We start from the raw sequence: 144,179 nt of genomic DNA, 5'->3' as shown, positions 1-144,179 counted from the left end.
TCACTTCATTTAATGGAATTGAAGTTACCTTAATAACACTCTTTACATATCTCCTGCAAAAGTAAATTTTGTCATAAAGTAGAGAAATGCATCTGGAAAGAAAATAACATTCTATCTACAATGTAATGAAATATTTACATGTCTAAAGAAAATACACATGAGAGGCCTAGAGCTAAATGTATGTACATGAGGGTGGGCCTATCTAAATATATATGAGAATATATGAAGACATATGTGTATATTCCTATGACTAGAAAATCTGCATAAGCTCAAAATATATATATGATATGTATGATGTTGGTGTCTAAGGGGTAGCTTGGAGTGCAGGGGTGAACATAGAGAATGACTAGTGGATGAGGTACATGTGTTGTGTGCATGGAATGAAGATGTTGGGTGGAAGGTGGGAAGACATATTGGGCGTATGCTACATTCTCAAGCAGGCACTTAAACAAAGACAGAAAACACCTTGTATTTGTTTAAACATCAATCCAGAAGACATGGCTAGCACCTTGAACAAGAGTTGATGCATAACGTAACAGTCCCTCAGAGCTTTCAGGTGGAATTCCGAATAGCCACTTATGGAAAAGAAGTGTAAATATATGAGATAAAAACGACTGGCTCCACAGTAGAACAATCAAATCCATGACAGGCTTCCCATTTTCAACATTGCTAGCATAATGTTCAGCAAGGACTTCATAGAAGCACAGACATCTGTCACTTTTATCTGCTAAAGTAATTTAATCTTCATCCCTGCCGAGAGTTATGTCTTGAGCTCTGAGGCTATATCAGCAAATGATTCTTGCAACAAGTTATTTCTTTGGGATTGTGAACCAACAGCCTTCTGGAGCTTATTCTGGATTTGCAGGGTGTTGGTTTGTATAGGTGGATAATATGTAGTGCACAGGTGATAAACAATGAACATACACATTTACAAAGCATAGAAGATGAATGAATGAGGAGTAAGAAAACGACAATTACAAAATTTAAGAGATACAGGAATTTCGATCATCTGTTTAGGCAATAAAGCAAATACACTCAGTGAAAAATTAATAAAGATGAAAATCAGATGATATTAACCAACTTTGTGCAGCGATTATATCTACCTTATATTTCAACTCAGCTAGCAACTAACTCCGGCAACTTCAGCTGGGTTCCCTATCTAGGCAACCTGTTTTTGGGTTCCGTTGGAGTTAGACTGCTAGGTGTATCGCTCTTTGCTATTCCATTTCTGAGTGCTCCATAGCTTTTAACAATAGGAAACATCAAGAAAGTCAGTAAAGAATGTCATTGTACAGCAAGGTACAGATTTATTTGTTGTATTAGCCTGGTGCAATTGAGATTACTGATTCAGCTTTAGTGGCTTAGCTGCTTTCAAGGTGCAGCTTTTCTTACCTGCATAATTGAATAGCACCTGTTGAACAGGAGCTGGACTGACAACCGGGTCCAGAAATCATAAACTTGATGACTTGTATGATCAAGACCTTCACTTTCCTGCAGGTTAATCCTGCATACATCTAATTTTTTTTTATTTGAACATTGTTCCATCACATAAGTTTAAAATGAAAGGAATTGCAGATTTTATGACAATGAAAATACTACCAGTTAGCTACGTATGTCAATATAACAAGCATAGACATGTCGAGCCATGAAAATCATATTAAGCTGGTGAAAGTAAGCAATAAAATTCATGGTCCGAGAGGTAATAACGAAAACAAAAATACCATCGTTTGTGATAAATGCATTACACTGATAGTTGCTAATATTAAGAGAAAGGCTCCTATGTGGACAAGGTATTCCAAATTGATTTTTTCTTTTCTTTGTTATCTTCTACTATAGAACTCCCTGTATTCAAATGCCAAACGGCCAAAGGGATCTGAAGAGGGCTCGAAGTTAATGGTAAAACATATGCTGATTAGTACCATTCAAAAGCTTAAACTCGCAATTCTAAAAAGTGATTTGTGACATTAACATAATACATTGGGAATTTAAACTGATCAGTAACAACCTAAAAAAAATATGTGAATTTTGTATTATAACCAAAGGAAAGAGTGAAAGAAAGGCAAAGTGCCATGGGTGATGTAGCCCATACCTGAACAAGCCTTTTTACACATTGTGAACTCAAGCCCCTCACGTGGGCCTTCTCCACTGACTCTGATATCATGCATAAAATGTACCTGTACTGTAACATCACGAAGCTAGAATTTATTCAATAAGTTTAGATTAAACACACCAACTGGAACAATGACTGAATAACAAATTGATCCAGCTGCAGAAGTAATGCCACCATAGAAGGGAAATCCAAACAGCAGGTATATTAAGATTCTGTCATCCTACCAGCAATGGGTTGAAAACTGAAACATGTTTCTCTTTTTTTTTTAGCAGAGATTTCCTTCCATCTCAAAATGGAATTTCTCCTTCTGTTATTTCCATTAGTCTCTATATACAGTTCACTTTGATTTTGTAAGTCAAAATCACCAGAATCTTGAGAGATGATTATCCTTAAGACAACCAAACTTGATAGCCAATACATCGACCCGTATCGGAAGCTTCAAATCAATTTTTCATATGAGACACCTCCCTGGGTCCTGTAGTTTTTCTATTCTTTTTCTTTTTTAGGAGGAGGACCCATTTTTCAGCAAACTTGGATGTTTCTGAGAGTGCTCCATGATGTTAGCATTACAACACCATCAATGGGTATATATCCAGCAATCCTTTTAATAGAATAGTCCCCTAAATGGAGACCGATCCGGGTACATTCTTCATACAATAAGGTACCATATTGGGAAGTAGTCTTGATTTCAAGGTATTGTGAGATCAGACCCCACAGGTGAACCACGAGCCATATGTATTTGGAACAGGATGGCATATCACATCACACAAAGGTTAACAATACAAAGAAACACAATAATAGGAACTAAACTAAGATTCTAAGGAATGCTGCAAAAGGTTGAATAACTCAGATGTCAGGGGGGGTGAATACTTGAGATGACAACTGATATATAACAAACACGATTTTAATATGAGACACATCATGTTGTGGTTAGTGTATGAATACATAATGTTATGCTTTCGACTGGTATACAATTATGCATAAGGAAAGGTTAGAGATCTAAACACTATGCAAATGGGATGAGGAGAATCAAAATATCACAATGATGATAAATGGGATGTTATTACCGAGACGTACCATTGTGACCATGAGGGAATATAGGTTGTGCACTCCACTACGAGAACATATACAGATATAAAACGATGCAGAGGGGAGGATTAAGATAAATGTGGATATGATTTCAAATGAAACTGAAAATCAAGGGAAGACAACCATAAGAGATTCAAATGCAAACATGAAATGAAGTAAGAAATTACAGACTATCGAAGTCAATATATTAAAACAGAGATGAAATTGAAATCGACATAACAATAAAGGGAAAGCCTTACAAAAACCAGAAAACATATTGCCACATAACAAGATGCTGCAATTGAAATAAATAAAATAAAAAAATGCTGAAAATCAAATAAACTGAAGAAAACCCAATTTGCAGCAAAAGGGAAAAGAGTGTTGGAACCTGTGGGTTCCATTGATGTCGCATAGGGTGGGTCGATCCTGCTATAGGCAAGTCGACCTCACCACTTTGCTTACGAAGAAGAGAAGAAAAAAAAATGAAAACCCAAAAGAAAACCAGACGATGCTATGAAAGGGAAAGGGGATTTCTAGAAATCAAAGAGGCAGGGGTTACTTACCTGTGATTGCAGGGGATTCGTAGTCGACTTCCTTTAGTCAGATGAAAGAAAACCCTGGAAATAAGAAGAAGGAGAAGAGGAGGAAGAAGAAGCAGATCGAGAAGAATATCGTGGAGGGGTAAGGAATGGATCTGAGGGTTTAGGTTGCAATATGCTTGATGCATATGCTATGTGACACCGGATAAAGAACAGAAGATATTCTGGAACATAGGGCGATGCTGGACCATGGTTGGAAAAGAAATTAAACTAGCATAAGGCCCATCTTTACAATAAATCAACTATGAATCCAGTTTTTGATCAGCTAAGCAGAGCATTTCGCAACAGATGCTGGGATCTGCGATATGTCGATGCTCAGCTATTTTAGACTTGAATCCAAATACTGATACCATGTTCTGTTAGATTAAAACCAACAAGGTAAAAAAAAAGGAATGAAAATATCACAAGACAAACCTGAAAAATAATGATGAATCAAAGAGAAATTGCTAGAAATTCGACTGTGTTAGTCTAGAATATCAATAACGACCGCAAATAGTAAAAGTAAAAAAAAATACAACGACAAAATCTGTAGCGAAAGAAAAGAGACTGATTATTAAAACAGGAAAACAAGTAAAAACGAACCTTCAAAATAGACAGGAAAAATCAAATCAAAATAAGGAAAAGAGGATCTGAATGCAAGGGGGGGGGGTATTGGATCAACTGGACTGTCTAAAATTTAAAGAGATAAAGGAACAAAACAAATGTCAGAATCATAAATTTTGTTGTTATAGCAGATGGTAGATCGATCCTGCTAAGAGCAGGTTGATCCTACCACGGATGCCTCGGAATAGAGAAAAGGAACAAAAGATTGTTGCAGAATTAAAAAAAAAACTTATACAGAGAATCAAAGAGGGGAGATGGAGATGTGAAACTTACCTTCTACTGCCTTTGCTAGGGGCTGAGGGTCCTTCGATTCCCCAAAGGATAGGATCCAGGGGAAGGAGGAAGAAGAAGAAGAGGGAAGCCTATACGTAGAAAGATGGTGGGTATGGATGATGATCATACTACACCAGTTTAGGAATACTGAAAGGCTGGCTAAATGCATCTAAGGATGTATGCAATGACATACAACTTTAGCAGGGAGTTACGAGAGGCAAGATGTGTAGCCATTATCGTTATATCCATTGATGCTCAAGTACTTGGTGTTGATTTGAAACAGGTTCAAAAGGGTCAAACGACATGAAGCAAGAAATCAAACGTGAATAAAAAATTAAATGAAGACCGAAAATCAAATTAGAAAGAAATATTAAATACTGCATACTACCTAATACACCAAGGCCAAAAAAATCACACTCAAAATGAATGAAATATGATGAATAAAATGCACCAAAATATAACTGGAAGGAGAATCAAAGCAAGAAATCAAGCGTAAACTGGAAATTAAAAATATACAATGAAAGGGAAAATTAGAAATAAAACAAGAAATTAAAATATCCTGCGATACATGGGATATAGATAGAATGAAATGTAATCACTAATTCATGAGAAAAGTGCAGGAAAACGTAAGGGAAATACAAAAGATAAGAATAAATAAACGATGTTGAAAGAAATATAACCCATAAAAGGGTGAAGTTCTGTTGCAAAAATGCAAGTCGACGCTGCCATGGGCAGATCGATATTGCATACATTGCTTTAATAAACAGAAAGAAAAAAAAAATCTAAGAAAGGAAAAGGGGACTATGAATTTACAGAAGGAGAAACAGAGAGAGAGGGGATATTTACTCACGGTTTTAGTTGATCGAGTGATGCTTCCTTGAAGATCGATCAGATTCCTTTAGTAGACAAAAAGAGAAGAAGAACAGTGGAAAGAAGGAATTCCGTGAAGGAGGAGAGCACATGGAAGGGTGAAGGCGGATGGATGAATGTTTCCCCATCGCGCCCCTCTTAAAGAGGGGGAAGATGATTCGGGAAGGAGCCATGCCGTTGGGGATCGACGATGGAAGAACGAGGGTAATTGGTGGGTGATGGAGGAGAGAGAGAGAGAGAGAGGGAGAGAAGCACTGCCCTGCCATCCGATTTCCTTGCGAAGGGTTCTCAAAGAGAAACCCTAAAAAAAGATTTTCAATGGGCCCCCTTTCCTTGTTGTGCAATTTCCAAATCGAGACCCCTTAGAAAAAGGGTCTTCATATGAACCCGATTTTTTTCCAAAAAGGCGCTTTAAAAGACCTTCTATATAGAAACTTTAAAACTAGAAAAATAAAGGTTTTCAAAACTATTTTTTTTTTTGTAATTTTTGAGAAATATTTTCAAAAGGAGGGTTTTTGAGGGAAACAAGACCCTGGCGGAGTTTTTTTTTTTTGAATAAAAAAAAAGAATTTTGCTTTTAGAACTTTAAGACTTTTCTAAAATGAGTTTTTATGAAAATGCCAGATTTATTTTAGAATATACACAAAAAAATAGATTTGGATCTTAGATTATGATTGGATCTAGACGAAAACATCCGATAAAATTCAAGAATTGAATTTTTTGAACAATAAGAGATCCGGGATCAAAATTGGATCTGGATATCCGATTTGGATCAGAATTTAAGTCAGAAAGAAAATTGAGTCGGGATTCCAGTGAATCCAAGAAATGAATGTAATTTTTTGTTAAAAATTGACTCAATTATTCAGATGACGGAGGTCAGGGGTAAAGAGGGAATTTTTGGAATTTTTGGAAAATTTGGGGTGTTCACAGGCAACCCTGACATCGATGAAATTTTGACCGTCTTGAAAGAAAGCTAATCCCACTGTGCATAGGATCATGGCATGTTGAATTCTGTCTTTCACTGCTCGAGACAAGGTGTCAACCTCTTCGTAAGCTCCATACTTGCGATAGAGTCCAAACAGATCGATGAACTGACTTCCGCTGATCTCAATGAGAGGCGAAGATCTGCTCCTTGTTGCTCTGGCTAAAGCTTCTCGAACATCTACCCCTTTGATGTTGATTAGGAATTGCTGCTCGACAGGATCATCTGGCTGACCAGCTGGTTCGGGCAATCCCATAATGTCATTGAATTCGTTCATCAATAGAGTCATTTCTCTCCAAGGAAACCAAAATGTGCAGGGACGTGAATTCCACTGCTCTGCCATAGCCTGAATCAGACTTCCATTGATGGTTCACTTGCCTACTGTCGATGCCATCTCTAATCCACAGTCATCCAAGTGATCTGGGAACATACGCGAGAAGGTAGCGAACCAAGAATAATACCACCGGAGGAAGAAGGAATGAGTCTGGATAACCTGATGATCTGGGAGTCCATCCTTTATCTGATAGAAGACATGATCTCTGGGAAAGACAACATCGAGGGAATCAGACGCCATCAAAATAATATTGAGGCAAAGAAGAATGAGGAGAATCAGATAGAATGCAGGACTTATAGATAGACTCTTGAAGGAAATGAAAATAGATACAAATCCTGGAATTTTTGAAAGATTGAGAGAATTTTAAAAAAAATTTCCAGGGTTTTTGAAGAAAATTTGATCTAAAAGAGAAAAGAATGTAGGTAGAGGAAAAATATACACCCGAATTTCTGAAAATAAAGGAGAAAATTTGAATAATATACCCAGGGTTTGGAAGAAGGTTTGATATATATAGGAGAATAAAAGAAAACATCACATAATCACAATTGCATAAACAAGGATGCGCACACAGCACTCCCTAAAGGCTGGCTCTAAATGCAATATTTGAAATGGCTTGTAGGACCTTAATCCTAACTCTAGGGTTTAGATCAGCTGATTCCAACCAAGATACATCGATATACTCAAGCGAAAGCTCAAAATACGTGGCATAGAAATATTTCTCTGATTCTAAGGTAATGACTTCCCAACATCCTTGAGCACCTACTGATATACCTCAGACTATGACCCTTAGGTACGTGGTAGGGGGGTGCTAACCCAAATAAGTGGTCCAGTTGTGAGGCTCTCTCCCGAACTATGGTTCAGTGAGACAGCCCAGCAACGTGAAGACCGGGACAATATAGGTAGGGATGTTTTCGAAAACATGTTCAACATACAATAAACCAGATGGCTCTAATGCAAGTCCTAAAGAGATAAAATTTAAATGAAGAGAAGCATACACTTGCATACATTCTTCGCATTCAATCCCTAAATTGAGGAGTGTTGTATTTCTGACCTAAGTCTAAATGAGCATGAATAAATTCTCCTTAATATAGTCCTACCAAACCATACTTAGATCCTATATGCATTATGTCAGCTAGGGCAGAGTCTAGGCTCCTAAGGTTTACATGGAAATGAAGTTGACATTTTGAAGAATAAAGAATTAGATAATATCAAAGCAGAGTAAAAGGCAAAAATTCGATTGGATGAAGACGAGTCCCATCACGGTCGCCACTCCTGTGATCATCGTAAAAAAAAATTCGCTTGTATCCTTCTCTCTTTTCCTCCTCTTTTTCCTTTCTAACCTCTATTTCACCTTTTTTTAAAGGGGAAATAAAAGACAGAAAAGAAGAGAGAAGAGAAAAGAAAAGAAGAGAGAGAGAGAGAGGAACTCTTTTGCGAAGGTCTCACTTGACCTCAATTTTGAAAATATTTTAAAAGATTAGTCGCCTCCATTTTAAAATATTTACGGGAAAATTGGGAGACGGGGCTCGCTCGTCGGTACGAGGTTTGACCGTTCCTGGCGCCTTTACCAGGGGTAATAGAACCAATGATCAAATTTATGCCTTTTTGCTTTGCCTAAATATTATCTAAAAATTTATTCTAAGTCTAAGGATGCACAAAGAATCATGCATGTGCAATGCAAATGCAGAAATGTATGCTTTTTGAGAAAATAATTTAGAAATTTCAAGATTTTCTAAGTAATTCTGAAATAAATATGATAATGGAGTGAAGAAATGATTCAAAGATTTGAAATTGGTTTAAAAAAGTTAGATTTTGAATCTAACTTGGGTTTTGAAATAGATCTGGGAGAAGAGACTTGAAATTCCCAAGTTTCTGAATGATCAAAATTTGGAAAAGTAAGTCTTCAGATGAAGAAAAAAGGGATTTGAAAATTTTGAAATAGGAATGAATTTTCAAAGTCAGAGTGGACTTTGGATTTAGATTGATTTTCAAGAATCGATTTTGAAAAGGAATTTTTGAATTCAGAACATAAAACAAGATTTGAATTTGAATTTAGACTTGAAAAATAGATTTGGAATTAGCTTTGGAAATGAGAATTGGAAATTAAACTAGATTTGAAATCTGGAATAGAATTTGATCTGAAATCTGGAATCCTAGATGGATTTGAATTTGAAATATGAATCCTAAATGAAATTTTGGATCCGAAGTCTGGAATCCAAGATGGATTTGAATCCGGGATCTGAAATCCTAAATGGAATTGGATACGAAGTCTGGAATCCAAGATGGAGTTGGATCCGAGATCTGGAATCCTAAATGGAATTGGATCCGAAGTCAGGAATCTAAGATAGAGTTGGATCCAAAACATGAATCCAAGATGGAATTGAATCCGGGATCTGGAATCCTAGATGGAATTTGGATCTGAAGTCTAGAATCCAAGATGGGATTGGGTTATTGATCTGGAATCCAAGATGGAATTTGGATTTTTGAAGATCCAAATGGGACTTCGAAGATGGATCTGGATTTTGGAAATCTAGATTTTGAATTTAAAAGTGGGATTTAGGGAAAATTGGATTTTGAGATCCAGAGTCAATCTCAAAACTTTGATTTTGAATTGAGAATCAAGACTCAATCTTGGGATAGAACTTTGGAGATTTTGAAAAATTTGATTTTTAATTTAAATCTTGAAATCAGGAGATGAATCTGGAAATTTCAAAGTTTGAACTTTGAAATTCAATCTGGGATATTGAATTGAATTTAAAATTGAATCCTGAGAAAAGAAATGAGTTTGACTTTTCAAAGTTGAATTGAACTTTGAATTTTGATTTTGGATTGGAATTTGAATTTTGAATGTAAAAATGAATTTTGAAATTTTAAAGTCAAATTTAGACTCTGAATTTGAAGTTTTGAACTTAAAAACGAGGTAGAATTTTGAGGATAGAAAGAAGAATTTGAATTTATAAGAATTGAAGATTGATTTGATAAGTGAAGAAGATAGTTGAAGAATATATCTCAAAATCACTTGGATTTTGGAAAAAAAAATTGAAAATATGATGTGATTCTATCCTAAATGATGAAATGAATTAAAGAATTTGTTTGAAAATTGAATTTGAAAAGCGTATTTCATTCTTTAAATGAATTGAAATAAGATTGAAAAATATAATACATCCCTGACTATGGTCATTGAATGTATAATATAGTAATTATATTTAAATTCAAGAGAAGAATAAAATATATTTTGGTGTCTTTATAGAGTTTAAAATGAAATTAATTCTCAATATATCCTGACTATGGCCATTGATATATATTTTGAGTTCATTTTAAGTTAAACTCTGATAAAAGAAGAAAATATTTTAAAAAGAAATATGATGATTTTTTAAAAGAAATCCAGTGTGGATCCAGTGTTATCCCATAAAAGATGAAAACCATAAGTTTTGTTCACACCTTGACTATGGCCATTGATGCAAATCATCAACTTAGGATTTAATCACCTTTTATAAAATGGTGCACATGCCATTCATGTTTCCATTCGTGAAGTTTTGTAATAAAAGAGGAAAATGATATAAAAACAAGCAATTTCTAAGATATGTATGCTCATACATTCTAATCTAGAACTGAAAATGTAAGATTCTTATTAATATCTAACTATTACATCTTTGAAATTGAAAATGTGAAAAAAAAACTTCTTGATCTAGAAAGGAAATCAATATTCATCATTTTGTTCCTGCAAAATGCCGAATTAATACAAGATAATGGACAAAGAGAGAAGGAATTTGTAAATATGACAATGTGTCGTTGTCGCAAAATTTTTCTCGTCTTCCCTTCCCTGTGGAAGAGAGAGGAAAATGCTTTCGCGATTCAAACTTGACCGAATTTTTGGAAATTGTTTTGAAATACTCGCCTCCGTTTTGAACCTAGAGGGAAAATCCATGGGATGGGGCTCGACCTGTCGGTACGAGGTTCGACCGTTCCTGCCGCCTTTAACTGGGGTAATCGAACTAAGGACCAAAATGTGTGCTTGACTGTGGAATCCTCAAAATTGTGTTCTATCCTAAATGCATAGAGAATTCAGGCATGTGCTATGAGATTTTGTAAAATGCTTGTTGAGAAAAACATGATGTATGCTTTAGAAAACATTTAGAGTTGAAAAGCATTTCTCAGGAAAAAGGTGGAATTCAGTCTCTCAAGAAATTCTGATAAAAAGGATTTGAAATCTCGAGAAAATTTATGAAGACTTGGGAAAATCATGAGTGGTGGAAAATCCTGGAAAAATAGAAGTAATTCTTAGGAAAAGGGTAAACATTTGAAGGAAAATGCTTGTCAGAGAAAATCCTAACTTTTAAAAATTTTCTTTAGAAAATGATTGAAATTCATTGGAAACCCTTTGGAGAAAGAAAATCGAAACTTGGGAAATTGAAATCCTGGGAATCTTAGCCTTGAAACACTTGAAAATTGATTTTAATTCTTGAGAAAGATTGAAAAACTCCTTTTTTGAAAATCTTAAGAAAATAACATTTTCTTGGAAAAAAATGTGGAAAAACTTGACTTGGGAAATCCAGTTTTGAAAAATTCAGAGTTTTTCGAAAATTTAATTTCCTCGAAATGACATTTTTATGAGAAAATCATGAGAAAAGCGGATGATGTCTTGATGCAGATGATTTGAATGAATGAATGCACTTTGAAAAGATTTTCTGAGAGATTTTGTTGGAAAAATGTGTATTAAGTCGAAATAAATCCTTCCCATATTTTGACTGTGGCCATGAATATGTTCAGATTTTATTTGAGTTAATTCACAATATTTTGAAAAATTGGAAATATGATGTGCATTTTTAAGATTGCCTAAGAGTGTAGGCTCAATGTGACTGGTAGAAAGATGATGGATCTGGGTCTCATCCATATTCCGACTAGGGTCGTAAATATGGACTCCACCGAGTTTATCAACTCCCTAAGAGTTGGTGCATGTGCCATTCGTGTACATCCATAGTGCTTTTGAAATAAAATGCATGATTCATAAGATCAGGATATTACAAAATCAAACTACATGATATGCATCCTAATCTACGCAATGAAAGTAAATATTATTCCAAAATTTGATTATTACATCTTTGGCATAAAGTAAAATAAAAAAATCAACCTCCTCTAGACCTTCCTGCAAAAGTGGGTTAGTACCAGGAATGGATATATGAAATATACTAGGTTACATATATATATATATATATATATATATATATATATATATATATATATATATATATATATATATATATATATATATATATATATATATATACATAAAGATATATATACCTACATGTTCTTATAGCTACAAATCTATAAAAATATCCAACTTACATCTATATTGTATAGATGAGGTATATACGAATGATTGGTAACAGGAGGGTGTGCTATGAAATGCCATAATATCCAGCCATGTTTGATGATACACATGATCAATGAAATGAACACACAAAAAGTGACAATATCTCCAGATGATGAGGTGAGAGAAATATATCATAACAGGGCATATATCATTGAACAGATAAATACATTATATAGAGCTATATCAGATTACTTCCAATGGGTAAATGGTAAACAAGAATCCTGGGGCATTTATAGGGGTCGGGGCGAATGTCGGTGATTCCAAAATCACATTGCAATATGCAGCGAGGGGTGATCAATATAACAGGCTTTATGCCTATATGAGATTCTTTAATGTACGTGGGGCATGTCTATGCAGTAAATGAAATAGTAACATATATCATATCTAGGTGCCCTCAATAATACAATAGATACAGAAAACAACCTGCATAACGATAGTGAATATGGGCAATGACAAAGCATAAGACACTAATACAAATAAACATGAATAATAAGAGATGGGTTGCATCTAATACAAACTGCTAAAAAAATATAAGCTGCATCTAATATAAACTGCTATAACATGCAAACTGCAGCTAATATAAACTGCTAAAAAAATTACAAATTGCATCTAAGATAAACTGTTATAACATGCAAACTGCAGCTAATATAAACTGCTAAAAAAATTTACAAATTGCATCTAAGACAAACTGCTATAACATGCAAACTGCAGCTAATATAAACTGCTAAAAAAATTTACAAATTGCATCTAAGACAAACTGCTATAACATGCAAACTGCAGCTAATATAAACTGCTAAAAAAAATTACAAATTGTATCTAAGACAAACGGCTAAAACAAGGTACCACATATATATGCAGAGAGATATAAAACATGCTACAGGACATTTAACATACGAACGATGCAGGAATATAAAGTAAAATATATAAAATAGTAGCTACAGAACCACAGTAGCAGGAATAGCAGGATGCTAAAGCTTCAAAGTGATTAATAAACCTTAGAACAGGTCATGAATGAATTTTACTCTTGGCTACATATGAAGTATGAAGCCTAAGCACATGAGCATATGATTTAGAAGCACAGAAGTCATACAAGATCATAAAAAAGAAAATGGTGCAGTATGGGAGAGAATGGAAATGGGCAACGAAATTAAATGTAGTGTCATTGGCAATGACACTCTTTTACTATATGAATAGTCTCATTAGACTATCGTTTAAACTGAGATATGCAGCTGTGATGGCCAAATACGTATGAACCGAAGGAGACCCCTAACATAAAAAAAAAAAATTTGTGGGATGAATGTTATGCATAACACCTGGAAATGAAGACAGTTACCTACAAAAGAATGGAGGGATTACCAGCGATGACACAGGAAATCCGATTTACTACCCTTTTGCAGAGGATGATAACCTTGAAAATAAGACACCATCAACGGTACAAAAATGTAACCGTTGATACCCCATGTGACCCAATCTGAAATTGAAACCGAAACTGAAAACCAAGAATTTACCTATAGAACCTTGCTCCTCCAAGTTATGGTGATGAAATGGGGTTGTGAAATCTTTAGGGGGGAATAACCATTAGATCATAAACAGGGTAATTCACCGGAATCGATAACACCATTGCGAGGTGCCATCAGTTCCAAATATATAAAGATAGGCAAAACGCATATCACACCATTAAATGTGATGGATCGACACTATGCAAGGTATGAACATGCAGCACATTTCAATTCAAAGTGTAAAAGTCTATACCTGGGTTCAACAAAGCCAACTAGATCTCTTCCTTTTGAAGGTTCGTGATGATGCCTCCTGGGATATCGTTGCTACAACCGATCTAGTGGATGAAGTGTTGTCCCCTTTATATATTGGTAGGAATCGAGCTCTTCTACCGAATCAGGGGAGGAGCCAGAGAATGGAGAAGGCTAGGGGAAAAAGAGACTGGTATATTTCTAGAACGCTCTTTGAAAACTCGCTGAATGGCACTGGAAAGAGGATGATTCCAGAGGAAGGGACGAGAACTGGGGAAGAATAGGAAAGACTGGTGGGATTCGAGGGATAGGGAGACGGTGCCCAGCCAAAGAGAAAAAAACGTAGATCCTTGATGTTGGGCCCTCATAGCCCTTTTAATGATCGGCCTCCTATCTTTTTCCCCAAATCTCCGGCTTTTTCTCCTCTTCAGCCGACTTTGATAACCTTTTAAAACGAGTTTTTGAAATTTTTTGAAATGTCCATCGTTTTGAGAGGGGGACGGCTCCCTTTCTCCTGAAAATTTTTGAAACTTAGGTAAAAATAAAAGTTTTTTGGGTAGGGTTTCACGATGGCTCCATTTGGGGCTGAAAAGTAAAAAAAAAAAATGATTTTAAAAAATGGATTTTGTTTTTTTTTCTTTTCTTTTCCTTTTTTTTTTAAGGTGGTGCCACCTCAACTGAATTTGAAAACCTTTTGAAGTATATATATAAAAAAAATAGTTTTTTTCTTGGCAAAGAGTCTTAGTGGGGCGCCACCTACGTGGGCCCATTAATTATTTTATTAAAATTGAGTTAAATAAAAAAAATAAATAATAAAAAAAAGTTTTATAAATCGGTGCCACTTCCGAATGGGCACTGTTTTGAAAATAAGAGAAATTTTTTGAGAATTTGAGTGTGACACCACCTCGAGGTGGGTCCCATGTCGCTTATTTGAAATAAAAGCCAAATGAGATATTTTGGAATTTTCACAATAATAGGCTACTTTAGAAAACACGAAGTGAATTTTGGTTTGATTTCAAAACTTGGAAGAAAATGGTTCTTCAGGGCAAAATTTAGAAAGATGCGGAGAAATTCGGAGCCCTTTTGTAAAAGTTTGAAATAATGTCTTATGAATTTGAAATTGTGTCCCCCTCTTTACAACTGACGAAATTTTAAAAATCAATGTCAAAAAAATAACTAGATCATTTTCTTGAGAAAACTTTTGTAATTCAGGGTCCTGGGGGTAAAATGGGAAGAATTGGTAATTTTGAAGGCCCAGGGTTTTAAAATCAATTTTGAAAAGTTTAGAAATCAAATCTGGATTGACAATTTTGAAAATCAGGAGTTCTGGATCTCAAAATGACATGCTGTGCAGTGCGGTGATATGAAATGCACATGCGATGTTATACAAAGACATGTCCCACGAAATTGCCACTCTGAATTTGAATTTGAAAATTCGGACTTCTGGTTAAGCATGAGATTTTGAAAATTTGCAGTTTGAAGATGTCTCTGAGTTTAAATAGAGAAGTTTGAGACTCGAGGATGGAATTTAGGACTTTCTGCAAGGTTCAATCTCAGAAAATGACCATTTTGCCCTTCATTGCTTCTAGAGAACCGAAATCTGATGATTGGTAGAGATGTCAAGAAAGTGAGTGAAAATTTGGGGTGTTTACAGATGCCCCTCTTTGCTACTAAGCCGGCTTGTGGCCGAGCTTAGTGGCAAAGAAAAACACACCAAATTTGGGCTATATAAAAAAATTCCCCAGTTAGAAGGATCTGACTGGGTATGAAGAAATTAGCCCGAGGAAGATGGTAGATATGAAATAGAGAATGAAGAGGAATAGATTTGCTTTATGAGAGTGAAGTTCAGGTTTTGCCTTTATTCTGGATGGGACAGAAAATACCTTGCATGGAACGGAGCTCAGGTTTGACCCTTAACCTGATTGGGGAATGGAATATCTCATCGAAATGAGACTCAGGTTTGTACCCTTAACCTGATTGGGCGGAAAATAAAATACCTCTTTGAGTGAGGCTCAGGTTTATACCCTTATCCTAATTGGACAGAAAATGGAATACCTCATCAAAGGAGGCTCAGGTTTATCTCCTTATCCCGATTGGGCGGAAAATGGAATACCTCATCAAAGGAGGCTCAGGTTTATCCCCTTATCCTGATTGGGCAGAAAATGAAATACCTCATCAAAGGAGGCTCAGGTTTATCCCCTTATCCTGATTGGGGGGAAATGGAATGAAATCCTCGAAAGAAGAGACCATGATGGAACCTTCGGATTTTGCACAATGAATCCGATAGGGGTTTTGCAAAAGGAAGGAGAATGGGGTCCCTAAAGCTTGAAAAGGGGTTGATCTTGGGCGTCTCATTTCTGAGACTAAATAGCTTTTGAAATTGCCTTTCGCGAGAAATGATTGGTGGTTCGACCTCGAACCGAAATGGGACTGTCTATGGTTGGACAGTGGGGACATAGGGAAGTGTGCAAATCTGAGAGGTCATGCTCTCAAGGAAGGGAAGGAATAAAGTTTTTAAGAGGGATTTAAAATTGGTGTCAGGATGTATCAAAAACGGACATCAAGCTTCTCACTTCACGTCAGGACAGCTAGAAAATATTGTCAACATGTTGAGAATTCTGTTGTTGATTCAAAGTATTTGAAAATGGTGCACATTGTTGCAAAATATGCCCTTCTTTTCTACCTGAAGTATTACCTCCGAACGAGATTGACTTCGTAGAATCGAGATTTGAAATCCAAATTGCTTGCAATTGACTTTCTTCAAGGAAGCTATCAATTTCCTTGATATGAACAGGAAAGAGAATTTAGTATTGTGAAAGTGGTTGATGAAAGGATATGGATAATAGAATTTCACAAGTTTAAAGAAGATTCTTGATAGATCTGACAGTTTGATATCCTGGGGGCTTCTCTTATGATAATCTTTCTGCACTCTTTTGGCTCTCTTGGGTTTTGGCTACATTCTCCTTCATTTTGGAGATGTTCTGACCTTTTCTCTCTTTTTTTTCTCTCTCTTTCTCTCTTTTGGAAGGGTATGTCACAAACTCCTTCAACTTGAAGATGTTTCGATCCTTCTTGGACGATGTTGGCTCATGGGTTTAGATATCTTTGGATGATAGCTGAAATTAAATATCTTTTAGGGATTGTCGGGAGGTTCATCGCATCTGCCTTCATCTCGACATTGCTTTGGACTTTCCCTGGAAGGATCCGTCACAAACTCTGTCATCTTGGAGATGTTTCAAATCTTCTTTGGCCCCGGGGGTCTACTCGCTTAATTCGCCTTCATCTTGACGACAATTGAGAGATCCCTTTTGAGGATATTTAATTGCAGCTTAGGTGATTTTGAGGAAACAGGGCTTGGGTGAATTCTCTCCTTTTATAGCGCTCAGGATATTTCCACTGCCTCATCTTTACAAGAATAATCTTTAGAGATGTGCCATAATTGCGATCAATATCAATCACCTACGGCTTTTCGATAATGTTGAATCTTCTTTTTTGTCCATATCGAGGATTTATCCTTCATCCTTTGTTTGGCCAATAGAAAGAATTTGAATTTTGAATCTTTTTTCGCAAAAGCTTCACTCTTTTGAAAGTAATGCTAGAGGTAAACTGAGGTAAAGATTTGTGTAATAAAGTTTTGAAATCAACAAGTAATTGATCGACAAATTGACAAAATTTTCTTGAAATCCTCGGTGAAAGAGAGCATTTGAGGTCCAACTCAACACATTCGTGACGAAAATTCTCCTCTCTTTTTCCCCAAAAAGAGAGACTCAAGCTTAGCCCTTACCTGAATGGGAAATGGAAAATACTCCTCTCTTCCCTGAAGAGGAGGTGTTTGCAAAACGAACTTTTGAAGAGAAATTTAAGCTTTCGTCAAAGCTCCCTAATATTAGGCTTCTCTTATAGAAAGGGGGCCGATAATAGTGAGGTCAGAAAATTGGGTCATGAAAGGATCGAGTCCATCACACTCTCTCTAAAAAGAGGGTCCTCCATGACGAAAATGGCCTAGTAGGAAAATTGGGGTGGCCACAAGGAAAGCGAGTCTCCGTCGAGTCTCTCCCTTTAAAAGGGTTCCTTGTGTGAAATTGGAAATTGTTTTGCAAACAGTTCACGAAGACGTGAGTCCCTTCAAACTCTCCCTGAAACGGGGCTAAGTGAACGCATTGGATAGCATGCGAAAAGAACGAGCTCCCTCAAACTCCCCCTAAAAAGGGTCTCTCGCAAGAGAAAATGATTGAAATTGGATGTTGAAATTAATTGACCCAAAAGGTCAAAATTGGAAATTAGAAAATTGATGGTTGGAGATTGAATGACCCGGAGGTCGAAATTGGATGACCTAACGGTCGAAATTGGGAATTGGTTGACCAAAAGGTCGAAATTGTGTGCTCCGAAGGTCAAAATTGAGAATTGAGTGACCCGAAGGTCGAAAAATGGAAGTTGGGTGACCTGATGGTCGAAATTGAGAGTTTGGTAATTGGAATTGAGAATTGGAATTTGAAATTGGAAATTGGGTGACCTAGGGGTCAAGATTGGAGAATTGAGTGATCCGAAGATTTGAATTGAAAATTGGTGGGCAAAATATCAAGTTTGAGTAATTGACAGAGACCCTGAGGATCGAAATGACTTAGATTAACAAAGGAGAATAAATGGCTCGAGTCGGAGCTCGAATAAAGTAAAGAGATCACGAGTCGGAACCCGGATCAGCAAAGGAGATTGAAGAGCTCGGGTCAGAGCTTGAATAAGGTAAAGAGATCACGAGTCGGAACTTAGATCAACAAAGAAACATGAAGAGCTTGAATCAGAGCTTGAATAAATAAAGAGCTCTCGAGTCGGAACCCGGATCAACAAAAGAAAATGAAGAGCTTGAATCTGAGCTCGAATAGGGTAGAGAGATCATGAGTCGGAACTCGGATCAACAAAGGAAAATGATTTAAGAGAACACCTGAGTCGGAACTCGGCTCTTCAAAAGAAAAAGTAATTTAAAGGAAAACCCGAGTCGGAACTCGGTTTTTCAAAGGAAAAATAATTTTGAGAGAAAAACCTGAGTCGGAACTCGGTTTTTCAAAAGAAAAAAAAATTTGAGAGAAAAACCCGAGTCGGAACTTGGTTTTTCAAAGAAAAAATATAGACCAACTTGAAAATTGGATTTTAAAATAATGCCAGTTCGAGCACTGGATTTTAAAATAATACCAGTTCGACCACTGGATTTTGAAATAATACCAGTTTAAGCATTGGATTTTGAAATAATACCAGTTCGAGCACTGGATTTTTGGTTCAGTATTAATGATTGTTTTTAAATTTTGAATAACAATTAAGAATTGTGATGGGATTGTTTGTTGAAATCCCAGTACTGACCAGATTGTTGTTAATGCAGTTGAATGCAAATGAATGTGAATTGATGCACATGCATGCACAAGTGTGTAAAATGAGAGATTTTCTTATCTTGCCTGCATACAAAACAAAAATTTAAAAATGCCCCAGTGTAACTGGGAAAAGAAAGTTTGATCATTATTTGAAGAAAATGGGAGGATTACAAGAGGAGAATAAATGTTTCAAGTATAGAACTTTTTTAAGTGTCGAGCATTAATGGGATCTGGTAATTCTACCCCATTGGCGTTGATGAGCTGATATGAGTTGCGGGGTAATGCTTCTTTGACGACATATGGACCTTCCCAATTTGGCGACCATTTGTCGCCAGGATGATGCTTGAGATAGGCTGTGAATCGCAGTACTAAATCATTGACTTTGAATCTTCTTTCGATGACAGACTTTGCATATTGCATGGCTACTCTCTGGCGATAGGATTGAGCATGTTCTGCTGCTTTTAGCCTTCTCTTATCGAGCAAATCTAGTTGTACCAGTCGGTGCTATTGGTATTGATCGAGAGGTAGTTCTAGCAGTGATGCAAATTTCAAAGCGGGCTTCTGAACATGTAGCGGCAATACTACTTCTATTCCATAGACTAATTATGATGGAGTAGCATTCGTTGGAGTGCGAATGGTGGTCCGGTAGGCCCATAGTGCATCGTGGATCTTCTCATGCAAGTCACGGCTTGTTTCCACAGTTCACTCCAAGATACGAATTAAGATCTTGTTGGTGGCCTCTGCCTGACCATTCCCTTGAGGATAATATGGAGCGGAAAAATGATGATAGATCTTGAACTTTGAGCAAAATGTCTTCATCTTTTCATTCTTAAAATGACTGTCATTATCTGACACGATGTCATGCGGGATGCCGAAACGACAAAGGATGCTCTTGTGAATAAAAGAGACCACGTGTCGGCCTTCTACTGTGCGAAGAGTGATAGCTTCTACCCACTTGGTGAAATATTCTGTCGCGGCAAGGAAGTATTTGTGACCATTTGAGGCAGAGGGAGTGATGGGACCTACGACATCGAAGGCCCATATAGAGAACGACCATGGAGAGACAACAAATTGCAGATAAGTTGTCGGAGCATGAATAGAAGGTGCGTGTATTTGGCATTGAACACACTTCTTCACATACTGATAACAGTCTTGCTGCATAGTCTTCCAATAGTAACCTGCTCTGACGATCTGCTTGACAAGGGTTTGGTAGCCGACGTGGCCACCACAAATGCCTTTGTGTGCTTCTCGCACGGCTTCCTTGGCTTCATCTTCGTCTAAGCATCTGGAATACTTTGAACTGAATCCACGACAATAGAGGACATTGGCTAGAATGAAATATCGAGTAGACATACGCTGGATTGCTCGCTGCTCTTTCTTTGAGAGTTCTGGGAGAAATTCGCAGGTTTCTATGAAAGTTTTGATGTTGTAATACCAAGGCTTTTTCTTTTGCTCAGCTTGGTTTACTTGTTCTGTTGGAAGGAAGGCAGGTTGGTCAAGTCTGCCAATTTCAAAGGAACGACAAGATTCTCCATTCTTGAATGCCATAATAGAGCCTAAGCTGGCTAGACTATCAGCCACTTGATTAAAATCTCTCTTGATATGAAAGAGCTGAAATTCTTCAAACTTGCTGATAAGAGCTGAAACGATTTTCTGATAGGGAAAAAGCTTTTGATCTTTAACTTGCCATTTGACTCAAACTTGATTGACAACGAGTAATGAGTCCCCGTAAGCATGCACTCTCTTGACATTGAAGTCTAGTAGAATCTTTAGACCTTGAATCAGGGCTTCATACTCAGCCATATTGTGGGTGCATTGAAAATCTAAGTTGAGAGAAAATGGAATCATCTCCTTCTCAGGAGTGATTAATAAGATCCCAATGCCTATTCCAGCCATATTCTTGGAACCGTCGAAAAATAGATTTCAGATAGGATACTGCTGGATATTGCATATTTGTTTATCAGAGAAGTCATCTTTGGCTTTCACTTTTTCTGCCAAAGGGAAGTCAGCCAACTGATCTGCAATTGCTTGTCCTTTTATTGATTGTTGCAAGACATATTCTAAGTCATACTGCATCAGTAAGACTTGCCATTTGGCAACTCGTCCGCTGAGGAAAGGTTGCTCTAAAATGTACTTTAGAGGATTGAGTTTGGACAAGATTTTGACTTTAGATGCTAGCAGGTAGTGTCTTAGCTTCTGACACATCCATACTAGAGCTAGGCAGGTCTTCTCTATTTGAGAGTATTTCTTTTCATAATCTATGAAAGTCTTACTCACATAATAAATGGTGTGCTCTATCAAACTGCCTTCTTTGTACTGCGCCAAGAATCTGCCGCATGTGACTTGATTGACTGAGATATATAACAAAAGAGGTTTTCCCAATTCTGGCGGCTTCAGGATTGAAGGATTGAGAAGATATTTCTTGATACGATCAAAAGATTGTTGGCATTCTGGTTCCCATTCAAACTTCACTCCTTTTCTGAGCAAGTGATTGAAAGGTTCGCTTCTCATTGCCAAGTTGGAAATAAATCGCCGGATTGATTGCATGCGTCCTTGAAGGCTACACAATTCTTTGAGATTTTTCGGGGGTGGCATATCAATAATAGCCTTTGCTTTGGCTGGGTCCACTTCAATTCCCTTTTTGCTGACCAGAAAACCCAACAGTTTGCCTGATTCGACTCCAAAAACACACTTTTGGGGGTTAAGCCTTAGCTTATACAGAATGAGTCGCTTAAAAACTTGATCAAGGGCTTCAAAGTGATCTTCTTCTTCTTTGGATTTCACGAGGATATCATCAACATACGCATCCATGATTTTGCGCATCTGATCGTGAAAGATAACGGCCATTGCCCGTTGATATGTTGCTCCAGCATTCTTGAGCCCGAAAGGCATAATTGTATAGCAGAAAGTGCCCCAAGGCGTAGTGAAGAAAGTTTTTGATTGGTCGTGGGCGGCCAACTTAATCTGATTGTAGCCGGAGTATCCATCCATGAAAAAGAACATGGCGTGTCCTGCCGCGCTGTCGACTAGAAGATCAATGTTTGGAAGTGGATAATCATCCTTCAGAGTCGCTTTATTGAGATCTCTGAAGTCTATGCAAATCCTCACTTTGCCACTTTTCTTTAAAACAACAACAATATTGGCTAACCAATCTGAGTAGTCAATAGTTTGGATAAATCCTGCTTTGAGCAGATCTTCGAGTCCTTCTTTGACCTGTTGTTCTATTCTGGGATCCATTTTTCTTAGCTTCTTCTTAACTGGCTTAGCATCTGGTTTCAAAACGAGGCGGTGTCCGACCAATTTGGGGTCTAAGCCCGGCATATCTTCATACGTCCATGCAAACACTTCTTCATGTTGCTTGAGAAAATTTGTAAGTCTTTCCTTTTCTTCCGGATTCAGACTGGTTCCGATCTTTAGAATCTTGGGATTGTCCTCTGAACCGATATTGACATCTTCAGTTGGATCTTGTACTAGAGGAGATGGTTCGTTCTGCTTCTGAACTGAGGCGAACTCTGGTAATTTCTGAAGAGACTGATCATATTCTGCATAATCATCTGATTGCTTTGCAACCTTGCCATCTTCTGTACTTGCTTTAACTCGGTGAATTGATGCCGATTTCTAGAAAGCCTTTGGGTTGAGAACGAGCTTCTTGATTGCTCGGGAAGACATTCTGAAATTTTGGATAAGAAATTTGGTTCAGGTAAATTTTTCCATCATAAGACAAACAATCATTCGAAAAGAATCATGCATAAAATGATATTGAATTATAAAATGAAGAGATAGACGGAGAGGAGACAGATGGCATCCAGATAGACAAAGAAACTTGAAATTTTATTGATTTTGAATGGATCAAGAACATTAATAAAATGAGACATTTATTGGAAAGAAAATAATGAATGGTCTTCAATGTGCCCCTTTGACAAAAACTGTCTTCTTTGGTGAGCTTCCGCTGGAAAACCCCAGTCCTGCTTTGTGGGGACGATGCTTCTGGATCATTGGCTCGATGCGACCATCTTCATTCTTGCCCAGTCCTTTGAAGGGTTGATAACCATGTTTCAGGAGTAAATCAAATCCCTTTCTTGCCTTCATGAATTGCGGGAACAACGGATGATCTTTGATAGCGCTGTAGTTGATCCTACCTCCAATCTTGAAGAATTTGGGACCTCTCCATCGGGTCATGGCTACAGTGTGCAGAGATAGTTCTGAGGATGTCTGGAGTATTTCCTGATTTTCTCCGAGATTGATTTCTTCGCTCTCTCTGATGCTGGGGATATCCACCGTGAATGATGGTCGAGGGATCATGGGTTGCGGGAGCCTTTCTTCTGGGTCTTCTCCTAGTACTGTTGTGATCATTCCACCTTTTGACCATTTCATGCATTGATGCAGGGTGGAAGGCACTGCATTAGCATTATGAATCCACGTTCTTTCGAGCAGCAGATTGTAGGTGGGTGGTACATTGACCACATGAAAAAGTACTGAGTGCATAGAATAGTTGATGAACACTTCCAGAAATGTCTTGCCTTTTGCTGTTTGACCATGGTTGTCAAACCCATAGATGGTGATAGGATTTGGAATGTATTCTTCTTCCTTGATCCCTAATGCCTTTGCTGTCATCTTGGGACATATATTGAGGCTACTGCCTCCATCAACTAACACATGGGGTATGGACGACGATGTACACGGCATTATTATGAAAGGAATGAGGCTTTGGAAGGTCCTCATCCGAGAAAGTGATTGGTGCATTAGTCATGGATGCATTCACAATTTGTGCCATGTCTTCGGGTGTGGTACTCGGTTTAACTTTAATCTTTCTGAGCAGATCATCCAGTACTTGCTGATGCTTGCGGGAATTCTTGGCCAAGTCAAGAATGGAAACATTGGACAGAGCGGTCAGAGGCTTTTGACTTGAATTTTCTGGCCTGGGCTTGATAATTTGATTGAGGAAATCAGGAATTCCTTTTGACTTGGGGGCTGACTTTGTAGGTGCTTCAGAAACTTTCATCTTGCCGAATGCTGAGATTAGGTCCATCTTCTTAGAAGCTGGAGCTGCTTGCCGTAGCACTGACACCTGATGTTAAACTTGGAGATCCTGAACAGAACATGGGTTGATGTGCTCATGAGGTAGGAACGACTGTTCAGATATTACTGCTGTGGTGTGTGAAGGAAAGGGCTACTTTAGAATATCCATTTTCTCTTCTTCATCTCCTTCCACTAAAAGTTTTTTATCAATAAGATCTTGCATAATGTTTTTTAGAACAAAGCAGTTCTCAGTGTTGTGTCCCACTGTCCTGTGGAACTTGCAGAATTGATCTTTCCACTTCCCCATGGGCACAAGGGGATCATCCAATCTTGGTAACTTGACCATCTCTTTCGACAACATATACTCGAGCACATCTTCGAGTGATTGGTCTAAAGGTGTGAACTTTCAGTCATAGCTCAATCCTTCATGTTTGGTTTTCTCACGCAGTTTCGGCCCTTGATCCTGCTGAGGAGGCTTGCTGTATTGAGAGGCAGGCTTTCCTTTTTTATCCCCTTTGTTGTTTACATTACCTGCACCGTAGCAATAATCTTTTTTCTGCCCTTTATACTGATTTCGGCTATTGTTGTTGTTGTTGTTGGCAGAATAGGTGAAGTGAGCTTTCTTCTTCTGCTCACCTTGAGGGTTGTTTTTGGAAAAAGTGAAGCCTTCGTAGACTCCATTCTTCACACTTAGCTTGAGCCATTCGGCTCGTTTAGTTAGCTCGATGAAAGTCCGGGATGGTGTAGTAGAGATTAATCCTCTTAATGGTTATGAAAAGTTGTTGAGGATCAATGATAGGGCATGCCTTTCTAAAATAGGATCTCTTATTTTGTTACAGGCTGACCTCCATCTGTGAATAAAGTCCCACGCCTTTTTATTCTCATTCTGCCTTAGATTGCAGAGATGACTTAGTGTAGGAAGCGCCTCTGTGTTGAACAAGAAGCATTCAATAAACAAGTTTACAACTTTATCGAACTCCTTGAGCTTGATGGTATTGATATGCTCAGCATACCACTTAGCTGCAACTCCTTCCAAGCTGCGGGGGAAACATAGAAATAGTGCTCGGTTGTCCCTCTTGAACCTCGAGCACTCAGCAAAGAAAGTGGCGAGATGAGCTTTTGGGTTGCCAGAACTGTCGAACTTGATGAATTTACAGGGAAGATTCTCCATATCATCATCCCCTTCTAAGCCATCATAAAAGTCCTCACTGGTGAAGACTTTCCTGTCCTTGTCGCGGGCTTGCAGATCCTTAACAACTCTGGCCATTTCTCTGAATTGTGCTTGCAAAGGTGCTTATGTGACCTGACTCTTTGATTTGCGGCTTTTCATTTGTTCTTGGCCCCGTTTCTAAAATGCTGGAGGCACTTCATACTCTTCATCGGTGTCTTCGATTGAGTCTGTTCCGTCTGAGATCTCTTCCGGCTGAACTTGCTTTTTGGAAGCCTTCTTATCTCTATGACTATGGAACTTCTCTTTGAATGAATTTCTTTCTGAGCTGGTCCCGGGCTGCTCATTCATCATTTTATTCATCATTTTTTGGAACATGGCATACATTTGCGGGTCTATGCCATCATCTTCTTGTTGTTGCTCTTGACTCCTCTCGGATCGCGGGGAGCCCATCTCTTCTTCTGAGTCCAACGAGTACTGAGATGTCGTTGTTCTTTTGCCTGATTTTGTCCGAACCATCAAATGTTATAGATGCTCTCTGCAGAGCAAAGACCTGGTTAGATTATGAAGGAATTGGTTTTTTTTTGGAAGAATTATTTGCTGGAAATATGGTAGACAATTTGAAAAAGATATCCCATTACTAGGGACTGAGTCATCGCGAGAATCACGACAATTGTGTTGTCATTCTTTTTGCAAGAAAAATAAACAACGAAAATATGCCTTGTTACCTAGGCGAGGTCGTCAAACCACAATAGAAAGAGAAAATTTTATTGGAATGAGAACATTGAACTTTTATTGATCTTGACAAAGAGGTGGAGGACAAACAATTTGCCACCATTCATGATAGTCGGCAGACACTCTAGGACCAGGCAAGATTTTGAGAGAAACAAAGGAATCCCAGCCGTAGCGGGCAGAATGATATGCCCTGGACCATTGTGCGGAAGTGAGATCGAATTCTGCCATAGCTCCTGATAGTAGTCTGGCTTCAATGTACTGCTGCCTCTGGGAGAACTGCCGAACACACCGCTCCGGTTGGTAGTAAGTGCAGAAGAATTGTCCTAATAATTTGAACCGCTTGCCATAAGCATATGTATATCTAGGGGGGGACAATTGTCGATCAAAATAGTCCCAGACTATGTCATCTTCTTGAATGTTGTCGATCATGGACCGGTATTGTGCCACTAGAAGAAGTTCTTGACCATTGTATCTGAAAGAGCTTGCTCAGGTTGGAACGTGTTGGAAGAACCAGGATTGAAGCGCGTAGATGCATCCTTCAACTAAGATGGATTCTCCGAGTGAGAAACGGGTCAGACCTCGATACAGGAAAGCAAGTGCTGCCATGGCTATGGAGAGACGATTGGTCTGTCGACTTCCCCATCTTCTCATGAGCTGGATTATTCTGATGTCCATGTAGTTTTGTCCGTCTGGAAAGAGAGCTAATCCTACAGTGCATAGAACCATTGCATTCTGGATCCTTTCTTTAGCTATTCTTGATAGTGAGCTGACTTCGATGAAGATCCCGTACTGGCGGTACAACTCGAGCAGGTTGACATATTCATTTTCGTCTAACTGGATCAGGGGCCAAGATCGGCAGCTTGTCATACGAGCTAATGAGTCTCGGGGGTCCAAACCCTTGACATTGATCAGGAATTGATGTTCTAACGGATCTTCTGGTTAACCAGCTGGTTCCGGTAATACCATAATTTCTGAAAATTCATCCATTAAAAGGGTCATCTCTCCCCATGGGAACCAGAAGGTGCATGTTCATGGATTCCATCGCTCCGCCATTGCGTGGATCAGGTTACCGTTGATGGTCTGCTTCCCAACGGCTGATGCCAATTCTAATTTGCACTCGCTTAAATGGTCCGGAAACATTCGGGAAAAGCTTTTGAGCCAAGAATAGTACCACCGGGGAATGAAAGTTCCGGTGCTAAGGGCTCGATGTGCAGGACAACCTTGTCGCACCTCGTAGGAGATGTGACCTTCTGGAAAGATAGGATCGACTTAACTGGATGCCATCGGACTGAAAACAATAGAAAGACTCAGAATCAGACTTAGAAAAATTATGGAAATTTTGAAAATTTGCAGGCAGGGTATAAAATGCAGCTGGAAATTTGAGATCCAGTATAACAAGAGAATGAAAAATCACCTGGAGTTTTGAAAGAAATTGGACATTTGGGAAAATCATCCAAGGTTTGAGAAAATATCTCATGGAAATTAAGGATATTTTGAAAAAGGCTTAATAAGTTGGAAAAAAAATTGAGAAATATGAAGAACTGAGGAAATAAGATACATACAATCACATCCTACACAAACATTCATGCGCATATAGCACTCCCTAGAAGGCTGACTCTAGATGCATCATTTTGAAAACAATTGTAGGACCCTAATCCTAACTCTAGGTTCAGATCATCTTTGTCCAATCCAGTTATGCCGGTATACCCGAACCGAAATCTGAGGTACGTGGCATATAATATCAACTTCGGTTCTAAGGTAAGGTTTTCCAACATCCTTAAGCGCCTACCGAGATACTTCGAATTGTGGCCTGCGGTATGTGGTAGGGGGGCATTAACCCAAATAATTGGCCTAGTTGTGAGGCTCTGTCCCGAACTAGGGTTCTGGAAGAGAGCCCAGCAACGTGAAGACCAGATAATGATAGGTAAAGGGGTTTGGAAAAATGATCACATGCAAGAAATAGAGGGCTCTAAGTCCTAGAGAGATAGATTTTGAAAATCTTTGAAGAAGCATACATTGTTTGCATTCAGATCCTAAATTAAGGAGAGTTGTATTTAGACCTAAGTCTATGTGAGCATGAAAATATCTCCTCAATATAGTCTTACCAAACCATGCCTAGTCTATATGCAGTCAATGTCAGCTATGTCAGAATCTAGGCTCCTAGGTTCACATGATATCAGAAAGCAAGAAGAGCTGACATTTTGAGAACATAGTTTCGATAATTGAACTAAGTCAAACACACTTTTGATCAGACAAGGATAGGTCCCATCACGATCGCCAAACCTATCATCGTCGCAAAATTTTTCCCGTCTTCCCTTCCCTGCGGAAGAGAGAGGAAAATGCTTTCGTGATTCAAACTTGACCGGATTTTTGGAAATTGTTTTGAAATACTTGCCTCCGTTTTGAAAATAGCAAGAAAATCCATGGGATGGGGCTCGACCTGTCGGTACGAGGTTCGACCGTTCCTGCCGCCTTTAACATGGGTAATCAAACCAAGGACCAAAATGTGTGCTTGACTTAGTGGAATCCTCAAAATTGTGTTCTATCCTAAATGCACAGAGAATTCAGGCATGTGCTATGAGATTTTGTAAAATGATTGTTGAGAAAAAGATGATGTATGCTTTAGAAAACATTTGGAGTTGAAAAGCATTTTTCAGGAAAAAGGTGGAATTCAGTCTCTCAGGAAATTCTGATAAAAAGGATTTGAAATCTTGAGAAAATTTATGAAGACTTGGGAAAATCATGAGTGGTGGAAAATCCTGGAAAAATAGAAGTAATTCTTAGGAAAAGGGTAAACATTTGAAGGAAAATGCTTGTCAGAGAAAATCCTAACTTTTGAAAATTTTCTTTGGAAAATGATTGAAATTCATTGAAAACCCTTTGGAGAAGGAAAATCAAAACTTGGGAAATTGAAATCCTGGGAATCTTAGCCTTGAAACACTTGAAAATTGATTTTGATTCTTGAGAAAGATTGAAAAACTCCTTTTTTGAAAATCTTAAGAAAATAACATTTTCTTGGAAAAAAATGTGGAAAAACTTGACTTGGGAAATCCAGTTTTGAAAATCTCAGAGTTTTTCGAAAATTTAATTTCCTCGGAATGACATTTTTCTTGAGAAAATTATGAGAAAAGCGGATGATGCCTTGATGCAGATGATTTGAATGAATGAATGCACTTTGAAAAGATTTTCTGAGAGATTTTGTTGGAAAAATGTGTATTAAGTCGAAATAAATCCTTCCCATATTTTGACTGTGGCCATGAATATGTTCAGATTTTATTTCAGTTAATTCACAATATTTTGAAAAATTGGAAATATGACGTGCATTTTTAAGATAGCCTAAGAGTGTACGCTCAATGTGACTGGTAGAAAGATGATGGATCTGGGTCTCGTCCATATTCCGACTAGGGCCGTAAATATGGACTCCACCGAGTTCATCGACTCCCTAAGAGTTGGTGGACGTGCCATTCGTGTACATCCATAGTGCTTTTGAAATAAAATGCATGATTCATAAGATCAAGATATTACAAAATCTAACTACATGATATGCATCCTAATCTACGCAATGAAAGTAAATATTATTCCAAAATTTGATTATTACATCTCTGGCATAAAGTAAAATAAAAAAATCAGCCTCCTCCAGACCTTCCTGCAAAAGTGGGTTAGTACCAGGAATGGATATATGAAATATACTTGGTTATATATATATATACATAAAGATATATATACCTACATGTTCTTATAGCTACAAATCTATAAAAATATCCAACTTACATCTATATTGTATAGATGAGGTATATACGGATGATTGGTAACAAAAGGGTGTGCTATGAAATGCCATAATATCCAGCCATGTTTGATGATACACATGATCAACGAAATGAACACACAAAAAGTGACAATATCTCCGGATGATGAGGTGAGAGAAATATATCATAACAGGGCATATATCATTGAACATATAAATACATTATATAGAGCTATATCAGATTACTTCCAATGGGTAAATGGTAAACAAGAATCTTGGGGCATTTATAGGGGTCGGGGCGAATGTCGGTGATTCAAAAATCACATTGCAATATGCAGTGAGGGGTGATCAATATAACAGGCTTTATGCCTATATGAGATTCTTTAATGTACGTGGGGCATGTCTATGCAGTAAATGAAATAGTAACATATATCATATCTAGGTGCCCTCAATAATACAGTAGATACATAAAACAACCTGCATAAGAATAGTGAATATGGGCAATGACAAAGCATAAGACACTAATACAAATAAACATGAATAATAAGAGATGGGTTGCATCTAATACAAACTGCTAAAAAACTATACGCTGCATCTAATATAAACTACTATAACATGCAAACTGCAGCTAATATAAATTGCTAAAAAAATTACAAATTGCATCTAAGACAAACTGCTATAACATGCTAACTGCAGCTAATATAAACTGCTAAAAAAAATTACAAACTGCATCTATGACAAACGGCTATGACATGCAAACTGCAGCTAATATAAACTGCTAAAAAAAATTACAAATTGCATCTAAGACAAACTGCTATAACATGCAAACTGCAGCTAATATAAACTGCTAAAAAAATTTACAAACTGTATCTAAGACAAACGGCTAAACAATGTACCACATATATATGCAGAGAGATATAACACATGCTACAAGACATTTAACATAGGAACGATGCAGGAATATAAAGTAAAATATATAAAATAGTAGCTACAAAACCACAGTAGCAGGAATAGCAGGATGCTAAAGCTTCAAAGTGATTAATAAACCTTAGAACAGGTCATGAATGAATTTTACTCTTGGCTACATATGAAGTACGAAGCCTAAGCACATGAGCATATGATTTAGAAGCACAGAAGTCATACAAGATCATAAAAAAGAAAATGGTGCAGTATGGGAGAGAATGGAAATGGGCAACGAAATTAAATGTAGTGTCATTGGCAATGACACTCTTTTACTGTACGAATAGTCTCACTGGACTATCGTTTAACCCGAGATATGCAGCTGTGATGGCCAAATATGTATGAACCAAAGGAGACCCCTAACATAAAAAAAAAATTGTGGGATGAATGTTATGAATAACACCTGGAAATGAAGACAGTTACATACAAAAGAATGGAGGGATTACCAGCGATGACACAGGAAATCCGATTTACTACCCTTTTGCAGAGGATGATAACCTTGAAAATAAGACACCATCAACGGTACAAAAATGTAACCGTTGATACCCCATGTGACCCAATCTGAAATTGAAACCGAAACTGAAAACCAAGAATTTACCTATAGAACCTTGCTCCTCCAAGTTATGGTGATGAAATGGGGTTGTGAAATCTTTAGGGGGGAATAACCATTAGATCATAAACAGGGTAATTCACCGAAATCGATAACACCATTGCGAGGTGCCATCAGTTCCAAATATATAAAGATAGGCAAAACGCATATCACACCATTAAATGTGATGGATCGACACTATGCAAGGTATGAACATGCAGCACATTTCAATTCAAAGTGTAAAATTCTATACATGGGTTCAGCAAAGCCAACTAGATCTCTTCCTTTTAAAGGTTCATGATGATGCCTCGTGGGTTATCGTTGCTGCAACCGATCTAGTGGATGAAGTGTTGTCCCCTTTATATATTGGTAGGAATCGAGCTCTTCTACCGAATCAGGGGAGGAGCCAGGGAATGGAGAAGGCTAGGGGAAAAAGAGACTGGTATATTCCTAGAATGCTCTTTGAAAACTTGCTGAATGGCGCTGGAGAGAGGATGAGTCCAGGGGAAGGGACGAGAACTGGGGAAGAATAGGAAAGACTGGTGGGATTTGAGGGATAGGGAGACGGTGCCCAGCCAAAGAAAAAAAAACGTAGATCCTTGATGTTGGGCCCTCATAGCCCTTTTAATGAACGACCTCCTATCTTTTTCCCCAAATCCCCAACTTTTTCTCCTCTTCAGCCGACTTCGATAACCTTTTAAAATGAGTTTTTGAAAATTTTTGAAATGTTCGCCGTTTTGAGAGGAGGACGGCTCCCTTTCTCCTGAAAATTTTTGAAACTTAGGTAAAAATAAAAGTTTTTTGGGTAGGGTTTCACGGTGGCTCCATTTGGGGCTGAAAAGTAAAAAAAAATGATTTTAAAAAAATGGATTTTGTTTTTTCTTTTCTTTTCTTTTCCTTTTTTTTAAGGTGGTGCCAACTCAACTGAATTTGAAAACCTTTTGAAGTATATATATAAAAAAAATTGTTTTTTTTCTTGGCAAAGAGTCTTAGTGGGGCGCCACCTATGTGGGTCCACTAATTATTTTATTAAAATTGAGTTAAATAAAAAAATTAAATAAATAAATAAAGTTTTATAAATCGGTGCCACTTCTGAATGGGCACTGTTTTGAAAATAAGAGAATTTTTTTGAGAATTTGAGTGTGACACCACCTCGAGGTGGGTCCCACATCGCTTATTTGAAATAAAAGCCAAATGAGATATTTTGGAATTTTCACAATAATAGGCTAGTTTAGAAAACACGAAGTGAATTTTGGTTTGATTTCAAAACTTGGAAGAAAATGGTTCTTCAGGGCAAAATTTAGAAAGATGCAGAGAAATTCGGAGCCCTTTTTGTAAAAGTTTGAAATAATGTCTTATGAATTTTGAAATTGTGTCCCCCTCTTTACAACTGACGAAATTTTGAAAATCAATGTCAAAAAAATATCCAGATCATTTTCTTGAGAAAACTTTTGTAATTCGGGGTCCTGGGGGTAAAATAGGAAGAATTGGTAATTTTGAAGGCCCAGGGTTTTGAAAATCATTTTTGAAAAGTTTAGAAATCAAATCTGGATTGACAATTTTGAAAATCGGGAGTTCTGGATCGCAAAATGACATGTTGTGCAGTGCGGTGATATGAAATGCTCATGCGATGTTATGCAAAGACATGTCCCACGAAATTGCCACTCTGAATTTGAATTTGAAAATTCTGACTTCTGGTTAAGCATGAGATTTTGAAAATTTGCAGTTTGAAGATGTCTCTGAGTTTAAATAGAGAAGTTTTGAGACTCGAGGATGGAATTTAGGACTTTCTGCAAGGTTCAATCTCAGAAAATGACCATTTTGCCCTTCATTGCTTCCGGAGAACTGAAATGTGATGATTGGTGGAGATGTCAAGAAGGTGAGTAAAAATTTGGGGTGTTTACACAATGCTAGGGCGAAAACATTCATATATATATCTTATGCTAATGGAAATGTGGTATATCCTGCTTATGAGAATTCATATATTGGGAATGCATATATATGAGATGCTACTATATCTTCATGTATACAATATGGAAAAGGCTTGCAATACACACATATTGTGCTGGAACTAGAATGCTAAATAAAGGACATAGCAACTGGTGGGCTAATCTGCAAAACTAAGGTATAGATAAACAACTAATCCTAAGTCAGAGTGAATTTATTTGAAACAATGAACATAAAAAAGGTTTGCATAATGTTCATTTATCACTTTGTTATAGTACTTGGCGATTTTCTGTAAGTATAGGATGGATGCATTTCTTGATTCATGTCCTGATAAAGGGGTGGACTGGAGTTCCAGTGTTATCTAAGTGGCAAGTGACAGTGAATGGGAACAGGTGCTGTATAGAGGTAGAGAAGTGCATAGCTAGGTATGGATGAAAAAGTGCAACAAATGTTGTGCATAGTGCAGTATACAGAGGACAAAACATTGTGCTGTGGATATGTAAGTTTGACAAAAAAAAAGGGGAAACATTATAAGTAGTAGTCCTAGAATGAAATGTTAGTAATACACAGGTCATGTACCTTTTGATGAACACAATTGATCAATTGGGAAACGTATCTCTCCAGCAAATCATGATGAACAAGGTTTTACAACAAAATTCAAGATGGGAATTCATGCTGAGCCAAACAAGAAATTCATAACAAAAGCGAATTCTAGGGAGGAAATATCAAACCTGCTGTAGACTGGTGCTATTCATAGATCACTGATGACCTGCAATGAATGGCCATTCACTTAATCAGAAATCAGAATGGGCTCCAACGGTGTGAACAAGTGAGTTCTGTTAGTGTGAAGATGTGTTGTGGGCAAAGAAGAAAAAAAAATTGGAGTTGGTTATTGAGAGCATAGCCAGTGATATCAAACCAATAATGCAACGCCAATCTGCTGCATAGCCCATACCTAGCCATTCCCATTATTGGTGAAAACAAAATGTGCCCCACTGTAGACCAATTATCAGATTTATTTCAGGAAGGCCACGCTCCTTGATGAAATTTGGTAACAATCGTGTCACTGAAAGAATGATCATTGAAAAATTTCTGCAACTGGAATAGTTTAGGTTCTCTTATTAAAGCTGGATCATGATTGCCTATCAAAACCTTTTAAAATATCGCCAAATATCGATTCAAATGATCAGTAACATCCAATAATTATTGAAATTTTGCAGTAATATTCAGTGATCCCACATGATCTCAATGATTAAATGAATCGAAATTATCTAGATATAACCATGCACTCTACCCATTAGATCTTCAAATCATTAAAATTTTCAAGCATTCATAACATAGACTTATAGGGATTCTAAGAGTTACGATGCACAGGGTATATATGACATGCGGGAAAAATTATAGATGAAAATCAACTGCTATGCGATAAGTGAGGCTGATGGGTATTATATCGTGAGTGCAAGTGCTATATAAGGAGGGGATAGATGCGGATGAAATCCAAAACAAGCAATCAACAATTAATGAGAGATATATTAGGTAATGAAACTAATCAAAGGAAAACATAATAAATAAACTAAGGCAAGAAGACAAGCATACAGGGACAAACACACCTTTGATAAAAAAAAAATGGTTCAAAGAAAAAACAATATGGTCGAGGCAGACAATGGTGGAACCTAAAGCTCGATCAATCACGTTGAACAGAGTTTCATCATCTGGACTTCCCACCGTGCAAAACTGTTTGAGAAATTTGGATCGGTGGTGGGGTATGATGAAATTAGATGCAGATCCTCCTGACAGATCTGTATAAACATGAGTTTTATGATGAGATTACACCAGAATCTTCAAGCACTGAAACCAAACATGGGGTTCCACAGTAAATCAGGCGTGAACCTGATTTTGACCACTTTATGTTACGGAGAATCACGAGGTGCTAATGTTAAATGATTTTCAAATCAATTCAAGTATGGATGCTTGGATGCAAACAAAACTTATCTAGGTAGTTAATACCGCAGCGAATCAAAACGTATGAATACCTGAAGAAATGAGTGTAAATTCACATATGCTGTGGAACGTAATGAAATAAGATGCAAATCAAAACTTATATAGATACTTGAGATTGGAATATGAATACATGATTGAATGAAAAAGCAGAGAAAAAAAATTAGAGGATGATCACTGTAAACAAAATAGAAAAAAAAATACAAGGGGAAAATGCAAGCCAACTACCAAAAATGGAATAAGAAATTGGATATAGACAAGAAATCAGAATAAGCAGAGGAAATCAAAGTGAGTCGAAGCATAAATAAATAATGAAGATATAAAACAGTAAATCGAACACCAAAAGGAAATTGTAAACTAAAAATCAGAAACCTGAAATGAGATAAACACATACAAGGATTTGAAAACTATCATTTAACCCATAATGAAAGTCACAACGAAATGGATAAAAAAAAATGAAATCAGTAAAATACCATGGTAGACATCCTTGGTGAATTGAGTGAAACTCAGTAAAACTCCGTTAATGGCATTCAAATCCGATCCCGGTATCCAGGCCAACTTTTCGAAGGATGATTTACCAGAGATCAATTAAAAGTAAATAAAAGGAATGTTTCCATGCATTTGATCCCTTGGAAATTGTTTGGTCGGCAATCAAGTGATTACCCAACCGAACACCAGGAGTCACTATGCTTCAAAGCCAAACGAAACAGGAATAGAAATTCCAAGCCCAATAGAAACAGAAATCAAGTAAGTGCAAAATAAAAAGAAAGAAAAGACAAACGAAAGCTAAAATCAGAACAGAAATCATAATCAGACTGAAATAAGAAAGGGGCAGAGATAGAGACTGAAATTCAGAAGAAAACAAATGGAAATTTGTGATTAATTGATGCTGAAATCAAAGCAAAATAGAAAGTAATGATATAAACAAGAATTTGATATGTTGGAATACTATGATCCCATTAATTTTGCACAAGAGAGGTCAACATTGCTATAAGCAAGATGACATACTCGATGGTGCGTCAATAGGGCAAAACCCGATAAATATAAAGAGATAAGGTGATGGAAAAAAAAAGAAAGGGAAACTGGACACATCAATGTAAGGGGATATTAGTAGATAACTGGAAATGAGAGAGGGGTCCTTACCGACTTCTTGCAGAGGAGGTGTTTTGAGAGAGGATCCTTCTTCAGTGCCTTGTAGAGAAGAAGCTTCCCGCAGGGAAAGGAAAGACAAGAGATCGGATGGTAATTGATGATTGTGGTGAAATGAATTCCTTCAGGTTTGAGAGGGGAAGGAAAGCAGAAGGGGAGGCAATGGATAAAGGGAGAGTGCGAGTCGATGGATGCCTTCGACACCCCTGGAGGCCTGCTTATATAGGTGAAGGTCGTTAGAAAACTTTCAAAATGGATCCTTTTCGTTTTTAAAGTTTTTAAAATAGAGGGCTCTTTTGTAAAAAAATTCTCTAAAAAACGATTTTCACTTAGAACAAATTTTGCAAAAGGGCTTCTCAATCATTTTTCGTATTTTCTTTTCTTCTATTTTGAATTTTTTTGTTCTTTTCTTTTGTGATTTCTATTTTTTTATGTTTTTGAAATAAAAACTTTGAAAACTAAAGGGTTTTAAACTATTTTTGCCAAAATTAAAAATATTTACAAAAGAAGTGTTTCCTGAGAATTCGGGGTTTTAACTTTTGAAATTTCCTTAGAAAACGGGTTGGATCCGGAAATTGAGGAGATATTTGAGTTTTGGATCTCGAATCGAGAAATATGAGATAGTGGATCCAAATGGATACCGAATGGATCGATCTGAGCCAGTTCGAAATTTATTTTTGATATTTTTGTAAATTTTGGTTTAAAATTTGGATAACGAGGCTCATATTTTAGATTTTGAAACTGGATCCAAAATTTGAGGAGATATTTGAGTTTTGGATCTCGAATCGAGAAACATGAGACAGTGGATCCAAATGGATACCGAATGGATCGATCTGAGCTTGTTCAAAATTTATTTTTGATATTTTTGTAAATTTTGGTTTAAAATTTGGATAACGAGGCTCAGATTTTAGATTTTGATACTGGATCCGGAATTTGAGGAGATATTCGAGTTTTGGATCTCGAATCGAGAAACATGAGACAGTGGATCCAAATGGATACCGAATGGATCGATCTGAGCTTGTTCAAAATTTATTTTTGATATTTTTGTAAATTTTGGTTTAAAATTTGGATAACGAGGCTCAGATTTTAGATTTTAAAACTGGATCCGGAATTTGAGGAGATATTCAAGTTTTGGATCTCGAATCGAGAAACATGAGACAGTGGATCCAAATGGATACCGAATGGATCGATCTGAGCTTGTTCAAAATTTATTTTTGATATTTTTGTAAATTTTGGTTTAAAATTTGGATAACGAGGCTCAGATTTTAGATTTTGATACTAGATTCGGATCCGAAATTGAGTCAGATATAGAAAATGGTTTTGATTCCAGTAACCTTGAGAAATAAACTAGAGTTTTGAGTAAAAATGACTCAATTTACTCAGAAAATGGGGATCAGGGGTAGAAAGGGAATATTTACAAAATTTTGGAAATTTTGGGGTGTTCACACACGGCTGTGGCTGCTTCCAAAAGGCCCTTTTGCTGGAGGCTATTGGCTGCAAAGTAAGGGAATCCAGAGAGGAAAGAAAGAAGTGAGAAATAGGGATTTGAGAGAGGAGAGCTAAGGGGCCTGAGAGAGACTCCAAGGGGGCTGGCGTGAGATGCCTGTTTGTTGGTGATGCCTTGGAGGAATGAAGATGCTGTGGTGAGGGATATGGGAGAGAGTTAGAGAGAAGAGGAGAGAGAGCTGGAGTGAATAGGAGAAAGGGCTGAGAAAGAATCCAATGCTCAGTCGTGTGGTGCTTCCTCTCTTTTTTTTTTAACAAAAGACTTAGGGTTTTTTCAATTAGGGCTAAGGTTGAGAGGGGTTGATGAGAGGGAGCTTGAGAGAAAGGTGGTTCACGTATAGGTGTCCTTTTCCTTTTTTTATAACTTAGGGGAAAATAAATCAGCACCTAAGTTTCTAATGAGAGAGGATTAATGGGAGATGAGAGCTATGTGAGAGGATCCACAATGAGAGCCTCTTGTTAGGGGAATTAGAAAGAAGGAAAATGAATAAGAAGGGAGGAGAGAAAGAAGAAAAGAAAGAAAGACGAAAGAAGGAAAGAAAGAAAAGGAAAGAAGAAGAAGAGAAGGAAGAAAGAATGGAGGAAGAAGGAAGAGGAAGAAGGGTGATACGTGAATGACAAAGAGGGAAAGAAAAGGAAGAAAGAAGAAGAAGAAAGAAAGAAAAAGAAAGAAAGGAAGAAGAAAAGAAGAAAGAAGAAGAAATGAAAGAAAAGAAGGAAGGAGAAGGAAAGAAGAGGAAGAAAGAAAAGGAAATAAGGAGAGGGGGGCTGGAGGTTTGGTCGACCACCTTGGTGGGTGTAAACACCCCAAATTTTCACCCTCATCCAGTGTCATTACAGATCATTGCATGTCATTGCATGTATTCTGCATAGCATTGCATGTCATTGCATAGCATTGCATGTCATTGCATAGCATTGCATGTCATTGCATCTCATTTTCGAGATCCAGCACTCCTGTTTTCAAAACATTCAATCCAGATTTGAATTTTAAAAGCTTTTATTTCAAAATCAATTTCAAAACCTGGGTTTTTATTCAACACTCTGTCATTTTCCAACCCCAGGACTTTATATTTCAAAATATTTTCTCAAGGAAACAATCTGGATTCATTTCAAATTCAAATTTTAATCAATTTCAATTCACATATGAGACCCATTGAGGTGGTGTCGCTTCTGAAGTCCTCTATTCATCAAATTTTTCAAAATTTTGAAAGTTTCAGTCCGATCAGGACTCTGTCTCAGAGTCCTGATCCGGTGAGGAGTTTGTTTTATTTCCGTTTTCAGTCTTTTTTGATTATTTTCAAAATTTAGGTCATTTTACAGAGTCCAGTTAGTTCAGGACTCTATTTTAGAGTTCGGTCGAGTTAGGAGTCTAACCCTGACTGTGTTTTCTGACTTATTTCATCATTTCTTGATAAAATCTTTTGAAAATTCTTTCATTTGGCTTTTAAAATCTAAAATCTCAGAGTCCTAAGAGTTCAGGACTCTAACTCGGAGTTCCAGTTCGCTTGAGACCCTATTTTCAAAGATCTTGAATTTTAATTATTAATTTTAACCCCTTTTCAAAGGTATTTTCAGTGTTTATTTCAAAATTTGCAAAACTCGATGTGGGCCCACTCAGTTGGTACCATATCCAGAGGAGTCCTGACCCAGTTAGGACCCTATGCCATTTCAAAAATTTTAATTTCAAAGTTTACTTTTGAAAATCTTTTGAAAACTTTCTCAATTTCAAGTTTTAAAATCATTTTTTAAAAAAAAAACTCAAGTAGGGCCCACTCGAGGTGGCGCCATATTCGAGTAAGTCAGGGCTAGACTAGGGTTAGTCATTGTCCTAGTTAGGTTAGAGGTTTAGAGGAGTCAAAATCAATTTTAAAAATCTATTTTATTTAAGTTTTAAACCATTGGTTTTTAAAGGTTTTAAATTCAGGTTTTAAAAACCAAATGTGGGTCCATACTAGGTGGTACCACATTTGGACTTTTTAGGGTTTAATTAGGTGTTAATTAAGGATTAATTAGAGTTCATTTAGGGTTAGAAAACTACAAAAAATCGTTGCCTTTAGTGGATTTATTAGAAAGAGTCCTAAAAAAATGAAAAACCTCTTAATTAACCCTAATTAAGTGACTTTTTGAAAAACTATAAAAAGGGACCTAAGGGGGGCCAAGAGGGGGGGCTCTTTTCTCTCAATTTTTTGTGGCCTCTCTCTCCTCTCCAGCACCTCCACCTTCCTCCATTGCAGCTGCAAGCACCAAGGTAATATTTTTAATATTTTTTAGTTTTATTTAATACTTTTTCATGTTTTAAATCAATTTTAGCCATTGGTGTCATCCCCTTCATGGATTAAACCATGGATTCAACCTCAAGAACCATCAAGAATCAGCAAGAACAATCCAAGAAGGTGATCTAACCCTGTTTTGGGTGATTTACAGGGATTTTAATCCATTAGAATTGATTTTAATATGATTCTTTACATTATTAACCAATAAAATATATGATTTACCCTTTTTAATGGGTTAAATCTATGTTTTAAAGGTGATATCAAATTCCAGCCATTGATTCCCTGTTTTTATTTTATTTTCATGGTTTATTCATGTTTGTTTTACGTTCTATAGCATAGAAATAAGTTTTATGTACTGTTTTATGGTTTATTTTATTTATTTATATTAGTTAATGCATGGTTTGTCAAGTTTCTTAAATTTCTGTGTGTTCTAGGTTTAGAACAGTAAAGATAATGTTATTTCGGATTGAAGTTCTCATTTTTTATTTCTAATTTTTTTATATGTGATGCATGAATGAGTTATTGAGTTACTGTAGAAAAATCGGAGGTTTTGGACCTCGGGAACCCTGTCAAAAAAAATCAGACATCAAATCGGGTTTTTAAAGCTTTAAAATCATGGTTAAAATCAATAAGGTAACTTGCTGTGATGATGTTTCTATCATCTTATATCCGATTTTAGATCTGTAAAATGCTATGGATTTACATTGCGTAGATCTGTCTGCTGTAAAATTTTCGGATTTTTTTATCACTGTTTAGTATTTTTCTCTTTTTAGAGAATCTGTTTTTAAATTTAAAACTCGTTAGGGTTTACCAAAACCCTAATCAGACTTGTGTTAGTCATAAATCCCAAATCATAAATCCGATTCTAGATCTGTAAAAAGTGAGTATTGTTATTTTTCTGTTTACTATTCACCACTAAAATTTGAGAGATTTTTGTTTAGGATTGCTATTTATGTCTGTATTTTCAATCTGGAATAGCTGTTTTAATCCCTGTTAAGAGTGATATATTTTAGCTCAGATTGCCGGAAAGGTTTCTCCCTAACCAGAGATGATTTTTCCGATCTGTAAATTGGGAAATCTCTGTTTTTCTTCTTAGTTAGTCTCTGTAAAATTTCATAAATTTCCATAGAGATTTGACCCCTGGTTCAGGTCTTGGATTGAGACTGGTTGGTGAATTAGGTCAAAAATAGCATATTTTAGGGTTTAATGCAATTTTCGGATTAATTCAATGTCAAAAAAATTATTTTTATAATTCCAATTCGACATTAGGGTTATAAAAAGTGCAGGTACCAATTTTTATGGATTTTGGAATCCATTTGATGGCTGAATTAAGCAAATTGCAAAACCGGGTTCCTGAAAGATCCAAAAACACTGCTAAAATCACAGTTTTTGTGATATTGTTGGATTTTCGTGCATAAGCATATATTTTTAGGGTTTAATCATGTTCATAATCATATTAGGATGCTTTAGGTTTAATTTTGTGCTCATTTGATTTCATTTAGTGCATAAAACCTAAGTTTTTACCAAAATGTATTTCTAAAAACCCTGATTTCAAGGCCATAGTCTTGCTATCAGGGGAAATTTGGTCATTTGACCTAAATTTCGAAATCCCTAACTTTAATTTTCATGTGTTTAAGTATGTCATATCATATTTTAGCCTAGTTTATTTGCATTTGAATTTCAAAACTTGCATTTTACCAAATATCTTTCTAAAAACCCTAATTTCAAGGCCATAGTCTTGTTATTAGGGGTATTTTGGTCATTTTGACCCCAATTTCGAAATTTCAAAGTCCATTTTCATATTTATTCAATTTTATTTCATACTTTATCATTTTTATTTAAGGGAATCAAGGAAAAGGCTTATATCTGGCAAAATCCAACAATTTCCTGATATTGTTGGATAAATCTAGAAAAGCCAACATATTTTCATTAACAAAGTTTTCTAGTTTTGCAGGTACATTGAAGACTTTATTTTTTCATGTATTTAAATTTCAATAGTGATGTAACTTGTAATTAAACTTTGGAATAAGAATTTACATTTCCTGCTTAGCTTAGGCAGCATTGCATATAGTTTATTTTTTTATATAATGTTAATGTGTGATGGATGATGATTCATGCATATTTTTACAAATTCACCATGGTCTACACGAATGGCACATGCACTAGCTTCTATGAAGTTTATAAACTTGGTGGAATTTGTATTTATGGTCATAGTCAGAATACAAATGATACCTAGATTTATGATCTTCACATTAGCCACATTCAGCCTACACTCTTAGGCTAACTTCAAAAATGCACTGCATTTCTCAAAATACGAAAAGTATTTCTCAATTCCTCAAAATCATATTCATTCATTTCATGCATTTGCCAATTCCAATTCAAGTTTCAATTCAAAGAAGTTCCTTTCCTCAAAATCTCCTAAGTCTTATAGCAAAATCGATTTTCCCAAAAGCATTGAATTTCAAGTGTTTCTCAAGTTCATAAACTCAATTTTCCAAAGTTATGCAGTCAATTTCAAAGTTTGAAGTTAGAATTTTTCTAAGTCTTATTCAAAAGAATATGGATTTGCCAATGATATTTCAAGTATTTCCCAAGTTCCAAATTCAAAATTTCTAAGTTAGAATTTCAATTTCAAAGTTTGAATTCAGAGAAACCAAGTCTCAGAATCGACTTTCACCAAATGTCAAGGATTTCTCAAAATCGATTTTTACTCAGAAGTACATTTCAAATCCCATTTCACGATTTCTCATGTGATATCATTTCCAAGATTTACATTTTCTAAATATTTCAATCATTCAAAGCAAACATCATGTTTTCAAAATATGCATTTTCTGAAAATTCATAGCACATGCCTGATTCTATGTGCATTTAGAAATTAGAATATGATTTAGACAAGTTGAATATTGTAGAGCATAAGATTGATCCTTGGTTCAATTACCCCTGTTAAAGGTGGCAGAAACGGTTGAACCTCGTACCGACAGGCGAGTCCCATTCTACGGAATTTTCCCGCATTTTAAAACGGAGGCGAGTTATTTTCAAAAACTTTTCAAAGGTCAGTTTGATTTGCAAAAAGTTAAAAATTTTGCGATGATAACAGGTTTGGCGACCGAGATGGGACCTGTCTTCGCCTGATCAATCTAATGCTCTACTTAGTTCAAATTGTCAAAATCGATTTCCATGGAATGTCAGCTTTGCTTTATGATATCATGTGAACCTAGGAGCCTAGACTTGAACCTAGCTGACATGGAATGCATATAGACTAGGTATGGTTTGGTAGGACCATATTGAGGAGAATTATTTATGCTCACATAGACTTAGGTCTAATACAACACTCCTCAATTTAGGAATTTGATTGAAAACAATGTTTGCTTCTTCAAATATTTCAAAATTTTATCTCTTTAGGGCTTAGAGCCTTCTGTTTGATTGCATGTGCTCATGTTTTTAAAAAAAACCACCCCCTACATATATTGTCCCGGTCTTCACGTTGCTGGGCTCTCTTCCAGAACCATAGTTCGGGACAGAGCCTCACAACTGGGCCACTTATTTGGGTGAAAACCCCCCTGCCACGTACCAAGGGCCATAGTCCAACGTATATCGGCAGGTGCTCAAGGATGTTGGAAAACATGAACCTAGAACCGGAGGAATTGATTTTATGCAACGTACATCGAGCCTTGGCTTGAGTATATAGGCATAACTGGACTGGATACAGATGATCTGAACCTTAGAGTTAGGATTAAGGTCCTACAGCCATTTCAAAATTTGTGCATCTAGAGTCAGCTTTTAGGGAATGCTGTATGTGCATACTTGTTTATGCAGAATGTGATTGAATGTGTTATTTCCTTTTTTGTAAGACCCGCAATTTTTCAGTATCTTTCTGAAGAAATTCACGAGGCATTTTCAAGTAAAAATAACATCTGAACCCGAAATACAAATCAGATCGATTTGTACGAACCAGTTATACTTGAGATATTCGTCGAATCGCGAATATATGCTCAAACACTCTGGAAGCCATAACTTCCTACCTGAATGAAAACAAAGGATTTCCTCGAGCCAACTTTCTTAGTTACGTCAATACGAAGAGAATGGCGTACTCAGAATTTTTCGGAAAAAAATCGCCGGAAACCCGAAATTCTTGCGGGACCCACAGAAATATTGGTGGGACCCACAGGAATATTCCTCAGAAAATATCTTGTGGGACCCACAAAATATCCTATGGAAATATCTTGTGGGCCCCACTTCAAAAGGAACCTCCAGGAATTTAAAAGAAGCCAAGGGGTAAAAAGGGCATGGAAAAACCCAAGAGGAGGTGGGCTTGGGCTATAAATAGCCCTCCCCACTCTCTCTCTTCTCATAATTTCGACCCCCCCTCTCTCTCTTACCTTCTCTCTCTCTCCTAAACCTCCCCTAGTGAGCCCAAGTGAGTCTGAGCCCACCTGACCTGGCCTGAACCCACCTGACCTGGTCTGAGCCTGCCTGACCTGGTCCTAGCTCACCTGACCTGGGTCTGAACCCACTTGACCTAGTCCTAACCTAGTTGACTTGACTTGAACCTAGTTGGGTTTAAAGTCAAAGTCAAAGTCCCTTTTTGTCCAGATTCCGGTTTGGATTTCTGAACCCAGACTTAGCCTACTTGAGCTGAGTTCGAACCTGCTGAACCCAGTTGACTTGGACTGAACCCTGTTTGGTTCAAACCACTTAGGTTGAGTAGCTTGACCTGCTCTACCTCTTTCTCAACTAAGTCAGCTTCATCTGACTTAGTCTGACCTCTCGAAGGAAGGCTCGAAGCCAAAGAAGCAACCCGGAGCCGTTTCTTCCACGATTTGAAGTAAGTTCGCTTCGTTGATCCATCTCTCTCAAGTATTTGACTGTTTGTATATAGAATATACTTTCTGAAGTAGTATCTTGCTTTAGTTCTTGGTTGAGCCCTCTAGGACACTTCGGTGTTCACGCGCTCGCCTCGTAACTATCGTCGGATATATATGTTCGAATACGCAGTATATGCGTTCTTCAAAATAGTATCTCACCCTAGTTCTTGGTTGAGCCCTCTAGGACACTTCGGTGTTCACTCGCTCGCCTCGTAACTATCGTTGGATACAGATCTAGGTGTATATCTGCTGATACTGCCGACGCGTCTTATATCGCACAGGCCATGTAATTTACCTTTGCCGTCGCGTCGTATGATGCCAAGGCTCCCTGCTTTCTGTACTTCCGATTACTGCACTTCCGATTATGCATTTACTTACGCCGTCGCGTCGAACGATGCCAAGGCTCCTGCTTTCTGCAATGTCTTTACTTACGCCGTCGCGTCGAACGATGCCAAGGCTTCTGCTTTGTTATATATGTAGAATATTTCGTTCAGTTACACACCCTGAACAATAGTATATGCATTTCTTTACGTCGCCGCTGTATAAAGCACAGGCTTCTGCTTATATTACATATATGGCGCGTAAGTGAGCGTTCAAACGGAGATCAACTCCAAAATCGCCCATGCGATTCCCTTACCGCTCCTCGTACAAGATTCTGCTTGACGAATGAAGCCCCTATTGGAAAGGCTTCGCCTTTTGGCAAAATGCTCTTTACGTAAAGACTAAATCAATTACGTATGGCCTAGCTATGGCCCAAGGTTCCTGCAACCTTGATGGATGCAAAGTACGCACAACGGTGCGCATCCATTTCCCGAGTTAAGCGTAGCGATTTCCCACCAAAGAGGGGAGATGCCGCTGAAATGGATAAAAGAAACGCACGCTTTCTCCGTAAAAGAGAGGAAGTGCTGCTGAAATTCCTGAAGGAGCTAAGAATGGCTCAGAAAGAACGTAGCAGAAGTGCTACCCAGTTATGAAACGCCTTCTACAATGTAGAAAGGTTCGTCGCACCACTGCCGGTAGAGCAGAGAAGGTGTTGACAGAAGAGCTGCCAAAACCAGTTAAGTGGCACAATGATGTCCTTTGTTGGAACGATGTCAGAATGACTCGTCTCCCTGACACCTGCAAGGGCATCATACTTGTAAGAGCCGTTGCGCCAAAGTAGTGGTAGCGCCTTGACGAGGTCCTGAGCTCGTTGCGTAAAAATACGCCGAGTAGCCGATCCGTAGAGATCGAGTCATGTGCATGCTCATTGAGAATTATCAGACAACCAGACTCGTAAGGGCCGCTGAGCCGGAGTGTGTTGTTTCCACCGAAAGAGGTGAAGTGCTCGTCAAGGCCGAAGTGCCGAGAGCAGAGTTAAGCATGCATATGAATAAAACCTTTGTTCCACGGTGAAAACCGTGTGGTTGATTGGGGTCGGGTACATACTTCTCAAAGGCTGCCCTATAGGCATGCAATGTTCGTCAAGTAATTGTAAGACCGGCAGGCCCCTTTCAGAATTTCTCACCGAGGAAGACGGTGATGGCGCAGCCTTGAGTGACATATATTTTACCCGAACCTGATAGAGTTCATTGATGGCCTTCGTCACTCAGAGGTATGGAGGTCGTGGTTATCCTTAAATATCTAAGGATTGAACCCAACTACTGCAGTAGCAGAATGCATTCGGATACCTAGTAAGGATCTCTTCCGGTATGCTGTACCGTCCTACTAGGGGGATGGGGTCAACAGGCCTCTGGGGTATCTAAAATACATAGAATAATCAACCCCCAGATCGTCGCGTTGTCGCCCAGATATGAGTCCCCTAAGCCCAGGGGGAGGTGCAATTATCGAAACAAAGCATTAGCTTAGGTACAGCGCTACTTTGAATGTATGAGTGGATGACGTTGTTGAGTCAGTCCTGCATAACCTTTGTGAAGGTGTCATGGTCGGTATACTACTGGACCGATTGGGAAAGAACCCCATTGATATCCGTACGACTAAGTGAAGCTCGGAGAGCTGTCCTTAGATTCGTAGGATACGGATGTGCCAAGCATAAAGGCTTGAGCTAGACATCCATTCGTGACTCTGAGGAAGTCAAGGCTAAGTCGTAGAGACTTGAGAGGTTATTCTAACTCACAGCCCTGAAGAGGCTTATGCGAAGTCATGACGACTTGCGTGGATGTTCAACTCATAGCCCTGATGAGGCTTGTGCGATATACGCTAAGTCATGGAGGCTTGAGCGTCGTATTACGAACTGCGACCCTGAGTGGTCTATGCATTTACTTGAGTTGAATAGATAGGTGTTTGCCTACTTACCAGACCATCAGTGGTTCTGACCCCGTTTAATGGGGATTTCAGGTGTTGAACCTGCGTGGCGATATGCGGAGCAAGGCGGCATCAAGTTCCAGGGTTTCTCTAGACAGAGTTGTACTGCTTCCTTTTTATTGAACCTACACTGCTTTTCTAAGCAGTAGTGTTGTAATAAACATGAGTTTTCGATAAAATGGAACACCTTGGTGGTCAATGAATTGCTTGGCCACATACCTGCAACGTGCTCGGAGTTTTCTAAAACCGACGACTCATTATCGTCTTATTCCGCTGCTAAAAGCTTTTCTAAGTTCCGCTGCAAAGAAAAAAAAAGAAATTCATGAAAATTTTAACTTAGCTTTGTTTTGGAAATCCGGGGCGTTACATTTTTATTTTCCCAATTTTCTAAAATACTGGACGATTTTATCAAAATTCCCCAATCTATGTCCATGTTTTAAAACCTTGGACGATTTTTCAAATACTTCATTTTCCATTTATTTCTTCATATTTCATCAAACCCTGGACGATTTTCCAAATTTCCCTTAATTTCCTTCAAAACTCCAGGTGATTTCCTATCTTTCCTTTCTTCTGGATCTCGAATTTCCTGCTTTATTTTTATCCTGCCTGCATTTTTCTTAAATTTCCTGTATTTTCCCAAGTCTCATTCCAATTTCCATGACCTCAAGTCCGATGGCATCCAGTCAGCTTGATTCAGTCTTCCCTGAGGGTCACATCTCCTACGAGGTGCGACAAAGTCTTCCTGAACATCGAGTCCTCAGCACCGAATCCTTCTTTCCCCGGTGGTACTATTCATGGTTCAAGAACTTCTCTCGTATGTTTCCGGACCATCTGGACGAGTGTGGATTGGAACTGGCGTCCGCAGTGGGAAAGCAGACAGTCAACGGCAACTTGATCCATGCACTAGCAGAGCGGTGGAATCCGAGCACTTCTTCCTTCTGGTTTCCGTAGGGCGAGATGACAGTACTGATGGATGAATTCTCAGAGATTATGGGATTGCCCGAGCCAGCCGGTCAGCCTGGAGATCCATTGGAGAAACAATTTTTGATTAATGTCAAGGGTCTGGACCCAAAAGATGCCTTAGCTCGCATGACGGGACGCAAGTCTTGGCCTCTGATTAAAGAAGATGGAAATGAATATGTGGACCTGCTCGAAATCTACAGACAGCATGGGACATTTGTGGAAGTCAGCTCGTTGTCCAGGACAGCTCGAGAAAGAATTCAGCATGCGATGGTTCTGTGCACGGTGGGATTAGCTTTCTTTCCCGATGGATGGAATTACATGGATATCAGAATAGTTCAGCTTATGAGGAGATAGGGAAGTCGACAGACCAGCCACCTCTCAATAGCCATGGCCGCACTCGCTTTTCTATACCGAGGGTTGACTCGTTTCGCACTCGAAGAGTCGATCCTAGTCGAAGGGTGCACCTATGCCTTGCAGTCTTGGTTCCTCCGGCATGTGCCAGTCCGAGCCAGTTCATTCAGATACAATGGAGAAAAGCTTCTTCCAGTTGCGCGATACCGGTTCTTGATCGACAACCTTCAGGAGGAAGAGGTCGTATGGGATTACTTTGATCGCCAGGAATCACCTCCCAGATACACTTATGCTTACGGCAAGCAATTCAGACTACTTGGCCCGTTTTTCTGCGCATATTATCATCCAGAGCGGTGTGTCAGGCAGTTCTCTCAGAGGCAGAAGCGCGTAGAGATTCGTCCACTAGCCGGGGTTCTGCCAGAATTCGATCTCACATCAGATCAGTGGTCCGGAGCATACCATTCTGCCAGACATGGCTGGGATTCCTTTGTCAGTCTTACTATTTTTTCTGGTCCTCGTGTGTCTTCTGATTTTGTAGAGTGGTGGAAAATTGTCTGACCCCCTCCCCTCTGTCAAGTGTATTATTGATAAAATCATGTTTTTCCCCTCAATAAAATTCCTTTATTTTACATTTCACTTTGGTTTGACGACCTCGCCTAGGTAATAAGGCATATTTTCAGTTGTTTATCTTGCAAAGAATAGCAACACAATTGCCGTAATCCCAGCGACGACTCAATCCCTAGTAATGAGACATTATTTCAATTGTCTACCAAAATTCTCAACAAATATTTTCCTCCAAACCAAATTTCCTTCAGAAGCCTAACCATCAGTTCTGCCCTGCAGAGAGCACCAGCCACATCCAAGAGAAAATTTGTGATACCCGATGGTTCATACAAGATCCAGAAAGAAAACCACACCAGTTGAAGGCGTCGCGTACTCAGTAGCTTCAGAAGAAGAGATGGACTCACCTCGATCAATCCAGAGTCAGGGTCAGCAGGCGGATGATGGCATCGATCCCCAAATGTACGTCATATTCAAAAAAATGATGACCAAGATGCTGGCAGAGCAAGCTGAGGCCAGTACTGAGCAAATTCAGACCAGACAGAAAGATAAGGGTCATGCCATCAAGAATGTTAAGATCAGCAAAAAGTAGAGTCGTCATGAGGAAATATCTGATGAGTCAGAATCAGCTGACGATGCTGACAAGGAATGTGAAAATAAACATGAATTCAAAAGGTCAACTCAGGGCCAGGGGTCGGCTTACAAATCCAAGAATCAGTCTGTTGACGACCCTACGCAGTCACAACTGAAAGATGTGATGAAGATGGTTAAGGATCTTTAAGCTCGTGACAAGGGCAAAAGAGTCTTTACAAGTGAAGACTTCTATGATGCACTGGATGGAGATGATGATCTCGATAACCTCCCCAAGAAATTCATTAAGTTTGATGGTTCGGGTGACCCAAAGTCACACCTCGCCCTTTTCTTTGCAGAGTATTCAGAGTTCAGGAGGAATAACCGAGCCTTATTTCTTTGTTTCCCTCGCAGTCTGGAGGGTATTGCAGCAAAATGGTATTCAGAGCATATTAATCCCATAGAGCTAAAAGAGTTTGATAAAGTGGTCAATTTGTTTATTGAGCGCTTTTTATTCAATGTTGAAGCACTCCCGACTCTCAGTCATCTCTGCAGTCTGAGGCAGAAGGAAAACAAGAAGGCCAGGGATTTCATTCACAGATGGAGATCCGCTTGCAATAAGATGCGTGAGCCAATAGCAGAAGGACACGCACTATCTTTGATCCTGAGCAACTTCTCGCAACCCCTGAGGGGACTGATTTCTACATCTCCATCGAAGAGCTTCATAGAACTGACAGAACGAGCTGAATGGATTGAGTTGAGTATGGAAAATGGATCTTATGAAGGTTTCATATTCACCAAAAGCAGCAGTCAGCAGGAATCTAACAAGAAAACCCATTTTACCTACTCTACCAGCAACAACAAGAACCATTATAAGGGAAATGTGAAAGATCACAGCTCTGGCCCAGGGGGATCAAACCTCAGCAAAAATGAGCAAAAAGGTGAGTCGATTCCCCAGTATGATAAGCAACCTTAGCGATCTTTTGGGCAAGGGTCGGGACCTCAAGAAAAGTTGAAGCACGACAACTGGAGTTTTAAACGTGACTTTACTCCCCTAGATCAACCGCGTGAAGAAATCCTTGAATATATGTTGGCCAAGGAGATGATTAAGCTCCCAAGAGTCGATGATCCTCCTATCACTAGGGGAAGATTTAAAGATCAATTCTGCAAGTTTCATCGGGCCATGGGGCATGATACCGAGTACTGCTTCGTTCTCAGGAATATTATTCAAGACTATATCGATAAAAATATCCTTGTGGAAGGCAAAGAAGAAGATAAAGCAACCAGCTCATCAGCCCCTTAAGAGCGACCAGGCCATCACTCTTTCATTCTTGCATTTTGCTTTCGTCATTTTGTATGAATGGCATGGTCTCATCTCTTTCATCAATAAAATTATCAATCTTCCTCATAGTTTGGCATCATCTTATGTATTTCTCCTTCTTTACAAAATGTCTTTTTACAAGGAGTAACCTCTTTCAGAGTGTCTCCCGAATTCATCAAGAAGCACATCGTCAATCTTTCCACTGTTATCTTCAGAGAACATTCCTCAAATATCAATTATTTATCCTTTCATCCAATATCTTACTCCCCCATTACACTGGGGTATTATTTTAAAAATTGTCTTCAAAACATCCTGTATGCAGGCAGGTACAAGCAAATCTCTCATTTTGCACACATGTGTACTCATTTACATCATTTTGCATTTGCATGCATTCATTTGCATTTTTGCATACATCAACTTGCATCAATCCAATACCCATTTAGGATAAGGGATGAATTCTGAGACTCGTGGCATTTGTCTAGGTCAGCGTGAGGGTAAAAGATTGAAAATCTCACATTACAATCATCAAGCGCTTTCTAAACACCAACCTTTTTCAAGTTTGTCCTACGGGCCGAGTTTTTATCAAAACCATTTTTACCGGTCAACCTTCGGGTGAAGCGAACTTCTTAAATCCAGTTTTCACTGGTCGAACTTCCTGAATCCAGTTTTCACTGGTTAAACTTCCTAAATCCGGTTTTTACTGGTCGAACTTCCTAAATCCAGTTTTCGCTAGTCGAACTTCTTAAATCCAGTTTTCACTGGTCGAACTTCCTAAATCCACTTTTCGCTGGTCGAACCTCTTAAATCCAGTTTTCACTGGTCGAACTTCTTAAATCCAGTTTTCACTGGTCGAACTTCCTGAATCCAGTTTTCACTGGTCGAACTTCCTAAATCCGGTTTTTACTGGTCGAACTTCCTAAATCCAGTTTTCGCTGGTCGAACTTCTTAAATCCAGTTTTCACTGGTCAAATTTCTTAAATCCAGTTTTCACTGGTCGAACTTCTTAAATCCAGTTTTCACTGGTCGAACTTCTTAAATCCAGTTTTCACTGGTCGAACGTCCTGAATCCAGTTTTCACTGGTCAAACTTCCTAAATCCGGTTTTTACTGGTCGAACTTCCTAAATCCATTTTTCGCTGGTCGAACTTCTTAAATCCAGTTTTCACTGGTCGAACTTCTTAAATCTAGTTTTCACTGGTCAAACTTCCTAAATCCAGTTTTCACTGATCGAACTTCCTAAATCCGGTTTTTACTGGTCGAACTTCCTGAATCCGGTTTTTACTGGTCGAACTTCTTGAATCCAGTTTTCGCTGGTCGAACTTTCTAAATCCGGTTTTTACTGGTCGAACTTCCTGAATCCAGTTTTCGCTGGTCGAACTTTCTAAATCCGGTTTTCGCTGGTCGAACTTTCTAAATCCGGTTTTTACTGGTCGAACTTCCTAAATCTGGTTTTCACTGGTCGAACTTCCTAAATCCGGTTTTTACTGGTCGAACTTCTTGAATCCAGTTTTCGCTGGTCGAACTTCTTGAATCCAGTTTTCGCTGGTCGAACTTCTTAAATCCAGTTTTCACTGGTCGAACTTCCTGAATCCAGTTTTCACTGGTCAAACTTCCTGAATCCAGTTTTTAATGTGCCAGTCCGAGCCAGTTCCTTCAGATACAATGGTGAAAAGCTTCTTCCAGTTGCGCGATACCGGTTCTTGATCGACAACCTTCAGGAGGAAGAGGTCGTATGGGACTACTTTGATCGCCAGGAATCACCTCCCAAATATACTTACGCATATGGCAAGCGATTCAGGCTACTTGGCCCATTCTTCTGCGCATACTATCATCCAGAGCGGTGTGTCAGGCAGTTCTCTCAGAGGCAGAAGCGCGTAGAGATTCGTCCACTAGTCGGGGTTCTGCCAGAATTCGATCTCGCATCAGATCAGTGGTCCGGAGCATACCATTCTGCCAGACATGGTTGGGATTCCTTTGTCAATCTTACTATTTTTCCTGGTCCTCGAGTGTCCTCTGATTATCCAGAGTGGAGGAAAATTGTTTGTCCCCCTCCCCTCTGTCAAGTGTATTATTGATAAAATCATGTTTTTCCTCTCAATAAAATTCCTTTATTTTACATCTCATTTTGGTTTGACGACCTCGCCTAGGTAACAAGGCATATTTCCAATTGTTTATTTTGCAAAGAATAGCAGCGCAATTGTCGTAATTCCAGCGACGACTCAATCCCTAGTAATGGGATACTCTTTCAATTGTCTACCAAAATTCTCAACAAATATTTTCCTCTAACCAAATTTCCTTCAAAAGCCTAACCATCAGTTCTGCCCTGCAGAGAGCATCAGTAGTATCCAAGAGAACATTTGCGATACTCGATGGGTCAGACAAGGTCCGAAAAGAAAGCCGCATCAGTTGAAGGCGTCGCGTACTCAGTCACTTCAGAAGAGGAATTGGACTCACCCCGATCAGTCAGAAGTCAAGGTCAGCAAGCAGAGGATGATGTTGATCCTCAGATATATGCTATGTTCAAAGAGATGATGACCAAAATGTTGACAGAACAAGCTGAAGCTAGTACAGAAAAGATCCAGGTCAAGCAGAGGGCAAAAGGCCGGTCAGCCAAGAAAGTTTTAAAACTATCCAAGAAATATATCCAACACAAGGATACATCTGATGAGTCCGAATCAGTAGGCGGCACTGATAAAGAGTATGAAGTCTGGCAAGCACTTCAAAGATCCCCTCATAGGCAAGGGACAACCTATAAAGGGAAAAATCAAGCAATGGATGATCCGTTCCAAATACAGCTGAAGGAAATGGCAAAGAAGATTAAAGATTTGCAAGCCCGCGACAAGGGCAAGAAGGTCTTCAGGAGCAAAGATTTCTACAAGAGCATCTCTCCCGTCAGGAATAATCAAGATTCAAAAAAGACAAATTCAGTTAAGGCCCACCGCGAGGGGTGCAAGGATAACAAGGGCAATCATACAAGTCAGAAAGAGAAATCTTTAAAGCAGAGTGAAAAATTGAGTCAACAGAAAGAGAAGAAAAAGCATGACGGTTGGGGTTACGATCACGAATTCACTCCTCTAGATCAGCCCCTCGAAGAGGTCCTTGAATACATGCTAAGCAAAGGAATGGTTAAGCTTCCAAGAATTGCTAATCCTCTGGTCGCCCTAGGGAAATGGAAAGACCGCTTCTGCAAATTCCACCAAACAATGGGGCACGATATTGAACATTGTTTCGTCTTTAAAAATATCGTCCAAGATCATATCGACAAGAATCTCTTCATTGAAAATGAGAAAGAGTACTGGTCAACTGTCTTATCCAAGTCTCAGCAAAAATCAAGTACTCGACAAGAGATGCAGCGTGATGATCCAAACCAGGACCACAAGATGGCCCCGTTAGATCAAATACTCGAGAGTTTCTTGGAATACATGCACACAAAAGATACAGTCGGGTCTCTGAAGGCTCACTCCACATTTTCTACCAATTCTACCAGAAGTAGCAATGGACAAAACAAAAGAGGAGGTAGAAAAAATCATATTGGAGGCTCAGGAAATCCAAACTCAGAGAAAAATGACCTCACAAGTCGGAAGGATAAAATGGACAAGCAAGATGACAAGTCTTCCTCAAGTGTCCAATTCGAATTAAAATTCCAAGGAAAACCAAAGCATGATGGTTGGGGGTACGATCGCAATTTTACTCCCTTAGAACAGCCACTGGAGCAAGTTCTGGAATACATGATAGCCAAAGGGAAGGTTAGACTCCCCAAGATAGCAAATCCTCCTGTGACCATGGGAAGGTTTAAAGATCAGTTCTGCAAATTTCATCGGGCAATGGGTCACGATACCGAGCATTGTTTTGTCCTTAAAAATATTATCCAAGACGTCATTGACAAGAATATTCTCGTTGGAGATGAAAAGGAGGACCATTCATCCTGATCATGTTTCTCCCCAATCATTCAAAAAATTGATAACACTAGCACTTTCCTAATTTCTCATCTTGCTTTTATTATTTCAAAGGGATGATGTAATCTCATCTGTCTTTCCTCTATTTGTTACCTTTCCTTCAATACATCAATAAAGTTGTCAGTTTTTCTCGCAAGCTCGGTGCCATTTTTTTTATTCTCCTCGGCAAAATGTTCTTTTGTGAGGAATGACCTCTTCAGAGTCTCTTCTGAATCAATCAAAAGCCAATTGTCGTGTCACCTTCAGGGAGCGCTCCTCAAACATCAATCATTTATCCTTTTGTTCAAATTCTTCTTTCCCAGTTACACTAGGGCATTTTTAAAATTTTCATTTTATCTTCAAAACTTTCTGTATGCAGGCAGGATAAACAAATCTCTCATTTCACGCACTTGTGCACGCATGCGCACTCATTTACATTCATGTGCATTTGCATACATTCATTTGCATTCATCTGCATCAATTTGCATTTGCATTGAATTACCCATTCAGGATAAGGGATAAATCCTGAGACCCCGACAGTTGTCCGAGTCGTCGTGAGGGTGAAGACTGAAAATTTTCCATCAAAGTCAATTAGTAATTCTTCTAAATCCAGTTTTCGCTGGTCGAACTTTCTAAATCCAGTTTTCACTGGTCGAACTTCCTAAATCCGGTTTTTACTGGTCGAACTTCCAGAATCCAGTTTTCATTGGTCGAACTTCCTAAATCCAGTTTTCGCTGGTCAAACTTCCTAAATCCAGTTTTCGCTGGTCGAACTTTCTAAATCCAGTTTTCACTGGTCGAACTTCCTAAATCCGGTTTTTACTGGTCGAACTTCCAGAATCCAGTTTTCACTGGTCGAACTTCCTAAATCCAGTTTTCGCTGGTCGAACTTCCTAAATCCATTTTTCGCTGGTCGAACTTTCTAAATCCAGTTTTCACTGGTCGAACTTCCTAAATCCGGTTTTTACTGGTCGAACTTCCTGAATCCAGTATTCACTGGTCAAACTTCCTAAATCCGGTTTTTACTGGTCGAACTTCTTAAATCCGGTTTTTACTGGTCGAACTTCCTAAATCCGGTTTTTACTGGTCGAACTTCCTAAATCCGGTTTTTACTAGTCGAACTTCCTGAATCGACTATTCACTGGTCAAACTTCCTAAATCCGGTTTTTACTGGTAGAACTTCCTAAATCCGGTTTTTACTGGTCGAACTTCCTAAATCCGGTTTTTACTGGTCGAACTTCCTGAATCCAGTTTTCACTGGTCGAACTTCTTAAATCCGGTTTTTACTGGTCGAACTTCCAAAATCCGGTTTTTACTGGTCGAACTTCCTAAATCCGGTTTTTACTAGTCGAACTTCCTGAATCCAGTTTTCACTGGTCGAACTTCTTAAATCCGGTTTTTAATGGTCGAACTTCCTAAATCCGGTTTCTACTGGTCGAACTTCCTAAATCCGGTTTTTACTGGTCGAACTTCCTGAATCCAGTTTTTACTGGTCGAACTTCTTAAATCCGGTTTTTAATGGTCGAACTTCCTAAATCCGGTTTTTACTGGTCGAACTTCCTAAATCCAGTTTTTACTGGTCGAACTTCCTGAATCCAGTTTTCACTGGTCGAACTTCTTAAATCCGGTTTTTACTGGTCGAACTTCCTAAATCCGGTTTCTACTGGTCGAACTTCCTAAATCCGGTTTTTACTGGTCGAACTTCCTGAATCGAGTATTCACTGGTCAAACTTCCTAAATCCGGTTTTTACTGGTCGAACTTCCTAAATCCGGTTTTTACTGGTCGAACTTCCTAAATCCAGTTTTTACTGGTCGAACTTCCTGAATCCAGTTTTCACTGGTCGAACTTCCTAAATCCGGTTTTTACTGGTCGAACTTCCTAAATCCAGTATTCACTGGTCAAACTTCCTAAATCCAGTTTTTACTGATCGAACTTCTTGAATCCAGTTTTCGCTGGTCGAGCTTCTTAAATCCTGTTTTCACTGGTCGAACTTCCTGAATGCAGTTTTCACTGGTCGAATTTCCTGAATCTGTTTTTACTGGCCGAACTTTCTAAATTCAGTATTCACTGGTCAGACTTTTTCAAAGCCCAGCGTTCGTGCGGGTACTTTTTTTTTAATCCAGTGCTCATGCTGGTATCCTTCCAAAATCCAGTGCTCATACTGTTAGCCTTTTAAAGTCCAGTGCTCGTACTGGTAATCTTTTAAATACCAGTGCTCGTACTGGTAATCTTTTAAAACCCAGTGCTCATACTGGTAACCTTTTAAAACCCAGTGCTCATATTGGTACTCTTCCAAAATCTGATGCTCGTACTAGTTGAACTAGTCCCAAATGTCATCTTTATACTTATCAACTTTTCTTTCCTTTAAATGTCTTGAATTGGTCTAGAAGAGTCGAGTTCCGATTCGAATCTTCTTCCAAATCCAATTCAGAATTGGTCTAGAAAATCCAAGTTCCGACTTGAATTTTCTTACAAATCCAATTCGTATAATTTTCTTTCCTCTAGATTCTAGAATTGGTCTAGAAGAGTCGAGTTCCGATTCGAATCTTCTTCCAAATCCAATTCAGAATTGGTCTAGAAAATCCAAGTTCCGACTTGAATTTTCTTACAAATCCAATTCATATAATTTTCTTTCCTCTAGATTCTAGAATTGGTCTAGAAGAGTCGAGTTCCGATTCGAATCTTCTTCCAAATCCAATTCAGAATTGGTCTAGAAAATCCATGTTCCGACTTGAATTTTCTTACAAATCCAATTCGTATAATTTTCTTTCCTCTAGATTCTAGAATTGGTCTAGAAGAGTCGAGTTCCGATTCGAATCTTCTTCCAAATCCAATTCAGAATTGGTCTAGAAAATCCAAGTCCCGACTTGAATTTTCTTACAAATCCAATTCGTATAATTTTCTTTCCTCTAGATTCTAGAATTGGTCTAGAAGAGTCGAGTTCCGATTCGAATCTTCTTCCAAATCCAATTCAGAATTGGTCTAGAAAATCCAAGCCTCGACTTGAATTTTCTTACAAATCCAATTTGTATAATTTTCTTTCCTCTAGATTTTAGAATTGGTCTAGAAGAGTTGAGTTCCGATTCGAATCTTCTTCCAAATCCAATTCAGAATTGGTCTAGAAAATCCAAGTTCCGACTTGAATTTTCTTACAAATCCAATTCGTATAATTTTCTTTCCTCTAGATTCTAGAATTGGTCTAGAAGAGTCGAGTTCCGATTCGAATCTTCTTCCAAATCCAATTCAGAATTGGTCTAGAAAATCCAAGTCCCGACTTGAATTTTCTTACAAATCCAATTCGTATAATTTTCTTTCCTCTAGATTCTAGAATTGGTCTAGAAGAGTCGAGTTCCGATTCGAATCTTCTTCCAAATCCAATTCAGAATTGGTCTAGAAAATCCAAGTCCCGACTTGAATTTTCTTACAAATCCAATTTGTATAATTTTCTTTCCTCTAGATTCTAGAATCGGTCAAGAAGAGTCGAGTTCCGATTCAAATCTTCTTCCAAATCCAATTCAGAATTGGTCTAGAAAATCCAAGTTCCGACTTGAATTTTCTTACAAATCCAATTCGTATAATTTTCTTTCCTCTAGATTCTAGAATTGGTCTAGAAGAGTCGAGTTCCGATTCAAATCTTCTTCCAAATCCAATTCAGAATTGGTCTAGAAAATCCAAGTCCCGACTTGAATTTTCTTACAAATCCAATTCGTATAATTTTCTTTCCTCTAGATTCTAGAATTGGTCTAGAAGAGTCGAGTTCCGATTCGAATCTTCTTCCAAATCCAATTCAGAATTGGTCTAGAAAATCCAAGTCCCGTCTTGAATTTTCTTACAAATCCAATTCGTATAATTTTCTTTCCTCTAGATTCTAGAATTGGTCTAGAAGAGTCGAGTTCCGATTCGAATCTTCTTCCAAATCCAATTCAGAATTGGTCTAGAAAATCCAAGTCCCGACTTGAATTTTCTTACAAATCCAATTTGTATAATTTTCTTTTCTCTAGATTCTAGAATTGGTCTAGAAGAGTCGAGTTCCAATTCGAATCTTCTTCCAAATCCAATTCAGAATTGGTCTTGAAAATCCAAGTCCCGACTCGAATTTTCTTTCAAATCCAATTCGCTTAGCTTTCCTTTACAAGTTTGAACTTCTACTCAAACTATCCTGCGAGTTGGTCTAGAAGATCCGAGTTCCGACTCGAATTGTCTTTCAAAATCCAATTCATCTAGTTTTCCTTGAAGAGTTGAATTCCGATTCGAATCTTCCCTCAAAAACCCAGTTTAGCACCTGGTCCATTCAAAGCTCACAAGTTGGAATCATTCCTTCTTAAGCTATGATCCTTAAGTTGAATTCCTATGGAATTGATAATTCGTAGGTCGAACCCCTGCGAAACCAATGTTGTTCTAAATTGAACCAATGTCGTTCTTAGGCTGAATCCCTATTGAACCCATGTAGTTCCCAGTGAACCAATGTTGTTCTTAATTGAACCAATGTCGTTCGTAGGCTGAATCCCTATTGAACCCATGTAGTTCCCAGTGAACCAATGTTGTTCTTAATTGAACCAATGTCGTTCGTAGGCTGAATACCTATCGAACCCATGTCATTCCCAATTTCGACCCTTTTGGGTCACCCAATACCAATTTCAATGATCTTCTCTTGCGAGGGACCCTTTTTCCAGAGAGAGTTCGAGGGAGCTCATTCTTTTTCGCATGTCTTTATTGTACGTTTGTTGAACCCATTTTTCTAGGGAGAGTTTGAAGGGACTCATGATTCACGAACAGTTTGCAAAACAATCTTTATTGTCACACAAGGAACCCTTTTTCCAGGGAGAGTTTTGACGGAAGCTCGTCCTCCTTGTAACCCTAAATGTCTTTTGTTAGGCCACCCCCGTCGTCGAGGACCCTTTTTCCAGGGAGAGTGTGATGGACTCGTTCCTCTATGATATCCTTTCAATCTTTGTTAGCGGCCACCTTTCCATAAGAGAAGCCTAGAAATAGGGAGTTTTGACGAAAACTCTATTTCTCTTCGAAAGTTCGTTTTGCAAACACCTCCTCTTCAGGGAAGAGAGGAGTATCTTTTGTTACCCGTTCAGGTAAGGGTTAAGCCTGAGTCTCTCCTTTGGGGAAAGGAGAGGAGAATCTAGCCACGGATGTGTCATTTAGATCTCAAGTGATTTCTTTCACAAAGGATTTCAAGAATATTTTGCCAATTTGTCATGAAAAATAGTTGTTGATCTCAAAATCTTTACTGCATAAAATTGTACCTCAGAATACCTTTAGTATTACTTCCGAAAGGACAAAGCTTTTGTGAAAAAGAATTCAAAATTCAAAATCTTTCTATTGGCCAACCAAAAGGATGAAGAATAAATCCGCGATATGGCCAGCAAAGAAAATTCAATGTTGTTGCAAAGCCAGAAGTGATTGATATTGATCGCAGTCAATGGCACATTTTTAAAGACCATTCTTGAAAAATTAAAGCAGTCGAAATATCCTGGGTGATACAGAAAAATCCATTCAATTTTCATATCTCCTCAATTACCTAAGCTGCAATTAAATATCTGCAAAAGGGATCTCTCAACTGTCGTCAAGATGAAGGCGAATTAGACGAGTCGACCCCCGGGGCCAAAGAAGATTTGGATCATCTCCAAGATGACGGAGTTTGTGACGGATCCTTCCAGGGAAAGTCCAGATCACCGTCGAGATGAAGGCGAGTGTGATGGACCTCTCGACAATCCCTAAAAGGTATTTAATTTCTGTTATCATCAAGAGATTCCTAACCAATGAGCCAATGACCGTCAATATAATCCTTGAGAAAAAAGAAGGATCGGAACATCTCTGAGATGAAGGAGTTTGTGACGTACCCTTCCAAAAAAAATAAAGAGAGAAAAAGCTAGGACATCTCCAAAATGAAGGATGATGTAATTCCCGAAAAATCCAAGAGAGCTCCAATTCTGTCAAAAGAGAGTGCAGAAAGATCATCATGTGAAAAGAATCCCAGGATATCAGACTGCCGAATCTATCAAGAATCTTCTTTAATTTTGTGAAATTCTTTTATCAATATCCTTTCGCTAATAGCTCTCGCAATATCAAGAATACATTCTTTTCCATCCATATCAATGAAATTGATAGCCTCCTTGAAAGAAAGTCAATCGCAAGCAATTTGAATTCGAATCTTGATTCTACGGAGTTAAGCCCAGTCGGAGGTAATACTTCAGGTAGAAAAGAGGGAATATTTTTAATATATATATATGTGCTTATCATTCTTGAATTAACTACAATTTTTTGTCTTATTGGCAATCTTTTTAAGTTATCCTGACATGAAGTGAGAACTTGATGTTTATTTTGATGTATCCAGGCGTTGTTGTTATCCCTTTTAGGATGGGATGATGGGAGTTGTCCAAGATCCTTCCCTTCTTGTTTTGATCTGAGTGCCTGGGCTCTTAGATTCGCACACTTCCCTGTGCTCCCCACTGTCCCACCATAGACAGTTCCCGTTCAGGTTAAGGGTTAAACCTGAATTTTCCGCAAAAGGTCATCTGTCTTAAAAGCCATTCAGTCTTAGCAATGAGACGTCCAAGATCAATCCCTTTTCAAGCTTTAGGGAACCCCCTTTCTTCCTTTTGCAAACCCCTCTCGGATTTATTGTGCAGAATTCGAAGGTCCCATCATGGTTTCTTCATTTGAGGATTTCGTATATCGTCCCCTTTCAGGTTAAGGGTTAAGCCTGAGCCTCATTTTTCCACGAGGTATCGTCCCCTTTCAGGTTAAGGGTTAAGCCTGAGCCTCGTTTTTCCACGAGGTATCGTCCCCTTTCAGGTTAAGGGTTAAGCCTGAGCCTCGTTTTTCCACGAGGTATCGTCCCCTTTCAGGTTAAGGGTTAAGCCTGAGCTTCGTTCCATACGAGGTATTTTCTGTCCCATCCAGGTTAAGGGCAAAACCTGAATCTCACTTCTTTTCGAAGTAAAATTTTCTCCTTATTCTTCATTTCATATCTATCATCATCCTTTGAACTAATTCTTTCATACCCAGTCAAATTCATCTAACTGGGGCATTTTTATAGTCCAAATTTGGTATGTTTTCTTTGCCACTAAGCTCGACTTTCAACCGGCTTAGCAGCAAAGAGGGGCATCTGTAAACACACCAAATTTTTACCTTCATCCAGTGTTTGTCCATTTCATAAGTCATCACAGATCATTGCATGTCATTGCACGCATTCTGCATAGCATTGTATGACATTGCATCTCATTTTCGAGATCCAGCACTCCTATTTCAAAACATTCAATCCAGATTTGAATTTTAAAGCTTTATTTCAAAATCAATTTCAAAACCTGGGTTTTTATTCAATACTCTGTCATTTTCCAACCCCAGGACTTTGTATTTTGAAATATTTTCTCAGAAAACAATCTGGATTCCTTTCAAATTCAAACTTTAATCGATTTCAATTCACATATGAGACCCATTTAGATGGTGTCGCTTCTGAATGCCTCTATGCATCAAATTTCTCAAATTTTTGAAAGTTTCAGTCTGATCAGGAATCTGTCTCAGAGTCCTAATCCGGTCAGAAGTTTGGTTTTTAAGTCTGTTTTACTTCCATTCTCAATCTTTTTCGTTTGTTTTCGAAATTTAGGTCATTTCACAGAGTCCAGTTAGTTCAGGACTCTATTTTAGAGTTCGGTCGAGTTGGGAGTCTAACCCTTACTGTGTTTTCTGACTTATTTCATCATTTCTTGATAAAATCTTTTGAAAATTCTTTCATTTGGCTTTTAAAATCTAAAATCTCAGAGTCCTAAGAGTTCAGGACTCTAACCCGGAGTTCCAGTTCGCTTGAGACCCTATTTTCAAAGATCTTGAATTTCAAATACTGATTTTAACCCCTTTTCAAAGCCATTTTCAGTGTTTATTCGATGTGGGCCCACTCAGTTGGCACCATATCCAGAGGAATTCTAACTCAGTTAGGACCTTATGTCATTTCAAAAATCCTAATTTTAAGTTTACTTTTGAAAATCTTTTGAAAACTCCTTCAATTTCAAGTTTTAAAATCGCTTTTTGAAAAACTCAAGTAGGGCCCACTCGGGGTGGCGCCATATTCGAGTGAGTCAGGGCTAGACTAGGGTTAGTTGATGTCTTGGTTAGTGTTAGAGGTTTAAAAGAGTCAAAACCATTTTGAAAAACTCATTTTTGAAAGTTAGTTTTTAAAACTAGTGTTTTTAAAGGTTTTTAAAAGTGTTTTCAAAACCCAATGTGAGAGAATGCCAAGTGGCACCACATTTGGGGGATTCTTAGGTTTAGCTAGGGGTTAATTAGAAACTATTTAGGATAATTTAGACTAGGGGTAGTTAGGTAACTCCACCCGAAAATCGCCCCCCCTTTAGAGTCCAAAATTTTCAAAATTGTCAATTTTTAAACCTAATTTTTTTATTATAAATAGAGGCATAAGGGGGGTCTATTTTCCCATCTCTCTCCTATTGGATTCTTGGAGCTTCTCTCTCCTCTCAAGCCCTTCCTCCATTGCTGCAACTCCAAGGTATGAACTTCTTCACTTTTCTTATTTTATTTAATGCTTTTTAATGCTTTAAACCTAGATTTAGGCTTGGACACCCCTCCTTATGGAAGATCAACCATGGTTTCACCTCAAGAACTATCAAGAACCAGCAAGAACGATCCAAGAAGGTGATCTAACCCTGTTTTGGATAATTTACAGAGATTTTAATCCATTAGAATTGATTTTAACATGATTCTTTGCATTATTAACCAATAAAATATATGATTTACCCTTTTTAATGGGTTAAATCTATGTTTTAAAGGTGATATCAAATTCCAGCCATTGATTCCCTGTTTTTATTTTATTTTCATGGTTTATTTATGTTTGTTTTACGTTCTATAGCATAGAAATAGGTTTTATTTACTGTTTTATGGTTTATTTTATTTATTTACATTAGTTAATGCATGTTTTTTCAAGTTTCTTAAATTTCTGTGTGTTCTAGATTTAGAACAGTAAAGATGATGTTATTTCTGATTGAAGCACTCATTGTTTATTTCTGATTTTTCTATATGTGATGCATGCATGAGTTATTGAGTTACTGTAGAAAAATCAGAGGTTTTGGATCTCGGGAACCCTGTAAAAAAAATAAGACATCAAATCGGGTTTTTAAAGCTTTAAAATCGTGGTTAAAATAAAAAAGGTAACTTGCTGTGATGATATTTCTCTCATCTTATATCCGATTTTAGATATGTAAAGTGCTATGGATTCACATTGAATAGATCTGTCTTCTGTGAAATTTTCGGATTTTTTTATCACTGTTTATTATTTTTCCCTTTTCAGAGAATCTGTGGTTAAATTTAAAACTCGTTAGGGTTTACCAAAACCCTAATCAGACTTGTGTTAGTCATAAATCCCAAACCACAGATCCGATTTTAGATCTGTAAAAAGTGAGTACTGTTATTTTTCTGTCTACTGTTCACCACTAAAATTTCATAGATTTGTGTTTAGAATTGCTATTTATGTCTGTATTTTCAATCTGGAATAGCTGTTTTAATCCCTGTTAAGAGTGAAATATGTTAGCTCAGATTGCCGGAAGGGTTTCTCCCTAACCGAAGATGATTTTTCCGATCTGTAAATTGGGAAATCTCTGTTTTTTTTCTAGTTAGTCTCTGGAAAATTTCATAAATTTCCATGGAGATTTGCCCCTGGTTCAGGTCTTGGACTGAGACTGGTTGGTGAATTAGGTCAAAAATAGCATATTTTAGGGTTTAATGCAATTTTCGGATTAATTTAATGTCAAAAAATTATTTTTATAATTCTAATTCGACATTAGGGTTATAACAAAGGCAGGTACCAATTTTTATGGATTTTGGAATCCATTTGATGGCTGAATTAAGCAAATTGCAAAACCGGGTTCCTGAAAGATCCAAAAACACTGCTAAAATCACAGTTTTTGTGATATTGTTAGATTTTCGTGCATAGGCATATATTTTTAGGGTTTAATCATGTTCATAATCATATTAGGATGCTTTAGGTTTAATTTTGTGTTCATTTGATTTCATTTAGTGCATAAAACCTAAATTTTTACCAAAATCTCTTTCTAAAAACCCTGATTTCAAGGCCATAGTCTTGCTATCGGGGGCAATTTTGTCATTTGACCTAAATTTCGAAATCCCTAACCCTAATTTTCATATTTTTAAGCATGTCACATCATATTTATCTTAGTTTATTACATTCAAATTTCAAAACTTGCATTTTATCAAAATATCTTTCTAAAAACCCTAATTTCAAGGCCATAGTCTTGTTATTAGGGGTATTTTGGTCATTTGGATCCCAATTTCGAAATTTCATATTTTATCTTCCTTATTTATTCAATTTTATTTCATACTTTATCATTTTGATTTAAGGGAATCATGGCAAAAAGGCTTATATCTAGCAAAATCTCACAATTTCCTGATATTGTTGGATAAATCTAGAAAAGCCAACATATTTTCATTAACCAAGTTTTCTAGTTTTGCAGGTACATTGAAGACTTTATTTTTCATGTATTTAAATTTCAATAGTGATGTAATTTGTAATTAAACTTTGGAATAAGAATTTATATTTCCTGCTTAGCTTAGGTTGCATTGCATATAGCTTATTTTTATAATTTTAATGTGTGATGGATGATGATTCATGCATATTTTTACAAATTCACCATGGTCTACACGAATGGCACATGCACTAGCTTCTATGAAGTTTATAAACTTGGTTGAATTCATATTTATGGTCATAGTCAGAATATGAAGGATATCTAGATTTATGATCTTCACATTAGCCACATTCAGCCTACACTCTTAGGCTAATTTCAAAATGCACTGCATTTCTCAAAAATACAAAGAGTTATTCCCAATTCCTCAAAATCATATTCATTCATTTCATGAATTTTCCAATTCCAATTCCAATTCCAATTCAAATTCCAAGTCAAAGGAATCAAATTCTTCAAAATTTCCCAAGTCTTATAGCAAAATCGATTTTCCCAAAAGCATTGAATTTCAAAGAATATTTCAAGTATTTCCCAAGTTCCAAATTAAAATTTTCTAAGTTAGAATTTCAATTTCAAAGTTTAAATTCAGAGAAACCAAGTCTCTCATAATCGATTTTCACTAAATGTCAAGGATTTCTCAAAATCAATTTTTATTCTCTCAGAAGTATATTTCAAATCCCATTTCACGATTTCTCATGTGATATCATTTCCAAGATTTACATTTTCTAAATATTTCAATCATTCAAAGCAAACATCATGTTTTCAAATGTGCATTCTCTGAAAATTCATATCACATGCCTGATTCTATGTGCATTTAAAAATTAGAATATGATTTAGACAAGTTGAATAGAGTAGAGCATAAGATTGATCCTTGGTTCAATTACCCCTGTTAAAGGTGGCAGGAACGGTTGAACCTCGTACCGACAGGGGAGTCCCATTCTACGGAATTTTCCCGCATTTTAAAACGGAGGCGAGTTATTTTCAAAAACTTTTTCAAAGGTCAGTTTGATTTGCAAACGTTAAAATTTTGCGATGATAACAGGTTTGGCGACCGTGATGGGACCTGTCTTCGCCTGATCAATCTAATGCTCTACTTAGTTCAAATTGTCAAAATCGATTTCCATGGAATGTCAGCTTTGCTTTATGATATCATGTGAACCTAGGAGCCTAGACTTGAACCGAGCTGACATGGAATGCATATAGACTAGGTATGGTTTGGTAGGACCATATTGAGGAGAATTATTCATGCTGACATAGACTTAGGTCTAATACAACACTCCTCAATTTAGGAATTGTATGAAAACAATGCTTGCTTCTTCAAATATTTCAAAAATCTATCTCTTTAGGACTTAGAGCCTTCTATTTGATTGCATGTGCTCATGTTTTTCAAAATCACCCCACCTATATTGTCCCGGTCTTCACATTGCTGGGCTCTCTTCCAGAACCATAGTTCGGGACAGAGCCTCACAACTGGGCCACTTATTTGGGTGAAAACCCCCCTGCCACGTACCAAGGGCCATAGTCCAACGTATATCGGCAGGTGCTCAAGGATGTTGGAAAACTTGAACCTAGAACCGGAGAAATTGATTTTATGCCACGTACATTGAGCCTTGGCTCGAGTATATAGGCATAACTGGATTGGATACATATGATCTGAACCTTAGAGTTAGGATTAAGGTCCCACAGCCATTTCAAAATTTGTGCATCTAAAGTCAGCTTTTAGGGAATGCTGTATGTGCATACTTGTTTGTGCAGAATGTGATTGAATATGTTATAGTCATATTTTCTAAAAATACTAGACGATTTTTCAAAATTCCCCAGTCCATGTCCATGTACTGTCTACGTTTTAAATCCTGGACGATTTTCAAAACACTTCATTTTATAAAGTACTTCCTTATATTTCATTAAACCCTGGACGATTTTCATAAAATTCCTCCATTTTCTTCAAAACTCCAGGTGATTTCCCATCTTTCCTGTCTTCTGGATCTCGAATTTCCTGCTTTATTTTTATCCTGCCTGCATTTTCCTCAAAATTCCTGTATTTTCCAAGTCTTATTCCAATTTTCATGTCTTTCAGTCCGATGGCATCCAGTCAGCTTAATTCAGTCTTCCCCGAGGGTCACATCTCCTACGAGGTGCGACAAAGTCTTCCCGAACATCGAGTCCTCAGCACCGGATCTTTCTTTCCCCGGTGGTATTATTCATGGTTCAAGAACTTCTCTCATATGTTTCCGGATCATCTGGACGAGTGTGGATTGGAACTGGCGTCCGCAGTGGGAAAGCAGACAGTCAACGACAACTTGATCCATGCACTAGCAGAGCGGTGGAATCCGAGCACTTCTACCTTCTGGTTCCCGTGGGGCGAGATGACAGTACTGATGGATGAATTCTCAGAGATTATGGGATTGCCCGAGCCAGCCGGTCAGCCTGGAGATCCATTGGAGAAACAGTTTCTGATTAATGTTAAGGGTCTGGACCCAAAGGATGCCTTAGCTCGCATGACAGGACGCAAGTCTTGGCCATTGATAGAGGAGGATGGAAACGAATATGTGGACCTGCTCGAAATCTATAGACAGTATGGAACATTTGCAGAAGTCAGCTCGTTGTCCAAGACAGCTCGAGAAAGAATTCAGCATGCGGTGGTTCTGTGCACGGTGGGATTAGCTTTCTTTCCCGACGGACAAAATTACATAGATACCATAATAGTTCAGCTTCTAAGGAGATGGGGAAGTCGACAGACCAGCCGCCTCTCAATAGACATGGCCACACTCGCCTTTCTATACCGAGGGTTGACTCGTTTCACACTCGGAGAGTCGATCCTAGTCGAAGGATGCACCTATGCCTTGCAGTCTTGGTTCCTCCGGCATGTGCCAGTCCGAGCCAGTTCCTTCAGATACAATGGTGAAAAGCTTCTTCCAGTTGCGCGATACCGGTTCTTGATCGACAACCTTCAGGAGGAAGAGGTCGTATGGGACTACTTTGATTGCCAGGAATCACCTCCCAGATATACTTACGCATATGGCAAGCGATTCAGGCTACTTGGCCCATTCTTCTGCGCATACTATCATCCAGAGCGGTGTGTCAGGCAGTTCTCTCAGAGGCAGAAGCGCGTAGAGATTCGTCCACTAGTTGGGGTTCTGCCAGAATTCGATCTCGCATCAGATCAGTGGTCCGGAGCATACCATTCTGCCAGACATGGCTGAGATTCCTTTGTCAATCTTACTATTTTTCCTGGTCCTCGAGTGTCCTCTGATTATCAAGAGTGGTGGAAAATTGTTTGTCCCCCTCCCCTCTATCAAGTATATTATTGAAAAAATCATGTTTTTCCTCTCAATAAAATTCCTTTATTTTACATCTCATCTTGGTTTGACGACCTCGCCTAGGTAACAAGGCATATTTCCAGTTGTTTATTTTGCAAAGAATAGCAGCGCAATTGTCGTAATTCCAGCGACGACTCAATCCCTAGTAATGGGATACTCTTTCAATTGTCTACCAAAATTCTCAACAAATATTTTCCTCTAACCAAATTTCCTTCAAAAGCCTAACCATCAGTTCTGCCCTACAGAGAGCATCAGTAATATCCAAGAGAACATTTGCGATACTCGATGGGTCAGACAAGGTCCGAAAAGAAAGCCGCATCAGTCAGAAGTCAAGGTCAGCAAGCAGAGGATGATGTTGATCCTCAGATATATGCTATGTTCAAAGAGATGATGACCAAAATGTTGACAGAACAAGCTGAAGCTAGTACAGAAAAGATCCAGGTCAAGTAGAGGGCAAAAGGCCGGTCAGCCAAGAAAGTTTTAAAACTATCCAAGAAATATATCCAACACAAGGATACATCTGATGAGTCAGAATCAGTAGGCGGCACTGATAAAGAGTATGAAGTCTGGCAAGCACTTCAAAGATCCCCTCATAGGCAAGGGACAACCTATAAAGGGAAAAATCAAGCAATGGATGATCCGTTCCAAATACAGCTGAAGGAAATGGCAAAGAAGATTAAAGATTTGCAAGCTCGCGACAAGGGCAAGAAGGTCTTCAAGAGCAAAGATTTCTACAAGAGCATCACTCCCGTCAGGAATAATCAAGATTCAAAAAAGACAAATTCAGTTAAGGCCCACCGCGAGGGGTGCAAGGATAACAAGGGCAATCATACAAGTCAGAAAGAGAAATCTTTAAAGCAGAGTGAAAAATTGAGTCAACAGAAAGAGAAGAAAAAGCATGACGGTTGGGGTTACGATCGCGAATTCACTCCTCTAGATCAGCCCCTCGAAGAGGTCCTTGAATACATGCTGAGCAAAGGAATGGTTAAGCTTCCAAGAATTGCTAATCCTCTGGTCGCCCTAGGGAAATGGAAAGACCGCTTCTGCAAATTCCACCAAACAACGGGGCACGATATTGAACATTGTTTCGTCTTTAAAAATATCGTCCAAGATCATATCGACAAGAATCTCTTCATTGAAAATGAGAAAGAGTACTGGTCAACTGTCTTATCCAAGTCTCAACAAAAATCAAGTACTCGACAAGAGATGCAGCGTGATGATCCAAACCAGGACCACAAGATGGCCCCGTTAGATCAAATACTCGAGAGTTTCTTGGAATACATGCACACAAAAGATACAGTCGGGTCTCTGAAGGCTCACTCCACATTTTCTACCAATTCTACCAGAAGTAGCAATGGATAAAACAAAAGAGGAGGTAGAAAAAATCATACTGGAGGCTCAGGAAATCCAAACTCAGAGAAAAATGACCTCACAAGTCGGAAGGATAAAATGGACAAGCAAGATGACAAGTCCTCCTCAAGTGTCCAATTCGAATTAAAATTCCAAGGAAAACCAAAGCATGATGGTTGGGGGTACGATCGCAATTTTACTCCCTTAGAACAGCCACTGGAGCAAGTTCTGGAATACATGATAGCCAAAGGGAAGGTTAGACTCCCCAAGATAGCAAATCCTCCTGTGACCATGGGAAGGTTTAAAGATCAGTTCTGCAAATTTCATCGGGCAATGGGTCACGATACCGAGCATTGTTTTGTCCTTAAAAATATTATCCAAGACGTCATTGACAAGAATATTCTCGTTGGAGATGAAAAGGAGGACCATTCATCCTGATCATGTTTCTCCCCAATCATTCAAAAAATTGATAACACTAGCACTTTCCAAATTTCTCATCTTGCTTTTATTATTTCAAAGGAGTGATGTAATCTCGTCTGTCTTTCCTCTATTTGTTACCTTTCCTTCAATACATCAATAAAGTTGTCAGTTTTTCTCGCAAGCTCGGTGCCATTTTTTTTATTCTCCTCGGCAAAATGTTCTTTTATGAGGAATGACCTCTTCAGAGTCTCTTCTGAATCAATCAAAAGCCAATTGTCGTGTCACCTTCAGGGAGCGCTCCTCAAACATCAATCATTTATCCTTTTGTTCAAATTCTTCTTTCCCAGTTACACTGGGACATTTTTAAAATTTTCATTTTATCTTCAAAACTTTTTGTATGCAGGCAGGATAAACAAATCTCTCATTTCACGCACTTGTGCACGCATGTGCACTCATTTACATTCATGTGCATTTGCATACATTCATTCGCATTCATCTGCATCAATTTGCATTTGCATCGAATTACCCATTCAGGATAAGGGATAAATCCTGAGACCCCGACAGTTGTCCGAGTCGTCGTGAGGGTGAAGACTGAAAATTTTCCATCAAAGTCAATTAGTAATTCTTCTAAATCCAGTTTTCGCTGGTCGAACTTTCTAAATCCAGTTTTCACTGGTCGAACTTCCTAAATCCGGTTTTTACTGGTCGAACTTCCAGAATCCAGTTTTCATTGGTCGAACTTCCTAAATCCAGTTTTCGCTGGTCGAACTTCCTAGATCCAGTTTTCGCTGGTCGAACTTTCTAAATCCAGTTTTCACTGGTCAAACTTCCTAAATCCGGTTTTTACTGGTCGAACTTCCAGAATCCAGTTTTCACTGGTCGAACTTCCTAAATCCAGTTTTCGCTGGTCGAACTTCCTAAATCCAGTTTTCGCTGGTCGAACTTTCTAAATCCAGTTTTCACTTGTCGAACTTCCTAAATCCGGTTTTTACTGGTCGAACTTCCAGAATCCAGTATTCACTGGTCAAACTTCCTAAATCCGGTTTTTACTGGTCGAACTTCTTAAATTCAGTTTTTACTGGTCGAACTTCCTAAATCCGGTTTTTACTGGTTGAACTTCCTAAATCCGGTTTTTACTAGTCGAACTTCCTGAATCGAGTATTCATTGGTCAAACTTCCTAAATCCGGTTTTTACTGGTCGAACTTCCTAAATCCGGTTTTTACTGGTCGAACTTCCTAAATCCGGTTTTTACTGGTCGAACTTCCTGAATCCAGTTTTCACTGGTCGAACTTCTTAAATCCGGTTTTTACTGGTCGAACTTCCTAAATCCGGTTTTTACTGGTCGAACTTCCTGAATCCAGTTTTCACTGGTCGAACTTCTTAAATCCGGTTTTTACTGGTCGAACTTCCTAAATCCGGTTTCTACTGGTCGAACTTCCTAAATCCGGTTTTTACTGGTCGAACTTCCTGAATCGAGTATTCACTGGTCAAACTTCCTAAATCCGGTTTTTACTGGTCGAACTTCCTAAATCCGGTTTTTACTGGTCGAACTTCCTAAATCCGGTTTTTACTGGTCGAACTTCCTGAATCCAGTTTTCACTGGTCGAACTTCCTAAATCCGGTTTTTACTGGTCGAACTTCCTGAATCCAGTATTCACTGTTCAAACTTCCTAAATCCGGTTTTTACTGGTCGAACTTTCTAAATCCAGTTTTCACTGGTCGAACTTCCTAAATCCGGTTTTTACTGGTCGAACTTCTTAAATCCAGTTTTCACTAGTCGAACTTCTTAAATCCGGTTTTCACTGGTCGAACTTCCTAAATCCGGTTTTCACTGGTCGAACTTCCTAAATCCGGTTTTTACTAGTCGAACTTCCTAAATCCGGTTTTTACTAGTCGAACTTCCTAAATCCGGTTTTTACTGGTCGAACTTCCTAAATCCGGTTTTTACTGGTCGAACTTCTTGAATCCAGTTTTCGCTGGTCGAACTTCTTAAATCCAGTTTTCACTGGTCGAACTTCCTGAATCCAGTTTTCACTGGTCGAACTTCCTGAATCTGTTTTTACTGGCCGAACTTTCTAAATTCAGTATTCACTGGTCAGACTTTTTCAAAGCCCAGCGTTCGTGCGGGTACTTTTTTTTTAATCCAGTGCTCATGCTGGTATCCTTCCAAAATCCAGTGCTCGTACTGTTAGCCTTTTAAAGTCCAGTGCTCGTACTGGTAATCTTTTAAATACCAGTGCTCGTACTGGTAATCTTTTAAAACCCAGTGCTCGTACTGGTAACCTTTTAAAACCCAGTGCTCATATTGGTACTCTTCCAAAATCTGATGCTCGTACTAGTTGAACTAGTCCCAAATGTCATCTTTATACTTATCAACTTTTCTTTCCTTTAAATGTCTTGAATTGGTCTAGAAGAGTCGAGTTCCGATTCGAATCTTCTTCCAAATCCAATTCAGAATTGGTCTAGAAAATCCAAGTTCCGACTTGAATTTTCTTACAAATCCAATTCGTATAATTTTCTTTCCTCTAGATTCTAGAATTGGTCTAGAAGAGTCGAGTTTCGATTCGAATCTTCTTCCAAATCCAATTCAGAATTGGTCTAGAAAATCCAAGTTCCGCTTGAATTTTCTTACAAATCCAATTCGTATAATTTTCTTTCCTCTAGATTCTAGAATTGGTCTAGAAGAGTCGAGTTCCGATTCGAATCTTCTTCCAAATCCAATTCAGAATTGGTCTAGAAAATCCAAGTCCCGACTTGAATTTTCTTACAAATCCAATTCGTATAATTTTCTTTCCTCTAGATTCTAGAATTGGTCTAGAAGAGTCGAGTTGCGATTCGAATCTTCTTCCAAATCCAATTCAGAATTGGTCTAGAAAATCCAAGTCCCGACTTGAATTTTCTTACAAATCCAATTCGTATAATTTTCTTTTCTCTAGATTCTAGAATTGGTCTAGAAGATTCGAGTTCCGATTCGAATCTTCTTCCAAATCCAATTCAGAATTGGTCTAGAAAATCCAAGTCCCGACTTGAATTTTCTTACAAATCCAATTCGTATAATTTTCTTTTCTCTAGATTCTAGAATTGGTCTAGAATAGTCGAGTTCCGATTCGAATCTTCTTCCAAATCCAATTCAGAATTGGTCTAGAAAATCCAAGTCCCGACTCGAATTTTCTTTCAAATCCAATTCGCTTAGCTTTCCTTTACAAGTTTGAACTTCTACTCAAACTATTCTGCGAGTTGGTCTAGAAGATCCGAGTTCCGACTCGAATTGTCTTTCAAAATCCAATTCATCTAGTTTTCCTTGAAGAGTTGAATTCCGATTCGAATCTTTCCTCAAAAACCCAGTTTAGCACCTGGTCCATTCAAAGTTCACAAGTTGGAATCATTCCTTCTTAAGCTATGATCCTTATTTGAATTCCTATGGAATTGATAATTCGTAGGTCGAACCCCTGCGAAACCAATGCTGTTCTAAATTGAACCAATGTCGTTCTTAGGCTGAATCCCTATTGAACCCATGTAGTTCCCAGTGAACCAATGTTGTTCTTAATTGAACCAATGTCGTTCGTAGGCTGAATCCCTATTGAACCCATGTAGTTCCCAGTGAACCAATGTTGTTCTTAATTGAACCAATGTCGTTCGTAGGCTGAATACCTATCGAACCCATGTCATTCCCAATTTCGACCCTTTTGGGTCACCCAATACCAATTTCAATGATCTTCTCTTGCGATGGACCCTTTTTCCAGGGAGAGTTCGAGGGAGCTCATTCTTTTTCGCATGTCTTTATTGTACGTTTGTTGAACCCCTTTTTCTAGGGAGAGTTTGAAGGGACTCATGATTCACGAACAGTTTGCAAAACAATCTTTATTGTCACACAAGGAACCCTTTTTCCAGGGAGAGTTTTGACGGAAGCTCGTCCTCCTTGTAACCCTAAATGTCTTTTGTTAGGCCACCCCCATCATCGAGGACCCTTTTTCCAGGGAGAGTGTGATGGACTCGTTCCTCTATGATATCCTTTCAATCTTTGTTAGCGGCCCCCTTTCCATAAGAGAAGCCTAGAAATAGGGAGTTTTGACGAAAACTCTATTTCTCTTCGAAAGTTCGTTTTGCAAACACCTCCTCTTCAGGGAAGAGAGGAGTATCTTTTGTTACCCGTTCAGGTAAGGGTTAAGCCTGAGTCTCTCCTTTGGGGAAAGGAGAGGAGAATCTAGCCACGGATGTGTCATTTAGATCTCAAGTGATTTCTTTCACCAAGGATTTCAGGAATATTTTGCCAATTTGTCATGAAAAATAGTTGTTGATCTCAAAATCTTTACTGCATAAAATTGTACCTCAGAATACCTTTAGTATTACTTCCGAAAGGACAAAGCTTTTGTGAAAAAGAATTCAAAATTCAAAATCTTTCTATTGGCCAACCAAAAGGATGAAGAATAAATCCGCGATATGGCCAGCAAAGAAAATTCAATGTTGTTGCAAAGCCAGAAGTGATTGATATTGATCGCAGTCAATGGCACATTTTTAAAGACCATTCTTGAAAAATAAAGCAGTCGAATTATCCTGGGTGATACAGAAAAATCCATTCAATTTTCATATCTCCTCAATTACCTAAGTTGCAATTAAATATCTGCAAAAGGGATCTCTCAAGTGTCGTCAAGATGAAGGCGAATTAGACGAGTCGACCCCCGGGGCCAAAGAAGATTTGGATCATCTCCAAGATGACGGAGTTTGTGACGGATCCTTCCAGGGAAAGTCCAGATCACCGTCGAGATGAAGGCGAGTGTGATGGACCTCTCGACAATCCCTAAAAGGTATTTAATTTCTGTTATCATCAAGAGATTCCTAACCAATGAGCCAATGACCGTCAATATAATCCCTGAGAGAAAAGAAGGATCGGAACATCTCTGAGATGAAGGAGTTTGTGACGTACCCTTCCAAAAAAAATAAAGAGAGAAAAAGCTAGGACATCTCCAAAATGAAGGATGATGTAAATCCCGAAAAATCCAAGAGAGCTCCAATTCTGTCAAAAGACAGTGCAGAAAGATCATCATGAGAAAAGAATCCCAGGATATCAGACTGCCGAATCTATCAAGAATCTTCTTTAATTTTGTGAAATTCTTTTATCAATATCCTTTCGCTAATAGCTCTCGCAATATCAAGAATACATTCTTTTCCGTCCATATCAATGAAATTGATAGCCTCCTTGAAAGAAAGTCAATCGCAAGCAATTTGAATTCGAATCTTGATTCTACAGAGTTAAGCCCAGTCGGAGGTAATACTTCAGGTAGAAAAGAGGGAATATTTTTCATATATATATATGTGCTTATCATTCTTGAATTAACTACAATTTTTTGTCTTATTGGCAATCTTTTTAAGTTATCCTGACATGAAGTGAGAACTTGATGTTTATTTTGATGTATCCAGGCGTTGTTGTTATCCCTTTTAGGATGGGATGATGGGAGTTGTCCAAGATCCTTCCCTTCTTGTTTTGATCTGAGTGCCTGGGCTCTTAGATTCGCACACTTCCCTGTGCTCCCCACTGTCCCACCATAGACAGTTCCCGTTCAGGTTAAGGGTTAAACCTGAATTTTCCGCAAAAGGTCATCTGTCTTAAAAGCCATTCAGTCTTAGCAATGAGACGTCCAAGATCAATCCCTTTTCAAGCTTTAGGGAACCCCCTTTCTTCCTTTTGCAAACCCCTCTCGGATTTATTGTGCAGAATTCGAAGGTCCCATCATGGTTTCTTCATTTGAGGATTCCGTATATCGTCCCCTTTCAGGTTAAGGGTTAAGCCTGAGCCTCGTTTTTCCATGAGGTATCGTCCCCTTTCAGGTTAAGGGTTAAGCCTGAGCCTCGTTTTTCCACGAGGTATCGTCCCCTTTCAGGTTAAGGGTTAAGCCTGAGCCTCGTTTTTCCACGAGGTATCGTCCCCTTTCAGGTTAAGGGTTAAGCCTGAGCTTCGTTCCATACGAGGTATTTTCTGTCCCATCCAGGTTAAGGGCAAAACCTGAATCTCACTTCTTTTCGAAGTAAAATTTTCTCCTTATTCTTCATTTCATATCTATCATCATCCTTTGAACTAATTCTTTCATACCCAGTCAGATTCATCTAACTAGGGCATTTTTATAGTCCAAATTTGGTATGTTTTCTTTGCCACTAAGCTCGGCTTTCAACCGGCTTAGCAGCAAAGAGGGGCATCTGTAAACACACCAAATTTTTACCTTCATCCAGTGTTTGTCCATTTCATAAGTCATCACAGATCATTGCATGTCATTGCACGCATTCTGGATAGCATTGTATGACATTGCATCTCATTTTCGAGATCCAGCACTCCTATTTCAAAACATTCAATCCAGATTTGAATTTTAAAGCTTTATTTCAAAATCAATTTCAAAACCTGGGTTTTTATTCAATACTCTGTCATTTTCCAACCCCAGGACTTTGTATTTCAAAATATTTTCTCAGAAAACAATCTGGATTCCTTTCAAATTCAAACTTTAATCGATTTCAATTCACATATGAGACCCATTTAGATGGTGTCGCTTCTGAATGCCTCTATGCATCAAATTTCTCAAATTTTTGAAAGTTTCAGTCCGATCAGGACTCTGTCTCAGAGTCCTAATCCGGTCAGAAGTTTGGTTTTTAAGTCTGTTTTACTTCCATTCTCAATCTTTTTCGTTTGTTTTCGAAATTTAGGTCATTTCACAGAGTCCAGTTAGTTCAGGACTCTATTTTAGAGTTCGGTCGAGTTGGGAGTCTAACCCTTACTGTGTTTTCTGACTTATTTCATCATTTCTTGATAAAATCTTTTGAAAATTCTTTCATTTGGCTTTTAAAATCTAAAATCTCAGAGTCCTAAGAGTTCAGGACTCTAACCCGGAGTTCCAGTTCGCTTGAGACCCTATTTTCAAAGATCTTGAATTTCAAATACTGATTTTAACCCCTTTTCAAAGCCATTTTCAGTGTTTATTCGATGTGGGCCCACTCAGTTGGCACCATATCCAGAGGAATTCTAACTCAGTTAGGACCTTATGCCATTTCAAAAATCCTAATTTTAAGTTTACTTTTGAAAATCTTTTGAAAACTCCTTCAATTTCAAGTTTTAAAATCGCTTTTTGAAAAACTCAAGTAGGGCCCACTCGGGGTGGCGCCATATTCGAGTGAGTCAGGGCTAGACTAGGGTTAGTTGATATCTTGGTTAGTGTTAGAGGTTTAGAAGAGTCAAAACCATTTTGAAAAACTCATTTTTGAAAGTTAGTTTTTAAAACTAGTGTTTTTAAAGGTTTTTAAAAGCGTTTTAAAAACCCAATGTGAGAGAATGCCAAGTGGCACCACATTTGGGGGATTCTTAGGTTTAGCTAGGGGTTAATTAGGAACTATTTAGGATAATTTAGACTAGGGGTAGTTAGGTAACTCCACCCCAAAATCGCCCCCCCTTTAGAGTCCAAAATTTTCAAAATTGTCAATTTTTAAACCTAATTTTTTTATTATAAATAGAGGCATATGGGGGGTCGATTTTCCCATCTCTCTCCTATTGGATTCTTGGAGCTTCTCTCTCCTCTCCAGCCCTTTCTCCATTGCTGCAACTCCAAGGTATGAACTTCTTCACTTTTCTTATTTTATTTAATGCTTTTTAATGCTTTAAACCTAGATTTAGGCTTGGACACCCCTCCTTATGGAAGATCAACCATGGTTTCACCTCAAGAACTATCAAGAACCAGCAAGAACGATCCAAGAAGGTGATCTAACCCTGTTTTGGATAATTTACAGAGATTTTAATCCATTAGAATTGATTTTAACATGATTCTTTGCATTATTAACCAATACAATATATGATTTACCCTTTTTAATGGGTTAAATCTATGTTTTAAAGGTGATATCAAATTCCAGCCATTGTTTCCCTGTTTTTATTTTATTTTCATGGTTTATTTATGTTTGTTTTACGTTCTATAGCATAAAAATAGGTTTTATTTACTGTTTTATGGTTTATTTTATTTATTTACATTAGTTAATGCATGGTTTTTCAAGTTTCTTAAATTTCTGTGTGTTCTAGATTTAGAACAGTAAAGATGATGTTATTTCGGATTGAAGCACTCATTGTTTATTTCTGATTTTTTTATATGTGATGCATGCATGAGTTATTGAGTTACTGTATAAAAATCAGAGGTTTTGGATCTCGGGAACCCTGTCAAAAAAATCAGACATCAAATCGGGTTTTTAAAGCTTTAAAATCGTGGTTAAAATTAAGAAGGTAATTTGCTGTGATGATATTTCTCTCACCTTATATCCGATTTTAGATCTGTAATATGCTATGGATTCACATTGAATAGATCTGTCTTCTGTGAAATTTTCGGATTTTTTGATCACTGTTTAGTATTTTTCCCTTTTCAGAGAATCTGTTTTTAATGTTAAAACTCGTTAGGGTTTACCAAAACCCTAATCAGACTTGTGTTAGTCATAAATCCCAAACCACAGATCCGATTTTAGATCTGTAAAAAAAGAGTATTATTATTTTTCTATCTACTGTTCACCATTAAAATTTCAGAGACTTTTATTTAGAATTGCTATTTATGTCTGTATTTTCAATCTGGAATAGCTGTTTTAATCCCTGTTAAGAGTGATATATTTTAGCTCAGATTGCCGGAAGGGTTTCGCACTAACCGGAGATGATTTTTCCGATCTGTAAATTGGGAAATCTCTGTTTTTTTTCCTAGTTAGTCTCTATAAAATTTCATAAATTTCCATTGAGATTTGACCCCTGATTCAGGTCTTGGACTGAGACTGGTTGGTGAATTAGGTCAAAAATAGCATATTTTTAGGGTTTAATGCAATTGTCGGATTAATTTAATGTCAAAAAATTATTTTTATAATTCTAATTCGACATTAGGGTTATAACAAAGGCAGGTACCAATTTTTATGGATTTTGGAATCCATTTGATGGCTGAATTAAGCAAATTGCAAAACCGGGTTCCTGAAAGATCCAAAAACACTGCTAAAATCACAGTTTTTGTGATATTGTTGGATTTTCGTGCATAGGCATATATTTTTAGGGTTTAATCATGTTCATAATCATATTAGGATGCTTTAGGTTTAATTTTGTGTTCATTTGATTTCATTTAGTGCATAAAACCTAAATTTTTACCAAAATCTCTTTCTAAAAACCCTAATTTCAAGGCCATAGTCTTGCTATCGGGGGCAATTTGGTCATTTGACCTAAATTTCGAAATCCCTAACCCTAATTTTCATATTTTTAAGCATGTCACATCATATTTAGCTTAGTTTATTACATTCAAATTTCAAAACTTGCATTTTATCAAAATATCTTTCTAAAAACCCTAATTTCAAGGCCATAGTCTTGTTATTAGGGGTATTTTGGTCATTTGGACCCCAATTTCGAAATTTCATATTTTATCTTCCTTATTTATTCAATTTTATTTCATACTTTATCATTTTGATTTAAGGGAATCATGGCAAAAAGGCTTATATCTAGCAAAATCCCACAATTTCCTGATATTGTTGGATAAATCTAGAAAAGCCAACATATTTTCATTAACCAAGTTTTCTAGTTTTGCAGGTACATTGAAGACTTTATTTTTCATGTATTTAAATTTCAATAGTGATGTAATTTGTAATTAAACTTTGGAATAAGAATTTATATTTCATGCTTAGCTTAGGTTGCATTGCATATAGCTTATTTTTATAATTTTAATGTGTGATGGATGATGATTCATGCATATTTTTACAAATTCACCATGGTCTACACGAATGGCACATGCACTAGCTTCTATGAAGTTTATAAACTTGGTGGAATTCATATTTATGGCCATAGTCAGAATATGAAGGATATCTAGATTTATGATCTTCACATTAGCCATATTCAGCCTACACTATTAGGCTAATTTCAAAATGCACTGCATTTCTCAAAAATACAAAGAGTTTTTCCCAATTCCTCAAAATCATATTCATTCATTTCATGAATTTTCCAATTCCAATTCCAATTCAAATTCCAAGTCAAAGGAATCAAATTCTTCAAAATTTCCCAAGTCTTATAGCAAAATCGATTTTCCCAAAAGCATTGAATTTCAAAGAATATTTCAAGTATTTCCCAAGTTCCAAATTCAAATTTTCTAAGTTAGAATTTCAATTTCAAAGTTTAAATTCAGAGAAACCAAGTCTCTCAGAATCGATTTTCACTAAATGTCAAGGATTTCTCAAAATCGATTTTTATTCTCTCAGAAGTATATTTCAAATTCCATTTCACGATTTCTCATGTGATATCATTTCCAAGATTTACATTTTCTAAATATTTCAATCATTCAAAGCAAACATCATGTTTTCAAATGTGCATTCTCTGAAAATTCATAGCATATGCCTGATTCTATGTGCATTTAGAAATTAGAATATGATTTAGACAAGTTGAATAGAGTAGAGCATAAGATTGATCCTTGGTTCAATTACCCCTGTTAAAGGTGGCAGGAACGGTTGAACCTCGTACCGACAGGCGAGTCCCATTCTACGGAATTTTCCCGCATTTTAAAACGGAGGCGAGTTATTTTCAAAAACTTTTTCAAAGGTCAGTTTGATTTGCAAAAGTTAAAATTTTGCGATGATAACAGCGGCCTTTGAGAGAACTGCCGAAGACATCTCTCTGGTTGGTAATAAGTGCAGAAGAAAGGTCCCAGCAACTTGAATCGCTTGCCATAAGCGTACGTATATCTGGGAGGAGACAGTTGCCGATCAAAATAGTCCCAGACTACGTCATCCTCTTGAATGTTGTTGATCATAGACCGGTACTGCGCCACTGGAAGGAGTTCTTGTCCATTGTATCTAAAAGAGTTTGCTCGGGCTGGAGCGTGCTGGAAGAACCAGGATTGAAGTGCGTAGATGCAACCTTCAACTAAGATAGATTCCCCAAGTGAGAATCGAGTCAAACCACGATATAGGAAGGCGAGTGCTGCCTTGGCTATGGAGAGGCGATTGGTTTGCCGACTTTCCCATCTTCTCATAAGCTGGATTATTCTGATGTCCATGTAGTTTTGTCCATCTGGAAAGAGGGATAATCCTACAGTGCACAGGACCATTGCATCCTGAATCCTTTCTTTAGTTGTCCTGGATAGCGAACTGACTTCAACGAAGGTCCCGTACTGGCGGTACAACTCGAGCAGGTCAACATATTCATTTCCTTTCAACTGGATCAGGGGCCAAGATCGGTGGCCTGTCATACGAGCTAAGGAGTCTCGGGGGTCCAAACCCTTGACATTGATAAGGAATTGATGTTCTAACGGATCTCCTGGTTGACCGGCTGGTTCTGGCAATCCCATGATCTCTGAAAATTCATCCATTAAAACAGTCATCTCTCCCCAGGGGAACCAGAAGGTGCACGTCCGAGGATTCCATCGCTCTGCCATTGCATGGATCAGGTTGCCATTGATGGTCTGCTTTCCGACTGCTGATGCCAGTTCTAATCCGCACTCGCTCAAATGGTCCGGGAACATTCGGGAAAAGCTTTTTAGCCAGGAATAGTACCACCGGGGAATGAAAGTTCCGGTGCTGAGGGCTCGATGTTCAGGACGACCTTGTCGCACCTCGTAGGAGATGTGACCTTCAGGAAAGATAGGATAGACTTGACTGGATGCCATCAAACTGAAACAGGAAAAAGACTCAGAATGAGACTTAGGAAAATGTAGGAAATTTTGAAAAATTTTGCAAGCAGGATATAAAATGCAGCTGGAAATTTGAGATCCAGTAGAAAGGTAGAATGGGAAAAAAAATCACCTGGAGTTTTGAAAGAAATGGTATATTTGAGAAAATTATCCAGGGTTTGAGAAAAAGACCTTGTGGAAAATAAGGATATTTGGAAAAAGACCTAATGAGTTGAAAAACATTGGAAAACATAAAGAATTGAGAAAATCATATATACAATCACATCCTGCACAAACATTTATGCACATTCAGCACTCCCTAAAAGGCCGACTCTAGATGCATCAATTTGAAAACAGCTGTAGGACCTTAATCCTAACTCTAGGTTCAGATCATCTTTGTCCAATCCAGTTATGCCGATATACCCGAATCGAAATCCGAGGTACGTGGCATATAATTTCAACTCCGGTTCTAAGGTAAGGTTTTCCAACATCCTTGAGCGCCTACCGATATACTTCAGACTGTGGCCCGCGGTACGTGGTAGGGGGGTGTTAACCCAAATAAGTGGCCCAGTTGTGAGGCTCTGTCCCAAACTAGGGTTCTGGAAGAGAGCCCAACAACGTGAAAACCGGGTAATGATAGGTAATGGAGGTTTGAAAAAATGATCACATGCAGAAAATAGAGGGCTCTAAATCCTAGAGAGATAGCTTTTGAAAACTTTGAAGAAGCATACATTGTTTGCATTCAAATCCTAAATTGAGGAGAGTTGTGTTTAGACCTAAGTCTATGTGAGCATGGAAATATCTCCTCAATCTGGTCCTACCAAACCATGCCTAAGATATATGCATTCAATGTCAGCAGGGTCAGAATCTAGGCTCCTAGGTTCACATGATATTGAAAGTAAAGAGCTGACATTTTGTGAACATAATTTTGATAATTGAACTAAGTCAAGCATAATTTAGGTCAGACAAGGACAGGTCCCATCACGGTCGCCAAACTTGTTATCGTCGCAAAATTTTTCCCCGTCTTCCCTTCCTTGCGGAAGAGAGAGGGAAATGCTTTCGCGATTCAAACTTGACCGGATTTTGGAAATTGTTTTGAAATACTCGCCTCCGTTTTGAAAATTGTGGGAAAATCCATGGGATGGGGCTTGACCTGTCGGTACGAGGTTCGACCGTTCCTGCCGCCTTTAACAGGGGTAATCGAACAAAGGACCAAAATTATGCTTGACTTAGCGAAATTATCAAAATTGTATTCTATCCTAACTGCACAGAGAATTCAGGCATGTGCTATGAGATTTTTGGAAAATGTAAAATTGGAAAATATGATGTATGCTTGAAAAATATTTGGAGTTGAAAAAAAATCTCTCAGGAAAAAGATGAAAGTCAATTTCTCAGGAAACTCAGAAGAAAAGTGTTTTGAAATCACGGGAAAGTTCATAAAGGTGTGGAAAAATCATGGATGGATGAAAATCCTGGGAAAATGGAGGTGATTCTTGAGAAAAGGGTGAACCTTTGAAAAGGGAGACACTTCTTAGGAAAACTTGGACTTTGAGAGCTTTCTTAGGAAAGTGATGGAAATTCATTGGAAAGCCCTTGTGGAAAAGGAAAATTGAAACTTGGGAAGTTGAAAACCTGAGAATCTTAACCTTAAAATACTTGGAAATCGATTTTGACTTTGAGAAAGGTGAGAGACTTCTCTTGAAAATCTTGGGAAAATGACCTTTTCCTATGGAAAACTGTGGAAAAACTTGACTTGAGAAAATCGATTTTGAAAAAATTCTCAGAGTTTCTTGAGAAATTGATTTCTTGAGAATGAAGTTTTCTTAAGAAAATCATGGGAAAACCAAGAATTTCATGATGCAGATGAATGAATGAATGCATTTTGAAAAGATTTTCTAAGGAATTTGTTTGAAAAATGTGTATTAAGTCAAAATAAATTCTTCACATATCCTGACTGTGGCCATGAATATGTTCAGAGTTTAATTGATTTAATACACAAGATTTGAAAAATTTAGAAATATGATGTGCATTTTCAAGATAGCCTAAGAGTGTAGGCTCAATGTAGCTGGTAGAAAGATGATGGATCTGGGTCTCGTCCATATTCCGACTAGGGCCGCAAATATGGATTCCACCGAGTCCATCAACTCCCTAAGAGTTGGTGCACGTGCCATTCGTGTACATCCATGGTGATTTTGAAAATTTAAGATATATGCATCATAGAATCAGGATATAACTGAAATCAAACTATATGAGATGCAGCCTAATCTAAGCAGTAAAAGTAAATATTATTCCAAATTTGATTATTACATCTCTGACATAAATATATATATAAAGCTAATAAAAGTCACATCTTTCGCTCCTTCCTGCAAATGAGAGTTGACACAAGAAATACGCCATACCACCGGGAAATTGAAAATCTCAGGTTGACGACAATAATCAAGGGATTACATGTGAATCATGATGGAAATGCATTACTTGATGAAGATGAAATGAATAGGATATGTATATACATATGAAAAAAAAAATCTAAGAGTCATATTTGGGCTGAATAAGGAACCTATACATGTAAGTGGCTAAAGGCTCATAATATGAGATGAAGATCGATGCCTTTAAGAATTAAAAAAAAAAGGTATAGGTATATGCAAAAAAAAGTTATATTAATATATGGCCTATCTTGGTGTCTTCAAAAAAAAAATATATATATATATACAATAGATACAGAAAACAACCTACGATAGTGGATACGGGCATTGGTGAAGCATAAGAGGCTAAAAAAAAAAAAGATAATAAGAAATGGGTTGCATCTAAAAAAAAACATGAGCTTCATCTGACATGAGTGACTTCAACACACAAACTGTAATCAATAGGAAATGCTAAAAGAAAATTTGCAATCTGTATCTAAAATACACAGCTAAACAAGCAAACCACAGCCAATGTACACGGCTAAAAGAAGATGTCACTTGTGTCTAAGCCCGCAGTTAAAGCAAGCAAGATCACAGCTACCATGCACAGCTAAAAAAAAAACTGTTAGAGCAAAGTAAACTATAGCCAACATGCACAGCTGAAGGAAAATGTAATTGTCTAAGACAAATGGTTAAAGCTAAGTAGACTACATCTAACTTGCACAGCTGAAAGGAAATGTTGCAAACTGGAGGTTGTTTCCATGCCCATCACTGGGGCACTTACTCTAAGAAGAGGGTACCCATGGTATGTGTAATATCTGACAATGTTCAACAGCATATGATACAAGCTGCTAAAAATAAGAAAGTATAGACATGCAAAGAGAGACATGGAAACTGCTATGAAATGTTCCAGCATAAGAAGGATGCAGAAGTCGGTAGCAAAATATACAAGATAACGATTGTGGAACTGTCATTATGCAATGTAATTGAGGTATAGGCATATACACCCTCGCATCACCTTTTTGCAGATAACCGATCTTACTTCGGCCAAAATCCTAAGCGGACCATTAATTATAGCAATCTCACGCAGGAACAGAAAGTTATTAGACTCCTAAGGAGGACCTTGCAGAATGCAGCATATGGTTCATACAATACTTACAGGGGTTGGCTGGGATATTGAATATTGGAAGAACAAAACAGAGGGGAATCATATAACCCAGGCCACGCCGTGGTTGTGGGTGGGTAACACCAAGATAGCACAAAATCGCAGATACACAATTGAAATCTTACAGGAAGGAAAATATCAATGAAACTACTCATTCCAAAGTCTGTGTTAGCACAGCAAACAGATTCTCCACTGGCTCCATTTTGCAACAACAAATATCTTAGAGCCATAAAGACCATAAGATGATTCACTTGTCAAGGGAGTACTCTGGTCTTGGCATACAACGCCGGATGCTACATTCATTGAACTGTAACGATGTATGGCAACCCAAAATCTCACTGTGAGGACAGCACACAGCACCCTTTTATCATCAGCACTTATAGGATTTACAATGAACCAACAATAAACTTTGAGCTAATGTGGACATTACTGCACCTGTTTTAAAATTTAAGGACATGCTACAGGCCTACTGTTATAATTAGTGATGCAGTAATGGTGTAAAATAAGGTAAACATGCAGGAAATCTGTAAACCCAGAAGGTGAATATACACAGAGAAGATATGAATTGTCGTGCACAGGTTAGGTGCACTATTTGCTGTACGATACACCCCTGTGGGTATCGTTTGATATGCTGAAATGTCCATACATAAAAAAAAAAAAACCTTTTTGATTTGAAGAAGAGAAGATTAGAGCCAAAGAACTGCCATTTGAAAATCTCAGTATGCACAAAGGGTCGATTAAAACCCACATGTGAAACAAAAAAAAAAAAAATCTATCACAACGTCTGATATGAAACGTGAGGTGGTTCAGGTAATGAGTTGCAAGACTTTGAACTGAACTAAGACATTATATCCTTAGATTCATGGTATTTGAAACAAAAAGAAAAAAAACTGGGAGGAGACAAATGATGATTCAGTGAAAATCGGTTTTGATTATAGATCGATGATGCTATTACGAAGCATCATCGATTCTTGATTTATGCACTAACCTGAATATAAATCTCATTAAACATAACAATGGATTTACATATGTGTGAAGTAAGTGTGGTATGCAAACCACCAAATCGTAAGCATCAACTACATTGCTCACCTAATCGCTCAGATTGGATGCTCCTTGCTGACACTTCTTGGGAACCCTTTTGCTGGAAAACGAGCAACGAAGTCCAAGGCTGATTGCAAGAAGGTAATATAACTCTTGCACGCCTTTTACAGGTTGGGTCAATCCTCTTGGACTGTTCGGTTGGAAGGGGATTAGTGTAGGAATTTGGGAATAGGAGGGGTGCAAGCAGGGGATCGAGAAAGGGGAAAAGCCCACGCTTAACAATCCCGTTCTTGATTAGGCAGGGGTGCAGAGGGTCTTGCCAAAGGGGATCTCCAGAAGCTCTCTCCTGTTAGCCGAGAGGAAGTCATGAAGAGGGGGGGGCGCTGAAGAGTTAGGGAGAAATCCAAGTCCTCCTTTCGGGTGGCTTAAGCCCTCTTTTAAAAAGAGATTCCGCCCTTTCAGCCCAAAGCTCGGGCTTCGTTGCGCAAGGTTTTGATAAGTTTTAAAACGAACTAACTTTTGAAAATTTTCAAAATTGTCGCCATTTGAAAAGGGTGGGGCGACTCCTTTTTTTTTTTCAGAAATGTAAAAAAAACTTAGGTAAAGAACGAAAATCTTGGTAGGGTTTCACGGTGACTCTCTTTGGGGGCTGAAAAGTAATAAAAAAAAATGAGTTGAAGCCGGATTTGGTTTTGGTAGTGCCATCTCAAAAAAAAAAAATTCTTTCTTTTGGCAAAGAATCTTAGTGGGGTGCCACCTACGTGGGCCCACTAAATATTTTATTAAAATTTAAAATAAAAGAATTTTATAAATCGGTGCCACTTCTGGGTGGTCACTGTTTTAAAATTAGGAGAAATTTTTGATAATTTGAGTGTGACCCCACCTCGAGGTGGGTCCCACATGATTTATTTGAAATTCGAGCCAAGTGAGATATATTTTGGAACTTTCATAATAGTAGGCTAGTTTTTTGGAAAACACGAAGCAAAAATTTGGCTTGATTTCAAAACTTGGAAGAAATGGTTCTTCAGGGTGAAATTTTGAAAGAAGTAGAGAAATTCGGAGCTCTTTTGTGAAAGTTTGAAATAAGATTTTATGAATTTTGAATTGTGTCCCCCCTCTCTTCAACTGGCGAAATTTCGAAATATTAAAACTATCCAGATTGTTTTCTTGAGAAAACTTTTCATAATTCGGGGTCCTGGTTATAAAATGGGAAAGATTGATATTTTTGAAATCCCAGGGTTTTAAAGATCGATTTGAAAAAGTTTAAAATCAAATCTGGATTGACGATTTTGAAAATCAGGAGTTCTGGATCTCAAAATGACATGCTGTGCAGTGAAATGATGCAAAGTGTTCATGCAATGCTATGCAATGCCATGTCTTATGCAATAGAATCTTGAACCCAGACTTGGAGATGCCTGTCTCCTGTCAGGAATAAAATTTTGAACATCTGAGATAAAATTAAAGAAATTTTGAGAGTTGCAGATGAAATTTAGACTTTTGCAAGGTTCGGGCTCAGAAAATGACCATTTTGCCCTCCAGCGATTTCAAAGGCTGGATGATGATGTTTGGTGAAAATGTCGGGGAGGTGAGTGAAAATTTGGGGTGTTTACAGGGTACCAGTGAAAAGGCATCAGACTGTGGAATGCATTAGAGAGGGTCTCTTTTAACCAGCGTGTGGTGCCTACTGAATTTCATCTTCTTATCCCCTAAAGAGCATGAGTCATGATTCTCCACATATTTCTGATGCTCTGAAGTTGGTCATTGTGTACAGTTATGGCACAGGATCGGTTTTAGTTCTAGCTTGCAACCTCTAGATCATAAGTTTTCTTGCATATATGTTCATGCAAGATTTGGGACATTTAAGATCTGAAGGAGCGCTTCCTTCTGGTAAAAGTGATCTGTTCCAAGGTTGTTCTGCAGCCAAACAAAGGGAAAATCAATTACAGGAAGGACTTCCTTCTTTGGTGGACTAAGCAAATATTGATATCACTACAATTTGTTAAGATTCAATTGAAGATATGCTTATTAGATAAAATTCTGAGTTCCAATAGCTTAGAACCAGTTCCACATCCCTTCTGATTCCTCACAGTCTTAGCTTCTTTTGAAACATCTACATGAATTGCTTTGTTTACTTGAGATGGCTAATAGGTGGATCTGCCATTTGTTTCCTTGTTCTTTGTATGATATGTTTTTTTTCTTTTCCATTTTACCTCCTGCTAGTTAAATAAACTCCAAGTTTTTTTTTTCTCTTCTTAACATGATCAATTAGACTGCTGTGTGATGCCATGCTAGAAAATTGTGAGGAACCAGTTGAGATTACTGTGGCAAAAATTACCTTGATTCATTACACTATACATACTAGTTTATATATGAGGGATATAATGCGTTTGTGTGTCTATACATAATAGGTATGTTATATATATTTGCTTAGCATGTTAAATACATCATACAGGTTAATTTTCTGCACATTAGTCACATCATATATAGTAACTTACATGCTTCAGCCATACCACATGCATCAATTTATACATACTGCTGTATCATCCATCCTTTTCATTACTGGACTTAACTGCCTTTCATCATTCTGATGAGCTGGTTATCGAGGGGCATGCCATTTGCATATCATAAATCACCTTCAGCATCCATCATACCTCATTTACATCTTTCATTGCACACTTCACGATCGTCATCATCCCTTGCATCTTCCACGATGCCTCACAACACCATCCAACGCCATGTACATCTACTATAATCCATAACATTTACCATCCCACCTTCTCTCTTGCACTTACTGCAAAGGCCCCTATTCACCGCACTGTATCCCTCGTCATCAATGTCACAAACTTCCACCACAGCAACTGTAATATTCCACTCACAATGTCCATCTTACCTGTTGCATTCATTTGTGCATCGCTTCAGCATGTGCTGCGATCACCTATTGCATCAACCACCTGCCACACTTGTGCTCGGGGCTTGCAACACACTTAGCACACCTTCACAATATATCCCATCTTTCCCTATAACACATCTACCATATCATCAAGACACACATTGCACAACGCTGGCATCATTACTCCATCTTATTCCACTACACCCTTCAGCACCATCTCTATGTCAAAGTCAGATTGGCCAAGTGTACTGTTAACAGAAGGAGTTGTACAATGCTTACAGTGGACGAGTTCACTTTATCCCAATCAAGGCAGCTAAACGTCCCAGAGATTTGTTTTGACATGAAGTATTTTTTTTCTTTATGGGAGCTATTGTATCTGTAAACAGCAGCCGGATTGCTTAAGAGTCGACTAAACTTGACTGATATATCATCTGGTCGAAAATCTTAGCTTAACCTTTAGATGCTATTGAAGATTTGGTAATTTTCTGAATAGTGAAGGATGTAGTTTGACAAAGTGCTTGAATGTGGTCACAAACCGTTTGGGTATACTGTTTGATAAACCACCTTAATAATGTTGTGCTGAAATCATTTGGGTATGTTATCACAAAAATAGGTGGGTTAACATTGCTGGTATTCATATGATCAAAATTCACTAGTAATTTTCAGCAAATCGATTTGCTGTTATGGAAGATAAATTGTTAATCTACGCATTTGATTTGTAGCAAATCAAATTGCTATTGTCAATCATTGGAGGTACCATTTCACCAGGCGTTCTCATAGCTCCTCATATACATTTTTCACCACACTCCATGTGCATTTCCATACATCTTTCCCTTCCTCTACATGTATATATTGTATTAATCAATGCACTTATAGGTTCTCTTCCGGCCCAAGGCATTGAATAAACATCTCCTCATATGCGAGTTTTAGTTAAACTGGGATGCCATATACATTCAATTTTTTTTTTTATTATTTTTGCAATGTGACATCCCTTGCTATGAATCTTTCATGCTAACTCGGTTTTGCAGGAAAGATGTAAAGAATCCTTTTCCTAGACTAGGATTTCAAGTTAAAATTGTAATAGTTAGATATTAATGAGAATTTTACATTTCTAGCACTAGATTAGAATGTATGAGTATGTACATACCTTAGAAATTACTTATTTCATCTCATTTTATCTCTTATTTTTCAAAATTCTACCAATGGAAACACGAATGGCACATGCACCATTCTAATAAGAGGTGATTAAATCCTAAGTTGATTTACATCAATGGCCATAGTCAGGATGTGAACAAAACTTAGGATTTTCATCTTTTATGGAATAACATTGGATCCACACTGGATCCTCTTCAAAATCATCATATTTTCAAATGTTTTCTTCTTTTATTAGAGTTTAATTTAAAATTGGCTCAAAATATATATCAATGACCATAGTCAGGATATATTGAGAGTTAATTTCATGTTAAAACTCTATAAAAGCACTAAAATATATTTCATTCTTCACCTGAATTCAAATTGGATTGTTATATAATATATTCAATGACCATAGTCAGGGATATATTATATCTTCAAATCCTATTTACATTCGTTTAAAGAATGAAGTATGATTTTAAAATCAAATTTTAAAATTCTTTTCATTCATCATTTAGGATAGAACTGCATCATATTTTTCAAAATTCCTTTTTCAAAAATCCAAGTGATCTTGAATATATCTTCAATTTCCATTTCCATTCATCAATTCTATCTCATTTTTTAAGATTCAAAATTCGATTTCAAAGTCCAATTTGACTTTGAAATTTCAAAAATTCCTTTTGTATTCGAACTTCAATTTCCAATTCAAAACAAATCCACTTTGAAAATTCCAAATTCATTTTCAAAATTCAAATTCAAAGTCCAATCAATATCTCAAAGCCAATTTCAAAGTTCAATTTAAACTTTGAAATCTCTGATTCATCTTCTAAATTTCAAAATTCAAATCAAGTTTGTTCCTTATCTTCAAAGTCTTGGTTCTCAAATTCATAAATCAAAGTTTGAGATTGATTTTAAATCTCAAAACTTGATTTTTTCTCGAGCTTTAAATTCAATCTAGGTCTTCAAAAACCCAGATCCATCTTCAGAAATCCCACTTGGATCTTCAGATCCAAAATCAAAATTAGGATTCCAGATCTCGGATCCAATCTAATCTTAGATCTCAGATCTCGGATCGAAATTCCATTTTTTAGGTTCCAGATTTCGAACCCAATCCAATCTTGGATCCCAGACATCAGATTCAATTCCATTTAGATCCAGAATCCAACTATATCTCGGATCTTAGACTTCTGATCCAATTCCATTTAGGACTCCAGAATTCAATATCTTGGATCTTAGACTTCGAATTCAGTTCCACTTAGAATTCCAGAACCCGGATCCAACCTTATCTCGAATCTTAGATCCAGTTCCATCTTAGATATTAGATCAAAATTTCATTTCAAAATCAAATTTCAGTCCCAAATTTCAAAGCCAAATTCAAATTTATTTCTCAAATCTAAATTCAAATTCAATTCCTGTTTAGATATTGGATTCAAAATCAATTCTTGAAAATCGATCCCAATTCAAAGTCCATTTTGACTTTGAAAATCATTCTTATTACAAAATTCCAATTTTAAAATCCTTTTTTTTCATTCACAGATTTATCTCTCTAAATCCTGATCATTCCAAGATTTGGAAAATTCAAGTCTCTTCTTCCCGATCTATTTCAAATATTGAGTTGGATTCAAAATCTAAAATCAAATCAAATTCTTTGAATCATTTCTTCACTCCATTATCAAGTTTATCTAAGAAAACTTGGAAATTTTTTAATCATTTTTTTCAAAAGAGCATACATATTTGCATTCCCACAAACATGATTCTTTGTGCATTTAAACTTAGAATAAATTCTTAGATAAATTTTTAGCAAAGCAAAAGGCATAAATTCGATCCTTGGTTCGATTACCCCTGGTAAAGGCACTAGGAACGGTCGAACCTCGTACCGACGAGCGAATCTCGTCTCTCCATTTTTCTCGCAGATTTTCAAAACGAAGGCGAGTGATTTTTAAAAACATTTTTTTTCAAAATTTTGGTCAGATGAGACCTTGCAAAAGAGTTTCTCTATCTTCTCTCCTTTTTCTTATTCTCTCTTCTTTTCTATCTTTTATTCACCTTCAAAAGGGGAATAGAGGCTAGAAAGGCGAAGAGAAGGAAAAGGAGAACCGAGAGGAAAAATTTTGCATGATCACACAAGAATATCCTTATTGAAGATGAGAAAAACACCAGTCGACCATCTTGAGCAAGTTTTCTAAGAAATTGCAACGTCAATACTATGTCACTTTCATCATTTTGAAGGGACAACGCAGTCCCATTTCTCTTATCAATTTGTTATTTTCTTCTTTGATGCATCAATAAAATTATCAATTTTCCTCATAAGCTTGTTCTCCTTCTCTGCAAAATGTCCTTTCATGAGGAATGACCCTCTTTAGAGTCCCTCCAGAATCGATCAAAAGTCTGTTACTTTGTTACTTTCAAAGAGCATTTTTCAAACATCAATTTTCTTCTTTTATCAAAAATGTGTTTCTCCTATTACACTGCGGCATTATTTTGAAAATTATCTTCAAAATGTCCTGTATGCAGGCAAGATCACACAAATCTCTCATTTTGCATACATGTACATCCATTTACATCATTTTGCATACATTTGCATACATTTGCATGCATTCATTTACATTCACTTGTAATTTTGTATTCTATAAATTTAGTTTAGGAATCCTACCTTCGTAAATCGAAGAACAATATAGTGAAACCCTAACTCCCAAGGGGTTTTGCAAACCACAATAAATTATCTTTTTGAGAATTCACCAAACACTTGGTGTGCGGCACACAATACTAAGTTTAAACACATGAAAAAGTGTCAACTAGGTCCTTTCTCCACTGTTGGAGAGCGCTACAATGATGCACAAACAACAAGGAAGGTGTCAAAAATTCCAATATGCACAAAAATAATGAAACTAGGAAATCGGGTAAGCCGATTTTGTGAGATTCGAAACAAATAATACTTAAAACATTTAAGGCTGAACAAAGTTACAGTGTTGGGCATCTCCTCTGTTTTGCATGCACTCTAAGATGTCCTCGAAGAGGCTGTATAAATTTTGAGGCACCCAATTCCAAGGGAAATCCCAATTTCCTTGGAAAACAAAAATCGAAATGATGAAAATCGAAGGAGAAGAGGATGGGGAGGATGCAACTACACTGTTGCTACTGGCAGGGGTAACATCAATTGTAGGGCACGATTCCAAGGGCTAGAAATCAGGCACACAAATTAAGAAAACCCTAATTAGGGTAAATAGACTAGATTAAACCCCCAAAACAAGAGACAAAATGATGAAGAAGATAAAGAGAGGAGCATACCTTTTGTAAGACCCATAAATTTTCAGCAAATTTTTGAATAAATTCATGAGGCATTTTCATGTAAAAATAGCATACAAACCCAAAATACGAAACAAATCGATTTCTACGAACCAGTTATACTTAAGATATTCGTATTTTTGCAAATATATGCTCAAACAGTTAGGGAGCCATAACTTCCTTCCTGAGTAAAATCAAGAGATTTGTACGAGCCAACTTTCTTAGTTACGTTAATACAAATAGAATGGTGTACTTAATTTTTTGGAAAAAAATTGTCGAAAACCCGAATTTTTTGTGGGACCAACAAAAATGTTGGTGAGACCCATGAAAATATTCTTCAGAAAATATCTTGCGAGACCCACAGAATATCCCATGGAATATTTCATGTGGGCCCCACCTAAAAGGAACCTCCAGTCTTTATCCAGAAAGCAAGTGGCAAATCGGGAAAGAGGAAACTTGGAGACCAAGTTTCCTTGCCTATAAATAGGCACCTCCCCTCTCACTCTTCTCATAACTTTTGACCCCTCCTCTCTCTCTTGTTCTCTTCCTCTCTCCTAAACCGCCCCTACCTAGCCTACTTGGTATGAGCCTGTCTGACCTGGTTTAAACCTACCTGACCTGATCCAAACCCACTTGACTTGGCTTGAACCCTGTTGGGTCTAGTCAAAGTCAAAGTCCCTTTTGGTCCCAAACCCCGATTTGATTCGCTTAACCCAAACCCAACCTACTTGGGCTAAGTCTGAACCTGCATGACCCAATTGACTTGGATCGAACCTAGTTTGGTTCAAACTACTTGGGTTTAGGAGCTTGACCCGCTCTTCCTCTTTCTCAACTAGGTCAAACTCATCAGACCTAGTCTCACCTCTCAAAGAAAGGTTCAAACCTAGTTCGAAGCAGCTAGAGCGTACCAAAGCCGTCTTCACTCATCGGAAAGTAAGTTTGCTTCACCGATCCATCTCTATCAAGTATTTATTGTGTTGTACATATTGTATACATTCTAAAGTAGTATCTGACAATAGTCCTTAGTTTAAGCCCTCTAGGACACTTCGGTGTTCATGCGCATGCCTTATGATTATCGTCATATATATATATATGTTTGAACACATAGTATATGCGTTCTTAAAAATGGTACCTAGCCCTAGTCCTTAGTTTATGCCCTGTAGGACACTTCGGTGTTCACGCGCAAGCCTTGTGACTATCGTTGGACATTAGTTCTCGTGTATATATGTATTTGAGATTGTCGTCGCATCGAACGATGCCAAGGCTCATGCTTTCTGCAATTTAAATTACGTATTTAAGATTATCAGTGTGTCGAACGATGCGAAGGCTCCTACTTTCTGTAATTTAAATTACACATTTAAGATTATCGTCGTGTTGAATGATGCCAAGGCTCTTGCTTTCTATAATTTAAATTACGCATTTAAGATTGTCGTCATGTCGAATGATGCTAAGGCTCCTGCTTTCTACAATTTAAATTACATATTTAAGATTGTTGTCGTATCGAACGATGCCATGGCTCCTGCTTTCTGTAATTTAAATTATGCATTTAAGATTACCGTCACGTCGAATGATGTCAAGGCTCCTAATTTCTGTAATTCAAATTATGCATTTAAGATTGTCGTTGCGTCAAACGATGCCAAGGCTACTGCTTTCTGCAAATATATATGTATGATATTTAGTTCAGTTTCTTCTACCGAACAATAAATATGCACTCATTTACGCCACCGCATTATAAAGCATAGGCTTCTGCTTATATTACATATAGTGCACATAAATGAGCATAAAAATAAAGATCAATCACCAATGCGCTTCCATTGCTACTACTTGATCAAGATTTTTCTTGATGAATGAAACTTCTATTCGAAAGGCTTTGCTTTTACGCAAAACTATTTTTTTGTAAAAACCTAAATCACTTGCACATGGCCTCGATATGGCCCAAGGTTCCAGCGAACCTCGATGGATGCAAAGTATGTACAACGATGCATGTCCATCCCCGAGTTAAGCATAACGATTTTCTCGTCAAAGAGGAGAAATGCTGCTGAAATTTCTGAAGAAGCTCAACAAAGCTCAGAAAGAGTGTAACATAATACTCCGTCATACAGAGAAGATGTTGCCTGAGTTCTGACAAGTACTTTCTACAACGTAGAAATGGTCATCACACTTCTGCGCTTAAGCAGGGGAAGTGCTATCGAAATATTGGCAAAAGAATTGCCTGAACCGGATGAATGGCATAAGAATGCCCTATTGTCAGAACGCTGCCAGAATGACTCATTTCCATGTTTGCCTGTAAGGGCACTTTACTCATAAGGGTCGAAGAGCTAGAGTAGTTGTTGCACCTTGACAAGGCCAAGTGCTCGCTGTGATGATATACGCCGAGCAGTCGATCCATTGAGATCGTGTCATATGCATGCTTATTGAGATACTGTTACACAACTAGACTCTTAAGGGTCGAAGAGCCAGAGTGCGTTATCCATCCGGAAGAGGTGAGGTGCTCGTGATGGACGTTGATGCCGAGAGCAGAGTCTAACATGCATATGAATAAGACTTAAGGTCTCAAAACCCTGCAGTTGATGATCGTATTAGGGGAATACTGAATGGGGTCTGGTACATATGTCCTCAGTGCGGGAGGCACTGGCTGCCCAAGTAGCATGCGAATATCCGACAAGTAATCGTAAGACCAACAGACCTCTTTAGGACTAATACTCATCATGGAATACAATGATGGTACAACCGCGAGTGACTTGTATTTGATTATAAACCTGATAGAGTTCAAGAGACCTCCCGTCACTTAGAAGGTATGAAATTTGTGGTTATCCTTAAATATCTAAGGATTGAACCCGACTACTGCAGTAGAGGATGCATCCGAATCGGCCTATTAGGGTTATCTCGCTATGAGTTCTACCACCCTTACATGGATCGGGTCAACAAGCCTTTGGGGTATCTAAAATACATGGAATAATTAACCCCCAAAATATTGTGTTGATGCTTGAACAAAACTTTTCCCGTGTACCAGGGGGTGAACCGCTAATATTGAAATAATGCATTAGCTCTAGGTTCAGCGATGTATGAGTGAATGAACATTGTTGTGTCAAGTCTTGCATAACCTTAATAAAAGTGTCATGATCGGTATACTACTAGATCGATAGGGCAAAGACCGGATTTGTATATGCACGACTAAGTGAACCTCGAGAAGCTTGCATTTAGGTTTGTGATATACAAATGTGCCAAGTATGGAAACTTGAGCTTAACAACCCAAAGAAGACCCTGAGGAGGTCTACACTAAGTCATGGAAACTTAAGCGAGATGTTAAAATCACATCCTTAAAGAGGCTTACACCAAGTCATGAAGACTTGAGAGAAGTGTTCAACTTGTAGCCCTAATGAGGCTCTCGCAATATACACTAACTCGTGGAGACTTGAGCGTCGTTGTTGCGAACTGTGACCCTAAGTGGTCTTTGCATGAGTTGATGCTTAAATGAATATATGGATGAATGCTTGCTTATGTTATCATCGCAAAATTTTTTTCTTCCCTGCGGGAGAGAGGGGAAACATTTCGCGAGTTAAACTCAACCAAAGTTTGAAAATGATTTCGAAAATACTCGCCTCTGTTTTAAAAATAGCAGAAAAAATTGTAGGATGAGGCTTGCTTATGGGTACGAGGTTCGATCATTCCTGGCACCTTTACCAGGGGTAATCGAACCAAGGATCAAAAGTGTGCTTGACTTAGCTAAATTATCAAAATTTGTGTTCTATCCTAAATGCACAGGGAATTCAGCATGTGCTTTGAAACTTTTGTAGAATGCACATTGGAAAACATGATGTATGCATTGAAAATATCTTGGAAAATGATGGAAAATATTTTTGAGAGAGAAAGAAGAATCAATTTCCTAAAGAAACCCTGATAAAATGATTTTGATGAAAATAACCTTGAGAAAACCTTGAGGATTTAAGGAAAACCGATTTTCCTAATCTTGGAATTCGAGATCAAAATGTAATTTGGAAAATCATGAATTGGATTTGGAAAATCCTTGAAAGTTCTTGGAAAATTGAAAGGGATTTTGAGAAAATGATTTCTAAATATCCTTCAGAATATATATTTTCTGAGAATTCCAACTTTGAAAATCGATTTTAAACTTTGGAAAATAGTCGAGAATTCTTGAAAAACCCTTTTAAGAATGAAAAATTCAAATCTTTGAGAAAATCGAATTTTGAAGAAATTTCAGGATATCTTTGAGAAATCGATTTTCTTGAAATGAGATTGTCTTGATTTTTATCAAAAGAAATGATGCAAGCTATCCTAGATGAATGAATGCCATTTTATGAAGAAATTTTAGGGAATTTTGAGAAAATATGCATTTTAGAATTGAATTAAGGCAAACTCACTACATATTCCGACTATGGCCGTAAATATGCTTGAAATTTAACTTAGTTAATTCTAAAATATTTTCAAAATGGAAATATGCTATGATTTTCTTTGAAAAATGGCCTAAGAGTGTAGGCTTAGTGTGGCTAATAGGAAGATGCTAAATCTGGGTTTCGTCCGTATTCTGACTATGGCCATAAATACAGGCTCCACCGAGTTCATTAACCCCCAAAGAGTTGGTGCACGTGCCATTTGTGTTCATCCATGGTGGTTTTCTAAAGAAAATGCATGATTCACATGTCAGGATATTACAAAAAAATAAACTATATGATATGCATCCTATTCTAAGCACAAAAGTAACTCTTATTCCAATATTTGTTTTACATTTACATTGCTAAAATAAAAAGAATGAAATAAGAAATTTAACTCCTTCTCTCGAATGTCCCTGCAAAAACTGAAAATTGAGTTAGTATAGACATGTAGGTTTTCCCAAAATTTTCCAATAATATCTAGAAATTATCAGATTTACCTGGATATAAACCCAATCTGATGCTTCCTTGATATGAATATGATTTGAAATTATGGAAATATCAGAAAATAGGGTAATAAAGATTTAAAATTCAGAATTGTGGTCAAAATAACCAAAATACCCCTAATAACGAGGTTATACCTTTTGAAATTACGATTTTTGAAAGAATTTTGATAAACTTTTGAGAATTTCAAAATTCAAAATGAACCAAATGATGATGAAATGAATGATGAGATATGATGATATGCTGCTAAACATGATGGGACTATAAAATCAGAAATAACATCAAAATTTTGGCCCTAATAGTGAATTTCACTTATTTTCGTCTGGGTCAGGGTATTGCGGGAGCCCTATTTTGATGATACGGTTAAACCGAATATCAAATGATCTTTAAATCATGTCAAATTTGACACGAAATGTCTCTTTACTCTTAAGAAAGAATAGAATACAAAAATGCATGAAATGGTATCACCTAAATGTAAAATTTCGAATAACATCTTAAAACATGCAGATTTCGCCTGCGGGCGCGAACCAATTACGGTGTTCAAACACAATAGCAAAGCAATCCACCATAGAAATGTTTGATATTTTTTAGGATGCTGACAGATATAAAAATAAACAATTTTGGCTTTTACAGCTCTGGGATTTGATCTATAGTGAGTTCGGTAGTAGGGATCCAATTCTGATACGCAAGAATTCAATAGGATTTTCTATAAAATAGATGAAAAAGAGTAATATGCCACCAAAATTTCCGAAATTTTAAAAGGATACTGTTGACACACAGATAAGAAATTTTTGTTTTTAAAGATTCTGCATTTGACTCACTAGCAGAAAAATGTAAACACGATAAAAGGTACATAAATCAGAGAGTCAGGAATGAACAACAAAAATGCAAACTGACTTTAAAATTACTGAAAGGACATTAAGTCTATTCTAAAAATTGTAAAAATTCAGAATCAAACAGTGAACATCACGAACATGAAATTCCTTTTTTATAGACCCAGATTTCCAGTTACACCCAGGGAGCAATGGTCGACTCAAGTTGATCCAGAGTGTCAAGAGCTCGTATCAGACTCTGACACGTGTCATTCGGTCTCGGATTTTCGACAGGCAGTAAAATATTTCAAAAAAAAAAATCCGATAAAATCAGGTTAAATACTATATTCAATCCTGAGACTACTCCATTTTTTGGACCAGTAATTAGATCTTCCATGAGGGAGATCTTGATTTTTATAATTCGGGATCCAACATGCTTAGCATTTTTAGGGTCTTAGAACCCAGTTCAGCATTTCAGATTTTGAACAAAGCAAACAAGTTTGAATGATTTCGAATTTTCTTGCAAGATATCAGGAACAACTACCCACCTATTATATGATTTTTTCAGGATTTTTTGAAAAAGATACGAACATGGAATAACGTGTGGACTGATTGCTAAAATCAAACTATCACAGAAGTTAAAATGAAATAATAATACATGCATGGTATGCTAAACTGAATTATAAAAATATTAGTAAGATACATCTAACATAAAAATTAGAATGATAATGATGAGATGATGCAAATGAATAAAGGAGGGATGGACTTTCATTTATATCGGCCATAAACAAGAAGGATTTGGTCTATCGGTTGGACAAATCTTTCATATTGAATGGCATTTACTACCTACGCAAGCATGATACCAACACGAATCTGATTCAAAATTGAATTCCCCTCAGATTCTACGACAATCATATGAACTAGAGCTCGCACAACATGAACTCCAAGAGAAAAGAGTATGTAGGAGTTTACCTTGACGCTCTTGTTTCGTATTTGCAACGATCGGAGTTGGGGCAGACGTAGCTATTTCTCTTAATGAGTCGACTGCGACTTGGATGCTAGGATGAAGGCGGAGGTTTGGGGATCGCCTCTGCAAAGCTTGGTCGTAGCTTGGAGGTTCAGCTACTACTTGGTACCTTGCTGGAAGGTGGAAGGGAGAAGGAGGAAATTGGAAGTGGGCGTGTGGTAGGAGAGAGAAAGAGAGAGAGTGAAAAGCCAACCAAACTTCCTCATGCCCCGGTAGGTCGACCCTTGGAGTCTTTAAAAAGAATATGCTAAAGTTTAGGAAAAGCAAAGAGTGAATTTGCTTTTCCTAACTTTTTGGAAAAGCAGAGGGGGGTGAGTTTGGCTCTTTTCAAAATTTTTGAAATTTTGTTTTGCTTTTTCTAAAAAGGTTCTCCATGTGGCGCCACCTCAAGGTGGGGTCCCACTTTGTTTATTTAATAAAAATGGAAATCAAATAAAAGATTCTGGAGATGGCGCCACCTCAGGGGGGCGGATTTACCTTTTGAAATTTTTTTGGATTTTTGGTTTTGCTTTTCCCTAAAGTTTAGCTATTTTCAAGAAAAATCCAAGGTGGTGCCATCCTAAGATGGGCCCTATATTACTTTTTTGAAATAGTTAATAAAAAGAATATTTTTGGAGGGGCGCCACCTCAGAGGGGACGACTCCTAATTTTGAAGCTTTTTCAAATTTTAAACAAAGCTTGCTTTTTGTGATGAGGGGCACATGTGGCGCCACCTCAAGGTGGGCCCACATTGCTCTTTTTGTCTAATTAAAACAAATAAAAGGAAAATTATCAGATGGCGCCACCTCAGAGTGATCCACATCACTTTTCTGAAGTAATTAACAAAAATGAACATGAATTCTGGGAGGGCGCCACCTCAGGGGAAGCTCCTACTTTTTGGCTTTTTCAAAAGCTAAACCTAATTTGAGAAGGGCTAGTGTGACACCATCTCAGGGTGGACACATAACTTTTTATTGGATGAAGAGCAAAAATTGAAATCTTAAAAAGGGAAAAGCAAAACTTCTTTTTGGAATTTTCATAAAACTTATACTAATTTGGCAAATAAGAAACAAAATTCGACCTAATTATGATTTTTTTTGAAAGAAGGTGGCCCTTCAGGGCAAATTTATAAAAATGATTTTGAAAGAGGCTAAAATAAGGAAATTTTACAAAATTCAAAGTCCTTTGGGATAAAAATTCTAGGCTCAAAGCTTCGTCTCCTTCTTCAGGCAGAGCTGGTCCAGCTGACAAAATTTGAATATTGAAAATTATCTAGATTGTTTTCTAGAGAAAACATTTTGAAATTCAGAGTCCTGGGGGTTAGAATGGGAAAAGGTGGCAATTTTGAAGACCCAGAGGTTGAAAATTGATTTCAAAAGAGTTTGAAATTCAAATCTGGATTTAGAATTTTCAAATCATGAGTTCTGGACCTCGAAATGACATGCTATGCAGTGAAATGCTATAAACTGTTATGCGATGATATGCAAAGACATGTCTCAGGAAATGCAATTCTAAACCAGGAATTGGAGATTCCAGTCTCCGGCTATGAGTAAGACTTTGAAAGTTCATGACTGGAAGTGAAGATTTAAGCCAAAACAAAGAAGTTTTGACAATTGTAGTGGAAATTTGGACTTTTTGTAGGGTCCAAGCTAAGAAATTGACCATTTTAGCCTTTGAAGATTTCAGAGGACAGGTTGCGAGGATTGCTTGGAGATGTTGGAGAGGTGAATGAAAATTTGGGGTGTTTACAGATGCCCCTCTTTGCTACTAAGCCAGTTTGGGACCGAGCTTAGTGGCAAAGAAAAACACACCAAATTTGGGCTATATAAAATGCCCCAGTTAGAAGGATCTGACTGGGTATGAGGAAATTGGCCCTGATGAAGATGGTAGTTATGGAATGGAGAATAAAGAAGAAAGATTCACTCCGCGAGAGTAAAGTTCAGGTTTTGCCCTTAACCTGGATGGGACGAAGATACTTCATAGGGAACGAAGCTTAGGTTTAACCCTTAACCTTATCGGGAAATGGAATACCTCATCAAAATGAGGCTCAGGTTTAAACCCTTAACCTGATTGAGTAAAAGAATGGAATCCTCGAAAGAAGAGACCATGATGAAACCTTCAAACTTTGCACAATAAGTTCGATAGGGGTTTTGCAAAAGGAAGAAAAATGGGTCCCTAAAGCTTGAAAAGGGATTGATCTTGGGCGTCTCATTGTTGATACTAAATAGCTTTTGAAATTGGTGACCTTTTGCGAGAAAATGATTGGTGGCTTAACCTTGAACCGAAATTGGACTGTCTATGGTGGGACAGTGGGGACACAAAAAAGTGTGCGAATCTGAGAGCCCAGGCGCTCAGATTATAATAAAAGAAGGGAAGGAATCTTGAAAACTCTTGTAAACAAGTCCTAAAGAAGGATTGAAATGGTGTCAGAATGCGTCAGACTGGACATTGAGCTCTCGCTTTCTGCTGAGACAGCTAGAAAATGTTGTCAAAATGTTGAAGATTATTGATGATTCGAAAATGATTGAAAATGGTGCACATCGGTATGAAAATATTTCTTCTTTTCTACCTGAAGTATTACCTCCAATCGGGTTAACTTCGTAGGATCAAGATTCAAATTCAAATTGCTTGCGGCTAGCTTTCTTCAAGGAAGCTATCAATTTCCTTGATATGAGCAGGAAAGAAAGAATTAATATCATGAAAGCAAATGGTGAAAGAATATTGATAATAAAATTTCACAAAATTAAAGAAGATTCTTGGTAGATTTGGCAGTTTGATATCCTGGGATGCTTTTCTCATGATGATGTTTCTGCACTTTTTGGAGTTCTTTTGGGTTTCTGGGGAGTTTATAACATCATCTTTTATTTTGAAGATGTCCTGGTTTTTCTCTCTCTCTTTTTTTTTGGGAAGAGTATGTCACAAACTCCTTAAACTTGGAGATGTTTCGATCCTTTTTTGTCTCAAGAATTATATTGACGGTATTGGCTCATTGGTTGGTGGTCTCTTGATGATAGTGGAAATTAAATATCTTTTAGGGTTTGTCGGGAGGTTCATCGCATTCGCCTTCAACTTGGCGGTGATCTGAACTTTCTCTGAAAGGATCGGTCATAAACTCTTTCATCTTGGAGATGATTCAAATCTTCTTTGGCCTCGGGGGTCTAACTCATCCACCCGCCTTCAACTTGACGATGATTGAGAGATCCCTTTTGCAGATATTTAATTGCAGCTTAGATGGTTGAGGAAAATGGATTGGGTGAACTCTTTTTTTTTTTATCACTTAGGATATTTCGACTGCCTTGTCTTTACAAAAATGATCTTTAAAGATGTGGCATAACTGCGATCAATATCAATCACTTATGGCTTCACGACAACATTGAATTTTCTTTGTTGACCATATCGAGGATTTATTCTTCATCCTTTTGGTTGGCCAATAGAAAGAATTTGGACTTTGAATCCTTTTTCGCAAAAGCTTTGCTCCTTTTGGAAGTAATACTAAAGGTATTCTGAGGTAAAGTCTTGTGCAATAAAGATTTTGAAATCAACAAGTATTTGACTAAAAATTGACAAAATGTTCCTGAAATCCTTGGTAAAAGCGAGTATTTGAAGTGTGACTTAACGCATCCATGACAAAAATTCTTCTCTCCTTTTCCCAAAGGAGAAGATTCAAAATGAGAAATAAAAATTACTCCTCTCTTCCCTGAAGAGAAGGTGTTTTGCAAAACGAACTTTCCAAGAGAAAGTAAGCTATCGTCAGAGCTCCCTAACATTAGGCTTCTCTTATGGAAAGGGGGCCGACAGAAGTGAGGTCAGTAAATGGGTCATGAAGGAGCGAGTTTATCACACTCTCCCTAAAAAGAGGGTCCTTCGTGATGAAATGACCTAGTATGAAAATTGGGGGGCCACAAGGAAAGCGAGCCTCCGTCGAAGCTCTCCCTGAAAAGAGGGTTCCTTGTGTGAAATTGGAAATTATTTTGTAAATGGTTCAGAAAGACACGAGTCCCTTCAAACTCTCTCTGAAAAGGGTTTAAGTGAACAAAGGATAGCATGCAAAAATAATGAACTCCCTTGAACTCTCCCTATAAAAAGGGTCTCTCACAAGAGAAAATGATTGAAATTGGATATTGGGCTAATAACCAGAATGAATATGACCATGATTGGCAAATGTGACCCGCATGTTTAAAATGATTGAGATAGAATTGGTACCCAAAGGTTTAAAATTGGAAATTGAATGACCCGAAGGTCGAAATTGGGTGATCCAAAGATCGAAAATGATTGACCCGAAGGTCAAAATTTGTTGACCCTAAGGTCAAAATTGGATGACCTGCAGATCAAAATTGGGGTTTAATGAACCCACAAGTCAAGATTGGAAATAGAGAGATCCGAAGGTCAAAATTGAGAATTATATTTTGATGAGTGGTTTGTACGAAGACCGAACCTAAAAGATCGACTAGTGCAATCGATGAGACACTAACACGAGGGTTAGATTTTGGGAAAGTACCAGTATGAGCACTGGATTTCGCAAGCATATCAACACGAGCGCTAGATTTTGGAAATGTATCGGTACGAGCACTGACTTTTGAAATGTAAGCAATACGAGTCAGAACTCGGGTTTTCAAAGAAAATGACCAACTTGAGAGTTGGATTTTAAAAATGAAAGAAATCTGAGTCGGAACTCGGGTTTTTAAAGGAAAAATAGACCAACTCAAAAGTTGGATTTTGAAAATGAAAGAAATCTGAGTCGAAACTCAGGTTTTCAAAGGAAAAATAGACCAGTGGCAGCCTAGGTTTGAAAACATTAACCAGTAAAACCTGGTTTTGGAGAGGACCAATTTGAAAATTTGGATTTTGGAAGGAGACCAGCATCCTAAAGATGTTTAAGAATTAGCATGAGAATGATTGCCGGGGTTTCAAGATTATCCCTTATCCTGAATGGGTAAGTTAACTTTAATCAATGTACTTGAATGCAAATGAATATGAATAAATGAAAATGACTGCAGATTTATGCACATGGATGCACCTGTGTGTAAAATGAGAGATTTGTTTATCCTGCCTGCATACAGGACATTTTTGGGATAGAGATAAAAAATTTAAAAATGCCCCAGTGTAACTAGGAAAGGGAAATTTGATTATCATTGAAGGAAATTGGAAAATTACAAAATGCCCCAGTGTATAGATGCTTTAAGTATAGAATTTTTTCAAATGTCGAGCATTTATGAGATCTGATAATTCCACCCCATCGACATTGATGAGCCGATAAGAATTGCGGGGTAATGCTTATTTGATGACATAGGGGCCTTCCCAATTTGGCGACCATTTGCCGTCGGGATGGTGCTTGAGATACGCTATGGATCTAAATACTAGATCATTGACTCTGAATCTCCTTTCTATGACAGATTTGGCGTACTGCCTGGCTATCCTTTGACGGTAGGACTAAGCGTGCTTCGCTGCTTTCAGCCTTTTTTCATCGAGCAAATCGACTTGTACCAATCGTTGCTGCTGGTATTGATCAAGAGGTAATTCTAGAAGTGATGCAAATTTCAAAGCGGGTTTCTGCACATGCAGGGGCAACACTACTTCCGTAGACAAGTTCTGATGGGGTAGCATTTGTTGGCATCCGAATGGTAGTTCGGTATGCCCAGAGTGCATCGTGGATCTTTTCATGCCAATCACGGCCTGTTTCCACAGTTCACTCCAAGATCCGAATCAGGATTTTGTTGGTGGCTTTCGCTTGACTGTTCCCCTAAGGATAATACAAAGCAGAGAAATGATGATGAATTTTGAGTAGAATGTCCTCATTCTCTCATTCTTGAAATGACTACCATTGTCCGACACGATGTTGTGCAGTACACCAAAGCGACAAAGGATATTTTTGTGGATGAATGAGACCACGTGTTGTCCTTCCATTGTACGAAGAGTGACCGTTTCTACCCATTTGGTGAAGTATTCAGTTGCAGCAAGGAAATACTTGTGGACGTTTGATGCAGAAGGAGTGATGGGACCCACGACATCGAAGGCCTACATAGAAAATGGCCATGGAGATACGACTGATTGCATGTATGTTGCTGGTGCATGGATGAAGGTGTGTGCATCTAGCATTGGACACACTTCTTTACGAATCGGTAGCAGTCTTGCTGCATTGTCTTCCAGTAATATCCTGCTCGGATGATCTGTTTAACAAGAGTTTGGTAGCCGACGTGACCACCGCAAATGCCTGCGTGTGCTTTCCACACCACTTCTTAGGCTTCATCTTCGTCTAAGCATCTGGAATACTCAAAACTGAACCCACGACGCTAGAGGACATTTGCAAGAATGAAATAGCGAGTAGACATGCACTGAATTGCTCGTTGTTCTTTTTTAGAGAGATCTGGAGGAAATCCTTCAGTTTCTATAAAAATTTTGATGTCATGATACCATGGCTTTTTCTTTTGCTCAGCCTGGTTTACTCGCTCTGCTGGAAGGAAGACAGGTTGATCAAGTCTGCCAATTTCAAAGGAGCGACATGGTTCTTCATTTTTTAATGTCATAATGGAGCCTAGATTGGCTAGATTGTCGGCTATTTGATTGAAGTCTCTTTTGATATGGAGTAGCTGAAATTCTTCAAAACTGCTAGTAAAAGCTAAACAATCTTCTGATAAGGAAGCAACTTTTGATCTTTAACCTGCCATTCTGCTTGGACTTGATTAACAATGAGCAATGAGTCACCATAAGTGTGTACTCTCTTGACATTGAAGTCTTGCAAAATTCTTAGGCCTTGTATCAGGGCTTCGTACTCGGCCATGTTGTGGGTGCATGGAAAATCAAGCTTAAGGGAGAAGGGAATCATCTCTTTCTTAGGAGTGATTAATAAGATCCCAATGCCTATTCCTATCATGTTTTTGGAACCATCGAAGAATAAATTTCATACTGGCGATTGCTGAATATTGCAAATTTGTTCATCAGGAAAGCCATCTTCAACTTTCACTTCATCTGCTAAAGGAAAGTTGGCTAATTGATTTGCAATTGCTTGGCCTTTGATCGATTGTTGAGAGACATTCCAAGTCATATTGCATCAGTAGGACTTGCCATTTGGCGATCCGTCCGCTGAGAAAGGGTTTCTCGAGAATGTACTTGAGAGGATTTAATTTTGACAAGATCTTAACTTTAGATGTCAGCAAGTAGTGCCTCAACTTCTGACACATCCAGACCAGGGCTAGGCAGGTCTTCTCTATTTGAGAGTACTTCTTATAATCTATGAAAGTTTTACTCACATAATAGATGGCATGCTCGATCAGACTGCCTTCTTTATATTGCTCCAAGAATCCACCGCAGACAACTTGAATAACTAAGATGTATAGTAAAAAAGGTTTCCCTAATTCTGGTGGCTTCAAAACAGGAGGATTGAGGAGATATTTTTTGATACGATTGAATGATTGCTGACACTTTGGTCCCCATTCAAATTTCACTCCTTTTCTGAGTAAATGATTGAAGGGCTCACATCTCATGGCCAACAACAACAACAACAACTACGCCTTCATCCCAAAACAATTGGGGTCAGCGATATGAACCAAAAAAGAAATTCATTTTGGGTCTTCCACATGAATCCTTTTCCTCCAATCATTTCTATCCAATGCCATGTCCTCGGTGAGGTTCAAAGCATTCATATCCTTTCCTATCATCTCCATCCAAGTCTTCCTAGGCCTACCCTGACCTCTTTTAACTAATATATTTTCCCATTTCTCCAACCTTCTAACTGGAGCATCATTAGGCCTTCGCCGAATATGTCCAAACCACCGTAAACGATTCTCTCGCATCTTATTCTCAATGGGTGCAACACCTACCTTTTTACGTGTCTCCTCGTTCTGAATCTTATCCTTTATTGTATTTCCACACATCCATCTAAGCATCCGCATCTCAGCTACACTCATTTTTTGAATATGATGTCTCTTGGCAGCCCAACATTCCGTACCATATAGTAAAGTGGGCCTAATAGTCATCGTATAAAACTTTCCCTTCAACTGCAATGGCATTCTATGATCGCACAGCACTCCAGTTGCACTTTTCCATTTCATCCACCCAACCTTTATCCTATGATTTACATCTCCATCAATTTCTCCATACTTTTGAATGATGGATCCCAAATATTTGAAATAATCCTTCACCGGTATTTCTTGCTCACCAAGCTTCACTACACTCCCATCACTACTTCGTTGCTTACTAAACCGACATTCCATATATTCAGTCTTACTCTTACTCAACTTAAAACCTCTAGCTTCCAATGCCTGTCTCCATAATTCTAACTTAGCATTAACCCCAGCTCTAGACTCATCAATGAAAACAATATCATCAGCAAACAACATACACCACGGTACATTTTCTTGAATTGATCTCGTAAGCTCATCCATCACTATCGCAAATAGGAAAGGGCTTAAAGCAGATCCTTGATGTAACCCAACCGTTATCGGAAAATTGGTTGTCACCCCTCCACAAGTGCGGACATTGGTTACTACTCCTTCATACATATCTTTAATTATACTAATGTACTTGAGAGAAACACCTTTCTTCATCATTGTCCACCAGAGAACGTCCCTAGGTACTCTATCGTATGCCTTCTCTAAATCAATAAAAACCATATGCAAATCTTTGTTCCTCTCTCTATATCTTTCAATAAGTTGTCTAAGAAGATGTATAGCTTCCATAGTTGATCTTCCAGGCATAAAACCAAATTGATTCTCCAATATCGTGACAACCTTCCTCAACCTAGACTCAATCACCCTCTCCCAAAGTTTCATAGTATGACTCATGAGTTTTATACCACGATAGTTTGTGCAATCTTGTATATCATCCTTATTCTTATATAAAGGCACCAAAGTACTCTTCCTCCACTCATTAGGCATCTTATTTGTTCTCCAAATCAAGTTAAAAAGATTTGTCAACCATTCTAAACCTTTCTCTCCCAAGCATTTCCAAGCCTCGATAGGTATACCATCTGGGCCAACTGCCCTTCTTGATTTCATTTTCTTCAAAGCCTCTGCAATTTCTTTCTTTTGAATCTTGCGCATGAAGTCACGATTTATCTCATGAAAAGGAATGGAGAAGTCTCCAAGATCTTGAGCATGACCATCATTAAATAGCTTATCAAAATAATCTTTCCATCTCTCCTTAATCTCCTCGTCTTTGACTAAAACCCTTTGCGTTTCATCTTTGATACATCTAACCATACCCAAATCCTTCGATTTCCTATCTCTCATCTTTGCAAGCCTATAAATATCCTTCTCGCCTTCTTTGGTATCCAACTTGTCATAAACCTCCTTATATACCTTAGCCCTCGCGTTTCGAACAACTTTTTTAGCTTCCTTCTTTGCTATCATATACTTCTCCAAATTCTCAATATCACGACTCTTACTTAGATTTCTATAACACTCTCTTTTAACCTTAATAGCTAATTTGACATCCTCGTACCACCACGATGTATCCTTACCTAGTGGTGCACCGCCTTTAGACTCACCCAATACCTCCTTAGCCACTTTTCTCATGCCACCCGCTATCTTATTCCACATTGATTCTGAATCCTCCTTGAGACACCAATCAGCTTCCTTAACTACCTGCTCTACAAACATTCCTTGTTTAGCTCCTTTCAGTGCCCACTACTTAATTCTAGGATCTATCCTATGTCTATCCCTTTTGCGGCATTGTCTAATTCTAAGATCTAAAATTAAGACTCTATGTTGTGTAGCTAAACTTTCTCCTGGTATAACCTTACAATCGATGCAACAACCCCTATCTCTCTTTCTAAGTAGGAAAAAATCTATCTGACTCATATTAACCCCACTTTTAAATGTTACTAGGTGAGACTCCCTCTTCCTAAACCAAGTGTTTGCTAAGATCATATCATAGGACAAACAAAAATCTAAAATCCTTTCTCCACTTTCATTTCTTTCTCCTATACCATAGCCTCCATGGATACTCTCAAATCCATCCCTACTAATGCCTACATGTCCATTAAGGTCACCGCCGATGAAAAGCTTTTCTCCATAAGATATCCCTTGTACTACTTCATCTAAATCTTCCCAAAATTGATGCTTAATGGAATCATCTAAACCTACTTGAGGTGCATAAACACTAATAATATTAATAATATCCGTACCTAATACTAATTTAATAAGTAAAATTCTATCACCCTTCCTGTAAGACCCGCAATTTTTCAGAAAATATCTGAATAAAATTCATGAGGCATTTACCGGTAAAAATAGCATTTTTCTCAGAATGCGAAACGAATCAATTCCTGCGAGCCAGTTATACTTAGGATATTCGTCGAATCGCGAATATATGCTCAAACACTCTGAAAGCCATAACTTCCTATCTAAACAAAATCAAAGGATTCCTGCGAGCCAACTTTCTTAGTGGCATCAATACGAAGATAATGGCATACTCAGAATTTTTCGGAAAAAAATCGCCGAAAACCCGACATTCTTGCGGGACCCACAGAAATATGGGTGGGACCCACAGAAATATTTCTCAGAAAATATTCTAGAAGATTCTAGAATATTCCAGCACCTTCCAGCACCTTCCAGAGCCTTCCAGCTCCTTCCAGCACCTTCCATGGAAGGGATTTCTGAAAAGCCAAGGGGTAAAGAGGAGATTCTGAAACTTGGGGCCCAAGTTTCAGAATCTATAAATAAAGGAGCCCCGCTCTCTTTAAAAATCGCCAACCCCTCTCTCTCTCCTCCTTTTCCAAACCTCCCCTACCTAGCCTAGCCCACCTGAGCCCACCTGAGCCCACCTGACCTGGTCTGAGCCTGCCTGACTTAGCCTGAGCCTGCCTGACCTGGTCCTAACCAACCTGACCTAGGTCTGAACCCACCTGACCTAGCTCAAACCCAGTTGACTTGACTTGAACCTAGTTGGGTTTGAAGTCAAAGTCAAAGTCCTTTTTGGTCCAGCTTTTGGTTTGGATTTCTGAACCCAGACTTAGCCTACTTGAGCTGAGTTCGAACCTGCTGAACCCAGTTGACTTGGATCGAACCCTGTTTGGTTCAAACAACTTAGGTTGAGTAGCTTGACCTGCTCTACCTCTTTCTCAACTAAGTCAGCTTCATCTGACTTAGTCTGACCTCTCGAAGGAAGGCTCGAAGCCAAAGAAGCAACCCGGAGCCGTTTCTTCCACGATTTGAAGTAAGTTCGCTTCATTAAACCATCTCTCTCAAGTATTTGATTGTTTGTATATAGCATATACTTTCTGAAGTAGTATCTTACTTTAGTTCTTGGTTGAGCCCTCTAGGACACTTCGGTGTTCACGCGCTCGCCTCGTAACTATCGTCGGATATATATGTTCGAATACGCAGTATATGCGTTCTTCAAAATAGTATCTCACCCTAGTTCTTGGTTGAGCCCTCTAGGACACTTCGGTGTTCACTCGCTCGCCTCGTAACTATCGTTGGATACAGATCTAGGTGTATATCTGCTGATACTGCCGACGCGTCTTATATCGCACAGGCCATGTAATTTACCTTTGCCGTCGCGTCGTATGATGCCAAGGCTCCCTGCTTTCTGTACTTCCGATTACTGCACTTCCGATTATGTATTTACTTACGCCATCGCGTCGAACGATGCCAAGGCTCCTGTTTTGTTATATATGTAGAATATTTCGTTCAGTTACACACCCTGAACAATAGTATATGCATTTCCTTTACGCCGCCGCTGTATAAAGCACAGGCTTCTGCTTATATTACATATATGGCGCGTAAGTGAGCGTTCAAACGGAGATCAACTCCAAAATCGCCCATGCGATTCCCTTACCGCTCCTCGTACAAGATTCTGCTTGATGAATGAAGCCCCTATTGGAAAGGCTTCGCCTTTTGGCAAAATGCTCTTTACGTAAAGACTAAATCAATTACGTATGGCCTGGCTATGGCTCAAGGTTCCTGCAACCTTGATGGATGCAAAGTACGCACAACGGTGCGCATCCATTTCCCGAGTTAAGCATAGCGATTTCCCACCAAAGAGGGGAGATGCCGCTGAAATGGATAAAAGAAATGCACGCTTTCTCCGTAAAAAAGAGGAAGTGCTGCTAAAATTCCTGAAGGGCTAAGAATAGCTCAGAAAGAACGTAGCAGAAGTGCTACCCAATTATGGAACGCCTTCTACGATGTAGAAAGGTTCGTCGCACCACTGCCGGTAGAGCAGAGAAGGTGTTGACAGAATGGTTGGCAGAAGAGCTGCCAAAACCAGTTAAGTGTCACAATGATGTCCTTTGTTGGAACGATGTCAGAATGACTCGTCTCCTTGACACCTGCAAGGGCATCATACTTGTAAGAGCCGTTGCGCCAAAGTAGTGGTAGCGCCTTGACAAGGTCCTGAGCTCGTTGCGTAAAAATACGCCGAGTAGCCGATCCGTAGTGATCGAGTCATGTGCATGCTCATTGAGAATTATGAGACAACCAGACTCGTAAGGGCCGCTGAGCCGGAGTGAGTTGTTTCCACCGAAAGAGGTGAAGTGCTCGTCAAGGCCGAAGTACCGAGAGCAGAGTTAAGCATGCATATGAATAAAACCTTTGTTCCACGGTGAAAACCGTGTGGTTGATTGGGGTCGGGTACATACTTCTCAAAGGCTGCCCTATAGGCATGCAATGTTCGTCAAGTAATTGTAAGACCGGCAGGCCCCTTTCAGAATTTCTCACCGAGGAAGACGGTGATGGCGCAGCCTTGAGTGACATATATTTCACCCGAACCTGATAGAGTTCATTGATGGCCTTCGTCACTCAGAGGTATGGAGGTCGTGGTTATCCTTAAATATCTAAGGATTGAACCCAACTACTGCAGTAGCAGAATGCATTCGGATACCTAGTAAGGATCTCTTCCGGTATGCTGTACCGTCCTACTAGGGGGATGGGGTCAACAGGCCTCTGGGGTATCTAAAATACATAGAATAATCAACCCCCAGATCGTCGCGTTGTCGCCCAGATATGAGTCCCCTAAGCCCAGGGGGAGGTGCAATTATCGAAACAAAGCATTAGCTTAGGTACAGCGCTATTTTGAATATATGAGTGGATGACATTGTTGAGTCAGTCCTGCATAACCTTTGTGAAGGTGTCATAGTCGGTATACTACTGGACCGATTGGGAAAGAACCCCATTGATATCCGTACGACTAAGTGAAGCTCGGAGAGCTATCCTTAGATTCGTAGGATACGGATGTGCCAAGCATAAAGACTTGAGCTAGACATTCATTCGTGACTCTCAGGAAGTCAAGGCTAAGTCGTAGAGACTTAAGAGGTTATTCTAACTCACAGCCCTGAAGAGGCTTATACAAAGACATGAAGACTTGCGTGGATGTTCAACTCATAGCCCGGATGAGGCTTTTGCGATATACGCTGAGTCATGGAGGCTTGAGCGTCGTATTACGAACTGCGACCCCGAGTGGTCTATGCATTTACTTGAGTTGAATAGATAGGTGTTTGCCTACTTACCAGACCATCAGTGGTTCTGACCCCGTTTAATGGGGATTACAGGTGTTGAACCTGCGTGGCGATATGCGGAGCAAGGCGGCATCGAGTTCCTAGGTTTCTCTAGACAGAGTTGTACTGCTTCCTTTTTATTGAACCTTCACTGCTTTTCTAAGCAGTAGTGTTGTAATAAACATGTGCTTTCAATAAAATGGAATACTTTGGTGGTCAATGAGATGCTTGGCCACATACCTGCAACGTGCTCGGAGTTTTCTAAAACCGACGACTCATTATCGTCTTATTCCGCTGCTAAAAGCTTTTCTAAGTTCCGCTGCAAAGAAAAAAAAAAAGAAATTCATGAAAATTTTAACTTAGCTTTGTTTTGGAAATCCGGGGCGTTACAGAATTGGTATCAAAGCAAGAGTCTGAGAAACCTGGTTCGAGATCCGTCTTGTCCACCATATCGCACTGTAAGTATATTTTGTACTTCTTGTTCTGATCTGGGTGCATCTTTGTATAGATGGCAACTCACGACTCCCAAGGATACTGCTATCGTTGCGGAATCATGCACGATGAGTGGGTATGCCCATACGAAGTCCAAGACTGCCACTATTGTGGCGAAGAAGGGCATTCCGCCAACGAATGCCAAATGAAGCATACCGCCGATATGGGTCGGCGGGGATCGCTTGGTCTTAGAGATGAGACCTCGCGTGTTAGTGGGCCACATTACTCCAGTAGAAGGAGTAGCCGTACTCCAGCAACTTCTGATGAACTACCGTCTCTGGTAGGATTTGACTTGAACTTCCTTGAGGGATTTGGTCAATCGCAAGGCTATCAACAGGCATCATGTACGCCTAGCTTGCACAGTTGGGAGGAGGGATGCAACAACTCCTTCTATAATCCCATTATGATTTCAGATTCCTCGAATCAAAGTACTATTATATGGGGGAACAGAGCGGCTTCACCAACGCCGAGTCTGAATGGCCAGGAAGAGGGATACAACCTATATCATCCCGTTATGGTCTTAGATTCCCCGAGCCATGATGCCACTGAATGGGCAAGTGGACCGACATCACTGATCTATCCACAAGAGTCGCTTGAGAGTGCGGAAGTGCCGCCCATGCCAAAGCTAGTTGTGCCTGCACCAAGGCAATGTGGAAGTAAACGATACTTCGGGTTCTTTGGGTCAAGAAAGAAATCCAGTTCCTAGAAGAGACTGGTAGTGTTTTGGAGTCAATAGACTCATGTACCTAGTTTCTCAACGCCTAAAAGTCTGCCAGTGCGGCGTGACGTTTTGTTTAAGGCGATGCTTGTGTAAATGTGATGTATATTAAGTAAATAAAACTTTGCTTCGATATATACATTGTGAAACTAAAACACGTTGTTTGTATGTGGTAGATAAATGGCTCCTACGACGAGGAGAACCATACCAAGCGAGGAGTCCCATACTCAAGGATTTCTGCTGGAAACACTCAACAATTTGGTTACTGCCATTCGAGAAACAAGGTCAGAACCAGTCGCACCTCGAAGCGAAAACCTTGGTGGAATAACCTATGAGAAATTCCTCAAGCTCGATCCACCAGTCTTCGCTGGTAGAGCCGATCCTGAACTGGCAGAAAGTTGGGTCGAAGAGACCGAACGTGCCTTCCTGGTGCTGGGAGTACCAGAAGAAAAGAAGACCAACTTTGGCACGTACAGGCTGAAAGACAACGCACGGAAGTGGTGGGATACCACTAAGATTATCCAGTTCTCGGAAGTTGAAGTCATTCCTTGGACTGACTTCCGGAGAGCTTTCTTGGATAATTACTTTCCATTACACTCCAGAAACAATAAGAAGATGGAGTTTCTGGAATTGGAGCAGGGTGGCATGAATCTGATTGACTATACCACCAAATTTCAAAATCTTGAACGGTACTGCTCCCGGTTATTTGAGACCGACCAAGAAAGGGCCGACAAGTACATCAATGGACTGCGAGAGGGGCTAAGGTCACGGGTTATCACCAGCATGCCCCAAACATTTCAAATGACTGTGGCAGCAGCTTCAAAAATACAAGTGGATTGGGAGCGATCGAAAGTGATCATAGCAAAAAGGCCCATAGTTGATGGTGGGAGCAAGAAGAGAATGTTTCCAAGTGGCCAAGGTTCACGACAACCCTTTCAGAAGAAAAGGTTCCAAGGTGGGAATAACACTCAACAAGTTGTAAGGCCAAGGCAGAACATGGCTCCAAACAACCTGCAGTCCAACCCAAACTGCCCAAAATGCCATGTTAATCACGCAAGAGGACCATGTCCACGTGACACAGGTGGATGCTTCTACTGTGGCAAAATGGGCCACATTGCAAGACAGTGCAGGAAGAAGCTTGTTGATGAGCAGAGGAGGAATGCCGGATCTGCCGGACCCTCTCAACAAGTACCACAACGAACACTAGTCCAACGACCCCCACCTAGAGTAGAACAAAGGCCTGCTGCAGGTCGTGTATACGTTGTAACGACTGAACAAGTCGAAACCGGTGACCTCATTGAAGGCACCGTACCTGTTAATGGACATGCAGCTTACGTCTTGTTTGATTGTGGTGCTACTCATACGTTTATCTCCGACGATTTCACCGAACAACTCCACGCCTCGGTGCAACCGATTGATAAAATGATCGAAGTATATAACCCGTTAGGTTCACGCACCAAATGTATCCAGTGTGTGAAAAATTTGGATATTGAGATAGCAGGGCAACACTTGCCTACTGACGCCATCCTGATCGATATGATACAGTACGATGTCATTCTGGGAATGAATTGGTTGGCTCAGAATAATGCCAAGATTCTGTGCCGCGAGGGCAGAGTGATTCTATCTCGACCCGGATTACCTAAGATGGAATACCGGTTATCCAAACCAGTTCCACAAAAAAGGCTCATATCAGCACTTAAGGTACAAAAATACCTTAGGAAGGGTTGTGTGGCCTTCCTGTTGAGTCTCTCGGTGGAAAAATCCAACGACCAACCCCTTGAGAGTTTGGAAGTAGTGCGGGAGTTTCCCGATCTGTTTCCTGAGGAATTGCCAGGACTTCCGCCACTTCGTGAGGTTGAATTTGGAATTCAATCCTTACCTTGAACAACGCCGATATCCAAAGCCCCTTATCGTATGGCACCAGCTGAACTCAGCGAGTTGAAATGTCAGTTGGAAGAACTGATGGAACAAGGGTTCATCCGACCAAGTATGTCACCATGGGGAGCCCCAGTGCTGTTTGTAAAGAAGAAGGATGGATCCCTTCGGTTATGCATCGATTATCGGATGCTTAACCAGGCAACCGTTAAAAATAAGTACCCGTTGCCTCGGATTGAGGACTTATTCGATCAGCTCAGAACAGCGAGAGTGTTCTCCAAGATCGACCTCAGGTCTGGATACCATCAGCTTAGAGTTAAGGAGGAGGATATACCTAAGACTGCCTTCAGAACGAGATATGGCCATTATGAGTTCGTAGTAATGCCCTTCGGACTTACAAATGCGTCTGCTGTCTTTATGGACCTGATGAACCGAGTGTTCAAGCCATACTTAGACACTTTTGTCATCGTCTTCATTGATGACATTCTCGTGTATTCAGAGAATGAGGAACAATACAAGGAGCACTTGAGAATCGTCTTGAAAACCCTTCAAGATAATCAGTTATATGCCAAGTTTTCAAAATGTGAATTCTGGCTAGACAAAGTAATGTTCCTTGGCCATGTGATCTCAAAAGATGGAATCGCAGTAGATCCTGCGAAGGTCGAAGCTGTGATAGACTGGAAGAAGCCAGAAAATATCACTGAGGTCCGAAGCTTCCTTGGACTTGCCGGATATTATCGGAAGTTCATACAGGGCTTCTCCCAAATCGCCGTACCAATGACGAAATTACTGAAAAAGGGAGTCAAGTTTGAATGGACTGACCAGTGTAAGGAGTGCTTTGAGGTTCTCAAACAGAGGCTTACCACTGCCCCTGTCCTTACCTTACCTTCTGGTCAGGGAGGCTTCGTTGCTTATACCGATGCCTCGGGAACAGGTCTGGGTTGTGTATTGATGCAGCATGGCAAAGTAATCGCCTATGCATCCCGTCAGTTAAGAATTCATGAGAAAAACTATCCAACCCACGATCTTGAGCTTGCCGCGGTAGTGTTCGCGCTTAAAATCTGACGACACTACCTATATGGAGAGAAGTTCGAGGTCATGTCGGACCATAAAAGCCTAAAATACCTCTTTTCTCAAAAAGAACTCAATATGCGGCAACGGCGATGGCTGGAATTCCTCAAAGACTATGAATTCACGCTTTCCTATCACCCTGGAAAAGCGAATGTTGTAGCAGATGCCCTTAGTCGCAAGACTGTTGGCACTCTGGCCAGCCTCACCGGACAATGGAAGCTGATGGAGGATTTTGTCAGTTGGAAGCCATTCCTGGCTGACCCAGGAAAGATTCGATTGTCATGCCTGACAATCCATATCGAGATCCTCGATCGCATTATAGCCGAACAGTTCAAGGACCCCCAGTACTTGGAATTAAAAGCTCGTGCTGCAAAAGATGACACTTTCTTCCATTTAAAAGAGGATGGAGGAATATGGATGGAAGAAAGAATTTGGGTTCCAAATAACCCTGAGCTAAGACAGGAAGTACTCCAGGAGGCTCATAACAGCAAGTACACCATTCATCCTGGAGGTACAAAAATGTTTCGGGACTTACAGAGAAAGTACTGGTGGAGGGGTATGAAACGTGATGTGGCTACATTTGTCTCAAGGTGTTTAATCTGCCAGCAAGTAAAAATCGAGCATCAACGACCTGGTGGAAAAATGCAACGGATCGAGATTCCAGAATGGAAATGGGAGGGCATTACGATGGATTTCATCGTTGGATTGCCTCGGTCCAAGAGACAACATGACTCAATATGGGTGATCGTAGACAGACTCACCAAGTCTGCTCACTTCCTGCCAATCAACACTCGATACTCAACTGAACGATTGGCGGAGATCTACATTCGGGAAATCGTTAGACTCCATGGAGTGCCGATTTCGATCATATCCGATCATGACCCGAAGTTCACCTCTCACTTTTGGGAGCAGCTTCAGAGAGCCCTGGGGACGAAACTCAAGTTCAGTACAGCATTCCATCCCCAAACAGATGGGCAATCAGAACGAACCATACAGACTCTTGAAGATATGCTAAGAGCCTGTATGCTAGAATGGAAAGGTGATTGGGATTCCCACCTAGCGTTGGCTGAATTTGCTTATAATAATAGCTACCACGCTAGCATTGGGATGGCACCGTATGAAGCCTTGTACGGGCGACCCTGTCGATCACCAATCCATTGGGGTGAAGTGGGTGAGCGAACCTTGGACTCGCCCATAATGTTGCAGCATTATACTGAGCAGGTCCACATGATCAAGAAGAAGCTACTGACTGCTCAGAGTCGACAGAAGAGCTACGCTGATCAGCGGCGTAGGGAACTCACTTTTGCGGTTGGAGATAAGGTTTTTATCAAGGTCTCCCCAACCAAGAGTGTGTTTCGTTTCGGAAAGAAGGGGAAGCTCAGCCCCAGATTCGTTGGTCCCTTCGAGGTTTTGAGCTGGATAGGAGAGACCGCCTACAGAGTAGCATTGCCACCGCAGTATACACAGATACACAACGTATTTCATGTGTCAATGCTTAGAAAGTACGTTCACGACCCTTCCCACGTCATCCAACATGAAGATATTGACATCCAGGAGGATATGACTATGGAAGAAAGACCTGTTGAGATCATGGACCGACGAGAGCAAGTGCTAAGGACAAAGGTCATTCCACTTGTCAAAGTGAGGTGGCAGCATCATGGAATCCATGATTGCACTTGGGAGCCTGAATCGGATATGCGGGATAAATATCCTGAACTCTTCACCTTGTACTCTTAGCTGAATTTCGTGGACGAAATTCCTTTAAGGGGGTAATGATGTAAGACCCGCAATTTTTCAGAAAATATCTGAATAAAATTCATGAGGCATTTACCGGTAAAAATAGCATTTTTCTCAGAATGCGAAACCAATCAATTCCTGCGAGCCAGTTATACTTAGGATATTCGTCGAATCGCGAATATATGCTCAAACACTCTGGAAGCCATAACTTCCTATCTGAACAAAATCAAAAGATTCCTGCGAGCCAACTTTCTTAGTGGCATCAATACGAAGATAATTGCGTACTCAGAATTTTTCGGAAAAAAATCGCCGAAAACCCGAAATTCTTGCGGGACCCACAGAAATATGGGTGGGACCCACAGAAATATTTCTTAGAAAATATTCTAGAAGATTCTAGAATATTCCAGCACCTTCCAGAGCCTTCCAGCTCCTTCCAGCACCTTCCATGGAAGGGATTTCTGAAAAGCCAAGGGGTAAAGAGGAGATTCTGAAACTTGGGGCCCAAGTTTCAGAATCTATAAATAAAGGAGCCTCCCTCTCTTTAAAAATCGCCAACCCCTCTCTCTCTCCTCCTTTTCCAAACCTCCCCTACCTAGCCTAGCCCACCTGAGCCCACCTGACCTGGTCTGAGCCTGCCTGACTTAGCCTGAGCCTGCCTGACCTGGTCCTAACCCACCTGACCTAGGTCTGAACCCACCTGACCTATCTCAAACCCAGTTGACTTGACTTGAACCTAGTTGGGTTTGAAGTCAAAGTCCTTTTTGGTCCAGCTTTTGGTTTGGATTTCTGAACCCAGACTTAGCCTACTTGAGCTGAGTTCGAATCTGCTGAACCCAGTTGACTTGGATCGAACCCTGTTTGGTTCAAACCACTTAGGTTGAGTAGCTTGACCTGCTCTACCTCTTTCTCAACTAAGTCAGCTTCATCTGACTTAGTCTGACCTCTCGAAGGAAGGCTCGAAGCCAAAGAAGCAACCCGGAGCCGTTTCTTCCACGATTTGAAGTAAGTTCGCTTCATTAAACCATCTCTCTCAAGTATTTGATTGTTTGTATATAGCATATACTTTCTGAAGTAGTATCTTACTTTAGTTCTTGGTTGAGCCCTCTAGGACACTTCGGTGTTCACGCGCTCGCCTCGTAACTATCGTCGGATATATATGTTCGAATACGCAGTATATGCGTTCTTCAAAATAGTATCTCACCCTAGTTCTTGGTTGAGCCCTCTAGGACACTTCGGTGTTCACTCGCTCGCCTCGTAACTATCGTTGGATACAGATCTAGGTGTATATCTGCTGATACTGCCGACGCGACTTATATCGCACAGGCCATGTAATTTACCTTTGCCGTCGCGTCGTATGATGCCAAGGCTACCTGCTTTTTGTACTTCCGATTACTGCACTTCCGATTATGTATTTACTTACGCCGTCGCGTCGAACGATGCCAAGGCTCCTGTTTTGTTATATATGTAGAATATTTCGTTCAGTTACACACCCTGAACAATAGTATATGCATTTCCTTTACGCCGCCGCTGTATAAAGCACAGGCTTCTGCTTATATTACATATATGGCGCGTAAGTGAGCGTTCAAACGGAGATCAACTCCAAAATCGCCCATGCGATTCCCTTACCGCTCCTCGTACAAGATTCTGCTTGACGAATGAAGCCCCTATTGGAAAGGCTTCGCCTTTTGGCAAAATGCTCTTTACGTAAAGACTAAATCAATTACGTATGGCCTGGCTATGGCCCAAGGTTCCTGCAACCTTGATGGATGCAAAGTACGCACAACGGTGCGCATCCATTTCCCGAGTTAAGCATAGCGATTTCCCACCAAAGAGGGGAGATGCCGCTGAAATGGATAAAAGAAACGCACGCTTTCTCCGTAAAAGAGAGGAAGTGCTGCTAAAATTCCTGAAGGGCTAAGAATAGCTCAGAAAGAACATAGCAGAAGTGCTACCCAGTTATGGAACGCCTTCTACGATGTAGAAAGGTTCGTCGCACCACTGCCGGTAGAGCAGAGAAGGTGTTGACAGAATGGTTGGCAGAAGAGCTGCCAAAACCAGTTAAGTGGCACAATGATGTCCTTTGTTGGAACGATGTCAGAATGACTAGTCTCCCTGACACCTGCAAGGGCATCATACTTGTAAGAGCCGTTGCGCCAAAGTAGTGGTAGCGCCTTGACAAGGTCCTGAGCTCGTTGCGTAAAAATACACCGAGTAGCCGATCCGTAGTGATCGAGTCATGTGCATGCTCATTGAGAATTATGAGACAACCAGACTCGTAAGGGCCGCTGAGCCGGAGTGAGTTGTTTCCACCGAAAGAGGTGAAGTGCTCGTCAAGGCCGAAGTACCGAGAGCAGAGTTAAGCATGCATATGAATAAAACCTTTGTTCCACGGTGAAAACCGTGTGGTTGATTGGGGTCGGGTACATACTTCTCAAAGGCTGCCCTATAGGCATGCAATGTTCGTCAAGTAATTGTAAGACCGGCAGGCCCCTTTCAGAATGTTTCACTGAGGAAGACGGTGATGGCGCAGCCTTGAGTGACATATATTTCACCCGAACCTGATAGAGTTCATTGATGGCCTTCGTCACTCAGAGGTATGGAGGTCGTGGTTATCCTTAAATATCTAAGGATTGAACCCAACTACTGCAGTAGCAGAATACATTCGGATACCTAGTAAGGATCTCTTCCGGTATGCTGTACCGTCCTACTAGGGGGATGGGGTCAACAGGCCTCTGGGGTATCTAAAATACATAGAATAATCAACCGCCAGATCGTCGCGTTGTCGCCCAGATATGAGTCCTCTAAGCCCAGGGGGAGGTGCAATTATCGAAACAAAGCATTAGCTTAGGTACAGCGCTATTTTGAATGTATGAGTGGATGACGTTGTTGAGTCAGTCCTGCATAACCTTTGTGAAGGTGTCATAGTCGGTATACTACTGGATCGATTGGGAAAGAACCCCATTGATATCCGTACGACTAAGTGAAGCTCGGAGAGCTGTCCTTAGATTCGTAGGATACGGATGTGCCAAGCATAAAGACTTGAGCTAGACATCCATTCGTGACTCTGAGGAAGTCAAGGCTAAGTCGTTGAGACTTAAGAGGTTATTCTAACTCACAGCCCTAAAGAGGCTTATGCAAAGACATGAAGACTTGCGTGGATGTTCAACTCATAGCCCGGTTGAGGCTTTTGCGATATACGCTGAGTCATGGAGGCTTGAGCGTCGTATTACGAACTGCGACCCCGAGTGGTCTATGCATTTACTTGAGTTGAATAGATAGGTGTTTGCCTACTTACCAGACCATCAGTGGTTCTGACCCCGTTTAATGGGGATTACAGGTGTTGAACCTGCGTGGCAATATGCGGAGCAAGGCGGCATCGAGTTCCAGGGTTTCTCTAGACAGAGTTGTACTGCTTCCTTTTTATTGAACCTTCACTGCTTTTCTAAGCAGTAGTGTTGTAATAAACATGTGCTTTCGATAAAATGGAATACTTTGGTGGTCAATGAGTTGCTTGGCCACATACCTGCAACGTGCTCGGAGTTTTCTAAAACCGACGACTCATTATCGTCTTATTCCGCTGCTAAAAGCTTTTCTAAGTTCCGCTGCAAAGAAAAAAAAAAGAAATTCATGAAAATTTTAACTTAGCTTTGTTTTGGAAATCCGGAGCGTTACACTTCCTACGGACCTCAACTACATTATCTATAAACTGACGACTCATAACAATCCCTACTCCATTCCTATTCCTATTTATTCCTGTATACCAAATCTTATATCCCCAAGGTTCTATCACTTTTGCTTTCTCACCTACCCATTTGGTCTCTTGAAGACATAAAATATCAATCTTTCTCCTACACATAACATCTACTAACTCTACCAACTTACCAGTTAAAGACCCTATGTTCCAAGTGGCTAACCTAATTTTATGGTCTTAGACTAACTTCTTTACCCCCACCCGTCCAACAAAGTGAGGGAACCCTTGCCTATTTGACACCACACCCGGGCGCCGGTGTGACGCGTCGCTTCTGGGCGACGACCTAGCAACCCTTGCCCATTTATCACTGCCTCCGGGCCTAGAGAGTACAGCGCGTCGCTCAGTAGGGAACGCCCCAACGAAATTCTCATATTGGTTCATTTTCATAGGGTATGACAAAGTTTTTATGCTGGCTGTCACAGGCCTACCGCAACCCTCCTCCTTTATCCGGGCTTGGGACCGGCGGTGTATAACTAAACAGTTATACACAGGTGGAGTTAGATATAAATCGCCGGATTGATTGCATGCGTCCTTGAAGGCAATGCAGTTCTCTGAGATTAGTTGGGGGCGACATGTCAATGATGACTCTTGCTTTGGTGAGATCGACTTCTATCCCCTTCTTGCTAACTAGAAAGCTTAGCAATTTGCTTGATTCGACTCCAAAAACACATTTTTGTGGATTGAGTCTTAATTTATAAAGAATGAGCCGCTTAAAATTGATCAAGAGCTTCGATGTGATCTTCTTCCTCTTTAGACTTCACGAGGATATCATCAACATATGTATCCATGATTTTGTGCATCTGGTCATGAAAGATGATGGCCATTGCGCGCTGATATGTGGCTCCGACATTCTTGAGCCCAAACGACATAACTGTATAGCAGAAAGTGCCCCATGGCGTGGTGAAGGAAGTCTTGGATTGGTCACGAGCGGCCAACTTGATCTGATTGTAGCCAGAATATCCGTCCATGAACGAGAACAATCAGGAGATCAATGTTTGGAAGTGGATAATCATCCTTCAGAGTTGCTTTGTTTAGATCTCTGAAATGTATGCAAATCCTCACCTTGTGTAAACACCCCAAATTTTCACTCACCTTCCTGATATATCCATCAATCATCACATTTCGGTTCTCTGGAAGTAATAAAGGGCAAAATGATCATTTTTTGAGATTGAACCTTGCAGAAAGTCCTAAATTCCATTCTCGAGTCTCAAAACTTCTCTATTTAAACTCAGAGACATCTTCAAACTGCAAATTTTCAAAATCTCATGCTTAACCAGAAGTCAGAATTTTCAAATTCAAATTCAGAGTGGCAATTTCGTGGGACATGTCTTTGCATAACATCGCATGAGTATTTCATATCATTTCACTGCACAACATGTCATTTTGAGATCCAGAACTCCTGATTTTCAAAAGTATCGATCCAGATTCGAGTTTTAAATATTTCAAAATTTATTTTAAAACCCTGGGTCTTCAAAATTGCCAATTCTTCCCATTTTACCCCCAGAACTCTGAATTACAAAAGTTTTTCTCAAGAAAACGATCTGGATAGTTTTGGACATTGATTTTCAAGATTTCATCAGTTGAAAAGAGGGGGACACAATTTCAAAATTCATAAGACCTTATTTCAAACTTTTACAAAAAGGGCTCCGAATTTCTCTGCATCTTTCTAAATTTTACCCTGAAGAACCATATTCTTCTAAGTTTTGAAACCGAACCAAAGTTCACTTCGTGTTTTCTAAAATTAGCCTATTATTATGAAAATTCCAAAAATCTCACTTGGCTTTTATTTTAAATAAGTGACGTGGGACCCGCCTCGAGGTGGTGTCACACTCAAATTCTCAAAAATTTCTCTTATTTTCAAAACAGTGCCCATTCGAAAGTGGCACCGATTTATAAATTTTATTTATTTATTTATTTAACTCAATTATAATAAAATAATTAGTGGGCCCACGTAGGTGGCGCCCCACTAAGAGTCCTATGCAAAGAAAAACAAACTTTTTAAAAAAGTTTTCAAATCCAATGAGGTGGCACCACCTTAAAAAAAGAAAAAAAGAAAAAGAAGAAAAACAAAAGTCATTTTTATCACTTCTTTTATTTTTGTTTTGTTTATTACCTTTTAGTCCCAAGAAGAAGCCACCGTGAAGCCCTACCCACAAAAAGGGTTCACTTTACCTAAGTTGTAGGTAAATGAACCAAGATTTCTGAACAAGCCAATCGTCCCCTTCTCAAGATTGATGAGTTTCAAAGGCTTTTCAAAAACCTGTTTGAAAATTTTTAAATGTTTTCAAAAGTCAGTTCAAAAGATTTCAAAAACAACCGATTTTTCGGTAAAACTTTATGAAAATCTTTAAAAGGGGAACCACGCTGGGGGCCAGGGGATCGGATTTTGAGCGTCGGCTTCCCCTATCTCTCAGACTCACCTCTCACGGCTTCTGCCTTATTCTCCTCCAACTGACAGAGAAAAGAGCTCCTGGATTTTGCAGAGGAGATTCCAACTCTGCAGACCTTTTTAAATCTCTCTGTCGACTTCCTCCTTCTCGACCCCCTGCTTGTACCCCTCCCATTCACAAATTTCTGCTTTCATCTCCTTTCAACCGAACAATCCAAGAGGATCGATCAAACCTACAAAGGCGTACAGGAGTTTTACTATCTTCTTGCAATCCACCCTGGACTTCGAGTTCCTCGTTTTCAAGTGAAGAGCTTCCAGAAATCGTCATCAAGGAGGCATCTAGTTCCAACGATTAGGTGAGGAATCCCTTTTCATATCTGCAACTCAGTAAATTAAACAACATATTCATGCCATATGCATTGTGAGTTCATCACTTTCATTGATGAAATTTACACCCATGGGTATTGCCTGTGTCAAGAATCGTTGACGCCTCTTAATGGCATCATCGGTCCTTCTGAGGGGTCAATTTTAATTAGATCATTACTTTCTTATAACGTTTTGCCTTAATTGGTTCCAGCATTATGAGCCTATGGAGACGATACTTTCCTTTCAATTCAAAGTTATTTTTTTTTTCATGTCGTCCTCCATCGCATACCACCGATTTCCTTAAATTGAAGTTTTTTTTTATATATATATATCGGTCGATTTCAATCTTTGTACGTGTAGAGGATGGAGTCTCATAAGGCATCATTGGTCGTTTTGCTATATCCAACAAATTTTCCTTATTTTAATACAGTTTTTTTTTACAGTAACATTGTCCAACTATTCTGCATCTTGTTGTTTTCAGCATAACTACTTGATCCTCTTGTTTTGATTAAGACAGCTGCATATCATTGCATCAGACGAGGTCCCAAAGGACTCATCGTATAGTAAAAGGTGCCAGTGACCCAGGCACAACATCTTCGTCGCCCCTGTAATTTTATTTTATTTTATTTTAGCCGCTTGTGAACCCTGTTTTCAATCGTTTTAAACTTCATCTCTTTATATCTCATCTTCTATAGATTTGTAGCCTTTACCTCATCACATTTTTACATCATTTCATCATACATGGCATGGGCATCGATTCAGAATAATAAAAGCCAGAAGTATAACTGTTGTCTGGACACCTTGTATACTGATTTCCTCAGCCATGTTTCTCTCAACATTAAGTTTTATTGCAGTCCATTTATGCTTCTTCATTGCTTACTCACTTTTTTTTTGGTCTAACCGAACCTAATCCATAATGTATATCTATTGTCTGTTCTTATCCAAGTAACGGAGGTTTACGAGTGGTTAAGCTGAATGTTCCATTCTTTTACATCCCGTTTTTGCTATTATAGTTGCTGTCATAACACAGTAGCTACATTTGCATATCTTGTATTAGTTAAGTTTTCATGCATTTTGCATCTGCAAAATCACATACAGTTTTCTTTTGTATTTCAGCATCATCATTTAGTCTCTATCCCATCCTCACTCCTAATATATCATGGTTGTATTGCAGGAATCCGTTGAAGATTCCCTGCCTTATTTATGTTTTATTTTATTTTATTTTTTTTTAAATCTATGCTGTCATAAACCTATGTCAATAGAATCATAAGCATGGTACTGATGACCCAAAAGGGTTATGATCATTTGTTTTGAAGATCATTTACGTGTAATGGGCATCGTGGACACTAACAGTCCATCAGTTGACTGGGTTCAAAACAACTTTCACTTCGATTGACACTAATCTAATATGCTGCCATCACCCATCAGGCTACCTTACTGATCACATTTTCTGTTGTAATTTCGCTTATTATGGGCTGAGATTAACCGTGTTGAGAGGTGTAGGTGTGCATTGATTTTGCATATGCTATAGTTTATAATATTGCATTTCTTTTGTGTGTATTTAACCCATGCATCACATCCCTTTCACAATATCCTTGAAATAGCCCTTGGTGCTTCCACAGTACATCTCCTGCACATTGTGTATGTTATGTATCTAGCCATCTCTTCTTTTGCAGGTACCCAGTCTTGATAATCGGTTATATTCATGGATGAATATTTTAATATCCATTCATGATTTTTGGACCATCTTTTGCATGCTTTGTTATTGATATATAGGGAAGCTCTATACCCAATTTTACTGAGAAATATGTTATAATTTGGGAATTACGGCTTTGTAAAATCACCTACAGAAACTGTATATACCCTGTATTTTCTGATTTTACCCATTATATATGAAATTCTAATTACTATGTATATTTTCTCATTATACGTATATCTATCTATCTATCTATCTATATATATATATATATATATATATACATGTATATGCATATATGTATATGTATATATATATACATATATACTTATATATATAGGGATATCTTCATGTGCACGTGTTTTTCACATACAAGTATTTATGTGGATATTTTCTTTTTCTTTTTCTTTTTGTAAATACATCCTCATTATCACATGTCATTTAGCACAAGTTCAAGCATTTAGATATAACCATGTATATCTTCGTTGTACATGTTATATATATACCCATTTCCTTGGGTATTTTGTATATCCATTCCTTGTACTAATTCTTATTTTGCAGGAAAATCTGGAGGATGCTGATTCTTTACACTATATATTTTGTTTATTTCATTTATTTTGATTTATGTCAGAGATGTAATAATCAAACTTGGAATAATATTTACTTTTACTGCTTAGATTAGGATGCATCTCATGTAGTTTGATTCCTGCAATATCCTGATTCTATGATTCATATATCTCAAATTTCAAAATTCACTATGGATGAACACGAATGGCACGTGCACCAACTCTTAGAGAGTTGATGAACTCGGTGGAGTCCATATTTACGGCCCTAGTCGGAATATGGACAAGACTCAGATCCATCATCTTTCTACTAGTCACATTGAGCCTACACTCTTAGGCTATCTTAAAAATGCATATCATATTTCCAATTTTGCAAAACATTGTGAATTAAATCAAATAAACTCTGAATATATTCATGGCCACAATCAGAATATGTGAAGGATTTATTTTGACTTAATACACATTTTTCCAACAAAATCTCTCAGAAAATCTTTTTAAAGTGCATTTATACATCCAAATCATCTGCATCATGGCTTCATCTGCTTTTCTCATGATTTTCTCAAGAAAACTTCATTCCATGGAAATCAGTTTTTCAAGAAACTTCTAAAATTTTCAAAGTCGGATTTTCCAAGTCAAGTTTTCCCGTGATTTTCCCTGGAAAATGTAATTTTCTTAAGATTCTTTTCAAAGAGAATTTCTCATCTTTCTAAAAAAAAATCAAAATCGATTTCCAAGTGTTTCAAGGTTAAGATTCTCAGGGTTTCAATTTTCCGAGTTTCAATTTTCCTTCTCTAAAGAGTTTTCCAATGAATTTTGCTCATTTTCCTTAGAAACTTTTCAAAGCTAGAGTTTTCCTGATCAGCATTTTCTCTTCCAGTGTTCACCTTTTTCTCAAGAATCACTTCTATTTTCCCAGGATTTTCAACCATTCATGATTTTCCCAAATCTTCATAAATTTTCTTGAGATTTCAAATCCTTTTCATCAGAATTTTCTGAGAGACTGATTTCCACCTTTTTCCTGAGAAATGCTTTTCAACTCCCAATGTTTTCTAAACATACATCATCTTTTTCCCAATTAGCATTTTACAAAATCTCATAGCACATGCCTGAATTCTCTGTTCATTTAGGATCGAACACAATTTCGAGGATTTCACTAAGTCAAGCACACATTTTGGTCCTTGGTTCGATTACCCCTATTAAAGGCTGCAGGAACGGTCGAACCTCGTACCGACAGGTCGAGCCCCATTCCATGGATTTTCCCGCTATTTTAAAAAATGGAGGCGAGTATTTCAAAAAAAACAATTTTCAAAAATCCAGTCAAGTTTGAATCGCGAAAGCATTTTTTTCCTCTCTCTCCCGCAAGGGAAGGGAAGACGACAAAATTTTTTTTTGCGACGATAACAGGTTTGGCGACCGAGATGGGACCTATCCTTGTCTGACCAAAATTGTGCTTGATTTAGTTCAATTATCGAAACTGTATTCACAAAATGTCAGCTCTTTTACTTTTGATATCATGCGAACCTAGGAGCCTAGATTCTGACCTAGCTGACATTGACTGCATATAGCTTAGGCATGGTTTGGTAGGACCAGATTGATGAGATATTTTCATGCTCACATAGACTTAGGTCTAAACACAACTCTCCTCAATTTAAGATCTGAATGCAAACAATATATGCTTCTTCAAAATTTTTAAAAGCTATCTCTCTAGGACTTAGAGCCCTCTATTTCTTGCATGTGATCATTTTTCAAACCTCCCTTACCTACTTTTACCCGGTCTTCACGTTGCTTGGCTCTCTTCTAGAACCCTAGTTTGGGACAGAGCCTCACAACTGGGCCAATTATTTGGGTTAATGCCCCCCTACCACGTACCACGGGCCACAATCCGAAGTATATCGGTAGGCGCTCAAGGATGTTGGGAAACCTTACCTTAGAATCGGAGTTGAGAATGTATGCCACGTACCTCGGATTTTAATTCGGGTATATCGGCATAACTGGATTGGACAAAGATGATCTGAACCTAGAGTTAGGATTAAGGTCCTACAACTGTTTTCAAAATGATGCATCTAGAGTCAGTCTTTTAGGGAGTGCTGTATGTGCATGAATGTTTGTGCGGGATGTGATTGTTTGTATGTTACCTCTATTTCCTTACATTTTCCCAAAATATTTTTAAATAACCATATTCTTATCCTTTTCCTTTATTTTCTCAAACCCTGGATGACTTTTCAAAATATCAAATTTCTTTCAAAACTCAAGGTGATTTTTCATTCTCCCGTTCTACTGGATCTCGAATTTCCAGCTGCATTTTATATCCTACCTGCAAATTTTTCAAAATTTCCTATATTTTCCTAAGTCTTATTCTGAGTCTTTCTTTGTTTTCAGCCCGATAGCATCCAGTCAAGTCGATCCTATCTTTCCAGAAGGTCACATCTCCTACGAGGTGCAACAAGGTCGTCCTGAACATCGAGCCCTTAGCACCGAAACTTTCATTCCCCAGTGGTACTATTCCTGGCTCAAAAGCTTTTCTCGAATGTTCCCGGACCATTTAAGCGAGTGCGGATTAGAATTGGCGTCAGCAGTCGGAAAGCAGACCATCAACGATAATCTGATCCACGCAATGGCGGAGCGATGGAATCCACGGACGTGCACCTTCTGGTTCCCGTGGGGAGAGATGACCGTTTTAATGGACGAATTTTCAGAAATTATGGGATTACGAGAACCAGCTGGTCAACCAGGAGATCCATTAGAACATCAATTCCTGATCAATGTCAAGGGTTTGGACCCCCAAGATTCATTAGCTCGTATGACAGGCCGCTGATCTTGGCCCTTGATCCAGTTGGACGGAAATGAATATGTCAACCTGCTCGAGTTGTACCGCCAGTATGGAACCTTCGTCGAAGTCAGCTCGCTATCAAGGACAGCCAGAGAAAGGATCCAGAATGCAATGGTTCTATGCACTGTAGGATTAGCCCTCTTCCAAGATGGACAAAACTACATGGACATCAGAATAATCCAACTTATGAGAAGATGGGGAAGTCGACAAACCAACCATCTCTCCATAGCCATGGCAGCGCTTGCTTTCCTGTATCGGGGTTTGACCTGTTTCTCACTCGGAGAATCCATCTTAGTTGAAAGATGCATCTACGCGCTTCAATCCTGGTTCTTCTAGCATGTTCCAGCCTGAGCAAACTCTTTCAGATACAATGGCCAAGAGCTCTATCCGGTGGCGCAGTACTGATCCATGATTGACAACATTCAAGAAGATGACGTAGTCTGGGAATATTTTGATCGACAATTATCTCCTCCCAGATATACATATGCTTATGGCAAGCGGTTCAAATTGTTGGGACCATTCTTTTTCACTTACTATCAGCCGAAGCGATGTGTTCGGCAGTTCTCCCAGAGGCAGCAGTACGTCGAAGCTCGATTGCTATCAGGAGCTATGGTAGAATTCGATCTCACTTCCGCACAATGGTCCGGGGCATATCATTATGCCCGTTACAGCTGGGATTCTTTTGTTTCTCTTAAAATCTTTCCTGGTCCTAGAGTGTCTGCCGACTATCATGAATGGTGGTAAATTGTTTGTCCTCCACCTCTTTGTCAAGATCAATAAAAGTTCAATTTTCTCATTTCAATAAAATTTTCTCTCTCTATTGTGGTTTGACAACCTCGCCTAGGTAAGAAGGCATATTTTCGTTGTTTATTTCTCTTGCAAAAAGAATGACAACACAATTGTCGTGATTCCCACGACGATTCAGTCCCTAGTAATGGGATATCTTTTTCAAATTGTCTACCATATTTTCAGTAAATTTTCTTCCAAAAAACCAATTCCTTCAGAATCTAATCAGGTCTTTGCCCTGTAGAGAGCATCTATAACATTTGATGGTTCAGACAAGATCAGGCAAAAGAACAACGACATCTCAGTACTCGTCGGCCTCAGAAGAAGAGATGGGCTCCCCACGATCCAAGAGGAGTCAAGAGCAGCAACAAGAGGATGATGGCATAGACCCTCAAATGTATGCCATGTTCTGAAAAATGATGAATAAGATAATGAATGAGCAGCTCGGGACCAGCTCAGAAAGAAATCCATTCAGAGAGAAGTTCCATGGTCACAGGGATAAGAAGGCTTCCAAAAAGCAAGTTCAACCGGAAGAGATCTTAGACGGAACAGACTCAATCGAAGACACTAATGAAGAATATGAGGTGCCTCCGGCATTTCAGAAACGGGGCCAAGAACAAAGGAAAAGCTGCAAATCAAAGAGTCAGGTCGCAGAAGCGCCCCTGCAAGCACAATTCAAGGAAATTGCAAGAGTGGTTAAAGATCTACAAGCCCGCGACAAGGGCAAGAAAGTCTTCACCAGTGAAGACTTTTATGATGGCTTAGAAGGAGGCGATGATCTCGAGAACCTTCCTCAAAAATTTATCAAGTTTGATGGTTCTGGCGACCCAAAAGCTCATCTCGCCACATTCTTTGTTGAGTGCTCGAGGTTCAAGAGAGATAACAGGGCACTATTTCTATGCTTTCCCCGCAGCTTGAAAGGAGTTGCAGCTAAATGGTATGCTGATGTAAACACCCCAAATTTTCACCCTCATCCAGTGTTTGTCCATTTCATATGTAATTGCATATCACTGCATACATTTTTGCATATCATTTCATCGCATTGCATGTCATTACATGTCATCCCATCTCATTTTCGAGATCCAACACTCTTGTTTTCAAAACATTCAATCCAGATTTGAATTTTAAAGCTTTATTTCAAAATCAATTTCAAAACCTGGGTTTTTATTCAATACTCTGTCATTTTCCAACCCCAGGACTTTATATTTCGAAATATTTTCTCAAGGAAACAATCTGGATTCATTTCAAATTCAAATTTTAATCGATTTCAATTTACAGATGAAACCCATTGAGGTGGTGTCGCTTCTGAATTCCTCTATTCATCAAATTTCTCAAAATTTTGAAAGTTTCAGTCCGATCAGGACTCTGTCTCAGAGTCCTGATCCGGTCAGGAGTCTGTATTGAAGTCTGTTTTACTTCCATTTTTAATCTTTTTCATTTGTTTTCGAAATTTAGGTCATTTTACAGAGTCCAGTTAGTTCAGGATTCTATTTTAGAGTTCGGTCGAGTTAGGAATCTAACCCTGATTGTGTTTTCTGACTTATTTCATCATTTCTTGATAAAATCTTTTGAAAATTCTTTCATTTGGCTGTTAAAATTTAAAATTTCAGAGTCCTAAGAGTTCAGGACTCTAACCCGGAGTTCCAGTTCGCATGAGACCCTATTTTCAAAAATCTTGAATTTCAAATGTCAATTTTAACCCTTTTTCAAAGCCATTTTCAGTGTTTATTTCAAAATTTCTAAAACTCGATGTGGGCCCACTCAGTTGGCACCATATCCAGAGGAATTCTAATTCAGTTAGGATCCTATATCATTTCAAAAATTTTAATTTCAAAGTTTGCTTTTGAAAAGCTTTTGAAAACTCCTTCAATTTCAAGTTTTAAAATCGTTTTTTTTTTTTTTTTGAAAAACTCAAGTAGGGCCCACTCGGGGTGGTGCCATATTCGAGTCAGTCAGGGCTAGACTAGGGTTAGTGGATGTCTTGGTTAGTGTTAGAGGTTTAGAAGAGTCAAAATCATTTTGAAAAAAAACTCATTTTGAAAGTTAGTTTTTAAAACTAGTGTTTTTAAAGGTTTTTAAAGGTTTTTTTAAAAAAGCCAAATGTAGAAAATGCCAAGTGGCATTACATTTGGGGATTTTTTAGGAGAGTCTAGGGGTTAATTAGGTATTAAATAGGATAATTTAGGCTAGGGGTAGGATAGTCTTTACACCCCAAAATCGCCCCCTTAGAAGAGTCCAATTTTTTTAAAACATTTAATTTTTAACCTAATTTTTTTTTATAAATAGAAGGCTATAGGGGGTCGATTTTCCCAATTGGCTTTCCTTTGGATTCTTGGAGCTTCTCTCTCCTCTCCAGCCCTTCCTCCATTGCAGCAACGTCAAGGTAACTATTTTCTCTAATTTTTAGTTTTTATTTAATTTTTTTCATTGTTTTAAACATGATTTAGCCATTGGTACCATCATCTTCATGGAATAAACCATGGATTCAACCTCAAGAACCATCAAGAATCAGCAAGAACGATCCAAGAAGGTGATCCAACCCTATTTTGGGTGATTTACAGATATTTTAATCCATTATAATTGATTTTAATATGATTCTTTGCATTAATAACCAATAAAATATATGATTTGCCCTTTTTAATGGGTTAAATCTATGTTTTAAAGGTGATATCAAATTCCAGCCATTGATTCCCTGTTTTTATTTTATTTTCATGGTTTATTTATGTTTGTTTTACATTCTATAGCATAGAAATAAGTTTTATTTACTGTTTTATGGTTTATTTTTTTTATTTACATTAGTTAATGCATGGTTTGTCAAGTTTCTTAAATTTCTGTGTGTTTTAGGTTTAGAACAGTAAAGATAATGTTATTTCGGATTGAAGTTCTCATTGTTTATTTCTGATTTTTTTATATGTGATGCATGCATGAGTTATTGAGTTACTGTAGAAAAATCAGAGGTTTTGGATCTCGGGAACCCTGTCAAAAAAATCAGACATCAAATCGGGTTTTTAAAGCTTTAAAATCGTGGTTAAAATCAGGAAGGTAACTTGCTGTTATGATATTTCTGTCATCTTATATCCGATTTTAGATCTGTAAAGTGCTATGGATTCACATTGAGTAGATCTGTCTTCTATGAAATTTTCGGATTTTTTGATAACTGGTTATTATTTTTCCCTTTTTAGAGAATCTGTTTTTAATTTTAAAACTCGTTAGGGTTTACCAAAACCCTAATCAGACTTGTGTTAGTCATAAATCCCAAACCACAGATCCGATTTTAGATCTGTAAAAAGTGAGTATTATTATTTTTTTATCTACTGTTCACCATTAAAATTTCAGAGACGTTTATTTAGAATTGCTATTTATGTCTGTATTTTCAATCTGGAATAGCTGTTTTAATCCCTGTTAAGAGTGATATATTTTAGCTCAGATTGCCGGAAGGGTTTCTCACTAACCGGAGATGATTTTTCCGATCTGTAAATTGGGAAATATCTGTTTTCCTTCCTAGTTAGTCTCTGTAAAATTTCATAAATTTCCATGGAGATTTGACCCCTGATTCAGGTCTTGGACTGAGACTAGTTGGTGAATTAGGTCAAAAATAGCATATTTTTAGGGTTTAATGCAATTTTCGGATTAATTTAATGTCAAAAAATTATTTTTATAATTCCAATTCGATATTAGGGTTATAACAAGTGCAGGTACCAATTTTTATGGATTTTGGAATCCATTTGATGGCTGAATTGAGCAAATTGCAAAAGCGGGTTACTGAAAGATCCAAAAACACTGCAAAAATCACAAAATTTGTGATATTATTGGATTTTCGTGCATAAGCATATATTCTTAGGGTTTAATCATGTTCATAATCATATTAGGATGCTTTAGGTTTAATTTTGTGCTCATTTGATTTCATTTAGTGCACAAAACCTAAGTTTTTACCAAAATCTATTTCTAAAAACCCTGATTTCAAGGCCATAGTCTTGCTATCGGGGGCAATTTGGTCATTTGACCTAAATTTCGAAATCCCTAACCCTAATTTCATATTTTTAATCATGTCATAGCATATTTGGTTTGAGTTTATTCCATTCAAATTTCAAAATTTGCATTTTATCAAAATATCTTTCTAAAAACCCTAATTTCAAGGCCATAGTCTTGTTATTAGGGGTATTTTGGTTATTTTGACCCCAATTTCGAAATTCCATATCTTATCTTTCATATTTATTCAATTTTATTTCATACTTTATCATTTTTATTTAAGGAAATCAAGGAAGAGGCTTATATCTAGCAAAATCCAACAATTTCCTGATATTGTTGGATAAATCTAGAAAAGCCAACATATATTCATTAACCAAGTTCTCTAGTTTTGCAGGTACATTGAAGACTTTATTTTTCATGTATTTAAATTTCAATAGTGATGTAATTTGTAATTAAACTTTGGAATAAGAATTTACATTTCCTGCTTAGCTTAGGTTGCATTGCATATAGTTTATTTTTATAATTTTAATGTGTGATGGATGATGATTCATGCATATTTTTACAAATTCACCATGGTCTACACGAATGGCACATGCACTAGCTTCTATGAAGTTTATAAACTTGGTGGAATTTGTATTTATGGCCATAGTCAGAATATGAATGATATTTAGATTTATGATCTTCACATTAGCCACATTCAGCCTACACTCTTAGGCTAACTTCAAAAATGCACTGCATTTCTCAAAAATACAAAAAGTATTTCTCAATTCCTCAAAATCATATTCATTCATTTCATGCATTTGCCAATTCCAATTCAAATTTCAATTCAAAGAAGTTCATTTTCTCAAAATCTCCTAAGTCTTATAGCAAAATCGATTTTCCAAAAGACATTGAATTTCAAAGGATATTTCAAGTATTTCCCAAGTTCCAAATTCAAATTTTCTAAGTTAGAATTTCAATTTCCAAGTTTGAATTAAGAGAAACCAAGTCTCTCAGAATCGATTTTCACCAAATGTCAAGGATTCCTCAAAATCGATTTTTATTTCTCTCAGAAGTATATTTCAAATCCCAATTCACGATTTTCCAAGATTTACATTTTATATTTCAATCATTCAAAGCAAACATCATGTTTTCAAATGTGCATTTTCTGAAAATTCATAGCACATGCCTGATTCTTTGTGCATTTAGAAATTAGAATATGATTTAGACAAGTTGAATAGAGTAGAGCATAAGATTCATCCTTGGTTCAATTACCCCTGTTAAAGGTGGCAGGAACGGTTGAACCTCGTACCGACAGGCGAGTCCCACTACGGAATTTTCTCGCATTTTAAAAACGGAGGCGAGTTATTTTCAAAAACTTTTTCAAAGGTCAGTTTGATTTGCAAAAGTAAAAATTTTGCGATGATAACAACTGAGCATATCAACCCCATCGATCTCAAGGAATTTGATAAAGTGGTGAATTTATTTATTGAACGCTTCTTGTTCAACGCAGAGGCGCTTCCTACACTAAGCCATCTCTGCAATATAAGGCAGAATGAGAATGAAAAGGCACGGGACTTTATTCACAGATAGAGGTCAGCCTGTAACAAAATGAGAGATCCTATTTCAGAAAGGCATGCCCTATCATTGATCCTCAACAACTTTTCGCAACCATTAAGAGGATCAATTTCTACTGCACCATCTCGTACTTTTATTAAGCTGACCGAGAGAGCCGAATGGCTCGAGCTGAGTGTGGAGAATGGAGTCTACGAAGGCTTTATATTTCCCAAGCATAACCCCCAAGGTGAACAAAAAAAGAAAGCTCACTTCACCTATTCTGCCAACAACAACAATAACAACAATATCTGAAATCAGTATAAAGGGCAGAAGAAAGATTATTGCTACGGTGCAGGCAATGTAAACAACAAAGGAGATCAGAAAGGAAAGCCTGCTCCTCAATACAGCAAGCCTCCTCAATAGGATCAAGGGCCAAAACTGCGTGAGAAAACCAAACAAGAAGGATGGAGCTATGACCGAAAGTTCACACCTTTAGACCAATCACTCGAAGATGTGCTCGAGTATATGCTGTCGAAAGAGATGGTCATGTTACAACAATAAAGCCATACATGATACTTCAAGTACAAGGTTTTGATGATGAGCAAGTAGAATCAACTGCATTTCAGCTAAGGCTATGAAGAAATTGAAGAATTCGGTGAAGAATCCTTGAAGACTAGTGTGCAAATGTTTAATTCATTAAAAGTCTTAGATTCTTGTAAGAGCCTTACTTAGAGTGCATATTTAGGTTGCATTTCACCTTAAAAGTCTTTAGAAAAACTTTTCTAAAAGAAACTCTTTTGAAAATCTTTTTAGCAAACCCTTTTCTTAAATTTTCATGTTTATTAGTCGACCAATAGACTTATCAGTCGACTAATCCTTTCGCGCCATATTTTCTAAAAAGTCATTCTTGTCAAATTAGTCGACCGAAGATTTTATCAGTCGACTGGACATAATGTCTGTTTTCTGGAAAATTAGCAGCAGTCGACTAATGGTTTTATCAGTCGACTGAACAGAACATGTGTTTTCTGAAAATTTAGCAGCAGTCGACTAATGCTTTTTATCAGTCGACCGAACAGAATGTTTGTTTTTCAGAAGATTTTAGCAGCAGTCGACTAAAGGATTTTTCAGTCTACTGATGATATTATCAGTCGACTAACTTTTCTCAAGTCTACTAAGTTTCAAAAGTTCAGATTTTCAAACGGCTCGATTAACAGATCAGTCGACCGACGATAACGGTCAGTCTACTAATAACAAACTATTAGTCGACTAACTGATGTTTCAGTCGACTAATTTTGCCGTTTTCCTGAAACTTCAAAAAGGCGTGTCTTTTCATTTTTCAAACGTTTTGATCGTTCGAAATGGACAGTTTTGACACCCTTTCATACTCTCAACGTATGAAATCTTTTAACTATAAATATGAGTGCATTCTACACTCAAAAACATCAAATTCAATAGAATTATATTGAATTACTTCTTGTTTTTCACTCCTATTCATTCAAGTATTTGTTTTCTCACTCGCGTGATATTTTCACTTCAGTTTTTCACTCAAATCACTTTGAGAGATAGTGAATTCATGAGTAGAGTGTTTCAACAACCTCAAAAGCCAATTGCATCTCATTTGCATTCAAAAGGAAGGCTCATAGGTTGTATTGTAAGTTGTTATTTCTTTTGTGTAAAAAGAAGGACTCCTTGGTGTAAAGGAGTTGTTTGCTTTCAGTAAGATTGTTACTGAAAGTGGGTCCGGTTATGGTCTGTGTGATCTTGTAGTTTACAAGGTTGATAGTGGAAAATCTCAAGCGGGTTTTGCTTGGGGACTGGATGTAGGTCGGGTTTGACCGAACCAGGATAAAATCTTGTGTTCTTTGTGTGTTTGCTTTGAGATTTGCAAAATCATTCAATATTCCGCAGAAATTTTTAAAAGCACTATTCACCCCCCTCTAGTGCTCGTTGCCTCGATCCTAGTGCACTTTCAGGTCAAGTTACCAAGATTGGCTGATCCCCCTGTGCCCATGGGGAAATGAAAAGATCAGTTTTGCAAGTTCCACAGGACAGTGGGACACAACACTGAGAATTGCTTTGTTCTCAAAAATATTGTGCAAGATCTTATTGATAAAAATCTTTTAGTGGAAGGAGATGAAGAAGAGAAAATGGATATTTTAAAGCAGCCCTTTCCTTCACACACTACAACAATAATATCTGAACAACCATTCTTACCTCATGAACACATCAAGCCATGTTCTGTTCAGGATCTCCAAGTTCAACATCAGGTGTCAATGCTACGACAAGCAACTCCAGCTTCTAAGAAGATGGACCTAATCTCAGCATTCGGCAAGATGAAAGTGTCTGAAGCACCTACAAAGTCATCCCCCAAGTCAAAGGGAATTTCTGACTTCTTCAATCAAATCATCAAACCCAGGCCAGAAAATTCAAGTCAGAAGCCTCTGACCACTCTGTCCAATGTTTCCATCCTTGACTTGGCTAAAAATTCCCGCAAGCATCAGCAAGTACTGGATGATCTGCTCAGAAAGATTAAAGTTAAGCCCAGTACCACACCCGAAGACATGGCACAAATTGTGAACTCCACCATGACCAATGCGCCGATCACCTTCTCAAATGAGGACCTTCCAAAGCCTCATTCATTTTATAATAATGCTCTGTACATTGTCGTTCGAGTCAGAGGAATGACAGTACCCCATGTGCTGGTCGATGGAGGCAGTAGCCTCAACATTTGTCTTGAAATGACAGCAAAGGCGCTAGGAATCAAGGAAGAAGAATACATTTCAGATCCTATCACTATCTATAGGTTTGACAATCATGGTCAAACGTCCAAGGGCAAGATATTTCTGAAAGTGTTCATCAACTATTCTGTGCACTCAGTACTCTTTCATGTGGTCAATGTACCACTCACCTACAATATGCTGCTCGGAAGGACATGGATCCATAATGCAAATGCAGTGCCTTCCACCCTTCATCAATGTGTAAAATGGTCAAAAGGTGGAATGATTACAACAGTGTTGGGAGAAGATCCAGAAGAAAGGCTCCCGCAGCCCATGATCCCTCGACCATCATTCACAGCGGATATCCCCAGCATCAGATAGAGCGAAGAAATTAAACTCGGAGAAAATCAACAAATACTCCAGACATCATCAGAATTAGCTCTGCACACTGTAGCCATGACCCGATGGAGAGGTCCCGAATTCTTCAAGATTGGAGGTCGGATCAACTACAATGCCATTAAAGATCACCCGTTGTTCCCGCAATTCATAAAAGCAAGAAAGGGATTTGATTTACTTCTGAAACATGGATATCAACCCTTTAAGGGACTGGGCAAACATAAAGATGGTCGCATGAAACCAGTGATCCAGAAACATCGTCCTTAGAGAGTAGGACTAGGGTTCTCCGGCGGGAGCTCACCAAAGAAGACAATTTTTGTCAAAAGGGCACATTGAAGACCATTCATTATTTTCTTTCCAATAAATGTCTCATTTTATTAATGTTCTTGATCCATTCAAAATCAATAAAATTTCAAGTTTCTTTGTCTATCTGGATGCCATCTGTCACCTCTCCGTCTATCTCTTTATTTTATAATTCAATATCATTTTATGCATGATTCTTTTCAAATGATTGTTTGTCTTATGATGGGCAATTTTACCTGAACCAAATTTCTTATCCAAAATTTCAGAATGTCTTCTCGAGCAATCAAGAAGCTCGTTCTCAACCCAAAGGCTTTCCAGAAATTGGCAGCAATTCACCGAGTTAAAGCAAGTACAGAAGATGGCAAGGTTGCAAAGCAATAGGATGATTATGCAGAATATGATCAGTCTCTTCAGGAATTACCAGAGTTCGCCTCTGTTCAGAAGCAGGACGAACCATCTCCTCTAGTACAAGATCCAACTAAAGACGTCAATATTGGTTCAGAAGACAATCCCAAAATTCTCCAGATCGGAACCAGTCTGAGCCCGAAAGAGAAGGAAAGGCTCACTAATTTTCTCAGGCAACATGAAGAAGTGTTCGCATGGACATATGAAGATATGCCAGGTTTAGATCCAAAATTGGTCGAGCATCGCCTTGTTTTGAAGCCAGAGACTAAGCTAGTTAAGCAGAAGCTGAGAAAAATGGACCCAGAATAGAACAACAAGTCAAAGAAGGACTTGAAGATTTGCTCAAAGCAGGATTCATTCGAGCTATTGACTACCCAGATTGGTTAGCCAATATCGTCGTTGTTTCAAAGAAAAGCGGCAAAGTGAGAATTTGCATAGACTTCAGAGACCTCAATAAGGCGACTCCGAAGGATGACTATCCACTTCCAAGCATCGATCTCCTAGTTGACAGCACGACAGGACATGTCATGTTCTCTTTCATGGATAGATATTTTGGCTATAATCAGATTAAGTTGGCCGCCCGCGACCAATCAAAAACTTCATTCACTACGCCTTGGGGCACTTTCTGCTATACAGTTATGCCTTTCGGGCTCAAGAATGCTGGAGCAACGTATCAACGAGCAATGGTCGTTATCTTTCACGATCAGATGTGCAAAATCATGGATGCGTATGTTGATGATATTCTCGTGAAATCCAAAGAAGAAGAAGATCATCTCGAAGCGCTTGATCAAGTCTTTAAACGACTCATTCTTTATAAGCTAAGGCTTAACCCTCAAAAGTGTATCTTCGGAGTCAAATCAGGCAAACTGTTGGGTTTTCTGGTCAGCAAAAAGGGAATTGAAGTTGACCCAGCCAAAGCAAAGGCTATCATTGATATGCCACCCCCGAAAAATCTCAAAGAATTGCGTAGCCTTCAGGGATGCATGCAATCAATCCGGCGATTTATTTCCAACTTGGCAATGAGATGTGAGCCCTTTAACCACTTACTCAGAAAAGGAGTGAAGTTCGAATGGGGACCAGAGTGTCAGCAATCATTCGATCACATCAAGAAATATCTCCTCAATCCTCCTATCTTGAAGCCGCCAGAATTGAGAAAACCTCTTTTGCTATATATATCAGTCAATCAAGTCGCATGCGGCGGATTCTTGGCACAATACAAAGAATGCAGCTTGATATAGCACGTCATCTATTATGTGAGTAAGACTTTCATAGATTATGAAAAGAAATACTCTCAAATAGAGAAGACCTGCCTAGCTCTGGTATGGATGTGTCAGAAGCTAAGACACTACTTGCTGGCATATGAAGTCAAAATATTGTCCAAACTCAATCCTCTCAAATACATCTTAGAGCAACCCTTCCTCAGCGGATGAGTCTCCAAATGGCAAGTCTTACTGATGTAGTATGACCTAGAATATGTCTCGTAGCAATTAATCAAAGGACAAGCAATTGCAGATCAATTGACAGATTTTTCTCTGGCAGAAGAGGTGAAAGCCGAAGATGACTTCCCTGATGAACAAATATGCAATATCCAGCAATCTCCAATCTGGAATTTATTTTTCGATGGTTCCAAGAATATGGCTGGAATAGGCATTGGGATCTTACTAATCACTCCAGAGAAAGAGATGATTCCATTTTCTCTCAAGTTAGATTTTCAATGCACCCACAACATGGCTGAGTATGAAGCCCTGATTCAAGGTATAAAGATTCTACTAGACTTCAATGTTAAGAGAGTGCATGCTTACGGCGACTCATTACTCGTTGTCAATCAAGTTCGAGCCGAATGGCAAGTGAAAGATCAAAAGTTATTTCCTTATCAGAAAATCATTTCAGCTCTTGTCAGAAAGTTCGAAGAATTTCAGCTCTTTCATATCAAGAGAGACTTTAATCAAGTGCCCGATAGTCTAGCCAGTTTAGGATCCATTATGGCATTTAAAAATGGAGAATCTTG

The sequence above is a fragment of the Nuphar pumila genome, chromosome 1 (genome assembly GCF_984573655.1).
Source record: "Nuphar pumila chromosome 1, dmNupPumi1.hap1.1, whole genome shotgun sequence".
NCBI lineage: Eukaryota > Viridiplantae > Streptophyta > Magnoliopsida > Nymphaeales > Nymphaeaceae > Nuphar > Nuphar pumila.
This window is presented reverse-complemented; position numbering follows the sequence as displayed.